The 142,908-nt window shown below is 45.9% G+C and overlaps 2 protein-coding genes and 3 long non-coding RNA genes across 9 annotated transcripts; 2 read left to right on the top strand and 3 right to left on the bottom strand.

Annotated features, from left to right (window-relative positions):
- Window positions 1-14,953: 14,953 nt before the first annotated feature.
- On the top strand, window positions 14,954-45,953 carry SLC39A14 (solute carrier family 39 member 14). 2 transcript variants are annotated; one of them, XM_082200501.1, is made up of 9 exons: window positions 14,954-15,084; window positions 27,195-27,471; window positions 28,862-29,048; window positions 33,793-33,962; window positions 35,648-35,770; window positions 38,292-38,474; window positions 39,100-39,307; window positions 40,678-40,862; window positions 43,469-45,953. In XM_082200501.1, the coding sequence occupies exons 2-9, from the start codon at window positions 27,205-27,207 to the stop codon at window positions 43,613-43,615; spliced, it is 1,470 nt and encodes a 489-aa protein (XP_082056627.1). In that variant the 5' UTR covers window positions 14,954-15,084; window positions 27,195-27,204; the 3' UTR covers window positions 43,616-45,953. The 2 variants fall into 2 exon arrangements, with proteins under 2 accessions (XP_082056627.1, XP_082056628.1); XM_082200502.1 differs by lacking the exon at window positions 33,793-33,962 and adding an exon at window positions 31,190-31,359.
- On the bottom strand, window positions 18,878-28,855 carry LOC309519661. Its single transcript, XR_014213944.1, has 3 exons — window positions 28,671-28,855; window positions 26,010-26,075; window positions 18,878-20,590 (listed from the first exon to the last, which is right to left on the bottom strand). It is a non-coding gene; the product is annotated as an uncharacterized lncRNA (long non-coding RNA).
- A 2,268-nt stretch (window positions 45,954-48,221) lies between the features above and the next one.
- LOC309519763 lies at window positions 48,222-49,641 on the bottom strand. The gene is made up of 2 exons (XR_014214008.1): window positions 49,396-49,641; window positions 48,222-49,017 (listed from the first exon to the last, which is right to left on the bottom strand). It is a non-coding gene; the product is annotated as an uncharacterized lncRNA (long non-coding RNA).
- Window positions 49,642-54,943: 5,302 nt separating this feature from the next.
- Window positions 54,944-55,801, bottom strand: LOC309519642. Its single transcript, XR_014213923.1, has 2 exons — window positions 55,549-55,801; window positions 54,944-55,172 (listed from the first exon to the last, which is right to left on the bottom strand). It is a non-coding gene; the product is annotated as an uncharacterized lncRNA (long non-coding RNA).
- Window positions 55,802-56,141: 340 nt separating this feature from the next.
- Window positions 56,142-142,696, top strand: PPP3CC (protein phosphatase 3 catalytic subunit gamma). 4 transcript variants are annotated; one of them, XM_082200478.1, is made up of 15 exons: window positions 56,146-56,305; window positions 109,147-109,344; window positions 109,644-109,768; window positions 118,710-118,821; window positions 121,379-121,524; window positions 124,064-124,203; window positions 125,524-125,601; window positions 125,697-125,791; window positions 128,724-128,849; window positions 130,423-130,500; window positions 131,882-131,908; window positions 132,869-132,950; window positions 134,253-134,350; window positions 139,951-139,980; window positions 141,983-142,696. In XM_082200478.1, exons 1-15 carry the CDS (start codon window positions 56,251-56,253, stop codon window positions 142,156-142,158), a joined length of 1,566 nt encoding a protein of 521 aa, XP_082056604.1. In that variant the 5' UTR covers window positions 56,146-56,250; the 3' UTR covers window positions 142,159-142,696. The 4 variants fall into 4 exon arrangements, with proteins under 4 accessions (XP_082056606.1, XP_082056604.1, XP_082056605.1 ...); XM_082200480.1 differs by lacking the exon at window positions 139,951-139,980 and having other exon boundaries at window positions 56,142-56,305; XM_082200479.1 differs by lacking the exon at window positions 131,882-131,908.
- Window positions 142,697-142,908: the final 212 nt, after the last annotated feature.

Here is a 142,908-nt window from a genome sequence, read left to right as displayed (position 1 = left end):
TGGCTGGGAGGCTTGGCCACATGTCATCAACTGCTGCAACATCAGCAAGGACACAAAGTACCTTTGCAGCGCATTGCCAGGTACACCCACAACCCTGGATATAATGGGCCTGGATAGAGAAAACCAGAGAAACAACTGAGGAATTTACTAAGTCAGACCATTTGCTCAATACTGTCTGTTCTGGCAAACAAAAGAAGCCTCCTTCTGTCAAGAGTTTGGGTGTAACCTTTAACACCTCCCTTTCCATGGAGGTGCAGGTTGCAGCCACAGCAAAGGTGGCATTTTTCCAACTCTGCCATATTAAGCAGTTGGCCCCTTACCATTCTCGCCCTGATCTGGCCACAGTGATCCATGCGACAGACATCTCCAGGCTTGATTATTGTAACTCGCTCTACACGGGGCTGCCCTTGAAGCTGACCCTGAAACTCCAGTGGGTGCAGAATGCTGCGGCGAGGCTCCTTACGGGGTCCTTGCCACAGGATCACATTCATCTGGTGCTTTACCAACTGCGCTGGCTCCCGGTGGAGTACAGGATCAGGTTCAAGGTGCTGGTTTTGACCTTTAAAGCCCTATGCGGCCTAGGACCATGGTACGCCCCACAGAGGACCTTAATAACACCACAAATAACACCACTTTGGAGGTACCGAGCCTCAAGCAGAATAGATTTGTTTCAACTAGAACCAGGGCCTTTTCGGTACTGGCCCCGACTTGGTGGAACGCTCCGTCACAAGAGACTAGGGCCCTGTGGGACTTGATATCTTTCCGCAGGGCCTGCAAGACAGAGCTGTTCTGCCTGGCCTTTGGTTTGGACTCAGTCTGACCCTTATATCTTCCCTCCCCTTACAGTTTTGATTTATGGGCGACTTTTAAAATGAGGCTGCTTTTTAAATTGCATATTAACCTGTATTTTAAACTGGGTTGTTTTTGTTTGTTTGTCCCCCCCCCCATTATGTTTCCATTGTAATCTTACTGGTGGTAGCCACCCTGAGCCCGGCTTTGGCCGGGAAGGGCAGGGTATAATTTTATTTTTATTTTATTTTTATTATTATTATTATTACAGTGCTACCTTGGGTTACATACGCTTCAGGTTACAGACTCCGTTAACCGAGAAATAGTACCTCGGGTTAAGAACTTTGCTTCAGGATGAAAACAGAAATCGTGCTCTGGCAGCGCGGCGGCAGCGGGAGGCCCCATTAGCTAAAGTGGTGCTTCAGGTCAAGAACAGTTTCAGGTTAAGAACGGACCTCTGGAACGAATTAAGTACGTAACCAGAGGTACCACATTATTATTATTATTATTATTATTATTATTATTATTATTATTATCCTCCTCCTCCTCCTCCTGCTAGTTCAGACCTATGGCCTCTCTAGCCCAGGCATCCTTGTTCTCACAGCAGCCCACCAGATGCCTGTGGGAAACCTGCAAGCAGGACCCAAGCCCAAGAGCTGTGGAGGGACAGCAGAGCCTCCATTCCTACTTCATCACGAGGAGGTAGAGAATCTCGAGACAAGACCTTGACTTCACCATTCCGCCCCGAGCCTCTCATGCACGGATCTCTTCAAACCTGCACATACAACAGACTGACAAGATCAGCCAGCACTTATAAAAGTGAATGAATTCTAGCATTACCAATGTTCAACACTCATTATGGCTAATGGCATATTCTCTGCCAATTTACCTTTTCCCTTATTACTGAAGAACAAAGTCAACACAGCACATTATGTGCTGGGTAGGGAAATTTATATACTGTATATGCTCAAGTATAAGCCAACCAAAATATAAGCTGAGGCAACTAATTTTACCACAAAAAACTGGGAAAATTTATTGACTCAAGTATAAGCCAGTTCACCACACCACGAACCTCTTGGTGGGCCGGAGTGCATGTGCGTGCGTGCATGCGCACACGGCAGAAGAACTTCTCTCCCCCTCAGCCCCTCCCGTCCCCCTGTCTACCTAGGGTGCTGCTGAGAGGCAGAGGCTGGTGGCCGCCGCAGCAGCGAAGGAAGAACAAGCAGCCCAAAAGGCCTGCTCATTCCTCCTCCACCACCATCGATAGCGGCAAAGGCGGAGGAGGAGGAGAAAGGAGCAGCCCAAAAGATCATTTTAGATTAACTTTGTTAAATAGTCTCTCAATTAAAAAAAAAGTTTTGCCTGTAACAATTTGTTAAAAATGATAAAGCTAAAAAAACAACAAACCAGCAGTGAATAACCAAAGAGAATGGTTAGACCTCATTTGATTTCTGAGCCAAGAACGCAAAATCTCAGGACTTCCGGGTTAGCGCGATCAGCAAATGGCGGATTCCCTCCAAGCTCCGGAGGCAATCGGCTCGGTGGAAGAGGGGTCCTGCTGCAGTGGCGACGCGGGGACCCTCAGAAACCACAGGCGCGGATGCCTGTGGACTTGGTGACTCGGCGGGCACCATTTGCGCCCCCTCCGACTTGCAAAGAAGCCTTTTTAAAGGCTTCGGAGCGGGTGGCGGATAGCGGCGTGGTGCTGTGAGTAGACCGCTTCTTCCACGGAGTGAAGCCGCAAGCCATGGCTGGAGAGCGCTGACTTCTTTCCTTGATCATTTGGACTACAAAAAATAACAACCCGTAATACGGAAATTGGAATTAAAAATCTTTTTCAATTGAATTTGGTACGACCGGGGGAGGTGCCAAAAGGAAGTCCGCCTCCCCTCCTTGCAGACAACTTAAAGCAAGAATTAGATAACTAAGGTCGAGAGACTATCTTTCTCTTCGAGATAAAAAATTTTAATTTCACAACTTGGATATATAATTTATTACTGGAGGATTAGAACTGAACGTTAGAGTTGAAGTGTAAACCCCCCCCCCCGGAACCGGGAGCGATCCGCGAGAGAGCGTGCAGAAGATATTTACAGAGTTTGACAGCTGTCAAATTGTGATGGCCTGGGATTCCGATTCGGAGGATGAAACAGAGGAATCCCAGCCTGCACAGGAGTCCCCGCCTCCAGGGCCGGCTGAACTGGGGCAGGGCCTAGATGCTGAGGAGCCTGCACCTGTGGCAGTGCATCAGGAGCTGGCCCCAGGTGAAGCCCTTCTGGCCCCAGAGGGGCTTGATGACTCAGTGGCCACAAGTGAGCCTCCTCCAGGGCCCAGTAACCCTTCGGCCTCTCCTGATCTGCAGAGGCTTAGGGCAGAGAGGCGAAGGGAACTGGTTGCCCCCAGGAGGAGTGCTCGCCTTAAGGCCAGAGGAGGCGGGGCTCCTGGGGGTCGGGACCGCCCCTGACCTTAGAAGAGGATAAAAGCCCAGTCAGGCCGGCCCCAGGTTGCGGGAGCAACGTCGTTGTTGGCTACGGACCTTCCTGTGTTCTTGATCCCTGCTCGGCCTCCTGTTCCTGACTATCCGGTACACCTGTCCCCTGCTCGGCTTCCTGTTCCTGGCTATCCTGTACTCCTGTTCCCTGCTCGGCCTCCTGTTCCCGACCATCCGGCGTTCCTGTTACCTGCTCAGCCTTCTGTTCCAGCGTTCCTGTTCCCCGCCCGGCTCTCTGCATCGGACCTCGCCCCTCTTCGTGTGGACTCTGCTACACTCACGGTACCTTACCCCCGGGACCAGCACAGTTTGCTCCCGCCTCACCCGCACTCCCCCTTCGTAGGGGTGCGTTCGGGAAGAGCCAGAGGCCATGGCTGACCAGGCGGCTGCACTGGTGACTTTGGCCCAGGAGAACCAGGCCTTGACTCACACCGTGCAGCAGCTCAGTGACGCGGTTGTGGCACTTCAGCAACGCTTGGAAGCCCTACCGGCTCCTGGGGCCGACGCCCCGGCACCTGGCAAGTACCCAGTGGCTTTGCCTGAGAAATTTGATGGAGCCCCGGCCAGCTTTCCCATGTTCCTGGCCCAGGCCAAGCTGTATATTCAGGGGCGAGCCCGGAACTTTCCTGACGACCGCACCAAGGTGCACTTTTTGATTAGTTTGTTAAAGGACCAGGCGGCCAAGTGGGCGTTGCCGCTACTCAGGCAAGACTCCCCCCTGCTGGCCGACTATACGGGGTTTTGCAATCGTTTGGAGGCCGCGTTCGGCAACCCCCAGAAAGGGAGTCAAGCCAACCGGGCGATTCGGCGTTTGAAACAGGGCAAGTCCACGGTGGCCGCATATACCACGGAGTTTCGGCTGTTGGCACAGGACTTGACCTGGAATGATTCGGCACTGCGGGACCAGTATCTCGAAGGGCTTTCGGATGAGGTACTGGATCAGTTGGCCACAATGGAACGCCCCACCACGCTAGACACTCTCATTCAACGGAGTCTACAAATAGACGACCGGTTGGAGGATCGTCGTCAGGCCCGGGGTCGCCGACACTTCCAGTTCATGGCACCAGCTTTTTCCGGCAGCCCCACGGTCACAACTGATTTAACGGAGGAGCCTATGCAGCTCGGGGCAGTGCGGCCATGCCTTTCCCCCGCAGAGAAGGCGCGGCGTCGGGAGGGAAATCTCTGTCTTTACTGTGGCGGAAGTGGACACTTCGCTCGGTCTTGCCCTGAGAAACGCCAGCCGCAGGGAAACCGCCAACCCCAGTAGCTGATGGCCCTAGCTACCGGGGGTCCCAAACCGCGCAGAATGGGCCTGCACCAATGGACTTGCAACATCTTATGGTTTCGGTACGTTTATACCCTCCAGGTGGGCCCTGGATCCACACCCATGCTTTGGTAGATTCAGGGGCAACCCGCTCCTATATGGACGCTGCTTTTGCCGCCCATCATCAGGTGCCACTTCGCAACAAGCCAGTACCGGTCCAGGTGGAAGCGATTGACGGACGACTTCTGTGTTCAGGTGCCGTTACTCAGGAGACCCAGCCCCTGGTCCTGTGTTTCCAGCAGCACCGGGAGTTGCGAACTTTGGACATTGCCTCTATGCCCCGCTTCCCCCTGGTGCTCGGGGTGGACTGGCTGGAAGCCCACAACGTTCAGATTGACTGGGTCAAACGGACCGTGCACTTCCCAGACCCATGTTCCCATGCTCAATCCGGGACGCTGGCGGCCGCGCCCTCAGAGGAGGCAGCACCCACGCTCCCAGCCGTGTATCAGGACTACCAGGACGTGTTCGAGGAACGGGGGGCAGACCAGCTGCCGCCGCATCGGCCTTTTGACTGCGGCATAGACCTCCAACCCGGAGCGCCTTTACCAGTGAGTCGCTTATATTCTCTAACAGAGCCAGAGCGCGAGGCTTTGCAGGACTTCTTGCGCAAGAACCTGGAGCGTGGGTTCATTAGGCCTTCCACCTCGCCTACCGCGGCACCAGTGCTTTTCGTTAAGAAGAAATGTGGGGAACTCCGCCCTTGCCATGATTACCGAGCCCTGAACAAAATTACCTTGCCCCTTATCTCGGAGCTGCTGGAGCGGGTGCAAGGGGCACAGGTGTTCACCAAGCTGGACCTCCGGGGGGCCTACAACTTGATTCGGATCCGAGCCGGGGATGAGTGGAAGACAGCGTTTGGGACCCGGTACGGGCAGTTCGAATATTTGGTTATGCCGTTCGGTTTGTGCAACGCGCCTGCTGTGTTCCAACGCTACATCAACCACGTGTTTCAGGACTTGTTAGACAAGTACGTGGTGGTGTATTTGGATGACATACTGATTTACTCCCGTGACCCGGCTCGCCATGAGGGACATGTCCGGACCGTGCTGCAACGCTTGCGGGAGCACCGTTTGTACGCAAAGCTCAGCAAGTGCGAGTTCCATCAGCGGACTGTGGACTTCCTTGGTCACCGGCTCTCTCCGGATGGGGTGCAAATGGACCCGGGGAAGGTGACAGCGGTTCAAGAATGGGCGGCACCCCGGAACCGCAAGGACCTACAACGTTTCCTGGGGTTCGCCAATTACTACCGGACCTTCATCGCTGATTATGCTCATCGCACCACCCCGTTGACCCGGCTACTGCGCCCAAAGACGCCGTTTTCCTGGGGCAAGGAGGCAGAGGAGGCGTTTCAGGGGTTGAAGGCCTGTTTCCAGAGGGCACCAATCTTACAACATCCTGACCCCTCTCGACCCTTTGTGGTGGAGACCGACGCCTCCAGTACGGCTCTCGGTGCCGTCTTGTCTCAACAGATTGGTCCTGAAGCGCCACTGTTACCCTGTGCCTTCTATTCCCGCCAGCTCCTACCAGCGGAGCGTAACTATACTGTGTGGGAGCGGGAACTACTGGCCATCAAGGTAGCCTTTGAGGTCTGGCGCCATCATCTTGAGGGGGCACGATATCCGGTGGAGGTGAGAACCGACCACCGGAACCTGGAGTACCTCCAGACCACCCGCAAGCTGAACCAAAGACAGATCCGGTGGGCGTTGTTCTTTTCCCGGTTCCAGTTTCGGATCCGCTACATCCCTAGCTCTCAGAATCAGAAGGCGGATGCCCTGTCCCGGAAACCTGAAGACAACGCAGACACGGTACAGCAAGCAGAACCCACCACGATCCTACCTCCGGCTGCATTCCTGGCCACCCAGGAGGCGCAGCCACTGCAGGTTCGGGTGCGGGAACAGCAGCGGGTCGACGCTTGGGCCCAGGATCGTCTCCGGGAGCTGGCTGAAGGGTCCAGCCCACAGTATCCGGGGCTGGTCCTGCATCAGGGCCTTCTGCTGCACCACGGTCGGCTGTACGTCCCGCCAGGGCCACTACGGCTGGAGGTTCTCCGGATGGCCCATGATGCCCCAGCAGCGGGGCACTTTGGACGGTATCGGACCACCCATCTGGTCAGTCGTGAATTTTGGTGGCCCCGCCTGAAGGCTGACGTGGCTCGCTACGTTGCTGGTTGTGATGTCTGTCGTCGCGCCAAGGGTCCTACCGGGCGACCCCCCAGCCTACTTCAGCCATTGCCAGTTCCACCGCGCCCTTGGCACACGGTTTCGTTGGACTTTGTAGTGGACTTACCCTCGTCTCGTGGCTGTACCTGCCTTCTGGTTTTCTCCGACCATTTCACCAAGATGGTACACTGCGCTCCCTGTCCATCTGTACCCACAGCCAAGGAAACTGCTCAGCTGTACCTTCAGCATGTCTTCCGCCTGCATGGACTACCTGAGCGCGTGGTGTCCGACCGGGGAGTTCAGTTCACATCCCGGTTCTGGCGAGCATTACACCAGACCCTCGGGACAGAGGTCTGCCTCTCGTCAGCCTACCACCCACAGACCGATGGCCAGACGGAACGGGCGAACGCGGTGCTGGAGCAGTACCTCCGGTGTTACTGCAGCTACCAGCAGGATGACTGGGTCGACCACCTGGTATTGGCGGAGTTCGCCTATAACAACGCGGTGAATGCGTCCACCCAGCAGACCCCGTTCCAGGCCAGTTATGGTTATCATCCACGGCTGTTTCCAGAGGTGCTGCCGGCATCCGCGGTCCCGGCAGTGACGGAGTGGCTTCAAGAGCTCCAGTCCCAGCAACAGCTTTGGGTGGAGCAACTGCACCAGGCCAAGGAAGCGTACAAAGCCCAGGCCGACCGCCACCGCCAGGTGGGGCCGGAACTTCGCGTCGGTGACCTGGTTTGGCTCTCCACTCGCCATCTCCACCCCTCTCGACCTTCGCGGAAGTTGGACGCCCGCTTCACCGGCCCGTTCCCTATCGTAGACCAAGTCTCTCCTGTGGCATTCCGTCTCCGGTTACCCGCAACCCTGAAGGTTCACCCGGTCTTCCACAGGTCCCTTTTGAGTCCGGTGGCCCCACCCGACGAGTTCCACCCGAACCGTCCCCGACCGCAGCCAGTGTTGGTTCGGGGAGAGCCTGAGTACGAGGTGGAACGCATCCTGGACTCCCGATACCGCAGGGGAAAGCTGCAGTATCTCATTGACTGGAAGGGGTACGGACCGGAGGACCGTTCCTGGGAACCAGCGGCCAACGTCCACGCACCTGCCTGCCTCCGAGAGTTCCATGCGACGTACCCCGGCAAGCCGGGTCCGGACCCTCGGTTGAGGGGGGGGCCTGGGAGGGGGGATGGTGTGATGGCCTGGGATTCCGATTCGGAGGATGAAACAGAGGAATCCCAGCCTGCACAGGAGTCCCCGCCTCCAGGGCCGGCTGAACTGGGGCAGGGCCTAGATGCTGAGGAGCCTGCACCTGTGGCAGTGCATCAGGAGCTGGCCCCAGGTGAAGCCCTTCTGGCCCCAGAGGGGCTTGATGACTCAGTGGCCACAGGTGAGCCTCCTCCAGGGCCCAGTAACCCTTCGGCCTCTCCTGATCTGCAGAGGCTTAGGGCAGAGAGGCGAAGGGAACTGGTTGCCCCCAGGAGGAGTGCTCGCCTTAAGGCCAGAGGAGGCGGGGCTCCTGGGGGTCGGGACCGCCCCTGACCTTAGAAGAGGATAAAAGCCCAGTCAGGCCGGCCCCAGGTTGCGGGAGCAACGTCGTTGTTGGCTACGGACCTTCCTGTGTTCTTGATCCCTGCTTGGCCTCCTGTTCCTGACTATCCGGTACACCTGTCCCCTGCTCGGCTTCCTGTTCCTGGCTATCCTGTACTCCTGTTCCCTGCTCGGCCTCCTGTTCCCGACCATCCGGCGTTCCTGTTACCTGCTCAGCCTTCTGTTCCAGCGTTCCTGTTCCCCGCCCGGCTCTCTGCATCGGACCTCGCCCCTCTTCGTGTGGACTCTGCTACACTCACGGTACCTTACCCCCGGGACCAGCACACAAATGAGCTGTCAAAGTCAGGAAATTCTATTTGTTGCTACTTGTGCCGGCTATTTTTGTTACATTGGACTGTGAGTTTTTGAAATTAGAGAGGAAATAAGAACAGAATAACCTGATTGTTGGAGAAAGAACACTTAGTAACCAGAATCCCTCTAGAGGGGGTTCCGAGATATTACAATGGCCACAGATGGAAAATTACAGGCAGAATTGGATAGGGTGTTTGATTTCCTGGGAAAGCTGCAAGAGCAGAGTGATGTTATGGCTACAAATCTTACAAACTTGAATCTTAAAATAAACAAATCTGCGGAAGCGGTTAAGGACTTGACTCAAGAAAAATCTGCAGCTGGAAAGGAAGATACATGTGCCGTTTTGGAAGAATGCGAAGGAGGAGCTGAGACGCTGCAAGTGAAAAAGGACAGCCAGAGGTCTGTTAAGTTGGAATATAAGGAAAGCAAGGTTTGGATGACGAAAATTTGGTTTGAAATGGAGAATGAAGATTGGGGATTTTTCCCTACGGGGAGTCCGGAAGACCTATGGATTACAAATTTGATCAAGGCGAAAATTGGAATGTTCAGGACATTTGGGACGCTTGGACTTAGAAAGACTAAGAAGCAGGACCTGGACTCTTTCTTCGAATATGGTGGTCTGGTTGGAAAAAATATAGACCCTATTGGGTCAAAGATGCTCCGAGATCTGATGTTCAACATAAAGGAATGCCAACAAAACCAGCTGAAAGGGACTGAGAGAGATTTAAGAGCCTCAGACGTGATAGATCCAGGCTGAGAGCCGACAGACAGAAGGACAATTTCTGGGGATCGAAACTGGGGGAGGGGGGGGGAAAGCTTTGGAATCCAAAGGGGTATAATTATGTTTTATTTGATAGGTTGTCTTGTAATTATTTTAATAATTGGGAACCTCGTGAAAGGGAACTTGGGTTGACCTTAGAAAAAGGGGTTAATGTCGAGTATTAAAATGAGGCTTAGAAGTTTAAAATTGGCTAATTAAGACAAATTAAGTAAAATATTAATAAGGGATAATTTGGGTATAAAGAACTTGCTGAGCTAAATTTTGGAATTGGGATGCAAGAAGGGGAGGTGGGGGAAGTCCGGGAAAGTGGTTAAGAAAATAAGGTTTCAAAACTATATGTGTTATTTGAATCATAGAATCATAGAATCATAGAGTTGGAAGAGACCACAAGGGCCATCGAGTCCAACCCCCTGCCAAGCAGGAAACACCATCATTTGTGTGTAGTGTTGATGTGTATGTCTATGTTTTTGTGTTTGTCTAAAAAAAATTGAGAAAATCCTAATAAAAATTTTATTAAAAAAAAAAAAAGAATGCAAAATCTCAACTCTTTTAGGGCTGGTCAACTTTTCTGGGGGCTACTAGGTCTTCTAGAGCATAATTTCCAAGGTACATGCCAAGAGAAAATTTCAATTTTAAATGAACTGAATAATTCTGTGATCCTAAAGTATATCACTCACAGGGGATACCTGTTTTGTCTCTGTAGAATTTAGTACAGTGCTACCTCAACTGTTCTTAACCTGAAGCACCACTTTAGCTAATGGGGCCTCCTGCTGCCGCCGCGCGATTTCTATTCTCATCCTGAAGCAAAGTTCTTAACCCGAGGTACTATTTCTCGGTTAGCGGAGTCTGTAACCTGAAGCGTATGTAACCCGAGGTACCACTGTATTCTGGACTTGTCTTTCAGTCAGCAACTGTGACTCACACAGAAACCAAGTGCCCACGTTCTACCAAGTAGGGGTGTGTGTGTGTGTGTGTGTGTGAGAGAGAGAGAGAGAGAGAGAGAGAGAGAGAGAGAGAGAGACACATTACACTCTGAAAACCAAACTTTTCCCTCTTTCAGAGGAATTCTATTTCAGTGGTGAGAAGTGTGTATCACAGGGAACAGAAGTTTAGGAAACATTTGTCTAAATGAGGGGTAGGGAATGACATGGCTCCCCAATTCTCTTTTCTGATGAGCAGCTTTTGCATCTCATTTGGAAACCAAGGACCCAGAGTCAGGAAGAACAATGGGGAGGCACATAATGGCAGATGCTTGAAGTCCAGTGTGAAGTTTCCAGTCTGTGTTGATTTGGGGAGCCATGTCATCAGCTGGTGTTGGTCCACTGTGCTTCATTCAGTCCAGGGTCAACGCAGCCATCTACCAGGAGATTTTGGAGCACAGACAAGCTTTATGGGGATGCTGACTTCATTTTCCAGCAGGACTTTGGCACCTAGAATCATAGAATCATAGAGTTGGAAGAGACCACAAGGGCCATCGAGTCCAACCCCCTGCCAAGCAGGAAACACCATCAGAGCACTCCTGACATATGGTTGTCAAGCCTCTGCTTAAAGACCTCCAAAGTAGGAGACTCCACCACACTCCTTGGCAGCAAATTCCACTGTCGAACAGCTCTTCCTAATGTTTAGGTGGAATCTTCTTTCTTGTAGTTTGGATCCATTGCTCTGTGTCCGCTTCTCTGGAGCAGCAGAAAACAACCTTTCTCCCTCCTCTATGTGACATCCTTTTATATATTTGAACATGGCTATCATATCACCCCTTAACCTCCTCTTCTCCAGGCTAAACATGCCCAGCTCCCTTAGCCGTTCCTCATAAGGCATCGTTTCCAGGCCTTTGACCATTTTGGTTGCCCTCCTCTGGACACGTTCCAGTTTGTCAGTGTCCTTCTTGAACTGTGGTGCCCAGAACTGGACACAGTACTCCAGGTGAGGTCTGACCAGAGCAGAATACAGTGGCACTATTACTTCCCTTGATCTAGATGCTATACTCCTATTGATGCAGTCCAGAATTGCATTGCCTTTTTTAGCTGCCGCGTCACACTGTTGGCTCATGTCAAGTTTGTGGTCAACCAAGACTCCTAGATCCTTTTCACATGTACTGCTCTCAAGCCAGGTGTCACCCATCTTGTATTTGTGCCTCTCATTTTTTTTGCCCAAGTGCAATACTTTACATTTCTCCCTGTTAAAATTCATCTTGTTTGTTTTTGCCCAGGAGAAGTAACAATTTTGACAGTTTCAAAATGTCTATTTGCAGAGTGTTATCCATCAACTATTTACATTGTTAATAAAGAGTGCTGTACTCAATGTAACCAGACTGTTTCAGTCTAGGCAGTCTGTTCCCAGGGATTAAGAGGTGGTCTTGAATCTCTCCTTTCTCTCTTATATTAAAAGTAAGCACCAAAAGCACTGTCCCTTCTCCCTTCCCTCCCTCTCAGTTCAGGGAAGGGGTTCCTTTAGCTTGACGTCTAATCAGTCTTTCTTCCTAGCGCTCCTCACCCGATAGCTGGCTTGGAAGTTCTTTGCTTTGATCTTTTTACAAACCAGAAGGTGGACTTCCTCTTTGCACCTCCCCGCTTCGGTTCCAATTTAAATTGATTTCCTTTAAATTCCCAATCTTAATGCTTGACCTACTCACGGGTTGTTGTTTTGACAGACGAATTGTCAGAGGAAAAAAGGTCAGCGCTCTCTGGCAACAGCTGCGCGGCTTCACTCCATGGAAGTAGCGATCGACTCTCAGCGCCACGACCCCCCCCGTTCCGCTCCAGAGCCCCTTGCGGGGTTCCTTTGCTATTTGGGGGAGTCGCTTCTGGCGCCCGCCAAGTCCCACGGCCACAGGCTTCGCCCGCCTGCGGTTTTTGAACGGGTCCCCGCTGCGCTGTAGCGGTAAGACCCCAGGTTCCGCGGAGCTTCTCCCTCCAGATCAGAAGACCGCAATTGCCATTGGCGCCGCCTCCGGAAGTGTTCAACCACAGCATATTTATATGAAATGTGGATGAATAGGCTTAGGATTTTATATAAGTTAAGTGATGAATCAATATGTATAATTTAAAAAGGTAAAGATTGAAAGATGTTAAAGCTACAGATAAATTTTATAAGAACTGTGATCTGGAAAACCGTTAAATGGATATGCATGGAAATTCAACCAAGGGGAAGCGAGGAAGTCACTTAACAATGTTAATGAGTATAATTTCTAATAAGATTATGATTTGTGTTTGTTTGTCTTGTTTGTTTATAATTTTGTGAAAATAAAAAAAATGGGGGGGGGAATATGACATGTGGATAAGGAAGCTGGTTCTCTGACGTGTCCTGAGAAGTACTGCCTAGTGTCCCCAGGTAATCTGGCTGGTGTATAGATCGGCGGGGTGGGGGGCGGACGGACTGACACGGACCTCTGGCTTGCAGTCCTCAGAACTCTCAAGGCTGCACCACTCACTGGTCCTCCTCCATACCCGCTTTGAGTGTTTTCGTTTGGCTATAATGTGTCCTTGAACACTAATACAGTGGTACCTCGGGTTACATACGCTTCAAATCCCTTGCCCCTCTGCCCCACTTGCCGTCACATGCTGCAGAAAGAGGGGCTAGAACTGGGGAGATCGCTTCAGGCTAATGGTGGAGAATCACCTTACTGAAGTCTCCACTATGCCAAAACCACATCCACTCCCTGGAAGTAGCTCAGCAGGGAGGGCTTAAACAAGAACTGTTTGTGTTCTTTCTTTCTTTCTTTCTTTCTTTCTTTCTTTCTTTCTTTCTTTCTTTCTGAGTATTCTGAATGAATGTCTTGCCTGCCACCTGAAGAGGTGCAATCCATTTTACCATCTCTCAGCATTATACCACGCCCACCCCCGCCGCTGCAGACAAGGCCTCGCTCAGGCAGTGCACCTCTTGGCCTGAAACGTGGGACTGGTTGGGTAGCTCAGGTGGCAAAGGAGGATACTCTTAATCTCAGGGTCATGGGTTGGAGCCCCAGGTTGGGTAAGGAGATGCATTTTCCAGATAAACTAAGTCTTTCACAGGCTTAAACACAGAAGTACAGGCACATTAGGAAGAACTTCCTGACAGTAAGAGCTGTTCGACAGTGGAATTTGCTGCCAAGGAGTGTGGTGGAGTCTCCTACTTTGGAGGTCTTTAAGCAGAGGCTTGACAACCATATGTCAGGAGTGCTCTGAAGGTGTTTCCTGCTTGGCAGGGGGTTGGACTCGATGGCCCTTGTGGTCTCTTCCAACTCTATGATTCTATGATTCTATGATTCACAGCTCCTGTTAAACTTCCTTTACTCAAAATCAGTTGTTACACTTCAGTTTCTGTTACTCCTTTCAGTGGTGAAGCTGCAGTCTCCGGCATGGGGGGGGGGGCGTGGAGGGCAGGTGGGAGCGTGGCTGGCATGCGCCCCGGGGCGTGGCGTGCTGCTTGCAGGGGGTGGCACTTGGTGCAGTGGGGTGCGCCACGCCCCCAGGATGCATGCCACGCCCCCACGGGGTGTGTGGCTGCGATGGTACCCCCTCCCCGTTGGTGCTGGGGGGGTGAGCTCCCCCCGCCTCTCCGCCCCTGACTTCTTTCTAGGTCCTCACTCTTAGGTCAGGCAGATGCTTCAAGTCAATGCTTTTAACAAAGTTGAAATTCCACTCCTGAGGTGCCCCAGTTGGTATAAGACCCAGGGGATGCCCGCGCCCAAAGGGGTCTTCTGTGCCTAGCTCTCCCCTCCTGGCTAGACTGAGAGCCAGGGGTCCTATATTCCCACAACTTCTCCCTCTTCCTCTTTTCCCTTTTGTTAGTCACTTTGTGTTGGACATTATTATTATGGGATAGCTTGGTCAGTAGAGGGTCGTGGGTTTGAGTCCCACACTGGCCAAAAGATTCCTGCCTTGCAGGGGGCTGGACTAGATGACCCTCCTGGTCCCTTCCACCTCTACAATTCGGTTATTCTATATTTATTTATTTACAGTCCACCTTTCCCCAGACCTGGACTCAAGGTGTATTATAACATAAATAAAATACAAAAACCAAAAACCATGTAAAATGGTTTAAAAAGCAATTAGTAGGATTTCAGCAACATAAAATCAGATCTACTAAAATGCACAGCACTGTGAAAAGCCCTTTTTTCCTTTTCTTTTCTTAAAAGGCGTGACGACAAGCCCGGCGCTTGCGGGAGGCCAGGGCTGCTGCGGCCCCGGGATCGCGGCCGGGGGGAGATGGGGGGGGCGCGGGGCGAGGCAGGCCTTGGCATCGGGGGGGCGGGGGTTTCCTGGGAGGCCCCCCCCCGCATCCTGCCGAGGGACCAAAGTCCAGCGCCTTTGTTGGGTGAAGCAAAGGGCCGCAAAAGATGACTATTCTTATTCTGATAAAAGCGCCCCCCCCGCGGCCCCGCCCCCCCCGAGGCGCCACGCGGGACCGGCTCTTCGAGGGGCGGGGCCCATGCAAATCAGAGCCCGAGTTCCCGAGCCGACCAATAGGAGCGGGCGGAGGCGGGGCGGCGGAGGCGGGGCGCCCTCCTCCCCCGAAAGGCGCATGCGCGGCGGCGGCCCGTCAGTCTCTCCTGCCGCCCGTCAGGCGCCGCTTCTTCTCCGCGCGGCCTTCGCTGAGGGAGCCGAGCGGCCGGCGGGACACGCGTCGAGGGCTGGCCGTGCTGCGGGGACGTGACACGCGTCGTGAGGTAGAGCGGGGCGGGCGGGCCAGGGCCGAGGGGAGACCGGGCGGGGCCCTTCGCCTGGGCGCTTCAGACATGCCCGCATCCATACACGTGTCATGCTGCCCCCGGCCCCCCCCCAGTCCCTTGGCCGAAAGGTTTCCCGTGAGTGCCAGGTCAGCCCCCTCCCCCTCTCAAGATCTTCCTGCCCGGGTCCCCTCCCGACCCCCTTCTCTCTCTGTCTCGCCCGGCCCAACTCCCTGGTGTTGCCCCCAAGACTCCCCCCCCATTCATCCTCAGATGCACCGAGGAGACCCCCCCGCCCCTCTGCTCCACACAGGTGTCCCCTGTGGGAGAAGCATCCTTCCATCCCAGCTCCTCGACCCGCGTCCAGGGAGCATCTCCTTTCCCACGGCCCCTCCACGAAGGCCGGAATGGAGGATCCCGTTTCCCTCCAGCAGCCCCCGCACCCCAAAGGGCAGCCACGCGGTGTGACATATTCAGACAGGAGCCACCATCCAGGCAGCTAAGAACATATTCTCCAACCCTGAGGCTGCTTATTTTAATGTACTGCCTGCTCAGTGGTCACTGAATACACTGCCATAAATGCTTCCTGTAGGAGATCCCTGCCCACCCCCTCCAGTGCACACTGAGATCCCCTGCTCTTCATTCCAGGATCTCATCTTCTCCGCTTCCTCTCAGGACTCTTCATGCCCCTAGTGCCCAAACTTCTTTCAAAGAGGGCCAGATTTGATGAAGTGAACATGTGTTCACTTCAAAGTTGTTGAGCTTTTTTTACAATTTTACCCCAAAGTTGTTGAGCTTTTGGAAATGGACTTTGGACATGCCTGCCCTAGTGCCTAACCATGTGTCTGTCTGACTTTCCCATCCATTGTTATCTCCAAAGATTCCACAAGTCTTGTATACTTAAAAGCTGCTTCATTTTTGTACCATAACCTAGGCCATGGGTAGGCAAACTAAGCCCCGGGGGCCGGATCTGGCCCAATTGCCTTCTAAATCTGGCCCACAGATGGTCCGGGAATCAGTGTGTTTTTACATGACTAGAATGTGTGCTTTTATTTAAAATGCATCTCTGGGTTATTTGTGGGGCATAGGAACTCATTCATTTCCCCCCCAAAATATAGTCCGGCCCCCTGCTGAAAAAGTTTGCTGACCCCTGGCCTAGGCAATCCTTTCCTAACATACCCAGATCCCCCTTATAGTAGATCCTCACTTGTTCTCTCCTTACCATGTTGGGAGTCACATATGAATGTGTGCAGCCTGCATATTTTTGAGATGCTGTTGAATACTTATTCTTCCAATACAAACTTGTAAATAGCTGTTGGGTTGTTCTTCTCAGAGTTTAATGGTGTGCTATAAGGGTTCAATGGAAGCAGGAATAAATTTCCCAGCAGTTTAAGGTGTTCCCAGATGCTAGATGTGAATGCACTGCTACTCCCTATCTTGCTGCCTGCTTGAGCCTTCAGTTGCTGGACAAGATTGAATAGTGCATAACTCGCATGAAAGATGTGGAAAATGTTGTCACGTCATGGAGGTTTGCCTCTGAGACAGAGTTCTGATTTGTGGGAGGGAATCTGTATACTCTATGAGCCGCAGTGTATTCATCAATCGCTCTCTTGTAAGGGTAGCCAACCGTTGTGGTTCCATAGGCACAGTTGCAATTTGGGTAAACTGCTGTGTGCACCATGCACACACATGTGCACTCATCACAATCACATACATGCATATTCATTATCCCCCTGCCAACAATTGCACTTGAAAAAAGCCTTCTGTGGGCTAAAGTGGAAGGGCTCTTTCAAATATTATTTTTGAGGAGGAGGGGGCAGAAATGAGATGCTGCAAAACACAAGGGAAGGCCTCTGAGGGCACTGTGTTGGTAATGCATGTGTTAGCGGCTAACTGCACATTACACAATAAAAGCAGCTTTGGAAAAATGGGTTTTAGAGGAGAGAAGCATGGCAGAAGCATTCCTCATCCAATGTTTCTCTGCTGCAAGCTGCTCCACTGCAGCTGTTCATGACTCCAAAAGCATTTTTGCTAGGGCAAAAGTACTTTTCAGCTTTGAAGGGGAGGGGAAAGTCACTTGTAGAAGCAGATACAAATAGTACAGGGAAAGGAGTCCTCTGCAGAAGCTAGTTTTGATTCACCTTACCTTTCCCATATTTTATTTATTAAAATGTTTAAAGCACAGTGTCAAGTGTTTCTACATTTCAAAACATAGAGCAACAATGTCCTGAATCAAAATAATAAATCAAAATCAAATAATAAAAGGTAAATAAAGTTAAATGGACAGTTAAGTCCAGTCATCGGCAACTATGGGGTGCAGTGCTCATCTCGCTTCAGGCCAAGGGAGCCAGTGTTTGCCCACAGACAGCTTTCCAGGTCATGTAGCCAGCATGACTAAACCACTTCTGGCACAACAGGTCACCATGATGAGTGCCAGAGCGCACAGAAATGCCGTTTACCTTTCTGCTGCAGTGGGACCTATTTATCTACTTGCACTAGTGTACTTTTGAACTGCTACGTTGGCAGGAACTGGGACAAAGCAACAGGAGCTCACCTCGTCGTACAGATTCAAACCACCAACTTTCTGATTGGCAAGCCCAAGTGGCTCAGTGGTTTAGACCATAGTGCCACCCGCTCCCTATCAAAATAATACTGTAAGTCAGTGCAGTGGTACCTCGGGTTACAAACGCTTCATGTTACATACGCTTCAGGTTACACACCCCGCTAACCCAGAAATAGTGCTTCAGGTTAAGAACTTTGCTTCAGGATAAGGACAGAAATCGGGCTCCGGCGGCAGCAGGAGGCCCCATTAGCTAAAGTGATGCTTCAGGTTAAGAACAGTTTCAGGTTAAGAACGGACCTCTGGAACGAATTAAGTACTTAACCCGAGGCATCCTGATCAAATTTGCAGATGACACCAAACTGGGAGGGGTGGCTAACACCCCAGAGGACAGGATCACACTTCAAAACGACCTTGACAGATTAGAGAACTGGGCAAAAACAAACAAGATGAATTTTAACAGGGAGAAATGTAAAGTATTGCACTTGGGCAAAAAAAATGAGAGGCACAAATACAAGATGGGTGACACCTGGCTTGAGAGCAGTACATGTGAAAAGGATCTAGGAGTCTTGGTTGACCACAAACTTGACATGAGCCAACAGTGTGACGCGGCAGCTAAAAAAGCCAATGCAATTCTGGGCTGCATCAATAGGAGTATAGCATCTAGATCAAGGGAAGTAATAGTGCCACTGTATTCTGCTCTGGTCAGACCACACCTGGAGTACTGTGTCCAGTTCTGGGCACCACAATTCAAGAGGGACACTGACAAACTGGAACGTGTCCAGAGGAGGGCAACCAAAATGGTCAAAGGCCTGGAAACGATGCCTTATGAGGAACGGCTAAGGGAGCTGGGCATGTTTAGCCTGGAGAAGAGGAGGTTAAGGGGTGATATGATAGCCATGTTCAAATATATAAAAGGATGTCACATAGAGGAGGGAGAAAGGTTGTTTTCTGCTGCTCCAGAGAAGCGGACACGGAGCAATGGATCCAAACTACAAGAAAGAAGATTCCACCTAAACATTAGGAAGAACTTCCTGACAGTAAGAGCTGTTTGACAGTGGAATTTGCTGCCAAGGAGTGTGGTGGAGTCTCCTTCTTTAGAGGTCTTTAAGCAGAGGCTTGACAACCATATGTCAGGAGTGCTCTGATGGTGTTTCCTGCTTGGCAGGGGGTTGGACTCGATGGCCCTTGTGGTCTCTTCCAACTCTATGATTCTATGATTCTATGATCACTGTAAATGCACATTCAACATAGATGCTGTTTAGATTGTTTGGAAGTCTGGTTCATATACGTGCAACAGACAAAGAAAATTGTGTGACAATTTCAAAATGAAACAAAACACCCATATACTTTTTAACTTTCTATGTGATTTTATTATTGCCAAAAAATGAAACTCTCTGTCTTTTCCCTAATTAAGGAGAAGTATAAGTAGTGCTAGTTTTCTGTAACTAGAACACAGAAGTTTAGCAGCACCTTTTATAGGCAGTCATAATATGCTAAATGTATACTATGGAATTTTTCATCCATATCATGCCAAATATTTTGCTAAACATCTGTATTCTACTGGTTGTTAGATCCATCTGTCTCAGGAGACAACGGAAGAGTGCATCTTCAAGGGTAAAGTCAAACCATTTTGGAGAGTGAAGTGTCTGTCTCTTCTGTGGCTTTAGGTTAATGGAAGGATGTATACAAAATTGTGATATTGCCTCAGCTGAATTCTCCATTCTGTCATCTGATGGTCTCTGTGGTGTCTCACTTAAGTGTCTGGATGATGCAATGCAGAGTAGTTTATTGGGTGGGACAGGGTTCAGTAGAGGAAGCCTTGTGACTTGATGGGGGCTGATGCTGAGTTGCTGATGGCAGCTTCTTGGCAAAGCAAGTGGTGTGAAGGGGGTGATGCTTATTAGCAGCTTAGTCTTAACTTCGTGAATGCATCATGAATAACTCATTTCAGTGTATGGACAGGAAATTCTTCTGTGTGTTGTGAAGAATCTGGAGAGACTCATCTAGCTAAATTGTTAAAGTCTGTTGCTTTCTTACTTAATTGCTAGTGGCAAAGTAAAACGAAAATGCTTAATGAAACATTGCCTCCTTTTATGCTTATCAGAGGTTGTGTCAGGAGTTCTTATATAAATACTCCTTTCTTATGATCCTTATAAGGTGGTTGTAAGGAGTGCGCTGAGCATTTTTAAATAGGAAAGTGGGATAGAAATAGTTTAAATAAATAAGATAATGTATGCAGTTTTTTAAACACTTGAAGTGCTGTACAAATGTCAAATATTATTTTCACACCTTTGGTGTCTCTTGTAGCAACCGTGACATGATAGTGGTAGAAAGTTTTTAGCCTTCCTAATGCAGGGATCATTTCACATTGAACTGCTTTACTGTAGCTTTCCTGGGTCTTAAACGGCTGTAATCTGGGGAGAGGGGCAGAGCTGATCTTCTAATATTACATTGTTATAGCGACACTTTACCTTGAAGTGCACAGAATGCTATTGACCCTTTATCCAAGGTCAGCACTTCTCATTTCAGTTTTATCTCTTCCTTCTCATGGAATTTTAAGCTCTGGTTGTTAAAAACACCTTTATAAACTCTGAATTTGTGCAGGTGCCTATGCACAACTGTGACAGACGGCAACACCTTGTTCCAGTGCCAACCCAGGAAGGTACCCCACTGGCAACAGGCGCACTGTTGTGCTACACTCCTCTTGCCACCAGCTGCTTATTTGTCCCCCAGGGCAAAGAGTATAGGATTTCCACTGCTTCATGGTGATCTACTTGGGAATAGGGCTGAATTCCAAGTCTTCTGCCTGGCAACTTTGGCCTGTCACCTCTCCCGACCACCCAGGTGCTTTAACCCAGCAGCTTAGCTCAAGCAATCCACCCTTGAGTGTGTTCAGCAAGCAGCCCAGTCCAGAAATCCCGTACAGCAGTGTAGTTAAACAGACTATTAAAAGAAAGGGAAAGGTGGAGAAACAGTAAGCCACATTCAGATGGGAAATAAAACACCAAACTAGAATATGGATGTAGCTAATCCAATACTAGGCAAGCTTATACAACAACATTGACACTTTCGGTAGCCTTTGGAGTTGGTTGAAGGGGGGGGGGGCAAAGTCTACAGGCATGATGCCATGTTCTATGCTCTTTGATTGGGTTTATCACAATTGACAGCTAGAGGGTACTTCACCACTGGGGGGGGGGGAGCACTCTAGTCTAGGTGGTGAGAACTGGGATGGAGATGGCTGCCAGACAGCAATGCAGAGATGGGGAGTGCTGGTTAGGATACCTCACAGAAAGCATCATGATATGGAGTCTGCTATTTTTTATTATTATTATTTTTTATTTATATCCCGCCCTCCCCAGCCGAAGCTGGGCTCAGGGCGGCTAACAACAATCAAAATAGCTCAACATTCTAAAACATTCATTATAAAATTAATTAAATCAAATTAAAATCAAATTAATGGCAACCATCAAGCAAAATTTTGTGCAGATTGCCAGAGGAGGGGGTCAGGCTGCGCCCTGACAAAAGGCCTGGTGGAACAGCTCTGTCTTGCAGGCCCTGCGGAAGGATGTCAGGTCCTGCAGGGCCCTAGTCTCTTGTGACAGAGCGTTCCACCAGATTGGAGCCGCGGCCGAGAAGGCCCTGGCTCTAGTTGAGGCCAGCCTAACCTCTCTGAGGCCTGGGATCTTTAGGGTGCTTTTATTTGCAGACCGTAAATTTCTCTGTGGGACATACCAGGAGAGGCGGTCCCGTAGGTACGAGGGTCCTAGGCTGTATAGGGCTTTAAAGGTTAAAACCAGCACCTTAAACCTGATCCTGTACTCCACCGGGAGCCAGTGCAGCTGGTACAGCACCGGATGGATATGATCTCGCAGCGAAGACCCCGTAAGGAGTCTTGCCGCGGCATTCTGCACCCGCTGGAGTTTCTGGGTCAGTCTCAAGGGCAGCCCCACGTAGAGCGAGTTACAATAATCCAGTCTGGAGGTGACCGTTGCGTGGATCACAGTGATAGGTCAGGGCGAGAGAGATAAGGAGCCAACTGCTTAGCTTGGCGGAGATGAAAAAATGCCGCCTTTGTTATAGCTGTAATCTGCGCCTCCATAGAGAGGGAGGTATCGAAGATTACACCCAAACTCTTCACGGATGATGCTGGCACTAATTGCACCCCCGCAAGAGACGGGAGTTGCCCCCTCAATCCCATATCGCTCCGTCCCAGCCAGAGGACCTCTGTCTTCGAAGGATTTAACTTCAACCGGCTCCCACATAACCATCCAGCCACAGCTTCCAGACATCTGATCAGTGTATCTGGGGCCGAGTCAGGATGGCCATCCATCAACAGATAGAGTTGGGTGTCATCAGCATACTGATGGCAGCCCAGCCCAAAACTCCGGACAAGCTGGGCGAGGGGGCGCATAAAGATGTTGGAAAGCATCGGGGAGAGAATCGCACCCTGAGGCACTCCACCCACCAAGGAGTGGCGCGATGACAATTCCCCCCCAAGCGCCACCCTCTGTCCCCAACCAGAGAGAAACGAGTGCAGCCACTGAAGGACTGTGCCCTGGATCCCCACGTCGGCAAGGCGGCGGTCCAGGAGTTCGTGATTGACCATGTCAAAGGCTGCTGACAGGTCTAGAAGAATCAGCAGCCCCGACCCGCCTCGATCCAGCTGCCTGCGGAGATCATCGTTCTAACCAACTCTAGGAATCATCATTCTAACCAACTCTAGGAATTTTTAAAAAAATGACCACCTGGGCAATTTTGAGGGTCTTTGGCACATTTCAGGTATGCTACCTGTAGTATGTCAGGAAAAGGAGGTGAAGGACTGTATTCTTCTTTTTACTGTTAGTGTAAACCCCCATCCCACAAAACATTTAAAAGGCCATATTTTTATTATTGTATGGTGAACCTTGATATGAGGTTATGACATCATGGGTAGGTTTTATGAAGCTGTGAAGTAGATTTGGCTCCCCTTGAAAAAAATTGATATAGTGTCTGTGACTGAAAAGGTGCACAGGTATAGGCTTGCAAATTTCCATTGAAGGAAAGGGCTCTGGTGTTTTGCGTGTTTTATACTGTTTTTATACGCATCTGTGGCTACATTTTGTTCACTTCTTTGACATTTTAAAATATAGATTCATAGAATCATAGAGTTGGAAGAGATCACAAGGGCGATCGAGTCCAACCCCCTGCCAAGCAGGAAACACCTTCAGAGCACTCCTGACATATGGTTGTCAAGCCTCTGCTTAAAGACCTCCAAAGAAGGAGACTCCACCACACTCCTTGGCAGCAAATTCCACTGTCGAACAGCTCTTACTGTCAGGAAGTTCTTCCTAATGTTTAGGTGGAATCTTCTTTCTTGTAGTTTGGATATGGCTTATATATTTTCTAAATGTGAATGTTTATTCATAAAATCTGTTTAAAAGTGAGTTATAAAGTTTGATGGATCACAAGAGTACGTCATCCTTCTGTGTACATAATTGTCTGGAGCAATTTGACCCTAATTTAATCTTGTGGCAATCTAGGTTAGGCTGCCACGTGGCCATCTATTTGCACTCCTCTGATGCTGTAGCCCCCATGCAAAAGTTATTGCTATAACAGTGATAAAAATGGTTTGGATAGTGTGCCTTGTGACTGTACTTGACAATGTCATTTCCTAGGTTTTGGACCTGAGCCAAAGCTATGGGGCAGGATTTCGCCCAGTTGTTATGCAAGAGACCTCCTGTATTCCTTCCTTGTTAATATGCACATGCATGCGTGTATCCAGTTGGTGCTGCGTTTTCTTGTGGACTTTGGAACTTGTATCAGGCGTTTTCCTGGTCTCTGGACTGCCTGATCTGATAGGGCTTAATCTGCACTTGACCAATTAAAGTGTCCCCTTAAAGGTCTTTAGCACAGTGTCTGCCATAAGGGCAGCAAATAACTGGTTGTTTCTCTACTTGTAAGAGGATAGTTGTTTTCCACATCCTCTGTCTATGGGCTGTGTGTATCAATACACACTTCTACCAATTCAGTGTGCTGTACATTCTGAAAGTTGCATATTGTTGAAAGGTTGACAGGAAGAAGAGAGAACGTATTTTGTGTGCCACTTGTGTGCCCCTCTTGGATTGGCCTTTTTCATTTAAATATAGTTCTAGTGGGATAATGACTTGTGTGCCACTGAGAGCACAGCTTGCGATTTTTCACTTATGCAGCACTATAGACATACAAGGCTCTTCACCATATAATGCAAGGTAAAAAGATATGGTCCTGCCCTAGAGGGCTTACAATGTAAATGACCAAATATCACACCACCCCAGATCAGCAAGACATTTACATTTTCACTAGCAGCTGGTAAATGTACTTCATGTCTCTTTCAAATTCCTTCAAAGGATGAGTCTTAAGGATTTGAAATGGGGTGTTGATTGGCAAGGATGTGGTGTTACTTTTTTAAAAAAAGACACTGAAGTGCATTCCTTGCTAAGAAGACATTTTGGTTCTATTCAAGTTAATGTTAAAGATAGCTGAGCTAATGGGAATCTTGAGTTGGTGACTAGGGTGAGAATCTGCCTGTCATTTCCTCAGAACCAGCAAGTATCCTAATGAGATAATTGTACAGCTGGAAGGAATTGGAAGGTCATTTAATCGAACCCTCCCACTGGAGGTTAGGTCTATCATGCCAATTTTTCCTGCCCATAATAATTTGAACAATTGCATGCTATACAGCAGAGAAACAAGAGTAACTGTATATCATACAATACCAGAGTTTATATGAGCGCAGCTGGAAAAAGATGGAAGTTCTTGAAAAATCCCTGTTCTGTTGAAATAACTAACTTGTTTATTATAGCACTGGTCTTCACTTAGATGCAGTGTTGGTGAGTGCCCTGACTATCCACTAATTGTCTCTCTACGCACCTATCAATTAATCCTCTCATCCAGTTGTCTCTTTCTCTGTCTTCCTAGAGTAGTGATTCTCAAGTCCAGCCAACTCCCCATTTGCGCATGATTGGCATGCATGTGCTGTTTTTGGCACCACAAGGGGGTGGGTGGGGTGGGTTTATGCTTGTCCTGCTGATGCATGCAGGGCCTCAGAACAATGCCTCCCCCTCAGTGGGGAGTTGCCTGCACACGCCTCTCCAGCACCCCTACCACCTCTGCAGTGTTATCCTTCAAAGGCTGCTATCTCCACTCCAAAATTTTAAACTGTAGACCTGCTCACAGCCAAATCCCATTCCATTGAGAGAAGGAGAAAATATCAGTCCAAACGAATATAGTAGCAGAGGAAGATACCTTTTACCAGATCTGCCCAGTTATTGATCTAGCCCAGTTTTGCTTATTTTGATTGGCAGCAGAGATCCTTCCCATAACCTGATATGCCTGTTTTTTTAACTGGGGGTGCCTGGGATTGAATCGGGGGCTTCCTGCAAGGCAGGTGCTGTGCTGCTGATCCATGTCCCCCCCCCATAAATCTGAGCTGGCTTCCCATCGACAGCGTGGCAGGAAGTGTGGGTGATTCTGTTTCTGGTCTAATATTGGAATTGAAAGAAAATCTAGTTTAGCTTTTGAAAGTATGGAGACAGACCACTCGTTCACACTGGCTGAGAATTTTTCTTATCCTTCCATTGTTATAATCATCAGCTACTGAGCCAAGTTTAAGGTTTTGTTGCTGATATTTAAAGCCCTAAACAACTTGGGACCAGAATACCGTATTTTTTCGCTCTATAGGACGCACCGGACCATAGGAGGGGGAGAACAGGGAAAAAAATTTTTCCCTTGTTCTCCCCCTCTAAAACAAGGTGGGTTCAAGGTGCATTCACCCAAAGCCTCCGGAGCACAGCGGGAGTTCCTGCTGCGCTCTGGAGGCTTCAGGCGGCTTCCTTGGAAGCCTGGAGAGCGAGAGGCGTCACTGACCCCTCTCGCTCTCCAGACTTCAGTGAAGACAACCCGAAGCCTCTGGAGCACGGCAGGAGTTCCCTCTGGGCTCTGGAGGCTTCAGGTTCCTTTTGACCTGCTCTTTGGGGCTGGCGGTGGGGGGAAGCCATTCGAAGTCAGTTTGGGAGAGACAAAATGGTTTCAGGACTTTTTCCTGCATTGTTTTCAGACATGTGGGGTGTGTGTGTGTGTATATATATATGACCTTAAAGTTATTATAACAGTTTCTTAATATGTTTCCACTGAACATTTGGAAAAGCAGGTCTCCCCATTCATACTTCATGCGCTCACTGCAAAACCTGCCAGTGTATCTGTGGTGCAAACAGTCTGAGGAAGAGCCAAGAATAGAATGTGGCTTTAACCCAAGCCTCTCGCTTGGTATTGTAGCCTCCTTTGGAATTTGGTCCTCCTCTTGGAGCTACAGAAAAGAGGAGCATATCATATTGTTATTGGTTACCGTATATTATGTTGTATGGAGCTAACAGTGTATTCCGAAATGCTTCACTAGGTTCAGCCACCTTGCCTAGAAAAAAGAAAATGGCCAGAGGCAATTTAGGAATACAGGAATCTGTAATCTGGAACTGACCCATCATTCCACCTAAGGTCTTGTTTGTACGAAGAACTTAACTCCTCCCAACCCCCCCCCCCCAGCTGACTTCATTTCTTAAGGAATTCCTGACACTTTTGTGAAACAAAGATCTTGGAGTTGAACTAAGCTCTTAAGACTATGAGAATGTCTATCCCCTTTTAATAAGAAAGCAGTGAATGTTGTGCCACAGCACAGGGAGTGGGAGCCCCTGCTCAGTTTTTCAGGATTGTGTTGGGAGAGGTGACTCGTAACCCCTTCCTTGCCTGTCTTGCTGTGCTGCGGGGGAAGATGAGGTCTCCCTGGTGGCGAGATCAGTCCTGGTGGGCCTTGCCACTTTAGGGATAGCTTTGACCACCATCTGTCTGGCTGTGGTACAATGCTGCTCTGGGTCAGACTCCAGGAGACTAAAGTCTGCTGCAGCTCAGCAGATATGTTCAATATGGCCCTGAGCCTAGTGAATGGGTGTGGAAATATTATTCTTCTCTAGTTCAGAGGCAGTGTGTTTTGCAAAGCGCACAAAATTCCAACAGACACACATGTCTCATGAATTTAGCATTTGAATCATCTCATCAGATGGTGTCCTGTTAAGAAGTTTTGTATCCAGTTTTGTGTTGCTTCCTCTAAGTGAAATTCTGTGACACTATTTCTCTTTTTGCTCATTTCTAATGCCTTGACCATTCAGAGGATATACGAAGCTGCACTTTGCTGAATTAGAACATGGTCCATCTAGCTCATTGGTCTTCATCTGGCGTTCTGGGATGCACTGCAAGGGGTCTAAGATGGGTTGAAACAAATATGTGGTAAAAATTAAGATATGAGTCTCCAAATGAAGGTTTGGGTTAAGATTGGTCCGCAGTCTGCATGATCCTGGCACTCTATAATCAAGGGGACTTGATAGTTGTTGCAAGTAGGATTTGCTGGAACTGGGTTGCTTGCAATTAGGATATCTGATTATTAATTTGGTAGCAGGAGATAAGAGATTAGTGTGGCTGGAATTGGCTTGTGGCACTGACTGATACGTACTGATCCAAGTGCACGTGTCTCTCTTTTCAGAATTTTTGCCATGTTTTGGAATGTGGGTCCTTGGAAATGTGTCTTGCCCCTACAGCTTTGCCTGCTGGGTTTTGCATGCTCTGTGTGGGCCAGCTCAGGAGCCTTGCCACAGACTTCTATTACAGCAGATTCCTTCCTGCAAGACCTCTTCCTCCGGTATGGCAAACATGACAAGCTCACTTTGCAGCAGCTCAAGTCCCTGTTGAATCGCCTTGATGTGGGAGTTGGAAGGAACAACATTAGTCGCACAGAGCAGCAGCGTAGAAACATCTCCTGGGTAATGTATTGTATTTATATAAGCTATTTCTGTCCTGCTTTTGAAGGTAGTGAGTGGGTCCACAAATCACCCTACCAATGCTAAAAACCTGGCTGTTATAAATGCATTCCACTGAAAAATATTAAAATGATAAAACCTAAAGGGTCTATAGTGGGGCACCTTTAATTAAGTCCATTCAATTGATCTTGAAAGCTTTCTGAAATAAAACTGTCTTGAACTGACACCTAAAAGTTAACAGAGAAGAGGCAAAAAAGATGAACCTCTCTGGGGAGCAAGTTCTTTAATGTTGGTGCTGCCCCTGAGAAGGCCCAGTTCAGCATCACTACCCTCCTTGCTTCTTTTTAGTGGAGGAGGGGCAGGGTCTCCCTGTTATAGGTAGGTTTATATAGGGAAAGATGGTCTATGACATGCCCAGGTCTGGACCATTTAGAGTGTTAATGGTCAAAATCAGCACCCAATTATGCATTAGTAGCAGTAGTACCCATATTACTTTATTATTCGTTGCAGTTGCTATCTTAGAAATATTTAATATTATTATTATTATTATTATTATTATTATTATTATTATTATTATTAATTTGTGCTTTTATCTTGTATTTTTATCTCATGGACTTCCCTGAGATCATTGGATGAAGGGTGTGTGGGTGTGTATACCATATTTTTCCGTGTACAAGATTATGTCTCTCCCTCCCCCCCCCATTTTTCAGTCAAAAATTGGGGGTCATCTTATACACAGATTTATATCTTAAGTCTTGGGTCAGCTGGCGGCTCCTGGCATCTCCTGAGTGGAGTGCGCTGTATTCAGGGCGCTGGCTGGAGAGGAGAGGAGGGAGCTTGGCCGCAGTGCCACCAGCTCTGCTGAGGCGAGGCAAAGCCAGATGGAGGCTGGAGAGGTGAGACGAGGCGAGGCTGTGCCGAGATGCGGGGTATCGCCCCTCCAAAAAAGCAATTTCCCCCAAAAGCAGAACAACTTGAACAAACTGATTTCTTAATTTTGGGCTCCCAAAAGTAGGGGTCATCTTATACATGGGGTCGTGTTATACATGGAAAAATACTCTGTGTGTATTGCAGTTTTAGTAGTATTAAGACATAGTCACCCTACCCTCCAGCTGAAAAGCCTCCTGGAATGGTTATATAAGATCTATACAAATGTGTCCCTGCCCTCAAGCATCATAAAACTGCTATGTTTTTATACTCACCAGCTTGAATAAAAACAGTTCAGGGAGAGCAGGAGCCAAAGGGAGCTAGAATGGTGACAGGAGGCAGTGCATAATTTGTGGTCTTCAGCAGGTGTGGGTCAGTAAAGCTCACTGGGAAGCCTTCAGGGTGTGAATGCTAACAAAAGGCACAACTCTGGGATTTTCACCACGCCTTGCTCTCTGTCCTATAGTGCTTCAGTTCCTCAGAGCTCTTTTCAACCCACAATCTGAGTGAAGACTCCAGCCTTGGCAAGAGTGAATTCCGAGAGTTCTGCCCAACCATCCTGCAGCAGCTGGAGTCAAGGGCATGCACGTCTGAGAACCTGGAAAATGAGGAAGATGAGAGGACAGAGGAGGGGAAGCCCAGTTCCTCAGAAGGTGTGTGTGCAGTTATAAGCCAGCCAGCTAGGCTAGCAAAAGTTTAACAGCTAGTCTTTTAAAGCAAAAGCTTCCTGAGAAATGCCTTCAAATCCTGGCCATCCTTGTTCTCCTGCAAGTTGCTGTAGAAATGGAATGCCAACCAGAACTGTAAGCAATTGTTCTTAATGGGGTTTCCTTTTCCAGGTACAGGTTGACATAATGCCCCATACACCCTACCCTTGTTGTGTCCTTGCCTAGGAAAAGTCAGTTGATCTAAAATCCACCCCCCTGGTATGATTTCATTGTGCTCCAGATTGAGCTGTCAGTGCTGTCAAGGCAGCTCCATGCATATGCTGGCTGCGGCATACTTACAGGTGAAAGTGGGCCTTTGGAAGTACAGGTATTGCTCTCAATGAAAGACAAAATTAGAATTGTTTAGGCTGTGGAGAAGAAAGCATGAGGTTTTATTCAGTGTTGGTCGTGCTCAGAGCAGACCTATTGAAGTTAACGGGTATGACTAACTTAGATCTATTAATTTTAGTGGATATTCTAAGTAGAACTTAGCTTGATACCACCCATGGTGTTTACACCTTTACACACAATGGAACAGCCTATAGGCTGACTCTCAATTTTACTCCTGTCATTCACAAATTTGTGAATTCACAGATCTTCCTGTTTGTGGACAGGAAATGTGGGTCCACAATTAATGAACCATATATAACACACTTTCCCCAAGTTAAGGAACTATGCCAACCACCAGGTCCTATACTTGCTTACCTGAGAATAAGTCCCTTTAAACTCAGTGGAGTTACTTCTGAGTAGACACATACAGGATTGCACTGTATGACAAAATAGAGAACTTGGAAATACTATCTATTGAGAGGAAAAAGCTCAGTATATAAATAAGAGGTCGTCCCTGCTGGTGGGTATTTGCAGAAGAGCCAATGATTACAACCGCTTTTGTAGATCTTAAGATGGGTATGAGTCATCATTGAGATGTTACAGGAATATTAAACAAAAAGGCAACAGGATAAGAAACAGTGTACTTTAAATATGTATGTGTGTGTTTGTTTGAAAAAAGGATTTGCTTAGTGCATACATTTTCACTGTTAAGTTTCCACTTTTATTTCACAGACCTTTTGAATTTGGGAGGAGGGGTTCCTTCTACACTTCCTCTGCCTGCTGTGGCTCCTCAACCCAGCACTGGCAATGTGTCTCACAGGCAAATATGCAGAAATCCACACATTCAGTTGTTTACATACAAACTGCTGCTGCATATAAGGATCTGTGGATTGGGGAAGTAATTCTACACTATGGTTAGAAGAGGAAAAGAGTTGGATGCCTCAGACCCTCTCAAAGCCGTCCATGAAGAACATTATAAGAAAGCTTCACCTGCCTCAAGATCATCTCCCTTGCTGGAATCTGGCGCACAAACCTTCCAGATATGGCCTGTCACAGATTTTGAGTAACCTCATAGATGTATACACACAAAAGGAGGTCAAAAATGACCCTAAAGAGTCTATTGTTGACATTCCAGAAATAAGGAAGTGAGATTAATGTAATATGATTATTCTTTTCAGCTTTCTTCGTGTTGTTCACAGACGTTGCCTGAAGCCAGAAAATTTGGGTCTGCAGTTAATGAGCAACATAGATTGTACACGTTTTATCTAAGGAGCTTTAAAAATGGTTAATCTAAATCTCTTTTTGCCAGTCAGTGAGTGATGGCAAGTTTCAACTGGCAACATCCTGGGTAATCTAAGCAAATTCCTCACTGATGTAACCTGAATGGCAGCATACTCTGTTCAGTTTTTGTCTTATGAACCTTGTTTTGTATCAAATTGTAATATTTTTAAGCTACCTGAAATCCTAAATCACAATTCCTGCTGCCTCTACATCATGTTTTCAGTTTCTTAATAGATCCTGATATTGAGTTGGTATTGAGTATAGCTCTCAGTACCAAGTTTGAGAAGAACTCAGAGGCTGCGCTTCTGTCTTCTGGCTATCCTGGTGCTGTACATCTTAAACTCCTAGAGAATTGCAATAAAACCTTATTTCCAGTGAGATCAACTTCAGCCTTCCCAGCTTTGGCTGTCTATAGAGGCCTCTTCCTGTTTTCAATTATTTGGGTAAACTGGCCCTCCTTTCTATTTGTTTCACAGTCTGGGGCTTTGGATTTCTCAGTGTTTCACTGATTAACCTGGCCTCCCTACTTGGCGTCTTCATCGTGCCCTGCACCAAGAAGGTCTTTTTCGCCCGAATCCTAACGTATTTCATCGCGCTCTCCATCGGGACATTGTTCTCTAACGCACTGTTCCAGCTGATCCCAGAGGTGCAGTAAGACACAGACACATGGATTGAGTCACAATCTACTTTTCCTGTCACTAAGTTCTCTGCTGATAGGCTGCTCACAGTTTAGAGCAGGCATCCCCAACCTGCGGCTCTCCAGATGTTTTGGCCTACAACTCCCATGATCCCTAGCTAACAGGACTAGTGGTCAGGGATGATGGGAATTGTAGTCCAAAACAGCTGGAGGGCTGAAGGTTGGGGATGCCTGGTTTAGAGAGGGGGAAGCTTGCCCTGCCCAGGGATTCCTTTTGAGGATGACCTTTTCTCCTCTGAGCATCAGGAAGCTTCCTAAGATCAGCTGAGAGAAAAAGAGCAAATTCTCCTGCATGGTCCCTGTGTAGGCACATACATGAATTCTGTGCTTGCTCAGAGCACATCTTGGGAATTTTCTTGAGCCATAATCCATGTCTCCTCATTTCAAGGGCAGAAGCTTAGCACCACTCTTCTAGTCCTTGTTTCTTGCCATTCACAGTCATCCAAAGCAGCAGTGCACCTTGTGGGTGTTGGCAGCGCTGGGAGGATTTTGCCTCTTGACTTCCATTCCACAATTGATGGAAAGCGGTTGATTGTGCTTTTAGTGAGGTTTCTTCAGTTGTGCAAAAGTGTGAAAAGGAATGTTGGGTTTTTTGGTCATATCTACTGACTAGCACAATATTTCTTTGGGAACGTTGTGAGGGCAACTTCACTGAAACAATGGGAAATAGTACCCTTTACCTAAACCTAGCCAGCTAAAGTAGATGTTGCCTAGAGTGACCTAGAGGAAGAGGTATACATTAATATGGATCTATGTGTGGGCTGTTTCTGTAGGCTGAGTCCTTCCAGTAGTCAAGTTCAGTCACTGGCCTGATGAATGAGAGTAGGTAGGGGGGAAAGTGTGGCTGTCAGCTTCAGAGACTGTTTTGCAAAGGAACACCAATATTCTGGAGAAAGATCTTTTATGTTTTTTCTTGGCTTCTCTTTCAGTAATTGATCTGATTTTACCAACAACAAAAGAAGAGGTTTCTTGAGCAGTGTTGGACTTTGCCAGATTTAATCTTGACATAATTTTGTTTGAATTGCATGTTCTGGGGCTGCTTAAATACAAACAAGAACACTCTACTTCCTGATTTTGGAGTTTGTAACCCTTGTCTCCTTCACTTGCTCAGTTTCTGTCTTCCATTTTGACTTTGCATATTGTGGCGAACATTTGGGGCACAGTTTTTGCAGTTCCGCAAACTTCTAAAATTGTGGGCTGAAATAAGACATTGGTTTGTCCATGGTATGAAAGAGCCACCCTTTGAACCCAGGACCACCTTTGCTGTCTGTCCTGGCCACCTCACCAACTGGCTTCTTCCATTGAAAAAGGCTAAGGTCACAAATCTTAGCAATACTATCCAGAATTTTTGAAGCTCCTATGTTGTATAGCTAATTTACTGCCTGTCCAAGGCATGACGTACTGTATTCCCTCTTGAATTTATGGTATTTTCAGCTCCAAAACTGTGCATCTGATGAGGGGGAAGGAATTTGTTGCTTGAAAACAAAACTATATTTGTGATCAAACTGTAACAGAAATTACTGTATATGCTTCACCTCCATGGTTAGTTGCCTGCCCTGGAAGAACAACTGGTATGCAATTGCATCACTCACTTAGTTGGATTTTGGGGACTTTCTGTAGTTGGGCAGCAGAGACTCTGTAATTCTACAGGTGCCCATCTGCTAGGTAGGTATGGCCACATGCGTATCATATGTACAGGCAAGTAACTGTTCACTCTGGCCAGGCAACAGACCATGGTGGTGGGGGGTGCAGGATGCTGAGAGTAAAACAGGTCTTCTTCATGACACTGGAACTCTGGCATTGTCCCTGTGCTAGAAAAAAGAGGGGAAACGGGACTGGACAGCCCCACCAACAGTCTGGAGAGCTAGGGACGTTAAATGCTCTCGTCAGCTATGGTATGGACGTCTTACAGTTGTGATCTGAAGCATCACTTAGGGACAGCTTGAATGGAATTACAAACTTATGTACAAACTAATGTGCATTTATAGATGCCATTTGTAGCAGGACTGTCTACAGAATACATGAGATATGGAGAGATCCCACTCTATAGAAAGCGAAAGTCTCCACCTTGCTTGTGAAGGGACTGGTCTCCTTCATATCTCATATGGGTGCAATTGTCCCATGATGAAACTACCACCTATTGGAGGTGCACAATTGTCTTTGCTGGAGTTCCAGAGCCAGAGTACACCAGGTACTCCCAGCATACTTAAAGCCATAGCCAATTAAACATCAATCACTAATGAAAGTCTCCTCTCTCCCTCCCACCCTCTCTCCTCTCTCTGTGATTTAAATTCATTTCTGCATATTCCTGTGTCCTGACTTCCATGGCATTCATCCCACCTGTGATTTCACGGGGGGGGGGGGCTGGCATTCACACCGCAGTCTGGGGTTATGGTTTCCTCTGTGTGACTGTCATCTCCCTCTGCTCCCTGGTTGGAGCCAGTGTGGTGCCTTTCATGAAGAAGACCTTTTACAAGCGACTGCTCCTCTACTTCATAGCTCTGGCGATTGGTACTCTCTACTCCAATGCCCTCTTCCAGCTCATTCCTGAGGTATGACCAGGGCCTCTTGGCCTTCCTTGTGTGGCTGTTTTTGTGTCATCTGTGGTGAGAGGAATTCTAGTAGAAAAGTGATATTGTGCTGGTGGTATTAGTCTCGGATGAGTTGTGAACTGTTTGGCACTTGAAAAACTTAGTGGGGCATTTCCTTGGGTTTTCACTCTTTAGAGTAGTGGTAGCCAGCGTGCTGCTCTCCAGAGAATGTTGAAATCTAACTCCCATTATCCCTGACTGTTGGCTCTGCTGGCCTGGGCTGACGGACATTGCAGTGCAGCAGCGCCTGGAGGGAAACTGAGCTGCTACACCTGCTTCAGTATTACAATGTCAGAAGAAGTTAAAAACGGCTTGGAAGCTAGCTCACACCTGACTGTAACAGTCTGAAAGCAAGGGCCAGTTAAGATAATGACAGTCCCATGCTGAGAGGTCTTTGTCAGTCTCATGCCTTTAAAGACAAGGCTCCTGTGCTAGCACATAAGGCTGCACAGATGACACCTGCTGTCAGGAGCATGTGGAGATTGCAGCTGTCCTCAGTGCTGCTTCCTGGGTGGTGCCATCCGATGCAGGGGGAGGCAGGCTAGAAACGAAGCTGTGGGGGAAGCCATGGGGTTTGGAGCCTCACAGTCCTTCCATAGCCAATATAAAGAGCTGGGTGCTGGTCCCTGGCTTGCAAGCTGGGAGGCAGAGAATTGAAGGGTGAGCAGAGCAAGCAAGGTAAAAACAGAATAAAGGGAGGGGGAAATAGGAGAAGAGCAGGTTGCATTGTCCTAAGGAAACTGAGGCTGAAGGAAAAGACAACATGAAGAATGGAAAACGGAAAAGGACTGCTAATCCTAATCTTAAACCAAAATAAGGGATGGGTGATTGTCGAAGAAGGTAGTTGTGTGTGAGGGTCTAGTTATGGTTTAGGAGCTAGACAGGAAAGTGAGAAGCCATTGGTGGTTGCACGGTGCCTTTGTGGTGCTCGTTTCCTCCTCATAAAATACTTGACCAACTTCAACATTCAACGGCATGTTCTTGGGAAGTTTTCCTTTGTAATGAAAGTGTTTGAGACAAAGGAGCATATCTTACCTAGAAAGGGGAGGGAAAGTGGCCTTCACACAATAAGAAAAAACTATAAGAAGGTCTGAGTCCTAGGAGGCAAGTCAATGAATCAATGGGTCATAGTGGAATCCCTCTTGTTCTTACACCAGGTGAGATACAAATGAGCTCTGGTCAGATGATCTTCTGCTTTAGGAAGTGGTAAAACTTATGCCTGAGTTGCACCACTTTGCGGATGTGGATTTACATGGCTGAATACTACTACATTTTTTAATGCACCACATATAGAAAACTAGCCAATCAAACAGCAAGTTTCTGGCCTTGCTGACTTCTGTCAAACATGGTTTCTATACGAAAGGAACATGTGCCTGTGGAGAAGCATTCAGCAGTGTGAACCCACATCTCACTTGGCACAGCTGCGACACAGGTTTATTGCTGCCATAATGTGAATTCAGGGAGCGGCCAGCTGCCATCAAGATATACTTCTGTAGGTCAAGTGATAAATTCCTGTGCTCTGCAGCTTTTTACTTCCTCTTAGGCCTTCTCTTAGATTGAAACAGGTGGGAGGCAATGTAAACTGCATAAATGTGCTGTTATTTAAGTATACTTTTCACTTACCTTTTCTTGCCCCTACTCCACAGGCCTTTGGATTCAATCCTCGGGAAGATGATTATGTCTCCAAATCTGCTGTTGTCTTTGGGGGCTTTTACTTGTTCTTTTTCACAGAGAAAATATTGAAGATGCTTCTCAAGCAGAAAGACACGGTGAGGGAGGAACCAAAACACTTGCTGATGAGAGCTACTTCTGGTGCAAATTTCCCATTACTTTTCTTTTAAACAAATATTTGAATATTGTTTGGCATCAGATATAACAATGTCATAATTTTGAGGGACAGAAAGCTAAAGAAAATAAGACAGTAGTTTTCCCTTTAAATATATTAGAAGCAGAATTCTTTCCAGAGAATCAGCAGTTTAAGATGGTAGTTTGCAAACTTTTATATGCAGTGAAACTCTTTTCCACATTGACCTGCCTGTTGAAGAGCCCTGATGGATCCAGTACCAACCCTGCACCTCCAACTACTTGGCGATGCATTTTTGAGAGTACCCTGGTTTTGTGTGGGGCAGCCTGTTGGCTGTCACTATGTGTGTGCCAGAATATATCCAGTACTCTCTCACGGCTACATATTTCAGGACACTGTTTGCAGCCAGCTGTTTTTCAGGGAAGCTTATTTGCCAATGCTGATTCCTCCAGAGCATTTGCAGATAATGTGAACCCACACCCAAACTAGTAGGATGCCATGCTTCTCTCTGCTTCTGACCAATAGCAGGCAGCAGGGTGAGGCAGCGGCACTCACCTAACTTACAGTTGCCTGCATCATGGCTGGATGCCAAGAGAGGCAAGACGACAGCAAGGTCAGCACAATACACATGCGCTAGCAGAGCCTATCGAGCGCTCCTGCCACCATGTGAGCTCGCCAGCACCTCACTTCTCTCTGTCCCAGTATGCAGCGGCAACCAGGTCAGGTGAGAGTCTCTGCCTCATCCTGCCATCGTCCACTGATTCTCATCTCTAGCTCTCAAGGGATCTAGATTGGAGAATAAATGTTACTGCTTCTTAGTCTCAGAAGCCCAGAGTCCATCCTGCAATCTGTCTTGCATCTATTGAGGCTATTCCAACTACATCTGTTCTTCCTTTCCATCTTTAGAGTGCTAAAAAAACCCTTCAGACTTTGTGGCGCCATCATAATGCCTAGCCTTTTCTCCTCCCCTTGCCCCCAGTACTTTGTTTAACATCAAGCCTGATACAGAGTTCCAAGGGACTTGCAAGCTTGCCCAATTTTAAATGTTAAATAGTAAGTCACCAGGACAAACGGAGCTCTGAAAGAATGCATATATAGCACCCCTCTGCCATCCTCGCTAATGGCAGTAATAGCAATCTTTACAAAAGCCTCCAAAGGTATTCCAGAGAGGCTTCCTTTTAGTACCATTCAAGTCTGTCAAAACGATAGTGTAAAATAAAACACTATAAACAGTTTAGAGACAATCCAATTCCTAACCACTTCCCTTCCTGTTCACTTCCTTCTCTTTTTTTCTTTTTCTTTTTTTGTTTTTTTCCAGCCCTGCCGAAGCCCTGTTCGAAGCCCTGTTCACTTCCTTCTCATGCACGCAGCCTTGTTCAGTGGTCTTCCAGGCCTTTTGGTTCAGTCCTTGGACTTTCAAACATTTGGTGCCCATAATAGTAGATTCAAAACAACTGTAGAACATTTGAGTTAGGGTAGTTTGCTCAGCTGCTTTAATGTTAACTGATAATGTATGGAACAGTCAACAAGGATATTGCAATGAGAAAGCATATCTCATAAAAAGTGTCATGTCATGGAAGGTTCCTATATAGATGCAAATTAAAGTTGATACAACTGATTCCAGTTGAAAAAAGGCTTTTTATAGCCTACATAGCTAACATACTAAATGGAAAGCTCTTTTATGAATCAGTAGGCACAGAGAGTTGCTTTTCATGATAGAGAAGTCAGCAGTGAACTACCCTAAAAATACTATATTGTGGTGTCTGTGAACTGTGAGATCATAAAACTTGCAGATAAGTGTTGTGGAATTCAGAAAGTTACTAAAGAATTATAAAGAAGTGTGGTGTGTGGTGCCTTACTGGTGAAAAGCCAGTAAAATTTAATGTGAGGAACTGAAGCAGCTGACAGTGGGGAGTATACCCTAAGCTGTGTTGGAGCAGTGGGGGGTGAAAGGTTACTGGCTGATCTGGCTGGCTTGCCCCAGCCATTCTGGGTGACTTCCAACACAACAACATCAAACATTAATAGTAACAATCTGATCCAATATAAAAGTCACAATAACTTTAATAACGTACATCAAACAAAGCAACATTCAACATGCATCAGAATCTTATAGTAAACAGTAAAATTAAACACCAGCAAATAATAATTAAACAGTTCACACTTATCAACTCCAATAAAGAATTAGCAATCTATAATCAATAAAAATAACAGCAATTCACATTGCATAAAATACCACAAAACATACAAGACCATCTAAAAGGATCAGATTGAGAAACAAAAACACACAACTTATAAAACTATTTTTTAAAAATATCCCTGAACTCCTCTCTTCCCAGCTGCTGCTGCTGCTGCTGCTGTCCTCAAAGTCACAGCCTGGGAAGGGCTGGGTGGGGGGTTCAAGGCAGGTGGAAACGCCATTGCCTGATGAGGAACAGAAAGTCTCTCTCCCTCCCCTTCAGTTCTTCCATCTTTGTATCCCCCAGAGTCATCATGGGCACAGCCACTACAGCACTGAGACCCTTCCTTCCAAGAAAGACCAAGAGGAGGGGGTCACTGAAAAACTGCAGAATGGTGACTTGGATCACATAATCCCTAACAAGAATAGTGACCTGGAATGCAAGAATCCATCTGTTGATGAGAAGATTGTTGGCTCCTTGTCTGTTCAGGTACCTACCTATACTACTAATGTATTGCTTCCAGCCCTGCTGGAGATAAGTTGTCTTAGTTTGCAAGAATTAGACTAAATGGGAAGACTGATCCAAGGTAAAGCACCTTGTATGTATCTTAGTCTGCTTTCGTTGGGAAAGGGTAGAGGGAGTCTGCCTTTGGCCCATGCAGACATAACATCTGCTTTCATAACCAGTGTGCAGTGTGCTGTGACAGCTCCCAACGTCTGATGACTTATTTCTGCAGAAGCAGATGGATATTGGCACAATCATAGGTGGGTGGTTTGCACTGATGTACTGGCACAACATGGAAAATATCAGCAAACCTGATACCACAAAATTGTCAGGCAAACAGCTTGCTTGGGTAGAGTGGGGAGGTGAGATGAGGCAACGTTGGAAGTCTGTTTTCATTTTATGTTTTGTTGGTTAGGACATTGCTACTTTAAATTCCTTGCTCTGCTCCACATTTCCCAAAGCATCAGTGTGCTTTTGTATCTCCAGTTGTAGGCCCTAGGTGGCAGTGTGTACACATTGTATGATGCAGGCTCCATGCAAGTGTGCTCTTGTACTGCAGGAGTTGATGAGAGAACTCTTAATTTCAAGCACTGATCTGCTGCCTTTTCAGGACCTCCAGGCTTCTCAAAGCACTTGCTATTGGCTGAAGGGCGTGCGCTACTCTGACATTGGTACCTTGGCTTGGATGATCACCCTGAGTGATGGCCTCCACAATTTCATTGACGGCTTGGCCATTGGTGCCTCCTTCACTGTGTCCGTCTTTCAGGGGATCAGCACTTCTGTGGCCATTCTCTGTGAAGAATTTCCTCATGAGCTAGGTATGTGCTCCTCAAACTCTGAGATAGGACTGAAGCAAATGCCAGGAGTGTGGTGTCTGGAAATTCTCTTGATGTCTACAGGACAAAACCATGCATACAGCCTTTTCTAAACAGAGGTGCAAGTGGGAGCACTTTCCCCATGCTTCAGAGGGATGGCTGGGCCCAGCCCTGTGGGACTCCCTTAGACAGGGCCCCTCCCCGCTGAACTTCAGGCTCTTGACAATGACTTTCCTGCTTCAGGTGGCATTTTAAGGTAGCTTTCTGATTCTGGGATAACTTTCAATTGTTCTTATTCTTTGTATTTTTTAAATGCACCTTATTCTGAGTATTAAACAGGATATAAATACCTGAAGTAAATTAATAAGGAGGTTGCAGAGTAGGGCTATTGAGGGTTGTGACCCAGGAATCACTTAATTTAGTGTTGGGTGGGGGAAGTCCCTTGAACAGTGAGTTAGTAGCTTAATATCTGTAGCCGATGGGTCAGAGGGGGCAGGGGAACAACAGATACAGAAGTGTGGGCCAGATTCAGTTAACAAGTCACACTAGCGGAAGCCCACACTTGTCTCAGAATAAGGTTAGTTGAAACAAGTCACTACCCTCAGACACAAATGGCTTTGTGGGCAGATTATTTGGGTGGAGGGCGCAGTGAAATTCTGTGTGCTGTCAAAGGATGCTGGAGCTCCTATTAACCATGTGCCAGAATACTATGGGGAAGCAGGCTTAACTCACCACAACACTGCAGGAACCTTGTTATTTTCTCCAAGTGTAGAGAAAATGAATGTGGCCTTCAGGCATCTCCTTTCTCTGGTGGGCCACAAGGAATTCATGGTAGTGTTTGAACAGCCTTCACCCACCTGGCACCTGCCACTCCCATCAGCATGGGCCACGTTTGTGAAGGCTTTGCTAGAAACTAGTTTTATGTACTTGTGTCCCACTGCGAACCGATCCCTTGAAAGGAGGATTAAACCAGACCAGTCAGGTGCTTGGAGGATTGTTAGAGTGGTCAGCAATGCTTCTGTTGGCCATGCAAGCACTGAGTGGGACTTGGGAGACTACAGCTCTCTTTGCAAGCCTTCCAGGTAGTTACCCCCCAAGGTTATCTGGTGATCTAGTTGAAGGAGGTGGTTGAAGTGCTTTAGTGAATTTGAGGTGTCTGAACTGTATATCGTATATAGAGTCATTAGGGTTTAATTAATGCTTAACCAACACTTTTGTGCATCACCATAAACCTGAGAAAGTATATCAAACAAATATTTTTGATTTGCAAAATGCTATTGTTGATTGAACAGGAATCTGATTAAACTTTGATCCCACTGACCTGATGCAATCTCTCCTTTTTCACTTCCTTCCCATTGCCCTTGGTCGTGCAGGTGACTTTGTCATTCTGCTGAATTCTGGAATGTCCATCCAGCAAGCGCTGTTCTTCAACTTCATCTCTGCTTGCTGCTGCTATGTGGGACTAGCCTTTGGGATATTGGCGGGCAGCCACTTCTCTGCCAACTGGATCTTTGCTTTAGCTGGTGGAATGTTTCTCTACATTGCATTGGCTGATATGGTAAGTCCTCAGTTTGGTACTTTCCTGTTCAAAGGAATCTTGATTCATCCCTGATCAAATACTGTGTGGTCTTCCACCGCAGTTGGACCAAATGTGCCTGCAGTTTCAAAAAAGTTGGTGAGTCCTTCTCTAACCATTGTACAACATTGTTATATCCCATAATTAAAGAAATAGAGGCATTGCACATAGCATCTGGTAGATGCTTCCTCTGCAGACTTTGTAGTCCTAGCAGGTGCCCAATACTGAAGGGAGGCCCTGGCTAGCTGACACAGGTAGGGGCTGTTAACAGAGGGGGCATGATCCCTTGGCTGAGTTAGAATACTGTGGGTCAAACCTCAGCTGCCTTTGTGGTGGGGGGGCAGGGAGGGAGTTGTAATCAAATCTGGCCCTATCTGACCCATGTGAAGGGCTGCCCTGCCTTCAGGGGGCCTCAGCTGGGTGGGCAAAATAGAAGGGGAAGTTGGGAGGGGGCTAAAGCGGCACAATCCCACCATGGGAAAATGGCTGGCAAAGCGGTGTCCCAGTTCCCATACCTACTCTTTCCTTTTTTATTATTATTTTATTTTATTTTATTTTACTTCTTTATTTCGTGAGAGGGCATTTATGTGATTTTCGCTTATTCCCGGATCGTAACACCCGCCTAAGTCGGGAGTCACCTGTATCTATTTCACATTCCCATGTTGTGTGCTTCCCTTCAGATGGCAGGCAGACAAGCATAGGAGCTCTAGCTGTGTTAGGAATTAAATGGCATGTGGGTGTCCACATTTTCTGTAATACATCTCTCTGACTAATTTTGAAACTACCAGAGTGCAGAGTTGTATCTTGTTGGTGGTGAGCCTCAATCCAGCTAAATTTGTGGCTAGGTTGAATTCAAACCAGATTAGACGATCAGCAAAGTCAGTCCTCAGGGAATGTGCAGGCGACCTTGGAACGGACAGCTCAGGGAAGAACCCTGACCAAACCTAAGAGGAGGCGTGTAGTGGTGATAGGGGATTCCCTACTGAGGGGAACAGAAGCAGTGATCTGAGGGTGTGACAAGATGTCTCGGGAAGTGTGCTGTCTCCCCGGGGCTAAGATCCAAGATGTAACTGAACGACTGCAAGGAATCATAAAACCCACTGACAAATACCCCTTGACACTTGACCCCTTGACCAATGACACTGCAAGCAATAGCCTCCAGAAGATCAAAAGAGACTACGAGCTCTGGGCAGGAAATTGAAGCAATTAAATGCACAAATTGTCATCTCATCTGTCCTCCCAGTTGAACGACATGGCCCAGGGAGGGAGGAAAAAATAGTGGAAGTGAACAGCTGACTTCGCAAATGGTGTAAACAGGAACGGTTTGGATTCTTAGATCATGGACTGCAGTTTCTTGAAGATGGACTTCTGGCAAGCGATGGGCTGCACCTCACAACGGTTGGGAGGAATGTTTTTGCCAAAAATCTCTGAAACCTCATCAGGAGGGCTTTAAACTGACTAATGTGGGGGAGGGAGACAGTGCTGCTGAAGGTAGGAGTCTATCAATTGATGAAGATGATCAGCCAAATGTCATAGACCAAATGGAGCAAACAGCACGCAGACCTAGTGGTGGGAGGAAAAAATCCTTAAATAAGAGACACGGGGGAATGATTAATGGACTTCAATGTCTGTACACTAATGCGCAAAGCATGGGAAATAAACAAGATGAGCTTGAGCTCTTGGTACAGCAAACTAAATATGACATAATAGGCATCACTGAAACCTGGTGGGATAAGTCCCACGAATGGAATGGGGGGATACAATCTATTTCAGAGAAACAGACCAGACAAGAAAGGAGGAGGAGTGGCGTTATATGTCAGGGATGTGTATACCTGTGAAGAGATCCAAGATTTAGAACCTCAAAGCCAAAGTGAGAGCATTTGGGTCAAAATTAAGGGAGAGAAGAATAACAGTGACCTCATTGTGGGAGTTTACTATAGATCCCCAAGCCAAACGGAGGACATAGATGATGCCTTCCTGGAACAGATGGCCAAGCATGCAAAAGGAAGGGAGATAGTAGTAATGGGGGACTTCAATTACCTGGATATTTGTTGGATGTCAAACTTTTATATATTTGAACATGGCTATCATAAAAGAATGTCACATAGAGGAGGGAGAAAGGTTGTTTTCTGCTGCTCCAGAGAAGCGGACACGGAGCAATGGATCCAAACTACAAGAAAGAAGATTCCACCTAAACATTAGGAAGAACTTCCTGACAGTAAGAGCTGTTCGACAGTGGAATTTGCTGCCAAGGAGTGTGGTGGAGTCTTCTTCTTTGGAGGTCTTTAAGCAGAGGCTTGACAACCATATGTCAGGAGTGCTCTGATGGTGTTTCCTGCTTGGCAGGGGGTTGGACTCGATGGCCCTTGGGGTCTAGTCCAACTCTATGATTCTAGTCATGGGTAATTTAGGTTCCAATCCTCAGTCACAATAAAAGTTGGATAGATTGGAGCTCTCTGTCTTGAAAAGACTTGGTCCTGCATAAAATTAAGTTTTTATATCTGGTAGGAAATACTGTATAGCCTCTTGGAAGATATGGCTTTGTGTTTGCTACAGAACTAAATGTAATTTCTTTCTTCTCCCAATAGTTCCCAGAGATGAATGAAGTCAGCCGAGAGGATGAAAGGAGTGGTGGTGCTCTGATTGCCTTTGCCATCCAGAACGCAGGACTGCTGACAGGATTCACCATCATGGTGCTGCTTACCATGTACTCGGGTCAAATCCAGCTTGGATAGAGACATGCATATTACTACTGGAAGGTGTATGGACTGTGTAAAGCACAGAATCTTCTCCAAAAATTACAAAACAGGCACTTTGATTAAGCCTGCTTCATGGATTCCTTCCTGGTTGACTTGCAGTGACTGATGAAACTCCCCACTGTTGGGTTAAGTGACCTAAGGACCACTTTATTGTGCCGCAACAGCATTCCCTCCTTCATCTTCTGAAGAACTCTGGAGGTGGAGGAAAGCTTCTAGCTTCTTTTTACCTCCTTAGGGGACTCAACCAGAGGGGTTCAAATACCCCATCATTCTTGGGCTGACAACAGACTGCTGTGTACACAGGTCTGTGGCAGTATGGTTTTGATAGCAGAGAGCTCTTCCCACCTCCACATGCCCAAATTGCTTGAAGTTAGTAGATTAGAGTTTTAAATGGAGTATTGATGCTTAGTCAATTGGTTAGTTGGTTAGGTTTAAAAGATGGCTCAATTTTAAAAAGGGTAATATGGCTCCAGACTTCAGATAAAATAAATAATACAAGAACTTACAAAAATAATGGGTGACAGGTATCCTCTTAGAGAAGGCATTTGAGAGAGAGGGAGGGAGAGAATGTGCTTGCCATGGAGCGTGCATGTACGATCTAAACATGTAAGAATATTTTTATTCTAAAATACTATGCTTCATACAAATTATGCAATATGAGTAAGGTTCGTATGACTGACCTTAGATTTCTTTAATCAGGTAGCAGCGTTAGTTGTAAACTGTTAGGGACATATGAATGACTGTCCCCCTGGTTTAGGAGTCCTTCTTAACTCCCTCCGCTATGTTTTTAAGAGTGCCCCTTTTCCTTGGACACTGTGGGGCAAGATCAACCTTCCTCTTAATCTATTCTGTCTTCCTTTTGTTAGCCCACTGAGTTGCTTCTCTTGAAGGTGAGCTTCTGCAGGGCAAATGTGGCCGGGGTGAGTGCATTTATGCCCAGCAATGACTGAGACATAAAGCAGTTGATTTGCATCCTCTGGTTGATGTGAAGGCCTTGGAGCAGTCTATGAAAGTGAACCCCAGATTTAGAGAGGGGGTCTTAGGGAGGTTTCCTCCATGATTAGACTTTCCCAGAGTCACTAGGTGAACCAAAGTATGATTATCATATTGATAATATCAAGTGCTTCAGCTTAAGTGTAGTAAATTTTCCACCTCACAAATTCTCTTTGAGAATTTGTGAGTGTCTCATCACCAAAAGGAAAGCCTCGTTCTTTAGCAGAGAACAGCCATTCCTTGGTATGACTCCTAGAGTTTTTAATCTTTTGGGGCAATGCCTCTGTATCACCCTGTCTTGATGCGTAACGGAATGAATGTTGTCCTCTCTCTTTTCCTCTGAAAGGGGTTTGAGATGCAGAAAACAGTTGGATCACTTTCAATATGTTCCCCTATTATGGAAAGGCTATATTGGGGCTGGATTCCACACCCACCAGGCCCAATATATTGTGGTGCTTGGGGTGGCAAATCCAAATTCCTCTTCCTTGGCAGCCACAGGAATGTCCTTCTGCACAAATGATTGGAAGCTTCTCAAGAGCCCTTAATATGATGCTCAAATTTGCTTACATGCTTTCTCTCATTGTAAGGCTACCTCTTCCTTCTTACCCATGAATCAAGAAACTGAAACACCTTTATACTATTCTGAGGTCTAACGAACTCCTCCTCTTTCCAAGTAAAATGCAAATTGATTAGAAGATAGTAAGCATTACCAATAGTCATGCAAGATTGGGACATGATCCATGGGTAGAATAGAGCTTTTGCATTTCCAGTAAGGGGTGGGTTTACTATGCCAACAGGCTTGGCAGTTCTAACCGGCAGGCAGAATAATTTGCGCTCTCATTGGGCAGAGGGGGGAAGTGACTGCTGAGGATGTCTCTCTCCCCACCCCCGGCCTTTTGAACGCTCCGCTGTGATAAGGGCTCAAACTCACCATGTTTTGAAGGCTGCTTCTTAGGGCTTAATAGCTCTTGGTTTGTTGTTTGTGCCAATGAGCTTGGAGAAGAGGGGTAGATTCCCTCTTTCTGTTATAGGGCTCTTAAGGCCCACATGGGTGGGGCAGGGGAAAAATGGGACTGATGTTAGAAACACCATAAGCAAGCTCGCCCCCCCCTGAAAACATTATAATACTATGGATTTTGATGTTTTTGCAGTACTTTTTTGTGATTCTGCAAATGTAACTATTGGTTAAAATTGCTGTTCAAACTTGGAGCATGCCTAAAAGTTGAGGCCCATGATAGCACAATGTGGAGAGCATTTGCTGGGGCTTTGCTTATTGTCATAGTTAGGGGGGCACCAATTTGAGTTTCCCCATGGAGTTCTATTGCATAATGCTGCATTAGCTTTTAGATACAGATAGCTAGCCGTGTTGGTCTGCCATAGTCAAAATAAAAAAAATTCCTTCCAGTAGCACCTTAAAGACCAACTAAGTTAGTTCTTGGTATGAGCTTTCCTGTGCATGCACACTTCTTCAGATACACTGAAACAGAAGTTGCCAGATCCTTCTATATAGTGAGAAGGTGGGGAGGGGTATTACTCAGAAGGGTGGTGGGAATGGGAGATTGGCAGATAGCTGAGATGAGCCTGTTGACGACTCTTAACGACTGTAATAGGTCTTACAGGAAAAGGCAAGGGGTGAGAGGGTGAGAAATGGCTTAGTCATGTATAATGGGATAAGAATCCAATGTCTTTGTTCAAACCAGGTCTCTCCATGGTTTTAAGTTTGGTAATGAGTTGCAATTCAGCAGCTTCTCTTTCCAGTCTATTTCTGAAATTCCTTTGTAGTAAAACAGCTACTTTGAGATCTTGTATAGAATGTCCTGGGAGATTGAAGTGTTCTCCTACTGGTTTCTCTGTTTTGTGATTCTTGATGTCAGATTTATGTCCGTTTATTCTTTGGCCGTCGGGACTATTCAATTGCTCATCATCTAACATTGTGTATGCCATCAAATGCCAACAGTGTCCTTCAGCTCTCTATATTGGACAAACAGGCCAAACCTTACACCAAAAAATAAGATATACAAGATCTCAAAGTATATAATAATGAGTTACACTTTCCTGCACAAAGAAAGTAATGTTTACTACTCTGCTGTGACTCTTGTGGATATTTTGAAAAAAATAGATGTAGAACAGAACTTTACAATATACCTGCATGATCAAATAGTCATTATGTCTTGAACCATCTTGCGTTGCTAAAAGGCATTAGCAACATTTCATTCAACAATCCATTAGTTCCATTTAATTCAATAATCACCATTTCCCCCTTATTGCTGCCACATTATTATTTCTAAGGCACCTTATATATATTTATGATTGTTATAGGATAAAATCTTTTTGATCATCACTTTTTAGTTTTGACTTGTCTGTGTGAGTCACTGTGAACAGGGAAACGCTCATTCAAACCTCCTGGTGGGGTTTGACTCCTCCCCTCTGTGGTACATTAAAAAAAAAACAGACCAAAATGAAGGTCACCCTTTGTTCCTTAAAAAGTCAGAAATGAATTGCCCAGTACCCACTTTACAGTCCCCTATTTTCTTACTTGACAGCAAATTTATGAGGTCTGAAGTGATCATTTCAACATCTTTCTTCATGGTTTTCATCCAGGAATTAACTGCTTTGAACAAATACAACAGTTTTTGCGGACTAGTAGCAGGAAGGTGATTTTCTAGCCATTAAGATAGTTTTGGCATCCCTAAATGCAATATTATGTATGTTAAGGTTCCTCCCGAGATCAGTCCAGTATTTAATCTGGATAGGATCTCTGTCCAGTATCTTCATCTCAACAATAATAGATTCCCCTTTGCAGCAACTTTCCGCTGTTTAATTCAGTTGTTTCTGTAGCCTCTAGCCTACTTTCTGTGTGGAGCTAATTAAATTCATTTTGTAGCAAAGGGGTGTTGGTCCTACTCTTGACAGCTGGAACAGGATATGAAAGTGATTATGAGATCATGTGCAGCTGGATCCTCCGAAGTTGGTCCTCCTGAGTTCAGTAGGGCCTGCTCTCAGGGAAGCGTGTGTAGAACTGCAGCCTTAACTCCTACGGACCTTAAGGAGGCTGTGGATGCCATTATTGTACATGTTATTTTGAAGAATGGAAAGAGAAGGTACCATGTCTGTAGGTTATGCCAGAATAATTTGACCTTTGAGGGGAAAGGTTTTGAGAGGAGAGAAAGCAAAACTGACCAAACTTCAATTTGTATTTGTTTCTTTAATGTGCTTGGTTTTCTAACATAATTTTCCCATCTCAGTATTTGAATAACTCAGGAGTTGTAAGAAAGTTTGTGGAAACAAAGAACATAACTTATGACACATGACTTGTAAAGTTATTTGTAAATTCCATAAATAAACTATATTCTGTAATGATATTGTGAAGTGTGCTCCCCCCCCCTTAGATACTCAGAGGAGAAGCCTGGAAGAAAGTCACTGGTGCTTTGTTACCTAGACACCTAAAAATGATGATTCTGGTCCCTGTAAATGTAAAATATTTTCCCAGCTTTGTTACTGAACAATGAGAAAAATATTCCTGTAGATACCCACTTGAGAGAATAGATTTAGAAAGTTGCATTTGGTGATGAACAAGTTCCCTGAAGGGTTTCTTTAATTTCACATTTATTTATTTATTTTTGGCACAAACATTCTCAGGAAGGCTAATAATAAAACAAAATCATTTAATAAAATGGCAGAAGACAGCCAGGAATAGCAGAAAATGTCACAGTGGTTTTAAAGGGCAAAATAAGATCTTAAAGGTCTGGGAGAATAAAAAGGTGTCTGAATGGTACTGAAGAAGAGGTGAGCCTCTTTGGGGCGGGTATTCCAAAAGTAGGACATCAAATGGAAAAAGCTGCCTCCCCTGCTGCTACCTGCTTCAGAAGGTAGGAACAGACACAGGGAAGCCTTGGGTGGTGACTGTGGTGGGCATGCAGATTGCTGCTGGGAGGGGACCATAGCTGATGCCATGTATATCCCATGTACCAGGCTCAACACTTCAAAACTCCAGTCAAAATGGTCCGATGACAAAGACCTTTACCTAGAGGGGCTTAAGGAATTCGGTCTTTGTAAATTCTAGTATTAACTGGTTTTCATAGCATCATACAATCTTCGAGTTGGAAGGGACCCCAAGGGTCATCTAGTCCAACCCACGGCAATGCAGAAAAGACTTTGACCTGTGCCTCCTAATGTGCAGGCCAAAACATAGTTATCTTTCAGATTTCTTACTTCTCTAAATCTTGCAATGCAGTTTTCAGCTCAAAGAATGTGTCAAAATGCATCTTTTGAGATAAAATAAGTTCACAAATGCATTTTTGGGGATGGATTTTTTAAAAAAACCATTGCAGATTAATGTGGAAACAGGGCTGAATGGACAGGAGCACATTCAGAACTGCAATTAACTGGAAATAGATTGTTCCACGGGGGACGCGGGTGGCGCTGTGGGCTAAAGCCTCAACGCCTAGGGCTTGCCGATCGAAAGGTCGGCGGTTCGAATCCCCGCGGCGGGGTGCGCTCCTGCTGCTCGGTCCCAGCGCCTGCCCACCTAGCAGTTCGAAAGCACCCCCGGGGGGCAAGTAGATAAATAGGTACCGCTTACCAGCGGGAAGGTAAACGGCGTTCCGTGTGCGGCTCTGGCTCGCCAGAGCAGCGATGTCACGCTGGCCACGTGACCCGGAAGTGTCCCCGGACAGCGCTGGCCCCCGGCCAATAGATGTGAGATGGGCGCACAAACCCCACAGTCTGTCAAGACTGGCCCGTTCGGGCAGGGGTACCTTTACCTTTACCTAGATTGTTCCACGCATCACTACCCTTGCCTCAGGCCCTGCCAATCAGTGTAGACAATAGTAGGCTAGATGGACTACTTTCTAAGACCTAGTGTAAGTCGGCTTTCAATGTTCCTAACCACCAGCGCTTTGAACTGAGCTCAGAAACTGACAGGGAACCAGTGTGCTGAAGCAAGCAGTCTTGCATTACCTGAGTGTACAAAGTGGTAGAGCTTTAATAGTCCATTTCTGCAGCCTTTATTATTACCGTATTTTTCGCTCTATAAAACGCACCTGACCATAACACGCACATCGTTTTTAGAGGAGGAAAACAAGGGAAAAAATATTCTGAATGAAACAGTGGACGTATCATTTTTGTGCTTCATGCTGTGGCCACAGACATGTGATCTGATGGTGAATTTGGGGTGACCCAATGCAAAAATCCTGAGAATCCCTGTGGATCCATGCTTTGTACCACTTTTTTGCACCATTGCAGCCCCAGGCAACAGTGGGTGCGTGATTTTTGGGGGGCAGGCTGTAGCCATGGACATGCTATGTGCTCTGATGGTGAATTTTGGCTGACCCAATGCAAAGATCCTGAGGATCCATGTGGATCCATGCTTTGTAACCACGTTTTTGCACCATTGCAGCCCCAGGCAACAGTGGGTGCGTGATTTTGGGGGGCAGGCTGTAGCCATGGACATGCTGTGTGCTCTGATGGTGAATTTGGGGTGACCCAATGCAAAGATCCTGAGGATCCATGTGGATCCATGCTTTGTAACCACATTTTAAGTGGGGAGGGAAGGAAAAACACAGAAGGCTAAGAATGCAGGAGAGGGCTATAACGTGAGGAAAGGAAGGCAAAAGTTCCCACCCACCCACCCACCCACACAAGCCAGCCAGCGCGCTCTCTCTCTCTCTCCCTCCCATCTGCATGTTTTCCGGCTGCCTGATATTTATTTTTTTTAATTGCCTTGACAGAAGAAAGCATTTTAACTGCATTAAGAACTATTTAGCAGCGAAACCTAAGCTTTGCCATCCCTTAAGAGGTACACAACACTGTAATCTTCCAGATCGCATGAATTTACAGGCAAAACACTGTTTAAGGATTTCATCCTTTTAAATTGAAGAAAGCATATTTGAATGCTGTGTGTCCCCAAAAACAAAAAGCAGGAAGTCAAATCAGAATTTTAAGCCGAACCTGTAATCTCTCTCCCTTCGCAAACATTGTTCCCTCCGGAGCACAGAGAGGAATTAGAGGGACGCTCTGCTTTCCTCTCTACTTGCCTGGAGGGGAGGGGCTTTCCCTGCTCTTTGTTCCGTTTCAGCAAACACAGCAAGGAAACAGAGCGGGTGGGCAGTAAGACCCTGAGGCAGAATGCAGGAAAGCAACCACTTCCTCTGCTTGCCTGGAGGGGAGGGGCTTTCCCTGCTCTTGGTTCCGTTTCAGCAATCGTGAAGCCCGATTTGATTTTTGTCTGATTTTTCGGCTCCAGGGACCACACATTCGCTCCATAACACGCACAGACATTTCCCCTTCCTTTTCAGGAGAAAAAATCTGCGTGTTATAGAGCGAAAAATACGGTAGTTATTTACTGCCCATAAGGAAATTGGCTTTGGTTGTAGTACTATGGTTTAAACAAAAGATGGCAGCAATGACTGTGTCTTAAAATCCATGTCCTTAGAGCATGAATTATGTGCACACTTGTGTCATGTCAGGAGTGCTCTGATGGTGTTTCCTGCTTGGCAGGGGGTTGGACTCGATGGCCCTTGTGGTCTCTTCCAACTCTAGGATTCTATGTATTTTACATATTTAACAGATATATATATATATATATATATATATATATATATGCTTTCGTAGATTTTATAGTATTTAACAGATGGTAGAGTATTACATTGAATAGCAATTGCTTGTTCTAAGGATGCTTCCACATTTTCAGGTAACTGCTACATCAATATAGTGGAACCAGCAAATACTGTCCAGCATTTCAGATAGTAAGAGGAATGCTCTTTTGTACTAGTATTGCCCCTGCTCTTACAATGGACATGGGGCCTGGTCTAAACATGCTCTTGCTTCCACCTTAGAGAGTTAAAGACTAGAGTGGTATCAGTAGTTCCAGGAACCCAGTTTGTTGTGAGATTTCAGGGCGGGATGTGTGTGTGTGTGAGAGAGAGAGAGAGAGAGAGAGAGCGAGAGAGAGAGATATTTGAATTTGTTTGGGCCCTGGGTTGAAGCCAGGCTGGATGGGTGATATGGAAAAGGGAAATGTGTCAGAAGAAGGAATTTATATCCGCATTTATTACTTATTAATTTGTATTAATAGTTGTGTATAGTTGTAACATTTGTTGTTGCTTTCAGTTTGCTGTGTACCACTTTTATAGATTAAGCAGAACAGAAATTGTCTAAATAAAGAAGACTCCCATCACTCCTGGAGAGAGAGGTCAAATTGGCCTCAGAAAGCACTGCAAATAACAAGGCCAGTGGAAGTGATGGTATTCCAGCTGAACTATTTAAAATGTTAAACGATGATGCTGTTAAGGTGCTACACTCAATATGCCAGCAAGTTTGGAAAACTCAGCAGTGGCCAGAGGATTGGACAAGATCAGCCTACATCCCAATCACAAAGAAGAGCAGTGCCAAAGAATGCTCCAAATACCACATAATTGTGCTCATTTCACACGCTAGCAAGGTTATGCTTAAAATTCTACAAGGCAGACTCAAGCAGTATGTGGACCGAGAACTCCCAGAAGTGCAAGCTGGATTTCGAAGGGGCAGAGGAACCAGAAACCAAATTGCAAACATGCGCTGGATTATGGAGAAAGCTAGAGAGTTCCAGAAAGATATCTGCTTCTCCTTCATTGACTATGCAAAAGCCTTTGACTGTGTTGACCACAGCAAACTATGGCAAGTTCTTAAAGAAATGGGAGTGCCTGATCACCTCATCTGTCTCCTGAGAAATCTCTATGTGGGACAAGAAGCTACAGTTAGAACTGGATACGGAACAACTGATTGGTTCAAAATTGGGAAAGGAGTACGACAAGGCTGTATATTGTCTCCCTGCTTATTTAACTTATATGCAGAATTCATCAGGCAAAAGGCTGGACTGGACGAATTCCCAAGGAATTAAGATTGCTGGAAGAAATATCAACAACCTCAGATATGCAGATGACACAACCTTGATGGCAGAAAGTGAGGAGGAATTAAAGAACCTTTTAATGAGGGTGAAAGAGGAAAGCGCAAAATATGGTCTGAAGCTCAACATCAAAAAAAGTAAGATCATGGCCACTGGTCCCATCATCTCCTGGCAAATAGAAGGGGAAGAAATGGAAGCAGTGAGAGATTTTACTTTCTTGGGCTCCATGATCACTGCAGATGGTGACAGCAGTCACGAAATTAAAAGACGCCTGCTTCTTGGGAGAAAAGCAATGACAAACCTAGACAGCATCTTAAAAAGCAGAGACATCACCTTGCCAACAAAGGTCCGTATAATTAAAGCTATGGTTTTCCCAGTAGTGATGATAGAAGTGAGAGTTGAACCATAAAGAAGGCTGATCACCGAAGAATTGATGCTTTTGAATTATGGCACTGGAGGAGACTCTTGAGAGTCCCATGGACTGCAAGAAGATCAAACCTCTCCATTCTTAAGGAAATCAACCCTGAGTGCTCACTGGAAGGACAGATCCTGAAGCTGAAGCTCCAATACTTTGGCCACCTCATGAGAAGAAAAGACTCCCTGGAAAAGACCCTGATGTTGGGAAAGATAGAGGGCGCAAGGAGAAGGGGAGGACAGAGGACGAGATGGTTGGACAGTGTTCTCGAAGCTACTAGCATGAGTTTGACCAAACTGCAGGAAGCAGTGGAAGACAGGAGTGCCTGGCGTGCTCTGTTCCATGGGGTCACAAAGAGTCGGACACGACTAAATGACTAAACAACAACAATAAATATTTGTATGTATATAAGAGAGGTGCAATCTGCATTTTTGAAATCAGTGCAAGATTGCTTTTTTTTTTTAAGGGAAAGGCGTGATTTATATGGCCTGGGACCCAAATACCTGAAAGAATGCCTTACCCTATGCCAACCTTTCTGGTCTTTAAACCTGATGAGCCGTTTCTAATAGTCCCTGCAAGGGTTTAAGTCAGCACTGTGAGGACCCAGAGGCAGTGGAAGACAGGAGTGCCTGGCGTGCTCTAGTCCATGGGGTCACGAACAGTCAGACATGACTAAACACCACCACCCTAGGCCATGCTACTCTGGTGCTGATTGGAGTTGGAAGCACACAACACCTTGAGATCACCTGGGATGTTTTGGAGGAACATTTCAGAGCCAGGTATTGATTCATCTCAACAATGTCTACATTAACTCGCAGTGGCTTTCCAGGGATTCAGGCAGGAGTCCTTTCCAGCCCTACCTGGGGATGCTAAGGACTAAACATGGCACCTGTTGCATGCAAAGCAAGTGCTCTACGACCTGCAGAGTGCCCTAGGCCATGTTGCCCAAAACTCAAAATGAACCTTGCTAGCTGCAATATATGAAACACACTACATGGGCCCATAGTATCACATACAAGCATGTGCATTAGAAATAAAATGTCTGTCACTCCATACTTTCCATCCCAATATATAATTCCTTGGGAACTAAGTGTGGAGACTGCTATCTTCAGGTTTAAATCTAATTATTTTTAAAGGGCTTATTTCAAAGGCAAACAAAGGAGCGAGAATAAGGCTATGTACACACTATGCATTTTAAAGCACATGTGAAACATATTCTTTTCCTCAAAGAATTATGGGGACTTACTCTTACAATTCACAGCAACATTAACAAACTACAGTACCCAGAATTCTTTGAGGGAATGTTATTTGAATGCGTTTTAAATGTAGTGTGTGTATACAACAAAAAAGAAAGGGGGAAGGGATCAAGCCCAGGACAGCATGACTATTAGATGTTGGGATTTATTTTTATTTATTAATTTATCTGCCATCTCACTTTTCATACAGATATTATGATTCCCAGAGCAGCTCACATTTCTTTATTTAGAGAGAGGCTGCGTCCTAAGGCTGACAAGCTAAAAAGCCAAAAAAACACAACAGATCGGAAATGGAAGGAAAAGGTAGAAGAGGAGTTTGAATAAACTATTCCTATCAGACAAGAACATAATTTCAGAATAAGGCACATAGAAAGCTGAAGGTTTCCCCCCGCAACAACAAAATGAATTTTGTTAAATGAAACTGATACTGGGTTTTTTCCTTCAATGTGGCCCATGCTAGAGGGGAATAGGATAGTCTTGTTAGTCTGCTGTAGGGAAAATGGCAGCAGTCTGTGACAGCTCACAGTGTAATATTGCTGGTGTAAGCTTTTGCTAAGCCAGAGCCCATTTGGGCAGATGCCACCTCTGTGAGGTTACAAGGAATTACCACTGATACATGTCAGCAGGAGCAGATAAGTGGAAAGCCATTTTCCAGATGGGTAGCCCTGTTAAGTCTGTTACAGCACAAACACAAAAGGCATCTTCACGGGGCAGCAGCATTAAGTCTGCGGCAGCAAAAGAAATGAAGTCTCATGGCACTTTAAAGACTTGAATCTATTGCGGCATAAGCTTTGGTGGACTGCAGCCCACTTCACAGCTTAGTAGACTTATTCAGGCACCCATTTGTGGACTAGATCCTGTTTTCTCAGCATTTGATTCTCAATTTGGTGCATTTGTGTTATGTATACGGAAGCACTCTCCACCAGTAGCAGTCAGATTCAATCTGATCTGGATGGTGTACCTCACATCCATGGTTGCATCAGCCTATTCAATGAATAAAGCACAAGAAACCAGTAATTTGTAAACTAAACATGCTTATTTACAGGGGCACCAACTTGAATAAAATTGGGGGGGGAGGAGAGGTAACTCCTGCCCCACATAATCGACCACATGACATGGTGCACACACATCAAGGGGGGCTCCCTCAAATATTTTATGGGGGGCTGGAGACCCCTAGGAGTTGGCTCCCATGCTTTCTTATATGTGCAATTATATATATATGTAATATATAAACTCTCTCCTCGAGCGTCTATCAAACAGGACTGCCAGCAGCCTTGAACCAAAGTAGAACAACCCCCGCAAGTTCCACGCGCAGGTCTCCGTCCTCGGAGCCAAGCCTCGGGGTTTCTCGCAGACACACCTCGGGCGGCAGAGCAGGAGCCGGGCCCCCGGGGGCTCTGGGAAAGGGGCCTGGAGCAGAACGAGGAGCACAGCGCCGCGCGCCCGGGTCCAAAGACAGAGAGCGGCGCCCGGCTTCGGGCCAGGCCCTCCGAGCGCGGCTTGCCTCGCGGCTCCAGCGGCGCGTCTCCTAGCAACCCTGCTTCCCTTCAAAATGGCGGCCGGAGGGAGGGGAAACCCGGGGCCGCAGCTTCATCACGTGACCCAAGGAACCCGCTCCGGCCGCCGCGCAGGCGCGAGCGAGGCCAATCACCACGGGGGCGGCTGGCCCAGGCCGGGTGGCTGGGCGCATGCGTAACGGCGCTGGGTGCGCGCTGGCGGGGGCGGGCGAGAGAGCGAGCCGGGAAGGAGCGAGGGGGTCGCCTGCGCCTGCGCGCTAGGCGCCGAGAGACGGCGGCCTTGACAGCTTGCGCCTTGTGTGCCGTAGAAGGGGCGGGGGAGAGCGAGCGCGCATGCGTGGTAGGGGCAGCTTCGGGGGGCTCGGGTGGAGACAGCCGCCGCCGCGGCACTGAGAGGATTCCCCCGTCCGCGCCTCCCTCCGCCCGCCCGCCCGCCCGCCCGGGCCTGCTCAGCCGCTGCCGTTGCTGCCGCCGCCGCCGGAGTCCCGGCCCCTCCCGCGGGGAGGCACGAAGGTCCCGGGAGCCGCGACGGGGCAGGCGGGACCATGTCCGGGCGCGCCCAGAGCAGCAAACTGTCCACGACGGAGCGCATCGTGAAGGGTGAGGGGCCGGGGGCTCCGGGGGGGGGCGGACTCGCCGCCTCCTCGCTCCGTTTTTGCCGGGGGGCATTTGAGGGAATGGGAATAATAAGCCGGGATTAATGGCAATAATCGTTCGTGAGGAGGAGCTGCAGGATCCCCTGGCGATGGGGGCGGAAGGGCGGCCCTCGGCCTGCGCTGTGGGGCAGCGGGGAAGGGGGCGGGCGGCGGCGGCAGCTGCCAGACCCCCCCCCCCGTAGCGATGGGGCGGAAGGGCAGCCGGTCCCTCGCCCCACAGAGCTGCAGTTTCCCCATTGCTCAGGGTGGGGGATAATGGGGCAGCTTATTGATCCTGGATGGGGCTGATCTGTCGAAGCCACAAAGCACAGAGATGCGGGGGTGGGAGGTCTCAGGCAAGGGAGCTGCAAGGGGGGCCGAGGAATGGGCTGGGTGGAGGGAAAAGACCGCCCGCCCGCCTGCCTCCCTCTGGGGAGTCCACTGCGAGGATGTGAGGAGGAACAAGGAGCCGGAGCTGTGAGATAAATTAGGGGGGCAGGAAGGGCTGATGCAGAACTAGGGAGCTGCATAGAGACCGGACTGAGGGCTGGTGGTGACACCCTTGTGTGACAGTGACATTTCAAAGCCCTGTGCTACTTACAGCAACCTTTTTCTTTTTCATGTCCTTGTGGGGTGTTTGTGCAGCTGTTAAATGGGTACATAGGAGCAAAATGTGAAAACAATCTGTGTGGCAGATAACAGCTGGGATGGGTGTGTGTGCGTGCGCTCAGGCGGGGTCATCAGGTCCCCATTACCAGTTGACTATGGTGCTTACAGGCATACTGCAACCTTTCTTTGCTGTTACTCTTTAAACCTTCCAGCTTTGCTTCAGCATGCTTGTTAATTTAATGGTCAGTGACCACCTAAACCCCCCTCCCCCATTTGTGTGCCTGAAACAGCACATGCTGTTTTAAAATAGCCAGTGATACTGGAAACAGTTAATAAGCAAGAGGGCAAAATGTTAATCGAGAAGCTGTTGGATTAGTGGGAGGCTTTTACAATGTAGATTTAGCTGTCCTAATTAATCTGATGCCAGCTATCATACCCCACGTATTGGGAAAAGATCTTTCATACACTCATTTGTTTAAATGTGCACGCTGCACCCTGCTAGCTGTTCAAGATAAACAACTTCAGCAATGCAGGTACTAGGAGAACTTGGACATCAGAAATTGTTATGACCAGCCAGTTTAGCTTTGATCTCTTCTGTTGCAGGTGTTAACTAGATCTCTGCCTTGTTGTCTTGTAAGTGTTGTGGTTCATTATTCCAAGACTCCTATTGTTATCTGTTTTTCAAGTCCCAGTTTGAATGCTTGTATTGTATACAAGGTGCTCACCTCTGGTAAACAGTATTTTGAAAGATAGTTGATTGTTATTGAGCTGATGGGGTCTTGCAGTAATGCTGTAGTTGGCCAATAGGTGCAGAATTCCAGATAAAGGACCCCCCCATTCCACTTTTATTTCTGATCCCCAGTCTCCCCTCCTTCCTTTCATATGCTTATGAAGATTTTTAAACACTTTTTTACACTTTACTTTTTGTGCTGCTGATGAGTGAGTAGTAGAAATTCAAGACTAATCTTGAGTATGTTTATTTGTTCTTACCATAGAATTTGGAGCTCTCACTTCAACATTCATTGAAAGAATTTAGAGGTGGGGAGAAAGAGAAATACTACCATTGAGCCTTGTTGTATTCACCTTGCTTGTGTAAACAGAGGATGGCTTAAGAGTGGCAAGAACTAACTACCGTACTTTTCTGTCTATTAGGCACCCCCATGTATAAGACGCCCCTATTTGGGGGGACTCAAATTTAAGAAAATGGGGGGAGATGGCACAGAGTTGTTGAACTTTTTTGTAGAGGATTGCCCAGAGTTGTTGAGCTTTTTTTTGGGGGGGGGGATTGCCGAAAATCGCTCACCCACACGCGTCGCTAAATCCGCCTCCTGTCTGTCCCTGACGCAGCAACCAATAACACGCACAATAGCCACTGACAGCCATGGCAGCAACCAATCAAACGTCCACCCTATGCACCATCCATGTACAAGACAACCCCCGCTTTTTAGCATGATTTTTAAAGAATAAAACATAGTCTTATGGAAAAGTACGGTAATTGCTTTGATGTGACTCTGAGAGCTGTTTTGTGTAAGACCATAGGAGAATACAATACCTGATAGACTGGTCCTATGCATTCATGCTTGGAAATAAGTGTCATTGAATGCAATAGAGGTTACTTCAAAGTTAGCATGCACAGGATTGAGCTCTAAGGATGTGAACTTGGAGCTTGGAAGCCTCTTGTGTGGTGTTGGAGAGACAGAATTTTGGACTTGGACCAGAGATATATGTGTTCAAATCCCCACCCACTTACCCACTTGGTGGTCTGGGGTAGTTGACAACTCTTGGCCTAACTGCTTGTAAAAGGAAAATGGAGAGGGAAATAGACTGCAGTATAATTAACTTTAGTCAATAAGTTTATGACCAGTTGTGGCCTGATATATGTCTAATGCAGGGGTCAGCAAACGTTTTCAGCAGGAGACTGGACTATATTTTTGGGGGGAGGGGAATGAACGGCTGAGGCTAAGGAGAGATGGTGGCTCCGGAGAAGCGGCACCAGGTGTGTGTGACTGGGCTTTGGCGCTGGGTAAACCCTGAGCCACCACCAACACAGGTGCCTTCTTGCAAAAAGGGAGGCAGACTCCCAAGTCCCCCAGAGACCCCTTTGACCATATCCACCCCTGACCTTTACACACTCAGAAAAAGGAAGAAAAAAAACTAGGACTTCTTTAAAGCTGCTGCAACATGGAGTGCACAGCACCTTCTGCAAAAAGTAGATGAGGGTGAGAGAGCGGCCAGGTGAAGCTTGAGGCACACATGGGAAGGTGCTTTTAAAAAAGCCCCAGTAGAGAGATCCCCACCCCCTCCTGCTTGCACACAAGTAGGAATGGGATTGGGGCTGCTCTGATAGGCAGCGCGAAGCCTCCCTTCCCAGCTGAGGGATCCCAACCCGAGAAGCCGTACGCACATCTCTGCCTCCTGAGACGGCAACAGCTAGAGCGGCGGCGCCTGCGATGTTTCCTGCGACGGAAAGGGACTTGGGGTCTCTGGCGCCCACCTGCGCGCAGCCCCTCCCAGGAAAGGCCCTCCCCACCCCGAGTAATTCCTGACTCTGCAGCAAGGCTACATACCACATGGAGCCGCCCGAGCCAAAACGATCTCACCCCCGCTGCTCACTCCTCTGTAGCACCTGGGCAATTGCCGGGCGCCAGATTTAGAATCCTGCTGGGCCTGATCCAGCTCGGGGACCATAGTTTGCCACTCCGATCTAGTATATTAAGTAGTTCCAGAATTCAATGAGAAAAAAGTCACTATACAAGTGTACAGTGCGGAATGAGTGAAGCAGCATTTGAGATATAGAAGCATCTTAATGTTGTTTCTGTCTTCATCATGAGTTCCAATGTGATGAGTGTTTTGGTTCACACTCCTTCCTTCCAGTGTTGGCAGCAGACCCTATTTGAAGTAATTTTGGATGCCCGGGGCTCTATTTCTTTTAAGGCAAAATGATTGCAAGGTAATTTACTGTATCTGCTAAACTTACATTTGAGTTCTGGGGAGAAAGCCAGACTTTGATCACTTTCTGGACTGAAAATGTCCGTCTTATAAAATATACAAGACTGTATTTGCTCCATATATTAATTTTTGCAAGTGACTTTGCAAACATTAGATCTTCTTTAAGCTATGCTATTTCTATCCTTTCTGAAAACCAACACTGCCCCCATCAATTTACTTGGGCCCCTTTTCACATTTCTCATTCCAAGCACTGACCTTAGAAAATTCCATGCTGAGGATCAGTATCTTGTTTTGCCATTGTCTTTATTTTAAAAAATATGAAGGAATATCTCTGAGGAGGTTTTTGGGATCTGACTCTTACAGAACTGATTCTACAACCTTGATGTAATTCTTGCAAACTTGACACTAAAAACATCTGACTTGCTGAACACTGAATAGAAGAAAGCATCTCAATAAGAAACTTAATGCTGATTTCTCCCTTCCCGCCATTAGTCCTGTGGACACCTAAATCTATTTATACATCCAAACCAATTGTGAAATTTGGTGGAACCTTAGCACAGTTGCAGAAACTCACAAATGCAAAGGACTAGCAACATATGTAAGCCAAGTTAAAATAAGTTTAGTAATGCCAGATGATAAAGCCACTGTCTTCATTCATCCATTCATTTCAAACATGGGGCTTAAAAACTGAATAGACCATGAGTATGGAGTTTCCTCCCCAGTTGGTAACTGCCCTCCTCCAGGTGAGAAAAGAACATCTCCTTATGGATTGTCTTATGACAATCTCAGTGTATGATAGCCATGGTTTTAGGTTAGTGTGTGCTGAATTCCAGCCACATTGGTGCACAGCAAAACTGTCTGAAAGGGCAGGGTTTAATCCGTTTGACTTTTCATGTGTTTTTACAGGCATTGTCTTTGACCCAACTGTCTGCAAATCAGAGATGATTGCATGAGGAGACATTTACATACAAGGTGGACAAGAGCACAAGATAGAGCAATAAGCATTACATCCAACCTGGGAATTGTGGTTTGTTGCACTGAAACCACAGTTGAAAACCCCAGAACAACCCCTGGCTTCGCATAATGGTTTGTTTAGAAGGAAAGAAACCATGATCTTCATTTCAGATGTACTGTAATACTAAGTTAGGAAATGTGGTCTGTTAGGGGAGGAGCAAAGCAGGAGCCATCTTGGCACTAACTATGGTTTACAGTGACATGCAAACATAGTCACTGGTTCGCCAGAAGCGGCTTAGTCATGCTGGCCACATGACCTGGAAGCTGTACTCTGGCTTCCTCGGCCAGTAAAGCGAGATGAGCACCACAACCCCAGAGTCGTCCACGACTGGACCTAATGGTCAGGGGTCCCTTTACCGTAAAAGGGCACTTTTGTGTATAACTCCTTCACTTATAAAACATGAGATATATTCTTCAAATTAGATTACTCATGGTATTGGTTTTCATATGCAATTGTGCAAAAGCGGATGAGAGAAGATTGAAATTCCATCCATGCTGCAACATCTCAAAGCAGTTTTACTTGTAAGTTTTGTAAACTTGTAAAAGTATTGGGTTTTGCTTGGTCATAGCTTAATTATCGAAATATGAAAGGCTTGATTTTTTATCAGTTATAGTAGGCTTCCAGTAATTCATTGTAAAACACTGGAATTTGGCTGCTATAGGCAAATGCTGTATCATAAATTGATGTTATAAGACATCTACTGTAACAATTACGTTTGAAACCAAAATTATTCCAAGTGCCACTGCTTAGCTAGTGAGTTTTAGTTTTTAAACTTTTCTGACGGCCTTTTCTGTAATGCAGCAGACCTTTAGTGAGCACCTAAAATATAGTTCCATATTACAATGGAGCTTAAAAATGGCTTTTTTGGAGCATACTTGATTGAGCAATAACACCAAGTTTCCATTTGCTGTCATTTCAAATAACCAGTGAGGGGCTCTTGATTGAGTTGGGAGTCCCAGATATTAGAACCAATCAAAGAATCATAGTCAGAAGAGATATTGGAGATCATCTAGTCACCCAGCTGCTCAGCACAGAGCTGGAATCTTTTTATTGTTTGATTGATTTGAAGTATATATACACAGGTCTTCAGTCCAAAAAGAGCCTTAACAATGATCAATAAATAGACCTATGGTCTTGAGTTTATAATCTAGGCACAACACAAAGGGATTTACAGAGGTAGCAGGTACAGTGGTACCTTGGGTTACAGATGCTTCAGCTTACAGACGTTTCAGGTTACAGACTCCACTAACCCAGAAATAGTACTTCGGGTTAAGAACTTTGCTTCAAGATGAGAACAGAAATCGTGCTCCGGGGGCGTGGCGGCAGCGGGAGGCCCCATTAGCTAAAGTGGTACCTCAGATTAAGTTTCAGGTTAAGAACAGACCTCCAGAACGAATCAAGTTCTTAACCCGAGGTACCACTGTATAAATCAGATTTAGACTCTACTTCTTAGTTTTGCTCCATAATTTAGAATGCTATAGTGCTAGACCACCCTTTCTAGGAACATTGCGGCAAAACTGAAACATTTTGTGATACCGGTTAAAGTGGTGTCATACTGAGGGTCATTGAAAATCAAAAGGGATGCCCAAAGGCCCATTTCCTGCCTTTTCCCCTGACAGGGACTCAAGGTGGCTTACAGAAAAAAATAGGAATAGCTATGACAGAGGGAAGGGGAACAATCATTAACAAACAGTTAAACATTAATAAAATTAAAATCATCTATCTATCAGATCTATCTATATCTATCTATCAGATCTATCTATATCTATCATCTATCAATCATCTATCTATCTATCTATCATCAGATCTATTAAAACATATACATACGGTAATTACCAGCCCTTTCATTAAAAGCAGTCAGTTCCGAAAAGCCTGTTGGAACAAGAAAGTCTTCACCTGCTAGTGGAAGGACAACAAGGAGGGAGCCTATCAAACTTCTCTATGGAGGGAACTCCAAAGTCCAGGAGCAGCCACCGAGAAGGCCCTCTCCTGCATCCCTACCAAGTGTGCCTGTGAGAGTGGTGGGGCTGAGAGAAGGGCCTCCCTGGAAGATCTCAGAGCCCAGGCAGGATCATATGAGGAAATAAGCTCTTTCAAATAGCCTGGGCCTATGCTGTATTCTTCTTTTTCTTTGGTGATCACTTGTAGCCGAGTAAGATTGTCTTCTATGAACACGGTCTTAACGGTGTGTCTGCAAGTGGCTGTGGAGGCCAATTCTGGATCCACATGTCATTCCACAGTGGGGACATAGGTGCCTTCATCTTAGCTCCTTTCTTCCTTTTGTCCTGAATTTGTGCTTCTTCAAAGTCCATGATGCCTTTGGTAGAGGCTGTTCTCCAATTGGAGCACTCACAGGCCAGTGTTTCCCACCCAATTATCTGTGCTTATACTTCAATTTTAAAGATTTATTTTTATTTAAAGACACTTGGGAGTGTCTTTAAACCTCTTTTGCTGTCCACCAGCATTTCACTTTCCATTCTTAAGTTCAGAACAGAATGCAGCTGTACCCAGGAGCTTCCTTCAGCCACTCAGAAGCTGCGCTTTGGTTTTCGAACGTTTTGGAAGTTGAACTGACTTCTGGAATGGATTCTGTTTGCCTTCCAAGGTATGACTGTAGTTGTTTGGAAGGCCATACTCAGGCATCCGAACAACATGAGCAGTCCAACAAAGTTGATGTTGAAGAATCATTGCTTCAACACTGGTGTTCTTTGCTTTTTCCAGTACACTGACATTAGTTTGCCTGTCTTCCCAAGTGATATATAATTTTTTCCAGAGACCCCGTGGATGGAATTTTTTGAGGAGTTGGAGATGGCATTTATAAGTGGTCAATGTCATAACCAGCACTTTAAATTGTTCCTGGAAGCAGACCAGTAGCCAGGGGAGCTGTTGTACTGAGTGACTGGGATGCTGCCTACAGCCAGCCCTGGCTAACAATCTGGCTGCAGTTTTTTGAACCACTTTAAGTTTCTGAGCACCTTTCTAAGGCAGCCCCAGGTAGAGCGTGTTTCAGTAATTCTAACGGGATATAACTAAGGCATATGTCACTGTGGCCAAACTGTTTCTATAGCACTGTTTTTACATCACATTGTTAACCATTCACCTCGGTGCAGATCTTAGACCCTAGATTTATAGCTAGAAATGAGGACAGAATTGCGATTATATATGTGTCAGAGCTGCTACCAGGTCCCAGCTCACATAGGACCACGCCACACAGCGTCCACTTTAAAAGAGTCTTTATTGAGTTACAGGTTTCATTTCCGAACTGCAGCGTGCAGCTCTACACCTTCTGCCCTAGGTCGGCGAAGACCCATCTGAGTCCCCGCCTCTTGCACACCAGCTTAATACCCTAGCCTTGCTCCACCTCCTTCGCCTCTCCCTACGTCTCTGGGTCCTTCTGCCCCCCTGGGACTCCTCCCTTCTACTCTCCTCTGACGCTGACCCCCCTGATCCTTCCGCTTCCTTTCGGCGGGCTTTGGGACCTGGCTCACTCTCCGGGCTGCTTACTGCTCCAGCTTCCGCTGCATTTGAACTTGGCGCGCGCGCCCAACTCTCTACTTTCCTCTTGACCGTTGCCTCGCTCTCTGAGGAGGGCGTGACCACCCCTGACTCGTGCCCTCCCTCCTGCTGACGGCCTCCGGAACCCGATGCCTGGCTGCCTTCCTCCCTGCTGCTCTCAGTCTTGAGCGTGGGTCCCGACTTCCAGCTGCTGCTCTCTGAATCTCCTCTGTTCCCTTCCTCCTGGGGTGTCCCCCCGGATCCCCCCCTTGCTCTGCTCACTGGGGCTCCCTTTTGGGAGTCCTCTGACTCACTGCTTAGGCTTGGAGATCTCGGGTCGTCATCATCACTCATTCTCCCTTCGGCTTCCTCCCCCTCGCTCTCTGTTTCCACCCTTCTCTGCGTCTCTGCTTCTGAACCCCTGACATCCATCCCCCCCTCGAAGCCCCCCCTTCCCCCCTCCCCGCTGTCAGGTGTGGGTGCTGGGTGCTCCATCATCATGGGAGGGAATGCTGGATACAGGTCGCTCCCCGTGGGTGGCCGCCAACTGAAGACCTCCGAGTCTTCCCCCTCGCGGTCGTCGACGTTGACTTGTTGCTCTTCCATCTCTGTACCGCCGTGCTCGAACCCGAGGTCCTCCCCGAACACGTCCATGTCAGTCTCTGCGTCGGTCGCTCGACCTGGCATCTCCAGCCACTTCCTGCGCCATTGCTCCTCTGGTCGATCGTCCCACCAATACGAGTTGCCTGATGCTGAACCCGCCGGTGAACCTTCTGGGGAACGGGTGCTCCGTGCGGGTTCCCCTTCTGAGTCGAATCCATGGAACGTGCTGGAAGAAAGTGTGGGTGTGAACAACCAGTCGTCGAAGAAGCTCGCTGGCATGGGTTTGTGTGGGAAGAGGGCATGAAACTCGTCCTTGAGCAGGGGTTCCTCCAAAGCGTAGTCAGGCACCCAGCTATTGGCGCTGGCCCGGGTGCCCTCTCTGGCTAAGAGGTATTCGACTCCCTCTTCCCCCCATCTGGAGTCCAAAATCTCCGTGACCTCGTTGATGTGGTCCTGGTGCTTCACCCCCCGCGTCTCCGTCCGTTCCCGGAGCGGACTTGGCGCCGTCCCTGGCTCCTGGAACCTGTGAGGTGCCTTGTAGGGAGTGAGCACCGACCTGTGGAACACCGGATGCATTCTGGAACCCTCCGGCAGCGCCAGTCGGAAGGCTACCGGGTTGATCTGCGCTTCGACTTGGTACGGACCGATCTGCTTGTGCCCCAACTTCTTCTTGGCAAGTGACCTGGTCGGCACTGCGTGGGCTGCCAACCAGACCCAGTCTCCCACTTGGATCACTTCGCCAACCCGCCTGTGCTTGTCAGCTTGCACCTTGTAGGCGTGCTTAGCTAGCTCCAGCTGCCGTCTGAGTTGATCGTGGACCGCCTGCAGCTCTGACGCGAACGCGTCCGCCGTCTGTGGTTCTCCTTCCCCCACTCTCTCCAGTCCCGGGAAGGTTCTGGGATGCCTCCCATTGTTGGCAAAGAACGGCGTCACTCCTGTGGACACGTGCTTCGTGTTGTTGTAAGCGAACTCGGCTAGCGGCAGGTAATCCACCCACGTCGCAGGCTGTTGATTGGCATAGCATCTCAGGTACTGCTGCATGATGGCATTGACCCTCTCTGCTTGCCCGTTGGTCTGCGGGTGTCTTGCTGATGCCAGATTGACCTTGACATTTAGAAAACCCATCAGCTTCTGCCAGAAAGACGAGATGAACTGGCGTCCGCGGTCGGACAGGATAGACCGTGGCAGGCCATGCACTTTGAACACGTGATCTATGAACAGTTTGGCGGTTTGTTCCGCCGTGGCCACCTTCGCACACGGAATGAAATGTGCCATCTTGGTGAACAAGTCTACCACCACCAGCACAGCTGTCTTGCCTCTCGAGCTGGGTAAATCCGTCACAAAGTCCAGGGCCACCCTCTCCCACGGTTCAAACGGCGTTTGCAGCGGTTCTAACAGTCCCGCCGGTGGTCTGTGTACCGGCTTGGCCCTCTGGCAGGTGTCGCACCTCGCGACGTAGTCCGCGACCTCCCCTCTCAGCCTGGGCCACCAGAAGTCTCTCGCGACTAATTCCATCGTTTTCTCTGTGCCAAAGTGACCGGCCGTGGGTGCGTCGTGCAACTGTTGCAGTACCTTGGCGCGAAGGTCGTCTCCTGGTACATAGACCGCCCCTTTGCGTAGGAGCAAGCCGTCCCGCACCTGGAACTCGTCCGTGGTAGCCTTGCCTCTGAGCAGTTCCGCCATCTTGTCTTGCGCGAATGAGTCGTCCCGCAATGCACGTCGCACCGCATCCAGGTCTACTGTAGCTGAGGCACACGCCCACGCCGTCGGTGCGAAGATGTGCATGGCCGCCGCTGGCGTCACCTCTTCTAGGTATTGCGGTTTTCGGGACAGTGCATCCGCCATGATGTTGGTGTCGCCTGGGACGTACTCTATTCGGAAATTGAAGTCAGCAAAGAACTCCGCCCAACGTATCTGCCTCTGGTTCAGGAACTGAGCCGTGCGCCAGTGCTCCAGATTCTTGTGGTCCGTGCAGACCTGCACCGTGTGCTTGGCGCCGATTAGGAAGTGCCTCCACGCCTTGAAAGCTGCATGAATGGCCAGCAACTCCCTGTCCCAGATGGTGTAGTTCTGCTCCGACTTGCTGAGCTTTCTGGAGTAGAACGCTCCCGGCCGCCACACCCCCTGCGGGTCTCGCTGCAGCAGGACAGCTCCCACGGCTCTGTCTGACGCGTCTGTCTCTACCCTCAACGGTTTACTGGGGTCGATATGCAGCAGTTGCTTCTCCGATGCGAAGAGATGCTTGAGCGCTTGAAAGGACTGTTCCGCCTGCTCCGTCCAGATGAATTTCTTTTTTTTGGAGCTGAGCGTGTCCGTAATTGCTGCCGTCTGCATCGCGAACCCCTTGATAAACTTGCGATAGAAGTTGGCGAAGCCGACAAACCGCTGGACCTCCTTCCGGTTGCGCGGGCTCTTCCAATCCAATACCGCACGAACCTTGGTGCTGTCCATGGCTATCCCCTTGTCCGACAACTTGTATCCCAGGAAATCCACCTCCGTCGTGTCGAACTGGCACTTCTCCAGCTTGGCGTACAGTCTATGTTGTTGCAACCTGCTGAGCACCTCCCTCACGTCTCGGTCGTGAGCTTGCTGCGAGTCAGAGAAAATCAGGATGTCATCCAGGAAGCAGACGCATGTCTTGTAGAGGAGTCCCTCCAACACGTGATGCATAAAAGCTTGAAAACAGTGAGAGCCATTTTGTAATCCAAAGGGCATAACTCTGTATTCGTAGGTGCCCAGCGGTGTGAACATGGCCGTCTTCCACTCATCGCCCTCCCGCATGCGGATGAGATTGTACGCCCCTCGCAGGTCCAACTTGGTGAACACGCGTCCCTTGCGCACCGTCGCGAGGAGGTCGTCAATCCTGGGCATGGGGTAATCAGACGGTTTGGTCATCTGGTTCAAAAGGCGGTAGTCCACAACGAGTCTTTTTTGGGGCGTGTCTTTCTTTTTCACGAAGAAAACGGGACTGCCCCCCACTGCCTTGGACTCTCTGATGAAGCCACGCTCCAGATTATGCTCGATGAACTGTTTGAGTTCCTGCATTTCATCTTCAGACATGGAGTATAGCCGCCCCTTCGGCAGCGTCGCCCCCGGTAGGAGGTCAATCTTGCAGTCATATGGCCGGTGAGGGGGTAGCTTGTCCGCCTCCTTCTCGCAGAAGACCTCCAAAAAGCTCGCGTATTTGTGGGGGACCGCTTGCAACGTTCCCAACTGCAGTTGTGATTCCTCCTCCTCTCCCTCCCGACGGGGCAGGATGCAGTGTTCTGCGCAATAAGAGGAGCCGAAGATCAGTTGTCTCTGGTACCAAGCCAGTGTCGGACTGTGCCTGTCCAGCCAACTCATGCCCAACACAATGGGCGTGTCCGACAGTTGGGTGACATTAAAACTGATGACTTCCCTGTGGTTGCCAAGGCGCATCACCATCGGTGGCGTCTGCTTCACCACCTGCCCCCCTAGCAACTCTCTGCCATCCACTGTGACGACTTGCAGGGGCAGAGTGGCAGGCAATAGCTGTATAGCGTGCTGCTCCACAAAGCTCTGCGCTATAAAGTCTGCGTTGCTTCCAGAATCCACAGAAAGCGGCACTTCGATAGTGACGCCGTCGGGTAGCTGGAGAGACGCTGTGAGCTGCACTACTGGTTTGGGTGGGAGGGGATCCGTGGGTTGCAATATCGCTGGGGACTGCTTCACAGATGCGTCTGGCTGGGCCCCAGTGCCTCCGTCTCCAGCCAGACATCGTCGTTTCCCTGCTGTGGTTCTCCTTGCTGCGTTGCTGCAGTCACCATTGCTGAGGCTGCAGTGTGCTTGTGGAGCCTCCGGGGACACTCCTTCGCCAAATGGCCTGGATCCTCGCAGATGTAACACTTCCTGTTCCCTCTAGGAGGCTTCGCTTTCACTGCTGCCGGTGCTAGGGCTCTGGCTGCTGACTGAGCCCTTGCACCTCCAACCTCCATCGGTTCCCCTCCCCCTCCTGGCGGAGGTGTGGATTGCGCACGCGCTGCTTCCCTCGGAACGAAAGAGAAACTTCTCGCTGCTTCGCGCCCTCCACGTCCTTCATCTCTGCACCATGGACGTTCTTCCAGCCTCACCCCCACAGTCAGCGCCCTTTGGACCACCTCCTGCGTGCTTCGGGGCCTCTCCCCCCTTGCAATTTCATCCTTAACCGCAGAACTTAGACCCTCCCAGAAGAGGTCTCTGACAGGGGGCGAATCCCGATCCCATTCTAAAGCACTGACCAGCGCAAAAAATCGGGCGTGATACTGCCGGACGCTCGCCCTCCCTTGTTTTAGTCCATGAATCTCCCGTCTGGCAAGATCCACATCAATAGTAGACAAAAAACACGCATCCATCGCTTTGATAAAGGCATCTGCATTCTGAAGCGCCGGATCTTTATCCCTCCACAAATTGCGCAGCCAGGCTTTGGCATCCCCATGCAAATGGGACAATATGAACCCCACCTTCTCTTCCTCATCTCTAAAGTCTTTTGCCAGCAGTTGCAGTGCGCACATTACGTCTGCTCTAAAATTAGGGTACTGTTGCAAAGTCCCATCGAAGTGAGCCACCAGCCCTCCTGCTCTCCGTGCCAATCCCACGCCCTCCGGTCTGGGTCCCGGTTGCCCTTGCTTAACAAGCATTTCAAACCTGGCGTGTAGGTCTCTGTAGGCGGCTGTAGTCTCCTCCTCCCGTTTCTTGGAAGCCAATACCTCTGAGGACAACTGGGTCACTGCCTCTTGCAGCGCGGAGATCCTCTGTTCTTCCGTCATCTTGCTAACCTTTGTGAGCTTGCTTACAGACACCCCTCTTCCTCCCCTAGCGGCTTCTGCTCCCGCTGCGAGGTTTCAGGTTTCTGAAGCTTTGAAGAGATGGGTCTTACTGTCAGAGCTGCTACCAGGTCCCAGCTCACATAGGACCACGCCACACAGCGTCCACTTTAAAAGAGTCTTTATTGAGTTACAGGTTTCATTTCCGAACTGCAGCGTGCAGCTCTACACCTTCTGCCCTAGGTCGGCGAAGACCCATCTGAGTCCCCGCCTCTTGCACACCAGCTTAATACCCTAGCCTTGCTCCACCTCCTTCGCCTCTCCCTACGTCTCTGGGTCCTTCTGCCCCCCTGGGACTCCTCCCTTCTACTCTCCTCTGACGCTGACCCCCCTGATCCTTCCGCTTCCTTTCGGCGGGCTTTGGGACCTGGCTCACTCTCCGGGCTGCTTACTGCTCCAGCTTCCGCTGCATTTGAACTTGGCGCGCGCGCCCAACTCTCTACTTTCCTCTTGACCGTTGCCTCGCTCTCTGAGGAGGGCGTGACCACCCCTGACTCGTGCCCTCCCTCCTGCTGACGGCCTCCGGAACCCGATGCCTGGCTGCCTTCCTCCCTGCTGCTCTCAGTCTTGAGCGTGGGTCCCGACTTCCAGCTGCTGCTCTCTGAATCTCCTCTGTTCCCTTCCTCCTGGGGTGTCCCCCCGGATCCCCCCCTTGCTCTGCTCACTGGGGCTCCCTTTTGGGAGTCCTCTGACTCACTGCTTAGGCTTGGAGATCTCGGGTCGTCATCATCACTCATTCTCCCTTCGGCTTCCTCCCCCTCGCTCTCTGTTTCCACCCTTCTCTGCGTCTCTGCTTCTGAACCCCTGACAATATGACTAAATTAATAAGCAGTACTTTTAGGGCTTGAAGTTGGAAAATTACATATAAATGTTGCAAAATACAGAACAACTTTGTGTATTTGGTCCCATCAGGCAATGGCTCAATTGCAATGGCAAGGATATAACCAACATGCTACCCTGCTGTCGAAAGAATTGCATTGGCTACCAGTTAGTTCAAGGTATTGGTTTTGGTGTATAAAGCCCTACACATCTTGGCACCAGATACCTGAAATGTTGTTTCATTCACCCCGAAGATACTCAGTTGATCACTGCATTTTAAAATAAAGGCCTCTTGCGGGTGCCATCTTACAAGGAGGTCTGTTCTGCACAAGGTTAGAATCAGCCCATTAGTGTGGCATCTACCCTTTGGAATTCCTTCGCCTTGAATATTAGTCATGTTCCATCTGTGTTGTCTTTTCAGTGCCTACTAAAGACCTTCCTCTTTCAACAAGCCTTTTAAGCTGTGATCTTTGCCCAGTCTGCATCTGTACTGAATTATTCTTAAGATTTTTTGTGTGTGTTTGTTTTTTATTGCTTATAACAAAATCCTTTGGGAGGAATGGCGGGAAATAAACAATCTGTCACTCTCAGCCCAAACTAGAATGCTTATGAAAATAAAATGATAATGGAAAGAACCACAAGTTATTGAAAGAGGAGCAAGATAAATATATTTGTGACAATGAACAGAATAAAAAAGTTTTGGCGATGATTGATCATATGTAATGAGATGGATTGGGATATAAATAAAAAATGGCTTCAGGATACACTATTTTGTCTAGTTAAAGACATTTGCTGTGTATGATTATCTAGTATTGAAGAGGTCAGTGGTGATAAAACTTAACCAAATATCCATGGATATATTGCTACTCAATTGCATGAAAACCTTGTTTATTTCTGGGGTTTTTCTGTTTCCATTAAATAATGTTGAGGGTACTGAAAATCCAAAAAGCTGCTTTAGTTCTGATTTCTTTTTTATGTTTTACAAATTCCTTGGGATACAAGCTCCTGTGCCATATGACATAATGCTTTTAGAACTTTTTTGAAACCAAGAAGTTCTATAAGCAAAATGTCGTATGGCGACTCAGGTGGAGGGCGGAGATGGAGGAGACAACTCACTTTAAAAAACCCCCACTAGACTTCCTTAACTGTGAAGGACTATTTCTGTGATGCTTTGAATTCTGGATAATAAAACTTTCCTTTTGTTTGCTATCTTAAAAGATGACAATAGAAACCATCATTCCCCCCTCTATTTTCCCAGCTGGCAAAAACAAAGGCATCACTGGATTATCTTTAAACCGCAGCAGTTTGCAGCTCTATCTCTAGCACTGGGTATATATTTAGTCATTATTTGAATGTAGTTTTACTTTTAAATTTCAAAAATATACCACACAGTACAATTTTATTTGCTACCTCACTTACTACTTAAAGTAGTAGTTGTGGTTTGATAAGAAAGTTTTGCTTACACTTCAGTTTTTAACAAAATGTCTGTGTTGGCCCCCCCTTATTATTATTATTTTGATATTTGATCTATTTATGTGTAGTACATTAAAACTCCTCATCACCACCACCTCTGACTACTTGACATGCTTCCCAGTGTGCTTCAGATTATTATCCTGGGTCCAGAAAAAAGATTTTTTTACTTGCACTGTGAAGTCAAAGTAAGAAAGAATTTCTGCATGATGCCTTGAATTTAGCATTTCCTGGAAAATGTATCCGGTAGAAATTGGAAGCTTCTAACATAGCCTTCCCAAACCTGATGCCCTCCAAGTGTGTTGGAATACCATCCCTAATCATTGGATGTGTTGGCTAGGGTGGTGGGAGTTGGAATACAAAACACCAGGAGATGCCAGGCTTGGGAAGGCTGTTCTAAACTGATGCTTGGTGAGCTGAAAAGAAAATGCCCAAAGGGCAAGCAGCTCTAATCTTTCATTAGCTGGAGGAAAAGGGAAGTCCAAGGAACCCACTTCAGCTGCTGAGAAGAAAAGGAGCAGGAAATGCCCCCAGGGGAAACTGAAAGCAGCAGTTTTTTTGTTTGCAGATAACATTGATTTTGATGTCTATAAAAATTCCACAAACATGGTGTAATAAAGGCAGAGTATAAACTTAAAAATATTCCAGTAATAAAGGGTCATCAGGCGGCAAGGCTGGTACCCTGTCAGAATGGTATAGAACAGGCTGATGTTGGAACAAAAACAGTCTGATATTATACTGTGCTATCAAAAGAAGAAAAAAGGTTGGATAGATTTATTAATTAAATTAGGTTTTATCCTACTCTTCCACTGAAGGACCCGAAGGCAGCAACAAAAGAACAATAAAAGCAATACAAAATTTAAGAACAAACCAAAAATATTCACAACTATTATGTCAAAGTTGTTGGAAACAGTATATTCAGCCCTAAATACTGAATAAACTGGAATCTTTGTAGAACAGTTGTTTCAAAGACTTGGAATGTTAGGGTGAGCCCAGAATGCCCCTTCTCTATTCAGGAGTGAAATAAATAAATTTCCTGGGTGATATTGCCATGTAGGAAGAAGTCTATTTATAGAGCATTATTGTTAACAACAACAGTAAGTAATAAATAATAAAGAAAATGCAGGGGAAATTAAATGTAATGCTTGCTTCATTTTTTTTAAGGCTAAAGCACTGTGTAAATGTGAAAGGTATGGGCAAGGACAATCCAGGGGGGAAACTTTGAGGAACTGGAAGGTTAGCTGAAAAGGATTTAGAAAATCTACAGCTTTGGTAAAAACATGAATCAGGATTTGGATTAATGTTCACAAATTAATGTATGAAAGAGAAGTTTAATCTTACTAGAGTTTTAATGTTAAACAAGGGATATAAAAAGAAAGTCCTGAAATTGGCATATATTCCTGGATATGTAACTTGATGTGATTTTGTAACTAAACATATCATAAATCCAAAACAGGCAGTAGAAGACACTGATACTCAGTTTTCTAACAAATTTAACTGGTATAAAAAGACAGTTTCATGTTTGTTGAAAACTGGAAAGCATCAGCACTGAATAGGAAACAAGATTATTGTTGCAGTGGTGAAGCTAACAGATTAGATAGAAAAATAAGAAGGAACAGAAAAGCAGACAGATTTGTGTGAGCTTCGTGTATCAAAATAATTGAGTGCCATTTAATGATGGCCTTAAACATTTGTAATAACTTTTTATCATATCTATATGCAGTATATTAATTAGTGTACCACAAGTGTAGTACAGTGGTACCCCGCAAGACGGAAAACCCGCTAGACGAAAGGGTTTTCCGTTTTGGAGGCGCTTCGCAAAACGAATTTCCCTATGGGCTTGCTTCGCAAGACGAAAGCCCATAGGGAAATCTCCGGGGACCTCTTTTAAATGCTAGCGGTGGGGAGCAAAGCCTTTCCCCCCCCTCCGGCCTTCAGAAGAGGTCCAGGAAGGCTGGCGGGGGCCGAAAGGCTTTGCTCCCCAGCGCCAGCATTTTAAAAGCAGTCCGGGATAGCAGGGAAGCGCTTCCTGCTATCCCGGACGGCTTTTGAAGGCAGGAGAGTCTCCGCCAGCAGCGGCAGCGCTGCCGCTGCTGGCGGAAAGGTCCGCGAAGCCTGGGCGCGCTGCGCGCAGGCTTCTGCATGCCGGCAAGTCTCCGCCAGCAGCGGCAGCGCTGCCGCTGCTGGCGAAAAGGTCCGGGAAGCCTGGGCCAGACAGCTTTTGAAGGCAGGCGGGGGGAGCAAAGACTTTCGCCCCCGCCAGCCTTCAGAAGAGGTCCAGGACCTCTTCTGAAGGCTGGCGGGGGGCAAAAGTCTTTGTCCCCCCTGCCTGCCTTCCCAGGGGCTTTTAAATCGCCCCGACAGCGGAGAAGTCCTCCGCTGTCCGGGGCGATTTTAAAATGCCGCCCGCCAGCATTTTAAGATCGCCCCGGACAGCGGAGAAGTCCTCCGCTGTCCCAGGGTTTTTTTAAAATGCTGGGGGTGGGAAGAAAAGCCCTTGTCCCCCCCCCAGCCTTCAGAGGAGGTCCGGGGACAGACTGTCCCCGGACCTGGTCTGAAGTTGGTTTCCCTAGGAACGCATTAATTGATTTTCAATGCATTCCTATGGGAAACCGTGCATCGCAAGACGAAAAACTCGCAAGAAGAAAAAACTTGCGGAACGAATTAATTTCGTCTTGCGAGGCACCACTGTATAGAACTGGTGACTGGCTTGATTTTTAGTTTTTAGGAATGTTGGAGTAACGAGCCAAGCTCTGTAAATATTAAATTTATCTATCCTGGATTAATATTAATATTTGTATATTTACTGTTCTGTTTGTGAAACAGAGAACCAAGTTGTATGGTCAGTTTCAGTGGTAGCCCAGGAGGACTCCCCTGAGTGAGTGCTTGAGGGCCCTGCTCCTTCCTGCCACTTACCATCTGGCCTGGGGCGGGGCCTGGGGCCTCATAAGGACTGTGTGCTGCTTGCTGCCTGCTGCCCAGGAGGACTCCCCTGAGTGAGTGCCTGAGGGCCCTGCTCCTCCCTGCCACTTACCACCTGGCCCAGGGCGGGGCCTGACAGGCCTCACTAGGACAGTTGTTACTGCCTGAGAGGCACAGAGTGTTTTTAAAATGTTTTTAAAAATTTTCTTTGGATTTTTTGTATGTGGGGGGTGGGGGTGGGATGGATGTTTGGTTGGGCTTGGGGAATTATTATTTTTTTTATTTTGATGTTTTTGTAATTTTTACATTTTTTTGTTTGTATTGTTTTATTGGTTTTGTTTGTTTGTTTAAGGTGTTATTTTGTTTTTAGGGGGAGGGGTCAGGGCTGCCGGGGAGTGGGCCCCAGCCCACAAAATGGCTGGGGCATGTTCCACAGGGGGGGATGCACTGGGACAACCGATCTCAGTGATCACGGGCAGGAGGAGGAGTTACGCTAAGACCAGACCATGTCATTACAGAGGAGGCAGGTTTAGTCGTTGTCTGAGGACTATCCCTGCCTCCGGGTCTGGTCCTGACCGGATGGATACTAGAATCAGCACGGGATACCCACATGACCTGAAGGTGCTGCTGTGCAATGCCAGGTCAATGATTCATAAGACCACTGCCATCCATGACTTGATCATGGATGGAGGATTTGACCTGGCATGTGTAACAGAGACTTGGTTGGATGAAGCAGATGGGCCTGTCCTTGCCGCTGCTTGTCCACCAGGTTTCTCTTACACACAGCAACCCAGGTCACGTGGGCGGGGAGGGGGGGGTTGCAGTGATTTTTAGGAAGTCATTAGTTTGCACCAGGCGTCCTATTGGGAAGACCCAGTTTTCTGAGTGCATGTTCTGGAAGTTGGGCAATAGGGGCAGTACAGGATTCCTTTTGGTGTACCGACCTCCCTGCTGCACCAAGGATTCCCTGCCCGAGCTGCTTCAGGTCGTGGCGGATGTTCTCCTGGAGACACCTAGCCTGGTCGTCCTAGGGGATTTTAACATCCATGCCGACACGACCTTACAAGGGGCCGCTCGGGACTTCGTGGAAAGCATGGCCTCCATGGGGCTGTCCCTGAATAAGTCTGGCCCAACTCATAGCCACGGACATGCCTTGGACCTGGTGTTTACCTCTATGGATGTTGGTGATCTGACACCAAGTAAAAGCGAAACAAAAGAAGTGCCATGGTCAGATCACTTCCTGGTGCAACTGGACTTCTCTGCGACCCATCCCCTCTGCAGGGAGGTGGGACCAATTCGGATGGTCCGCCCCCGCCACTTAATGGATCCAAATGGTTTCCAGAGAGTGGTAGGGGATGCTTTATCCCATGTTGATGGCCTTTCAGCTGATTCCCTGGTGGCCCGCTGGAATGTGGAGTTAACCAGGGCTATTGACTGTTTGGCTCCGAAGCGCCCTCTCCGATTGCATGGAGCCCGGACAGCCCCGTGGTTTTCCACGGATCTGAGGGCAATGAAACAATCGTTGAGACGGCTAGAGCGCCGGTGGCGGATAACTCATTCCGAATCTGACCAGACACAGGTTAGAGCTCAACGTCGAGCCTACCAAGTGGCGATAGCGACGGCGAAGAAGACTTTCTTCACCGCCTCTATTGCATCTGCAGAAAACAGCAGCAGGAGACTTTTTCAGGTGGTTCACAATTTAGCGGAACCACCTGCAACATCGGGGCCCAGTACGGGCCACATGTTCTCCTGCAATGATTTTGCAAAGTTTTTTGCAGATAAAATCGCCCAGATTCGGGAAGAAGTAGACTCCACCGTGGGAGCAGGGCCGGGGCGGGAGAGTGCTAGAGCTCTGTCTAGTCAAGTTGAGTGGGATCAATTTCAATCTGTTACCTCCGAGGATGTGGACAGGCTGCTTGGGCGAGTGAAACCAACCACCTGTCTCCTTGATCCTTGCCCATCCTGGCTTATAAAAGCTAGCCGGGAAGGACTGGGCGATGGGCTTCGTGGGGTGGTGAATGCTTCCCTCCGTGAGGGAGCCTTCCCAGACCCGCTGAAAGAGGCGGTTATTAAACCGCTTCTTAAAAAACCATCTTTAGATGCGGCCACGATGGCCAACTATCGCCCAGTCTCAAATCTTCCATTCCTGGGCAAGGTGATTGAGCGAGCGGTTGCCGAACAACTCCAGGCACGCCTGGAAGAAGCGGACCATTTGGATCCCTTCCAGTCGGGATTCAGGCCTCATCATGGGACTGAAACTGCCTTGGTCGCACTGGTTGATGATCTCCGGCGGGCTAGGGACAAAGGTGAGAGCTGTTTCCTAGTTCTGCTGGATCTCTCAGCGGCGTTTGATACCATCGACCATAGCATCCTTCTGGACCGTCTTGAGGGGCTGGGAGCTGGGGGCACTGTTATACAGTGGTTCCGCTCCTTCCTCCTGGGCCGTGTTCAGAAAGTGGTGGTGGGGGATGAGTGTTCAGACGCCTGGGCTCTCACTTGTGGGGTGCCTCAGGGTTCTGTCCTCTCCCCCATGCTTTTCAACATCTACATGCGGCCGCTGGGAGAGATCATCAGGAGGTTTGGGCTGGGTGTTCATCAGTATGCGGATGACACCCAGCTCTACCTCTCTTTTAAATCAGAACCAGTGAAGGCGGTGAAGGTCCTGTGTGAGTGTCTGGAGGCGGTTGGAGGATGGATGGCGGCTAACAGATTGAGGTTGAATCCTGACAAGACAGAAGTACTGTTTTTGGGGGACAGGAGGCGGGCAGGTGTGGAGGATTCCCTGGTCCTGAATGGGGTAACTGTGCCCCTGAAGGACCAGGTGCGCAGCCTGGGAGTCATTTTGGACTCACAGCTGTCCATGGAGGCACAGGTCAAATCTGTGTCCAGGGCAGCTGTTTACCAGCTCCATCTGGTACGTAGGCTGAGACCCTATCTGCCTGCGGACTGTCTCGCCAGAGTGGTGCATGCTCTGGTTATCTCCCGCTTGGACTACTGCAATGCACTCTACGTGGGGCTACCTTTGAAGGTGACTCGGAAACTACAACTAATCCAGAATGCGGCAGCTAGACTGGTGACTGGGAGCGGCCGCCGAGACCATATAACACCGGTCTTGAAAGACCTGCATTGGCTCCCAGTACGTTTCCGAGCACAATTCAAAGTGTTGGTGCTGACCTTTAAAGCCCTAAACGGCCTCGGTCCAGTATACCTGAAGGAGCGTCTCCACCCCCATCAGTCTGCCCGGACGCTGAGGTCCAGCGCCGAGGGCCTTCTGGCGGTTCCCTCATTGCGAGAAGCAAAGCTACAGGGAACCAGGCAGAGGGCCTTCTCGGTAGTGGCGCCCGCCCTGTGGAACGCCCTTCCAGCAGATGTCAAAGCGATAAACAACTACCTGACATTCAGGAGACATCTTAAGGCAGCCCTGTTCAGGGAAGTTTTTAACGTGTGATATTTTACTGTATTTTTGGTTTTTATGGAAGCCGCCCAGAGTGGCTGGGGAGGCCCAGCCAGATGGGCGGGGTATAAATAATAAATTATTATTATATTATTATTATGAAATGAGATATGGTTTGCTTGAATTGGTGCTACTTGAACAAGAAGGCTGGTGTATTGGCGGGACTCTGATAGCTGTGTGAACACAAATGTGATTTTTTTCAACTACAGTTGTATCTTGGAAGTCAAACGGGATCCATTTCAGAAGTCCGTTCGACTTCCAAAATGTTCAAAAACCAAAGCATGGCTTCTGATTGGCTGCAGGAAGTTTCTGCAGCCAATTGGAAGCCCCATTGGACGTTCGGCTTCCAAAAATAGCAAACTGTAACAGTCACTTGCGGGTTAGCAACATTTGGGAGCCAAAACGTTCAGGACCTAAGCTGTTTGACTTCCAAGGTACAACTGTACCTTTGAGAGCCAGTGTGGTGTAGTGGTTAAGAGCGGTAGTCTCGTAATCTGGGGAACCGGGTTCGTGTCTCCGCTCCTCCACCTGCAGCTGCTGGGTGACCTTGGGCCAGTCACACTTCTCTGAAGTCTCTCAGCCCCACTCACCTCACAGAGTGTTTGTTGTGGGGGAGGAAGGAAAGGAGATTGTGAGCCGCTTTGAGACTCCTGAAGGGGAGTGAAAGGCGGGATATCAAATCCAAACTCCTCCTCCTCTTCTTCTTCTTCTTCTTCTTCTTCTTCTTCTTCTTCTTCTTTACAACATAGAATGCCAGCATGAATAATGATAGATCTGAATGTAAATGTGTACAACTGATTTCTTCAAAGTGGAACTTTTCACATGTTTTGAACTCCCAACTCCCCACCAGTCCCAGTTAGCATAGCTATTGGTCAGGGATGGTGGAGTTGTAATCCAGCTGTCTTTGGAGGACACCATGTAGGCAGAGGCTAGCTAACAGGGCTGATACCAAGGCCTGTGGTGAGAAAGAAAGTGGTGAGACTGATTTACAGAGTGTCTGTTCTTAATACATTAGTTGCCAGTAGGGCATCTGGAAGGCACATGTGTGGCCTTCCCTAAATCCTGAAGGGTCAGCTCCCTGCCCCCCTCCCAGCTGAAGAGAGGCTTGAAAGTAGTACAGCATTCAGTTTTAGCGCAGTGTGTGCATGGGGCCCACAATAGTAAACTGTGTTTTAACAGCCAGCTTGTTTTAGCTAGTGCCATAGCTGTCAACGTTTCCCTTTTTTTAAGGGAAATTCCCTTATTCCAAATAGGATTCCTCGCAAGAAAAGGGAAAAGTTGACAGCTATGGCTAGTGCTTGTGCCCATGCTTGATGAGACCATTGAAGAAGTCAGGCTGTCCGCTGCCAGGTTTTAAGCCAGCTGGAAGTGCTTCCTAAGACCCATGCAGTAGTTTTTTTGTGATAGCTAGCATCTTTCACAAACTGCTCTTGCACAATATAATCAATGGCTGATTATCAAGACATTTTTCATGATGGACAAAAGAAAACTGTTGGTGGTTTGAAGGAGATATGCATTTTAATGCATTTAGGATCCACTATGTCAGAGACCATAAGATTTAGTTGGGGAATCTCCTAGGCTATTTAACTGTATGTAGTAACAACAACAACAACAATTTATTATTTCTACCCCGCCCATCTGGCTGGATTTCCTCAGCCACTCTGGTCTGCTTCCAACAGAATATTAAAATACAATAGTCTATTAAACATTAAAAGCTTCCCTAAACAGGGCTGGCTTCAGATGTCTTCTAAAAGTCTGGTAGTTGTTTATCTCTTTGACATCTGGTGGGAGGGTGTTCCACAGGGCGGGAGCCACTACCGAGAAGGCCCTCTGCCTGGTTTCCTGTAACTTGGCTTCTCACAGTGAGGGAACCGCCAGAAGGCCCTCGGCGCTGGACCTCAGTGTCTGGGCAGAATGAAGGAGGTGGAGACGCTCCTTCAGGAATACTGGACCAAGGCCATTCAGGGCTTTAAAGGTCAGCACCAACACTTTGAATTGTGCTCGGAAACGTACTGGGAGCCAATGGTAGGTCTTTCAAGTCTGGTGTTATGTGGTCTCGGTGGCCACTCCCAGTCACCAGTCTAGCTGCTGCTTTTTGGATTAGTTGTAGTTTCCGGGTCACTTTCAAAAGTAGCCCCATATAGAGCGCATTGCAGTAGTCCAAGTGAGAGATCACTAGAGCATGCACTACTCTGGTGAGGCAGTCAGAGGGTCTCAGGTAGGGTCTCAGCCTGCGTACCAGATGGAGCTGGTAGACAGCTGCCCTGGACACAGAATTGACCTGCGCCCCATGGACAGCTGTGAGTCCAAAATGACTCCCAGGCTGCGCACCTGGTCCTTCAGGGGCACAGTTACCCCATTCAAGACCAGGGAGGTGTTTTTTTACCATTAGTTTTTTTGCATTTGTTTTTTACATTTTACTTTTTTACATTGTTTTTATTACATTTATATTCTGCCTTTCTTTCAAGGAGCCCAAAGCAGCATATGCTTCCTTCTCCCCATATTTACCCTCAGAGCAACCCTGTGATGTAGTTTAGGTTGAGAGGTATTGACTAGTCCAAGGTCTTCCAATTCACTTTATGGCTTAGTGAAGACTTGAACCTATGTCTCCCCCATTCTAGTTTGACACACTAACATTACACCACACTGGCTGTTTTAGTGAGCTAGGACTGTGTGAATGCTCAGGCTCTTCACACATAGAAGGAAATAGGGCTGGGCACCATTAATGTCATTTATTGGCACATGGTTGGATGTCTCTAGTTTGGCCAAGACAGGTATGGAATCCAGGAGTCTTGCTTTCTGCTGTTGCCTGGTCTGCAGAGCAGGATCTTCTGACTGCTCCAGCTCAAGCCTTCAGTTCAGTGGCTGATGGAAGGGACTTTGATTGTGCTCTGACATGATCTTTCACTTCTGAGGAAGACAAGGCATCCCTTAACAGTTGTTTGGCAGCTAAAGGGCAAACTTCTTACATGTTCTGCATGGCCCCGAAGTGTTTGAAGATTCCTTCCTAGTGCTGCCAATAATTTTAAGAAGCTCCTTTCTCGCTCTTCTTACAGTATTGTGAGAAAAATTGGCCAAGAAATTAAAATGCATTCCGCAGAAGCAATAAGGTCACATGATAGACAGTGTATTCTAAAGGGTCACGTATTGGAATAGATATATGCTGCATAGCTAGTGCCAACTGCATATATAGGTGGAGTTGTAAAAATCCAAAGTGACCAAGAGGGATGATGTGTGTGTCCAAACTGGTTTCTGGCTTGAGAAAAGAGGAAATACAGTGGCAGTAAAATACATAAAACATAGAACAAAAACATAGAACATAGAACATAAAAATCGGTATATAATTTTTCCGTAGGTGTGTGACTTCTATATCTTGTGTATCAGCTATAAATTAATTGATGTTTCTTGAAAACAAAATGATGAAATATCTTTTCCACTTTATAGCTAGAAAGGCCTTCATGACTGAAATTGCAGTACAGTTTCTAATGTTTTAGTTCACACAAATGAGCTGCTTGCAGATAAGAAGCAAAAATATTTGTTTGTTTTGTGAATTTATACCCCACCAGTATTGCTCCCAAAATCTCCCAGGATAGCCTACAGAATATTGCATTCATATGAAGTTTGCAGTAGTAAAATACCATATATCAAGGTAAAACCTATACCTTGTATACATGGTTGTAAAAGTCCCAGGCAGCAGCAATTTCCCACTGAAACCTTAATAAAATATTATTATTACTATTATTATTATTATTATTATTATTATTATTATTATTATTATTAATTTCTATACCACCCTATACCCTAAGGTATCTTTGAGGTATATGTCTTAAAAAGAAGATATAACCTTCTTCTAAATGCTCATGGAAACAACTAGACTGACTTTGTAAAGACCAACAACAAACAGGTCTGATAAATCTTTCAAGGCAGGGACTTGTTGAATAAAGGTTCCACCCAGTGCTATTTTTATAGAAAAAGAGGTTCCAGAACTCCCCATGAACACCTCCCTTGTTCTCTTATAATGGCAATGGCGCCCACTTGAGAGGTGCTGGAACTGAGTTCTGATGAGTTCCAGTAGAAAAAAAAAGCCCAGTCGACCTAACACAGAGCAATCTTGCTTAGAAAGCTAGGTGGTGTTGAAGACCTCTTGATGAGGGAGCTTGTCGACTGCTACAAATGATAGAACATTTGAGTGGTGGAACCAGGGCTTTTTTCTGCTGGAACTCACCAGAACTCAGTTCTAGCACCTCTTAGGTGGGCGCCATTGCCATATTGATGGTAAATCTCCATATCCAGAAAGATAACCCAAAAGTAGTTCATGCATTTGATATGGAAGATTTGGGGGAGAAAGCGGTGTGCTACTGGTGTTGGAGGTCTAAGAAGTTTCCATTGTCTGATGGGTCTCATACAAACCATAATGATGAAATGTGAGACAATGTGGGACCTCTGATCATCAAGAGAAAAGATGCATAAATGATGAATGATCTGGACACCGCACAAACAACCATATTGCAGTGTTTTCTGCTCACTTGTAATTGCTGTAAAAATGAGGTCTTAAGTCATTTCACTGAAGCTTTTTAGGTGGTATGCTGCAACTGATGTAATTCATGGTGTTTGCCTTGTTTAAACACTACAATATATGTTAGGAATGAATACTTGTGACCTTGCTCTTTTTGTCTTATAAAATGTACATTCTCATTAAGTGTTAAAAAAAAAAGACCTTTAGAATGTACAGCTGCCCAGAGTGGCTGGGGAAACCCAGCCAGATGGGTGGGGTATAAATAATAAATTATTATATTATTATTACAGTGATACCTCGGGTTACATATGCTTCAGGTTACAGACTCCGCTAACCCAGAAATAGTACCTCGGGTTAAGAACTTTGCTTCAGGATGAGAACAGAAATCATACAGTGGCGGCGTGGCGGCAGCAGGAGGCCCCATTAGCTAAAGTAAGAACGGACCTCCGGAATGAATTAAGTTGTTAACCCGAGGTACCACTGTATTATACAACCCAGTGCCAAATCAATCCCACCACCTGTTTTTATGACAAAAGTCACTGTGCATGGGGCAACTAAGTGGAGGTTTATTGGTTTTTAGCTGGTCCATATTTAGCTGCTTCTGTTGAAAGCAAGAAGGAAGGAAGGCTCCTGGCTTAGGAAATGAACCTGTAGGAAGTAGGGCAGGGTGCTGGCTTAAAATAGTCTTGAAGACTGGCCTGTGTTTATGATGAACTGATCTATTTAGGTAAATCCTGGAGTCATTGTGGGGGTAGAGCTGTATGCTAATCTAAAGATATTAGCTAACAGACCAGTACAGTGAAGGCCTGGGTTTATCCCTTGCTTGCTTCCTGTTGAAGAGTTTCCAGTTCACCCAGGAGTGTTGGCTGCTGCCAGCTATGTTTTCTAGTTATTCAGCAAGGTCTCGAATAATAATGACATTAGGTATTGATTAGCAGCTGAAGCAAAAGGATCAGCCTATGTTAAGGCGGCAGCGGCGGCAGCAGCAGCAGCAGCATTAGTTTATAATGCATTCCCTTTCTGCAGGGCCAGACTGAGAGCCCAGTGTTGAAGACTGTGCAGGCAAAGATTGTTGCAGGGGTACCAAAGGGGAGGGGTGTGCACTGCTTGCTTGCGCTGCAGTGGAGGCCTCTGGCAGGCAAGCCAAAGCTTGGTGGGATAGCAAGATAAAAAGCACAAGTGGGAGGGAATTTAATGTGGGCAGAAGATCGCAAAGGATGTGGCAGAAGTTGAGGGGAGGAAAGATAAAACACTTCTCTGCTGTTCTTAAATTCTTTAACAAGTGGTGGGCGGGAGCGTTCCTTGTGCCATCTAGATTGCTCTTCTGTTTTCCAGTCACTGAAGGGTAGTAATTCCCTGACATGTCTAGTAACTTTTTCGTCTCCTACTAGAATGCTAGACTAGAGGTTGCTGTACTCCTCATGGTTCCATTGGTGAATGTTGGTTATTGTGATGGGATGATGAGCTGCTTGTGCGTAAAATCGTAGTCCCTCAGAGTTTGTTCAAGTCCACAAACCTCTGTCTGTGACGGAGCCCCTCAGACATGGCTCCTCTAGTCACTGGCAGATTCCGACAGTGGCTGCTTTTGGAATCGCTTCCAACATAAAAGCTCCTTAACGGAAACACGTCTTCTGGACTCACGGCGTGACAGTTTCCGGCGAGGAGTGGGTCTCCCTTTGGGAGGTCCAGAAACCTCCCCACTATTCTCGCTGGAAGTCTCCCTGAGCCATCCCTCCTGCTCGCTTTCCCTCAGAGACCCACCTCTCCCCCTGCTGGTTCCTGCTTCAGCTGCTGAGTCTCTCCCAACCTCCGTGAGCCCTTCCACCACCTGTCCCTCCGATGGCAGTTCCCTGACATCCACCTCCCCTCCAGGGCCCCTGTCACCCCCTCCCGTTCCCTCTCCTCTGGGCGGTGAGGAGGTAAAACCCCGAAAAGAATCCTCTTCATCTTCAGACGTCTCGAACATTTCCCTCCATCAGTTGCAGTTCCGGGTCTCTGAATCCTCCTCCTCCTCGGAGTCTGTGAACCCCTCCAACTCCTCTTCCTCGTCTGTGGTTGCAAAGTATTCCCTCCGGAACCTCGCTACAGGCTGAGGTTTACGTGGGAACCTCTGATGAAAAGTTTCTATTAAGACCTCGTCATTGACATCCTCTGCCATGACCCAGGTGTTTTCCGACTCCGGTTCCCCTTCCCACATTACCAAATACTCCACTTGATCTCCCTTCCACCTGGAATCAAGGATCTCCGCCACATGGCTGCTGTGTTCCCTTTCCTCCATTGCTGGTCCCCGGGTGAACCTCCCTTCTCTGTCCCCTTTATACAGTGACAGTAACGACCTGTGGAAAACTGGGTGCAGCTTCATGTGGTTCGGTAACCGGAGTCTGAAAGCCACTGGGTTGACCTGTTGCGTGACTTCAAATGGGCCCAATCTTTTGGGTCTTAACTTCTTACAACCCCCTTTGAATGGTAACCCTTGGGTTGACAGCCACACATGGTCCCCCACCCTAATGGTTTCACCTTCCCTTCTGTTTTTGTCTGCCTGCCTCTTATACTCCTCCTTGGCCCTGTCTAAGTTGAGTTGGAGCTGACGATGGATTGCTTCCATTTCTTCTACGAACTGTTCTGCAGCTGGAACGCTCCAGTTCTCCCCTTCCCCCCCCCTGGGAAAGCTCTGGGATGGCACCCGTAATTAGCCAAAAAGGGGCTCATCCCTGTGGACACGTTCTCCGCCTTGTTGTAGGCAAAATCCGCCAACGCCAGCTTCTCCACCCAATCATTCTCTCTGTCATTGACATAACACCTCAGATATTGCTGGAGGATGCCATTAGCTCTTTCCGCCTGCCCGTTGGTTTCAGGATGCCGGGCAGTCGAAAAATTGACCTCTACGTGCAGTAAGCTCATGAGCTTCCTCCAGAACCTGGAAGTAAATTGTTTGCCTCGGTCTGAAACCACCCTCAAGGGGGCGCCATGCAACCTAAAAACATTTTCTACAAACAATTTCGCTGTTTCTTCTGCCGTGACTGCATGTGAGCAGGCTATAAAGTGGCCCATTTTGGTTAACAGGTCTACCACAACCATGATGGCTGTTTTCCTTCTGGACTTCGGCAGATCAGTCATAAAATCTATTGACACTGCTTCCCATGGTCTTTCAGGTGTGGGTAGCGGTTCTAATAACCCCGCCGGCGCCCGCCTCTCCCCTTTGGCTCGCTGGCATTGGTCACAACCTCTCACATACTCCCGTACATCTTCCCTGACCTTGGGCCACCAAAATTCCCTGGTAACCAACCACATTGTTTTGTGTTGCCCAAAATGCCCTGCTGTGGGGCTATCGTGCAGCTGCTTGAGTACCTTCCCCCTCAACTCTCCTTCAGGTATATACAGTGCCCCCTTGTAATACAATGTCCCGTTTCTCTCCTCAAAACCTCCGGGTTTGTCTCCCTCCCTCCTGAGACCCCTGAGTTTGTCCTGGGCGTATTCATCATTCTCCGTTCCCTCCACCAGTTCTCTTTGCCCCACTAAGGCCGCCCCACACACCCAACGGTCCTCAGGAATGACATGTCTCTCTTTGGGTGCCCCCTCCCCTTCCAAATATTTGGGTTTGCGTGAGAGAGCGTCCGCCCTAATGTTCTCCGGACCTGGCACGTAACAAATCTCAAAGTTAAATTTGGAGAACTCCTGGGCCCATCTCACTTGCCGTTGGTTGAGTATTCGTGCCGTTCTCCAATACTCTAGGTTCTTGTGGTCAGTGCACACTTGCACCTTATGTTGTGCGCCAATTAGCAGGTGCCTCCATCTCCGGAACACTTCATGAATAGCGAGTAGTTCTCGGTCATACACCGTGTAGTTCCTCTCGGATTTGTTCAGCTTTCGCGAAAAAAAGGCACACGGTCTCCACTCTGACTCCTCCTTCCCCGGCTGCAGAAGCACCACCCCGATCGCTCTGTCTGATGCGTCCGTTTCCACTCTCATCGGTTTTTGTAAATCCACATGCAGGAGCTGTTCTTCAGAGGCGAAGGCCCTTTTTAGTTCCTCAAATGCTCGCTCCGCCTCAGTCCAAACGAATTTCTTCTTACTGCTGAGACAGTCCGTAATGGGCGCCGTCAGGTGGGCAAAGTTTCGGATGAACTTACGATAGAAGTTCCCAAACCCTAGGAACCTCTGCACATCCTTCTTTGTTTTGGGTGTTTTCCATTCCAGCACCGCCTGGACCTTGCCGGGATCCATGGCCAATCCCTTGTCTGACAGGCGATACCCCAGGAATTCCACCTCCTTGGTATGAAACTGACACTTCTCCAGTTTCACCCACAGCTGGTTCGCTTGCAGCCTGCTCAACACTTCTCTGACGTCTCTCACATGCTGCTCCTCATTCTCTGAATACACCAACACGTCGTCTAAGAAGGCTACGCAATTCTTGTAAAGCAAAGGCCCCAGGACGTGGTTCATGAACGCTTGAAAACATGCTGAGCCTGCTTGTAGACCGAAGGGCATAACGAGATACTCAAATGCTCCCAATGGGGTGAACATGGTGGTTTTCCATTCATCCCCCTTCCTTATTCGTATCAGGTTGTACGCCCCCCTTAGGTTCAGCTTTGTAAAAATCTTTCCCTTCCGCACCCTTGTCAAAATGTTGTCAATCCTGGGCATAGGGAAGGCCACTGGTTCTGACACGGCGTTCAAGGCCCTGAAGTCACACACCAGCCTCGGCTTGTCCGTGTTTTTTTATCCACAAAAAAGCACTGGGCTGCCTCCCACCGCTCTGGACTCTCGGATGAAACCCCTCTTCAGATTTTTGTCAATGAACTCCCTTAGTTCCAACATCTCCCTGTCTGACATGGCATACAACTTGCCTACTGGGAGCTGTGCCCCAGGGAGTAAATTGATTTGACAGTCAAAGGGTCTATGCGGGGGTAGTTGGTCAGCTTCCCTTTCGCTGAAGACGTCACGGAGATCTGCGTATTGTCGTGGTACCTTCTCTTTCTCCGTTACTTCAGTCCCTGCTAGGGTGGCTCGGGCCCCTGCCGAACCCTTTCCCTCCTTGCAGTGTTCTAAGCAATGTGCTGACCCAAAGGAAACCACTCTCTGATGCCAGCCCACCAGCGGATCATGTAACGCTAGCCAGCTCATCCCCAAAATAATGGGAGCTCCTCCCAAGGTGGCCACATTAAACGCTATCAGTTCGGTGTGTCTTGCCACCTTCATAATCATTGGGACGGTCTGCAAGCTGACTTCTCCTCCCAACAGCTCCCTGCCATCGATCGTGGTCACCTGCAGGGGGTTGCTTAAAGGGATCGTCTGTATCTGGTGTTCAGTTGCAAACTCTTTGCTCATGAAATTGCAGGAGCTGCCTGAGTCCAAAAGCGCCTTTATCTTTAGAGGGTGTCCATTTGGCAGCTCTAGCGACACTTCTATCACTAGGGCGGGTTTAGGAGGTTCCGGCGTGGGCACTTTCACTGCTCTTTGGCCTGGCTGCTGTGCCCCGACGGTGGCAGCCAGGCGTTGGCTTTTACTTGCTCCGGTACTTCTTCCTCTCTTCCCTCAACAGCTCCAGCCATCCCTTGCCATTCCTTCCTCTGGGGGCAGACTCTGGCAAAGTGACCTGGCTGTTGGCAGAGATAGCATTTCCGGGCGCCTTTTCCCTCCTTCTTTCCCCCCTCACTGGGCTTTGAAACTGCGCGCGCACTGTTCCGATTTCCATCGGCTCTGCCGGCGGGAAAGTTGGCTCTGGAATGTCTGGAATGCGGAACTCCTTCCAACGTTCCCCCTTCCCTTCCCGCCTCTCCAAGGCTCTCGCCTCCTGGCGCGCTCCTATGGTCAGCGCAGATTTGGTCAGCTGGTCCATAGAATCCGCCCTGGAGCCCCGGGAAAGTTTGTCTTTCACAGCCGAAGCAAGCCCTTCTTCAAATAGCATTTGAATGGGTTCCGCCGATAAGTCCCACCCCAATCTGTGAACCAACATGGTGAACTCAGTCCAGTACTCACGGACAGATCAGCTCCCCTGTTTGCAAGCCATTAACTGTCTGCGCACCACTCCCTGCTCAATATCGCTGGAAAACATCAGATCCATGGCGCGAAAGAACTTCATCGTGTCCTTTAGGACGTCATTATTCGCTGCCATCAGGGGCCTAACCCAGTCTCTCGCCCCCTTTTCAAGATGCCCAATCACGAAAGCTACTCGCGATTCCTCGTCAGGGAAGTCATCAAACTGCAGATTGAGGGCATATTGCATCTCTATCCGAAAGGCATGGTAGCCCTTGGGCTCCCCCCCAAACTTCTGCACCAATCCTGGTACCTTTCTGGCGAGCTGGGTGGCTTTCCCCTTCTTGTCTGCATCCTGAGCCCTCCTCTCCTCAAGCCTCGCCGTCTGCAGCGCTAGCTGGACCTCCAACACCTGGTACCTTTCTTCCAGGCTTGGACTCGCTCCCGCTCCTGCTTCTCCGGTTCCGGCTGGGTTGCTCATGATGCCTTCTCCTGCACAAGTTGCTTTCAAAGACTGTCGGAATGCTGTGATGGGATGATGAGCTGCTTGTGCGTAAAATCGTAGTCCCTCAGAGTTTGTTCAAGTCCACAAACCTCTGTCTGTGACGGAGCCCCTCAGACATGGCTCCTCTAGTCACTGGCAGATTCCGACAGTGGCTGCTTTCGGAATCGCTTCCAACATAAAAGCTCCTTAACGGAAACACGTCTTCTGGACTCACGGCGTGACAGTTTCCGGCGAGGAGTGGGTCTCCCTATGGAAGGTCCAGAAACCTCCCCACTGTTCTCACTGGAAGTCTCCCTGAGCCATCCCTCTTGCTCGCTTTCCCTCAGAGACCCACCTCTCCCCCTGCTGGTTCCTGCTTCAGCTGCTGAGTCTCTCCCAACCTCCGTGAGCCCTTCCACCACCTGTCCCTCCGATGGCAGTTCCCTGACAGTTATCTTAAGTGCTGTCTCACTTGTTCATGTACCCAGACCTGAGTCTTTTAACTTAGGCCCTTATTTTCCTTTTATATGTTCAAGGTCTTTCTGGAGAGCAAACATCAAATGTACGGTGAAGATCCCTACAATCAGGGGTTCTGCCTCACCCCTTTTCTTTGTCCCAATTACAAATAATTGGTTGTTCAAATATTCACTTAGTCATTATTTCTCATACGTTGTATGCTAGTTCCTTTGGGCAGAGAGCACAAGCATTCCTTTGGGCAGAGACTGAGTATAGACTGAGTATACCTTGCAACTTCAATGACCTTGGAGTGAGCAGGATGTCAATAAAATACTGGGGCATCTTGTTGTTTGCATCCATCTTTCTTGAGAGACAATGGAAGAGTGCGCCTTCAGGGGTGAAGTCAAACCATTGGAAAGTTACAGCACCTGCTGTGGCTGTAGAGATTGATAAGGAAGAAACATGTTTTCTTGTAGGTGGAGCAGATGAAGGCATCCAGTTTTGCTGCTACAGTTGCACCGTGGCTTTTATTCTCTGTATGGAGTGCTGGCAACAGCTAGGATATTGGTCTTCGTCAGGCTGATGGTGCAGCCTGAGCAAAATGGTTGATGAGTCTATGTAGAGCTTCCTTGGATCTTGTCAGTACTGTGTCATCTGCAAGCAACATATCTTGAATAAGCACCCGCTACACTTTTGTTTTGGCATGGAGACATGCCAGGGTGAACCAACCCCCGTTGCTCCTTGAATGCTCCTTAGTACACACCGCCTTCAGTCAAGCTGAAGGCATAGGAGAACAACAGAGAGAATATGCCAAAGAGAGATTGAGTCCCGTTTCACACCACACTTCATAGGGAAGGCATCCGAGGATGAGCTACCATACTGGGCATGTAGAAGAACAACAATTTTTTAAAAAATAATATTTATTAAAAGTTTAAGAATTACAGAAAGAAGTAAAAAAGAAAAAGAAAAAGTAAACAATACAAATCAATACATTACAGTACATATAAAAAACAAAACAAAAGACACAGTACATCAAAACAAAAACAATTAACCTAATATCCCAACTGTTAGACAATGGCAAATTAAATTATGCGAGTATATAGAATTAGCAAAGATGACACAAAAAATCAGGCATCAAAAAAGTGTAAAATTTATTAACGATTGGAACAAATTCATAACATACATAGAAGCACATTTAGGGAATATTAAAATCACAGTAGGTGTAACATAAAGCCTGTGACGTAAAGATGAAGGTTGTAAAATGATACCGCAGAAAGGTACTGTAGTCATATAGCCCAAAACCGAGATGGAGGGAAGTCAAGCATTGTTACGTTATGAATGGATGTTGGTTTGTTTCTCGTTTGTTTTATGTGTTGCTTAGTCTTTTTTATTTATTTTACTGTGTTGTTCGCTTGTATGTTTTTGTTCCCCCACCCTGTATGTTTTTGTCTCAAAAAAGAACGTAATAAAAAAACAAAACAAAACAAAAACAATTAAAAACACATCCAATATTTCCATATCTTTATCTTTCATTAACTTGTTTCATCGACCTCCTCACACCTCCCTTTTTGTGTTCTAGTTATTAATTATTTCAGCAAATCCTTTCCATCTTTCACTGTTTTCTGTCATTTAATTATCTTAATTTATTTTAACCTTATCTTACCATTAAAACCCTAAAACTTATTTATACTTAACTCCTTATAACATTTCTACTAAAGCAGTATAATTTCATTCCAACATTTTTCTAACACTCATTAATTTTGCAATATTTCTCTAAATAATTTTTAAAAAACTTTTTCCCAATCTTCTTCCACCGTCTCTTCTCCCTGGTCTCAGATTCTGTCAGTCCTTTCTATCAATTCCATATGGTCCATCAACCTGGTGATCTTCTGTCCGAGGCTCTTAACTCTTTTCCATGTCCCTTCTGCAGATCTTCTTCATATTTATACATGCACTTTACTTTATCTTCTGCTGATCTTGTTCTTAATTTCCTTCCTTTGGCACTGAGGAGTAGATCTCGGGGAAACTCCAACCTAACAATGTCTTTATTCCTTCTCGACAGGTCAGCCCATTCTCCATAGTCAGAACTAAAGTCCAAAAAATATTTCAGAGCGTGTTTCAGAGACCTTCCAAAGCTAAAGGCCCCCACAACTCCAATCTCCCCCTTACCCAAATCCAGATCCCAAAAGCCAGAACATCCCTGCATAAGGAGATCTATCCAACTTTCCTTCTCCAATCCAAGCGGGGCTCCATCCCACCAAATCTGGCTTTCTCTAGATTCAGTCGTAAAAGGCAACAGCTTATGTTCATCAAATTGCCTCTGTAAGGCCGGGGCTCTCTCCACTTGAATTACTTGAGGTTCAACAACAACTTTCTCCTTCGTCTTCTCCATAGCTTGCCATGTCAAAACAGATTCCTGAATCAATTCCTGAGTAGTTTCTGTATAGGTATTCACTTTTTGTCCCAAATCTGTCATTTTTTTGTCCCAAATTGTCAATTTTAATAATCATCACATCCGTCTTCTCATGAAGCTGTTCCAATAAAGCACTTGTCTTGCAAAATGCAATCACTAAGGCTTCTTCTGTCAACATTCTTGTCCAAGGTCAATCTCTGATTCTCATGGTCTTTAATCTCTGCAGCTGGAAAATTCCCCAGCTCCACTCCTGCAACAGTTTCAAAAGCTCCCTCTAGGGGAAACAATTTCTATTTGTATCCGTCCTTTTAAGCGCAGATCCAGCAACAAAGTTAGTTTCAATTTTCAGTTACTTTTTTGCTCCTTTTTAAGTGCAAAAGGAAACAATGGAAACAATATATTTCTTTTATTTAACTATCTGTCAACATACGTTTTATTCACAGTCAATGAACTTTCCCAAAACGTTGATCTTACTGGCAGCCCCTTCCCAGGTTCAAAACGGTGGTAATTTATCTTTCTTCACTCTCTCTCCTGCAGGCTTAGGCGATCTAAAATTTTCCCCTTCTTCTCCTGCTTCCAAGGGGGGTTTAGTAATTTTAACCGATGGAGATTTAATCCTTTACAAAAGGCTTTCCAGACTTTAGCTTACAACGTCTTTGCTTCAATCTGTTTACAAAAGAGGAAGGCGGACTTGCTGTTTGAAACCTTCCCGTTTCGGTGCCAAATTAAGATGTTTAGAAATCCAATTTTCCGTTCTACTCACGGGTAGTTGTTTAGAGTCCAATTGTCCACAGGAAAAAGTCAGCGCTCTCCGGCAACAGCAATGCGGCTTCACTCCGTGAAAGAAGCAGTCGATTTGAAGCACCGCGCCGCTCACCCCATGTCGCTCCGGATCCCCGAAACCGGGTTTCCCGCGAGTAGGGGAGGCGCAAAAGGTGCCAGCCGAATCCCACGTCCACAGGCTTCTCCTGCCTGTGGTTTTTAGTGGGTCTCCGCCTCGCCGTGGCAGTCCAGACCCTGATTTCCATGGAGCGGATTCCTCCCGATCAGAGGAAGTCCGCCATTGCCGGAGGCGCTAACCCGGAAGCTCATAGAAGAACAACATAAGCTCTCTGCAAGATTGGGCCAAGGGTCCAGCATCCTACTTGCAAGCAATACCAACCAGATGTTTGTACAAAGGCAACAGCCCACCTTTGTTGCTTACCCCTTACCAGATAGCATTCACTGCCACTGGATCCAGAGGGTCCTATTTAGCTATTGTGACTAGTAATTATCAATAGACTTCTCTGCTTTGAATTTGTTCACTTTCTTTTTACAGGAGACAGTCATTTTGCAACGGCATTCTGTTCCCAGCTCCCATGCACGTCTGTGGAGCTTGTGTAAGCACACCCTGCCCTGTTCTACCCTACCCCATTCCACTCCGTCCTCATTCTGCCCCGTTCTTTCCTCTTCTGGGTCCAAAAGAACCACACATTGGCAATCGTGTCAAATATTGGACTTGTTTGCACATAACACTGAACCCAAATTGTGGTTTTGTGTGAATGAGCAAGTGTGCTGGAACACAGTGAGAAAATTGTGGCAGTATCATTCCTCTCTTCTCTGCTGCTGTCCTGCTAGGAGGAGGTCAGTGATGGTTTGGCTTAGCATTGTGTCTGAATCTGGGTTTGTGGTTTGACTTGGTTCCTGTTAACATGGCACCAGCAGGAGCAGGATAGGAGTGAAGCAGCCAATATTTTCTCAGTGATCACCTGCATGCATATTCAAAATATGTAATACCAAAAGTTTACAGTAGATACTGTATTTTTTGCACCATAACACTCACTTTTTCCCTCCTAAAAAGTAAGGACAAATGTCTGTGCGTGTTATGGAGGGAATGCCTACGGGTGGCATGGCTACGGATTTTCCTCCTCTAAAAACTATGTGCGTGTTATGGTCAAGTGCGTGTTATAGAGCGAAAAATACGGTACTTAAATTATATTACTAGATTTGAAAGGATCTCAAGGAGTACCTTGCTTTCAGTGCCAAGAAAATGTGGACAGCTAATTTGAAAACTTCTGAGGTTTTTACAAGCAAGCAGATTTGCCCAGTCTTGCTATTTCACACACTGGCAGCCTCTGTACAAGAGGAAGATAAATTGGGATGTCTGCCATGGATATGCTGCATATTCAGAAATGGTTAGTGGAAGCACTCTATGCCACTTGTTCTTCGCAAACTCTTCCTTCAAGGCTTGTTGACTGGTCCCTGCCTCCTTGTCTCAGATTTGGCACTGATGTCCGAAGTGCATGCTGTTGACTATTGCTTTGTTTAGGTGCTCTCTATTTTCCACATCCCCGTCCCTTTCCAACTCAGCTGCTGTGAGAGCCAGAATTGCATTTTTTAGCTAGTGGGGAAACTCATTTAAGGCAACAAAATGTCCCCACTGTTGTTTTAATACATGTCACATATATATTCACACACACAATCTATTATTGGACTAGCAGTCACCTTGCTAACCCTATGATAACAGGTGGTGAGTTTCTCTGCCTGCTGACATCTAGGAATCCCCCACTCCTATCCTTTGGCTAGCTCCCTTTTATAAATTAGATGCAGCTGTTTGCTGTAAGCATTGGGCACCTTACCTCTCCACCTCTTCCCACACGTGTGCACACACAAACACACACACGCACCAAGACCAAGGTTAGAAAAGTTGGCTGGGGCAAACATCCAATCTGATCAAACTGATGAAAGGAAGATGACGGATCTGACACTGATACTGCTTGGCAGACTGTTGAGTGATTGTTTTAGCGTGAGCAGTATATTTTTAACTGCGAAAAGGTCTTGGCACCTGTGGAGTCTCAAAGATCATTTAAAAGCTACACATCAGGTTTTCCTTGGCTGTTTCTTCAGGGTAGGTGGCAGTTTGAGATCACAGTCAAGGCTTTCTGATAACTTTTTTAGCACGGGCAGAATCTTACCATTTACTAAGAAAGCTTTGTCCAAAAGGTTAGAATGGTATTCTTTAAGCTACTGTGAGTATTAAAAAATATGAGACAAAATAAAGAATAGCACAGTGCAATCTTAGACCCTTTGTGAAAATCAGACAAAAGAAATACAAAAATCTTCTGTATTGATTAATTAAATTTATATTTTGTGTTTTCTTCTAAGGAGCTTAATTTTGTATACACGGTTCTGGTCCAAAGTCACCCAGTGAGTTTCATAGCTGAATGGGGATTTTAACCTAGACCTCTTCAGTCTTCATCATACTGTAAGCACACCAGCACACTGACTCCTTCATGTTTCCCTTTTCCTTTATGACTTCTCCTTGGATTTCTAATGCCAGAACTGCAAGTATCAGCAGGCAGAGGCTTCAAGTGCCTCTATGTCTCCTGCCGCACCCTCCTGTGTTGCTTTTTCCTGACCTTGCTCCTCACCTGTCTTCCACTTCCTAGGCTTTTCTTTCCTTCCAGTCTCCCCAGTCCTTGCTAAGCATTTTCTGCTTTCTTCAAACATATGTACTTGTGTTTCTGCCACAAAATGCTGTTGGCCTTTAGGGCGCCTCAAGGCTCTTTTTTGTGTATGTGTTTTTGCTGCAACATACAAAGGAACTAGCCCTGTGGAATATGTGCTTTTCTGTAGCTGAAGTTTTTCAGATCACCAAAATGGGTTTTCCTGATGGAGAGATTTTTTTTTATTACCAAGTATACATGTCCCTTTAACTGTGTTTCAGGCCCTTTGGAGTCTTCCCTTCATGAGAGAAAGAAGCTTTACATTTTGTGTGTTTTGGGCATGTCCTGACAACCAAGCTTTCATAAATTCAAGAGGTGGACAAGCCAGAGTATGAGGAAGCTATTGGGGAATATTATTTGTTTCCTTTCCCAAAAGTGTGGAGAGAGAAGTAGGTGTTTTTCTGGAACTCTCTAGCTTTCTCCGTAATCCAGCGCATGTTTGCAATTTGGTCTCTGGTTCCTCTGCCCCTTCGAAATCCAGCTTGCACTTCTCGGTCCACATACTGCTTGAGCCTTCCTTGTAGAATTTTATGCATAACCTTGCTAGCGTGTGAAATGAGTGCAATTGTGCGGTAGTTGGAGCATTCTTTGGCACTGCCCTTCGTTGGGATTGGGATGTAGACTGATCTTCTCCAATCCTCTGGCCACTGCTGAGTTTTCCAAACTTGCTGGCATACTGAGTGTATGGTTTTCGTTGCTGCCTCCTGTATAATGTTATGAGCCTTCATCCATAGTTCTTCAGGCACTCTGTCCACCAAATCTAATTCGTTAAACCTGTTCCTCACTTCCACTGTGTATTCATAAGGGATTTGACTTAGATTGTATCTTACCGGCCCAGTGGTTTTCCCTACTTTCTTCAGTTTAAGCTTTAGTTTTGCTATAAGAAGCTGATGATCTGAGTCACAGTCAGCTCCAGATCTTGTTTTTGCTGACTTTATAGAGCTTCTCCATCTTTCGCTGCAGAGAATATAATCAATCTGATTTCGATGATGCCCATCTGGTGCTGTCCATGTGTAGAGTCATCTCTTGTATTGTTGGAAAAGAGTGTGATGACCAGCTTGTTCTCTTGACAGAACTCTATTAGCCTTTGCCCTGCTTCGTTTTGAATTCCAAGGCCAAACTTGCCAGTTGTTCCTTTTATCTCTTGACTCCCTGCTTTAGCATTCCAATCCCCTATAATGAGAAGAACATCCTTCTTTGGTGTCATTTCTAGAAGGTGTTGTAAGTCTTCATAGAATTGGTCAATTTCAGTTTCTTCAGCACCAGTAGTTGGTGCATAAACTTGGATTACTGTGATGTTAAAAGGTCTGCCTTGGGTTCGTATCAAGATCCTTCTGTCCTTTTTGAGATTGAATCCCAGTACAGCTTTCGCCACTCTTTTGTTGACTATGAGGGCCACTCCATTTCTTTTACGGGATTCTTGCCCCCAGTAGTAGATATGATGGTCATCCGAACTGAATTCACCCATTCCCGTCCATTTTAGTTCACTGATGCCCAGGATGTCAATATTTATTCTTGCCATCTCATTTTTGACCACATCCAGCTTACCATGGTTCATGGATCTTACATCCCAGTTTCCTGTCAGGAGTGCTCTGATGGTGTTTCCTGCTTGGCAGGGGGTTGGACTCGATGGCCCTTGTGGTCTCTTCCAACTCTATGATTCTATGATTCTATGATTCCTATGCAGTATCTTTCTTACAGCATTGTACTTTCCTTTCACTTCCAGGCACATCCGCAACTGAGCGACCTTTTGGCTTTGGCCCAGCCGCTTCACCAGCTCTGAATCTACTTGTACTTGTCCTCTGCTCTTCCTCAGTAGCATGTTAGATGCCTTCCGATCTGAGGGGGTTATCTTCCAGCGTCATAACTTTTATATGCCTGTTGTTTTCTTGGCAGGGATACTGGAGTGGCTTGCCGGTTCCTTCTCCAGGTGGATCACATTTAGTCTAAACTCTCGGCTATGACCTGTCCATCTTGGGTGGCCCTGCACGGCATAGCTCATAGCTTCTCTGAGTTATTCAAGCCCCTTTGCCACGACAAGGCAGTGATCCATACATACATAGCTTAAGTTTTTTTCTTCTTCTGTGGTGGCTGTGAGAGTCAGTGGAGATACAACTGAGTACAGTATCATGGGGATACAACACATCTAATCTCAACCAGATGATAGGCAAGTGCTTCCTATATTTCTGCATAATGAGGTGGTAATGGAAATTGTTGGTGGGTGTACTTTCCTTTCACTTCCAGTCTTATAGGACCAGATGGGAATGGGATTGAGTCTGTTAGGCTGCAAACTGTTTTACTTCCTGGTCTAGAGAGCAACTATCAAGTTGTGTCCAAAGCAATCCCAACAGAAAACAGTTTTGAACATCTGAAGTGTGATGTAGCCGAAAGAAGCACTTTGGGGCACAGTAGAAAGCACTTCTAAATTGAAGGTAAAATACAAAGTAGCATTGGTGTCTGGCAGTACTGAAAGGTTCCTAGAGAAGCAGAAAGCCCATTTGGAAACCTGAAGAAATTGAACAAGAGCATTCAGGACTTCAGAAATAAAACTTAAATATGATAACCCACAGTATTTCAGTGCACACTTTCTGGTTAAACTTTAGCTGAGAATCCTTTTAAGTTTTATTCTGTTGATACCTTGCCTTATTCCAAAATAATAAAAAAGGGCTAGCAATAAAATAAGCCTCACAGCATTTTTGGAGAGTAGGGAGGACTATAGACTCATGCTCTTACTCTTGGACTAATCAAAATGCACGGGAAACTGATCTTTGGAGTTCTGTGAAGAGGCTAGTCTTTGCTGTCCAGATAAGGGTAGCCTGCTTTCCACTTCTCAAACTCCACTCCAATTTACTGATCACATTTCTTCTTCTTTTTCTCCCCTCCAATTTGTAATTGGTATTTTGAAGTAGTGTGCCAATTTTTCATTCTAGTCATATTCTTAATTGAATTTTGCAAAAATTGTGAGTATGTATTAACTTTACCACTTAATACTAGATTGGGCTGCTGATGCATTTTACTCACCAAAAATTTGCCTTCTGCTTCATGTGGTTACTGTCAAGTTTACACTGAAATGCAATATATCCGCTGCACATGAGCAATTTATATTTCAGTATATACTTGACATAGCTGTTGTACAGAATTCCTTGGCTTTAGGGGTGTGGGGAGGATCTTAGTGTCACTTAATGTTCTAGGCAGAAGAAAGACTTGGCAAGGGATTAAGACTTTCAAGGAAGGTTGTTGCTGCTGGCAGGGATTATTTATACCCAAATAAAGAGTGATGGGAGGATCTGGCTTGTAGGTGGATCTTAATTGCTGCATTACAGCCTGCTGGAGGGCAAATGCCTTGCTTTTATCAGTTTCAGGTGGTTCAAAAGCCATCAGTTGGAGGGCCTCAAAGTGCAAGATTGGCTTAATACTTTTAAAAAGCATGCTTTCTGAATTAATGGCATGCAGTTCCTGTCATTGTCGAGTTACTTTCCACAGTGCAGCCATGAGGATTAAAAACAGATTTGGAAATAGCTGTTTTCTCAGTCACCTGAGGCAAGTAAGAACCTGCTCTAGGCTATCAGGTAAAGAATCTCCCCCCCCCCACACACACACTTTCAGCCCATCAAGTTTCCCTAAATGGCTGCAGACTCTTATGGACCTGTATAGCTACACTTAAGGTTAACAAAAGCTGTGGCCAGGCAGAGTGTCCCTGCATTCCTTCATGGCACATTTTATATGACAAGTCTCTTCCATAACGTGTATCTGAGATTATAGGTTGTATACTGAGGTGAAGAAATCTAGGGTACATGATAGGGGATTATTGCATTAGTTTTCCTGGTTATAATGCTAGTGCCTCTGTTCCAGTTTCTAACATTCCTTTTAATACTGCATTACCTGTTACATTATGGAACTATGGATTTTTCATCAATATACAGGCAACTCCCCATTTGCGTGTGATTGGCACGCGTATGACTTCTGATGTGTGTGCCATTTTCAGCAGTGCAAAGGAGTGAGGCGGAACGGAATGGGCTTACACGCGTCCTGCCAACGCATGCAGTGCCTCAGAATGCTAGCCCTGCGTAAATGGGGAGTTGCCTGTATTGCCATGTTGCCCTAAATTTCATTCACACTAGTGGGCATAGTGTGACACAACACGTGCTTCTGCTGCCATGTGGGAATCCCTTGCAGTTGATTGTAGTGCCTGGAGACAGTCAGGTTGTGTATCCACAGCAGTGACCAGAGGAGAAATGACCACTAGGAGAGAAGAAATGCCATGGTGCAACAGTAAAAGCAGACTCCTTCATCTGTCCCAGCTGCAACAAAACATGTCTCTCCCTTATCACTCCACAACCACAGCAGGCGCTGTAGCTGTCCAAAGGTTTGACTTCACTCCCAAAGGCACGCTCCTCCATGGTCTCCTAAGATGGACGGATACCAACAACAAGAAGCGTCTTCTGCTTCCCCATGATTCACCCATGAAAACAGTGGGGGGGGGGGGACGACTGTAGGCCAGAATATGCCCCAAATTTCTTACCATGTTTTTCCATCTTAACGGAGTTGCAAACATATTTTTTTCTGGAAGCAGTTAATATGGACATAACTTTCACTAGATTCCACTAGATTTCCATAAGCGGCTTTTACCTCATATGAAGGATCACATAAAACATAAAAGTTACAAGGTAAAGAAACATCAAGAAAAAGGAATAAAGTGCTGCATGTGAAGCTCTAGATTTGCATCTTGACATTATTTATGCATTTAATGCATTTATCAGTCAAACCAACTTACACAACTACAAATACATGTATAGTTCTTGGACTGATGGGCATGTGTTAATAGCGCTATTCTTCAAAGCCCTAGATGAAATGGAAAGCCATTAATGAGTTGGGAAGTGGGTAGAACGCCTTATGACACCATGGACTAACGGTTGCTTTAGAAGGTAAAGTTTATTCTTGGGATAGGGGACTATAAATACAGCAGCAAATTAAACACAGGTTTGAATTTGACCAGCTTAAATGTTCAGGGTCAGACTGGGTTCAAGTCATTCATTCAATCTGGCAGCTCTAAACAGTGGCGTAGCGTGGGGGGTGCCAGGGGGGCCGGCTGCACCGGGCGCAACATCTGGGGGGGGCGCTCGCTGCCTCCGGAGTCGCTGAAGAGCCTCCGGCGCAGGCTGTAGCAGAGCCCCATGTCTCGCGGAACCGGCGAGCTGTGCGGGCGCCCGGGCTGAAGGCGTCCGGCAGGCAGCGGCTCTCAGCCCCGCGCGTCAGGGCCACGGAGGACGCGCCAGGCAGCCCCTCCTCACAGCCCGCCTCCGCCGCTGCTGCTGCAGCTGCTGGGCCATGTTGCATTTTCCTCGCCTCTCTGCCCCCCTCCTCCTCCGGGCAAGCGGCGTGGTTTGGGCGGCAGCGGCAACTCGCCTCAGATCGGCAGGTTAGGGGTTGGGGGGGGGGCGCAAATTACTTACCTTGCCCCAGGTGCTGACTACTCACGCTACGCCGCTGGCTCTAAAGAATTTAGCATGGTTTCAAGTTCTGCTTTAGCCTGTAGGCCTTGTCAAGCTATTGTCTGAGAATCAGTTGAAGAACAGCCTGTTAGAAAGCACTTTGTTGCCTTTTTTTCAATCAACCTGTTACACATAGCTTTTAGGATGTAATCCTATAGTGAACTTCATGGAAATTCTGAGTAGACATGCATAGAATTGCACTGTTCACTTGTTGCTATTTTTCCAATTTTTCTTTATTTACAGAGTTAAAAATATTACAATATTTAATATTCACAAGTAACAGCTCAAATTAGTAGCTTGAAGTAAGCTACGCTTTCAGTATAAAGAGAATGAAATCCAGCTGGTTTATCTAAGCATGTGTCCTCAGAGTTGCAATAGTCAGAAAGGTTCTGCCTGCTTTTGCTTCTTGTCACTCCCACCCCTGGCATTTGGCTTCCAGGTGGTTGTCCAGAGGGGCATGTGGTGCTTGGACCAAAAAAGGTCCTCCATCATGGCCAAATTGAGCTTGGGTTTAAACCTTTAACTTTTACACTGTATCTGAGGCATGACTTGGCAGTTTCCCCTGGCAAAATCCCACTTGATGTTCCTCGCAGATTTAAAATTCCTGTCTTGTAAATCCTCCTGTGTCCATCTGATTGGCGCATACAGAGAGTGTCAGACTACGACCTGGGAGACCTGGGTTCAAATCTTCACTCAGCCATGAAGCTCACTGGGTGACCCTGAACCAGTCACTGCCTCTCTGCCTCACCCACCTCACAAGGTAGTTGCCAGGATTAAATGAAAAGGAGGAGAAAAATGTACGCTACCTTGCGTTCTTGGGAGAAACAGTGGGATATTAATTTTAAAAAGTGCCAGGAGCATGATTCTCTTTTGGTTCATATGCAGCTTGTTTCTTTTGTATGTGACCAACTTGCCCCAAAACATTCCTCGATGCCTGAGAAATTTTTATCTTTCCCATCCTGCGGTCTAATCCATGCATAGAGAGCCCTCTGCTCTGCCTGGATGGATAACAGGTAGCCTTTCTGAAAAAGCCACCTTGGAAGTTCTGGATTTCAACTTCCTACCTAGCAATCTTTTGCCAGACCATACATTTCCCCATGTCATTGGTTCCAGTGCAACAGCTTGCTGTTCCTCACCACTGCCTGCACGCCTATCTAGATGAAACTTTTGCACAGGAACAGAAGTTGTCATGCAGCCTACCTGTTAAGCTACAGAAGATGGAGGGAGGTGGCGTAAGCCTTTTTCCGTCATAGCTTTCAAGGAACAATCCTCACAACTACAGTTGTTTGGCTGTCCGAAGTAGCTAGTCAGATGCCTTCAAAAGAATTACTAGTCGAGTAACAGCCCTCCCTTATTGTTTGTTCCCCAACAACTGCAGTTACAAGTATAATGCTTCCAAACAAAGGACAATGAGTCGGTGACAGTTACAGTCGTACCTCGGAAGTCGAATGAAATCCATTCCAGAAGTCCATTCGACTTCCGAAATGTTCGGAAACCAAGCCCAGGCTTCTGATTGGTTTCTGATTGCGCAGGCTCACTGGAAACAATAGTGGAAGCTGCACCGGACATCTGGCTTCCAAAAAAAGTTCGAAAACCGGAACACTCCCTTCTGGTTTTCAGTTGTTCAGTAGCTAAAATGTTCAATTCCCAAGGTGTTCGGGAGCCAAGGTATGACTGTACTGTATTCAGAGAAGTAAGATGGCTAGAAAGTCTTGTTTTAGTAGATATTAAAAAATGGTGGCGTATGAAAATAAGAGAATATATTGTTTATGTATATTTAACAATATACATTGTTTAGCGTTGACTCAGATCCCTGCCTATAAAATGGGCATAAGAGTAAACGGTCTCATGTGGCCGTATAAATACAGTGGTGCCTCTGGTTACCAACTTAATTTGTTCCAGAGGTCTGTTCTTAACCTAAAACAGTTCTTAACCTGAGTAGCACTTTAGCTAATGGGGCCGCTGCACTGCCACCACACGATTTCTGTTCTCACCATGAAGTAAAGTTCTTAACGCGAGGTACTATTTCTGGGTTAGTGGAGTCTGTAACCTGAAGTGTTTGTAACCTAAGGTACCACTGTACTCTATAAATACTAGCTCGTAATGGAAATATTAACTCTGTCAAACTGTTGTACCAAAACTTGCCATCAAAGTACTTGTTCAATATTGTGGCTTTGTGTGCTACTAAGATTTTACGCTACTGCCAAAACTGCAAGGGACTTTTGTCATCATTTCAGTGCAAATTAAGGTGTGGGGTTTGGGTTACAATGTTTCAGCAAGTTTAAAAAGATTATTTCAACTGTTGATTGGTGGAATGAAAGCTGGAATGTTTGGAAAAGGAAGAAATCTCAGGATTCAGTTCCTTTTTGATTTGTACTAGCTGTTCTGTGTGATGACTTGCAGTGCTACTTTTCTTGCAGAGAACAGCCATCTGTTCAGGCAAGCAGCTGTAGTTTCCTCACTTGTACAGTCTAGGGAACTGTTTTAGAAAAGCACTAGAAAAAACAGTAGATGTATCTGATAAAAAGGATAGAATGAGGGACAAGCAAATGAATTTGGCACATGCCTTCTAACGCACAACATGTAGCAGATTTTGCCTTTGTATAGTGAGTGAGAATGGAGCAATTAGTCAAGTACGGTGAGTTAGTGTGGAGTTTGCATCCATGGTGGGATCCACACAATAAAGGCATTTCTAGCTGTTGCTGTTCTTAGTTTTCTGGCTAAACCTAAGTAGCATCTCCAAAATACAGACTCCCTTTCCCTGGGATTGCTCTACCCTCAAACTACATGTTCTGTAGAATTTCATGAGTCATGCCTCCATATTTTTCCTTTTAAAATTTGTAGTGACCTGAACAAGATTACCATATTTTTGCATGTATAAGACTAGGTTTTTTCCCCTTTAAAATAATGTCAAAAATTAGGGGGCGTCTTATATATGAATACATCTCCCCCCATTTTCTTAAATCTGAGTCCTCAAAAATAGGGGGCGTCTTATACATGGGGGCATCTTATAGACGGAAAAATACGGTACATCTCAACAGAAGGCTAAAGAAGACTGCTTAACTTTTTTACCTGTAAAAGAATATCACACTCTCTAAGCTATTCACATCCTAAGGCTCTGGGTTGATGAGGAAAGAGTGTTCTTGTATTTTCCCCATTTGTTCCCCATTACCTTTGAAAACCAAGGTACCACTGTACTAATATTAACACATCGTCATGTGCCACACATGTAGATAGGCCCTTGGTGTGAAAGCTGGCATGTTTCCATTTTGAGTCTTTCAGGTATGAAATCTTATGTGGCTTTAGATAAACTACAATATCTCAGCTTTCTCTTTACTCCTTCTCCTGTCCTTCAAAAAGGGGTGATAATACTTAGAGGAGGGATGGAGAACCTGTGCCCTTTCAGAGGTCTGCCCCAGCCAGCATGACTCGAGGGTCTGGGATCATATTAGACCTATTTGCATATCTAGCAACCAACTGATTTTTTTAGTTTTATCCCTATAAGTCACTTTGGGTATAATTCATCACTGAAAAGATTTGCTGGTGGTAGTTGTGATGGGAGTTGCAGGCTAACAACATCTGTGGGCCTACAGGTTCCTTATCCTTGTCTTACAGTGTTTTAAGAATTTCTGAAACAATGTGTGAAGTGCTTTGGACTTAGCATTGCTCTATGAATACTAGTAAATACCTGTGAAGTGCCTACCTTCCCACCTGAGTTGTAAAATATTCTCCTTAGTAAAAATGCTACAGGAATTCTTGTCAATAAAATGGCTTATGTAAAATTGGTATCTGAAGAAGTGTGCATGCACACGAAAGCTCATACCAAGAACAAACTTAGTTGGTCCATAAGGTGACTTATGTAAGTTTCATAGAGCTGATCCAAATGTACAGGGAGACGTGTGACCCAGTCCTGCGCAGGCTTTGCCACCTTTAAATTGTAGAGGCGCTACTGTGCCTTGCAGGACTATACTATGAATCAGTACTAACATTTAAATTGGCTCCTGTGTGGTGTCACCAGCATGCTCAGAAATAATAATACTGAAAATGTAAGATAAGCAAGTACCTTCAGGAATAGATATTAGGAGTAACTAAAGTTCTTTAAAGGACGCGGGTGGTGCTATGGTCTAAACCACTGAGCCGTCGGTGGTTCGAATCCCTGCAACGGGGTGAGCTCCCGTTGCTGGGTCCCAGCTTCTGCCAACATAGCAGTTCGAAAGCACGCCAGTGCTTCCAGCGGGAAGGTAAATGGCAGCTTAGTCATGCTGGCCACATGACCCGGAAAAACTGTCTGCGGACAAACGCCAGCTTCCTCGGCCTGTAAAGCGAGATGAGCGCTGCAACCCCAGAGTCGTCTGCGACTGGACTTAACTGTCAGAGGTCCTTTACCTTTTAAAGTTCTTTAAGTCTGAAAGTCACCTTTCAAGATCTTAATGTGTTCAAGAGTTTCAAGAGGCATCCTGTTGTCTCACTTGTTGCTTCTACCTGTCCTTCCACCTTTCAACCATAGACACTAATCTTGCATCCCTGTCCTGTCCTGTGATTGCTTGCACATCCTTGCTTTGAAACACCCTTGCACATGCTGCCTCCATTGATTCTTGCTCCTCCCACAATCCCTGTGTCCCATCATGTTCATTAACTTCTTCTCTTCACTTTCTTAAACTATTACAGTTGAGTTGATGTTTGAAGAGCCACATTGGGTCATCCTGTGGGTGTATGTAAAAATTTATCTTATACCGATTTATGTTGTCACTTAGTTCCCCTGTGTCTTCTGGTAGAAGAAAATATGAGAAGTGCAAATTAAGCTCCAATGTATTAAAGGAGGTTTATGGATTTAGTGGATTCTAGTAAAGGCTAGAATCCTATGAACAATCTTATGTTCATTCATGCAGTGTTTTGATGCGAAACCTGTAGCCTTAGTCAACATTCTACATAGTGTTCCCAGGGCTGGAAAACTCTTAGTGCCAGGAATTTATTATCCCCAGTACATTTCTTTTAGGGTTTGCTTGTTTAAAGCATTTTGTCCCATTATTTTGCCAAAAGGTTACTAGAGCAGCTTAAATTAGTAGTAGGACATAGAATCATAGAATCGTAGAGTTGGAAGGGACCCCTAGGGTCATCTAGTCCAGCCCCCTGCAATGCAGGGATCTCAGCTAAAGCATCCATGGCAGATGGCCATCCAACCTCTGCTTAAAAACCTCCAAGGAAGGAGAGTCCACCACCTCCCGTGGGACCTGTTCCACTGCTGAACAGCTCTTACTGTCAGAAAGTTTTTTCAAATGTTTAGTTAGAATCTCTCTTCTTGTAACTTGAAGCCATTGGTTCAAGTCCTACCCTCCAGAGCAGGAGAAAACAAGATTGCTTCCTCTTCCATGTGACAGCCCTTCAGATATTTGAAGATGGCTATCATATGTTCTCTCAGGCTCCTCTTTTCCAGGCTAAACATACCCAGCTCTTTCAAGCGCTTCTCATAAGGCTTAGTTTCTAGACCCTTTATCATCCTGGTTGCCCTCCTCTACACATGTTCCAGCTTGTTAACATCCTTCTTAAATTGTGGTGCCCAAAATTGGACACAGTATTCCAGGTGTGGTGTGACCAAGGCAGAATAGAGTAGTACTGTTACTTCCTTTGATCTGGACACTAGGCTTCTGTTGATGCAGCCTAGAATAGTGTTAGCTTTTTTTGCAGCTGTAGCACACTGTTGACTTATGTTAAGCTTGTGGTCCACTAAGACTCCTAGATCCTTTTCACATGTACTGCTAGTAAGCCAGGTGTCCCTTATCCTATATTTGTGAATCTGGTTCTTCCCGCCTAAGTGCAGAACCTTACATTTGTCCTATTGAAATTTCTTAGCTTGTGCCCAGTTCTCCAAGGTCATTTTGAATTCTGCTTCTGTCTTCTGCGGCATTAGCTACACCTCCCAGTTTGATGTCATCCTGCAAATTTGATGAGCCAGTCTCTGTTCACAGGCTTGTAATCTAAAAGAAGGAAAAGAGGATGGGGAAAGAAGAAGGAGAGAGACACAAATTCAGGCACCAGCTGGGATGGAAACAATTCAGAAAGCCTGATAGTCTGGCTCTCATTGGGTGACAGTTGAGAGAGGACGAAAGCCAATTGATCTCTCTGCATAGGCAATGGAAATAACCTTGTTTCACTTATCTCCTTCTCTGCAAACAGGTATAAAATTGCAAGCAGGTGTACAGTTAATTCATATCAGGTTTACTACAGAATATATTTGCTGTTACAAATTACAAGAGTCATTATCTCATGCTTATCTCTCTCAAACTGGTGAAAGGAATTACATGCTTTATACAGAGTCAGGTCACTGGTCTTTCGAGCTCAGTATTGTCTACAATGATTGACAGAGGTGCTCTAGCACTTCAGAAAGGATTTTTCTCAGGCCCCCCTGGAGATGCCTAGAATTGAACCTGGAACCTTCTGCAGGCAGCACATGCTTTCCACCACTGAGCTATATAACCCAAAATACAGCTGATTATACATATCAAGCCAATTGTCTATCATATTTTGGGAGAAACCAACCATAACCCTGAATTCTTGCATAAGTCAGCTTGTTTCCTGGCAGCATGGCAAGAACAGTGAAAAAGTGAAGTGACTGTGATTTCAGCAGTGTGCACCTGTGCACTATGTGTTCATATTAAACACTAGTTTATTTTAACTACTGTATAGCTTTAGGGACGCGGGTGGCGCGACTGGAAGGTCAGCAGTTTGAATCCCCGCGATGGGGTGAGCTCCCATTGCTTGGTCCCTGCTCCTGCCCACCTAGCAGTCGCTCCGGTGGGAAGGTAAACGGCATTTCCATGCGCTGCTCTGGCTCAGCAGAAGCGGCTTAGTCATGCTGGCCACATGACCCAGAAGCTGTATGCCGGCTCCCTCGGCCAGTAAAGTGAGATGAGTGCCGCAACCCCAGAGTTGTCCACAACTGGACCTAATGGTCAGGGGTCCCTTTATCTTTACCTGCCTTATAGCTTTAATGTAATGTGTGAATGAGAAATATGAGGATTGCTGAAGGGAGAGGCTAAGTTGCTTCCACGGCTAACTTTGAAACATAGCTGTGACACTATCGTGTCCCAAGGCTGAATTAAGCAGTGGGGAACCAATGAAATTACTTGTCTGTAATCTTCAAGAGAGAAAAATTATATAAAAACTATGCATTAGTGCTGAGTTACCCAGGACTTCAAAGTTTAGGATAATTAATTGGTTGATGTTCAGTTTTGGATAGGAAATAGAAAACCTGTTTGGGGTGCATATGTGTGTCCCACATGGGAAAGATCCATATCTCTGTCACTTTTATATGCTGAATCTTTTATTGGTATTGAATCTCTATTGACTGCATTTTGTCATGTGTTTGTAAAGCCACCATAGCAAATTCTTTTGAAATGCGCGTTGTAAATCCATTCAGTATGTAATTTAAGAAGGATGAGTATTTGATGTGATGAAATGTGATGCTTACACTAGGAATTTGAAATATTTGTTTAGCTATGTCAAAGGCTGCTGTCTCAAAAATATATATTTAAAAACTCTGATGATGGATTACAGGAATTTGTATCTGGTGCTTGGCATTTGAAATTATTTTTTCCTGCCTTGAATATCCTCATGATGAATTTCGTACTTGTATTCAAAATATACTGCATGTTACGTTTCTTCAAACTCCATCTAGATCTGAGCAATTTTCAGTATAGTCCTTAACTGATCATTCTCTCTCTTGTTGCCCAGGTTAGAGAAACCTTTGCTGAAATCCGATTATAAGATTTATTGGTCTTTGGAGAAACTCCCTTCTTAATGTTTGTGTGTTTCTGTCTCTCTCCAGCTGTCCCTTTCCCTCCTACGCAGCGGTTAACCCTGAAAGAAGTTTTTGAGGATGGGAAACCTAGGTTGGAGGTCTTAAGAAACCACTTGGTGAAAGAAGGGCGTCTGGAGGAGGATGCAGCGCTGAAGATAATCAATGATGGAGCCTCCATTCTGAGGCATGAGAAGACCATGATTGAAGTTGAGGCTCCAATCACAGGTCAGAGAATGCTTTATTTTGTGGCTTGTTGTTTTCTGAGGCTCATCTGGAATGACTGGCTGCTAAAGCCAGCAGGTTTCCTGTTGCATGTTCTTTCCACTGAAGTGTGCTCAAGATCAGAAAGCTTTCTATACCTCCAAGGGGAAGAAGTGTTTTTGTAGATTGGAGATTTGAGTACAGGAGCTCAGTATAATCCAACAATATAGACTGAAGCAAAACCATGTTCCCTATTGGTTCTGTGACCTTTCTCTTCTTAGCATGTAATCCTGTCCCTCTTTTTGCTGTCCTTCCTCCCCTAGTGTGTGGTGACATTCATGGGCAGTTCTTTGACCTGATGAAGTTGTTTGAAGTTGGAGGATCACCCAATAACACGCGCTACCTCTTCCTGGGAGACTACGTGGACAGAGGCTACTTCAGTATAGAGGTGACAATTCAACTGAGCCTTTGGGGATTACACTTTAAAGTTTGGGCTGAGCCTATGGAACCTTTTCTTCTTCCGCTTTGGTAGTTTATGCAGTCTGGTACAATTACAGAGAGTTAATATGCAACAAGGCTTATCTTTAAATCAGTACAAATTTATTTTTATGTTGGTCAGGAATCATGATGGCAAAGTGGCTAGATTGCAGTGAAGGACATTATGGGTTCAGGTCTGCCAAGCCTCATTCCAAATGCTACCATGTTCCTCCCCCTTCCCACAAATAAAAATAAATTATGATGCACAAGAGCAACTGACCTGTCAGTTTGCTAAGGACCAATAAAGTAGTCTGTGTTGAAACTTGTTTCTTTCTTTGCATGTTATTTGTATTAAAATATATAGGCCAATTTTCAACCAAAAGGTGTCCCAACTACAGAATACAATAAAAATGATAAGCTGTAGACATCTGAATACCATTATGGACTGCTTCAGTTGTGTAAAAATGTGTGATAGCTAAACAAAATAAAAGTTTACCTCTTCTGTTCTCACCTGGACATCTTTATGAGCTCTAGTTGCCCTAATGCATCTTTAGGTTAATCTGGGCTTAAATACAGTTTATTAATATTTCACTGCCTAAATGTTTTTGTGCTTTTTTGGGGTCCCACAGGCCAAACACCATATATTCCGAATTCATAGTTGACTCCAGTCTGCTAAAACAATCCTACAAAAATGGATAATTAGCTAGGGAGGGGTGAGCAGAGGAGGAAACGATCACTTCACCAACTCACTTATCATTCAGATGGAAATAATACTTCTGCTCTTACTACCAGCTGGCATTCTGAAGGGTTGTACAGGAATGGATCCTTAATTGCATTCAGACTGGCTCCTATTGGGTGGGAAATTGTGATAGCCAGGGAACTATGAGGGTGTCCTATTCAGCAGAGGATCCCAATGTGCCCAGATGCCTTGATCCACGTTTACAGTTTTTTAGTGTCATCTGAAGTCTGCTGTTTATTAGCTTGAATGCTGGGTCAGCTGTTCAGGTGGCTGCTTGCCTTCTTTTAAAGTGGCATGTGTATGTTTGCTTTCATCCTTTGTGTTGTTCTTTTTTAAATTAAAGGGAAACATTTTTTAAAGTTGCAGAACTATGGGGAAGGAGTAGGGGGGTCAGGTTAGTGAACTCCAGTAGTGCTAGCCATATGACAGCATTTACAGCAAGTGTTTGCTGCAAGCTTGCAGAAACATTTTTTCCCTTCCAAAGCTTGGCCCAGAAGAGGGAAATACATGTTTTGTTTTAAATGTATTGAGGATGTTTCCAAACTCCCTCCCACTGCTCTACAATGATATCCCTCTTTTCACCTTAGTAATAGTGAGTAGTAAAATGAGTTAGGGGTATATTTGGGGTATTTGGTGATTGGAAAGAATTGGACTTGACCCTTAATTATTTTGGCTGCTAGCTTTCTGTCAAGTGGAGCCAGTGTGTGGCTATTACCATTGTGTGGGGTATTCCTGTCAGCTAGTATGATTAGTGGATGAGGAATTGTCTCCTACTAGTAAATGTTGCAGATCCCCTAAGTGTTTGTGATCTTTGGGTGAAATGAAGTTGGCAAGTACATGTAGGTCCACCCCCCCCCAAATGTTATAGTCTCTGCTGTGACACTTGACAATTTCCAAAGGGCATACCACATGGCAGGGCTACATAGGCATTGTTTCACAAAGGTAGAGGAATGGGTTTCGGAAGCCATTTCAATTAATGAAAGATGTAAAAGTGAAAGGGCACCAAATGGAACGGAATGGTCAGAGCCAGAAAAACTGAGGAACTGGTGACAGTCTATGAAAGTCGCAGGAGAATGCCAATACATTGAGGACAGAGGAGTAAACTGTTTAACAAGGTAGCATAGTCACCTCCTTTTCTGATAGCATTTTGGCTCTCTTCCATCCATCCAATGCTTTCTTTGTCACTTCTAGGGCTAGCCATGTTTGACTCTCACAGCAGAAATAGCAAAGTGTCTTGTGGGACTTTAATGCACAACTAGGGTGGCAAAAGCTTTGTAGGCCCATGAAATCTGGTCCCTGAGTGTTTGATGGTACAATTAATTTGTTAGGCTGTATTATTATTATTATTATTATTATTATTAATAATAATAATAATAATAACCATCTGGCTGGGTTTCCCCAGCCACTCTATTTAATTTGATAAAATATGTGTTGCTTTTTTTAGAACTCTCCCTAGAGCTGTCTGTGAACAAATCAGTAGGCTTCTGCCATGTGTGTGTGCATATATCACACTGATGTCAGAAAGGAATTACTTTTACTTGCTTTCTAGAACCATAGCTGTATTGGTCTGTTGAACTAAAAAAAATCCTGGTATATTTGAGAGGATTGGGAATTGCAGTCTGAGGTAACTATGGAAAAAATTGAGGCAAGGTGGTCTGTGTATCTGATTTAGTTAATTAGCAACACATTTTCCTCCAACTCCATGAAGAATGCAGCCCTTCACAGAAAAAGATGTCCACTCTGTTGTAACTTTTAGCAATTATTATTATTATTATTATTATTATTATTATTATTATTATTATCATCATCATTTATTTGCCTCAAATTTTGTTTTATGCACAATTTCATTGGCAACACCATTTGTGACTTTTAGAACTTTTATTTTTTTAAAGAATTGAAAGCTGGAATTCTCAAGATTCAAAGGGAACTGTAGGCTTCACAAAGGTCCTCTGAGGAAACCTTCATGTTTCCTCCCTCTGTATTTAGTGAGAGAAGGTGGCTTTAATGAGCTGCTAGGAACTTTGGGGTGGTGGTGGTGAGGGAGATAAAATTGTGCTGAGCTGTTGGGATTTGTGGAGGGGGTGGAGATGATTGTGCTGAGATGATTGTTTGAAGTGCCACTTGGAAATTATATGCAGTATGGTACAAGGAAATATTACAGGGACATGCTGCACAAACTAGTATTTGGAATCCTTGGGAGTTGCTTGAAATCGCCATCCTTTGTACGCTGTCAGCATGCGGCCCTTTCATGCTATTCTTGGCCCTCCTCCTCCCCCCCAGCCCAGAATGGAGAGAGAGCTGTGAAAGGCTTGTTCCTTTTCTACCAAGCAGGTATTCATCTTTCACAAAGCAAGGTGGGCTTTGATTAGTACACGCGGGGGCTGCTCCAAATGGCACTTGATAAAATGGAATTGAGAAGCTTTACTTCACTTCTGTGCATGGAGATATGCCTTTTCCTCCTGCATCCTGCAAAATAACTTCTCTCTGCCTTGAATGAAAGATTTTCTGCTTAGGTGTGTTTAGCACTGGCTTCTAATATTGAGATGGAAGCCAGACAGTAGGCTTGGAAGAGAGAAAATGTATTGGCAAATACAAGGCAACATTACCTAAGTATTTACGGGTTTTGCCAAGGCTTGTAATAACAGGACCTAACTGCCTTAAAGAAAGAAAGAAAAGAAACTAGCTGGGGCAATCTCAGATATGGAAGAACCTCATTTTTGTGGACAGGCATGATCTCTTATCACAGATCTTCAAGAGTTTCTGTTATACTTGGCTCCTGCTGTTGCTTGTTCCACTTTGCAACATGGGTGGTGTGTGAGAGAGAGCTTTCATGGGCCTTGTATATCACAGTTTGAGTTTGTACAACTGGGTTGGGGATATTAGGGAGCATCTGCCTGAGCAATTGATGTTAATGACAAAAAAAAACAAACAGGATGTAATTTTTATAATTGCACCCTGATGCAGGCAGCCAGGAAGCAGGATGCAGAGCTGGGAGGGAGGGAGGGAGGGGCAAGACCAGTGCTGTCAATGTGAAGGAGTTACCTGCACTGCTATGAACATTTATAGTAGAGTATCATGCTCTGATAGTTGGACTTGCACCTGGAGGACTCAGGTTCAACACCCTCTTGGCCATGAACCTCTCTCGGTGGCCTTGGACCAGTGTCTCTGCCTTTGTTTGGCTTAACAATCAACTCTGTTGGCATGTATATTGTTCTGAACATATATGAGTGTATTAAGTGCTTTATGCTTAGTCAGATCATTGGTCCATATAATCTAGTATTGTCTACTTCATAGCCAGTACTAAACATAGACATACAACTTACAAATGAAGCATCTTACCCAGTGGCCAAGGCAGCTGACTGCAGATATTCTGTTGCAGGTAGTTCAATGAAGCTGGGATGTATTTTTCAGCCTGTTTTGGATTGCCCACCCCTACCCTTCCAAAACATCAGATTTGCAGCTTGGACATATTATTAGATCTGGCTCTGTCTTTGAATGCCCAAGTGATATCTGTGGCTTTCCATCAATATGACTCCTCCTGGACAGAAATAGTATAGCCACTTCTACCCCTTGCAGTGATCAGTGTTCAGTGGTGCCATCAGCAGAGGGGAGTGGGCAGAGGCCACCTGGCTGGAGCCAGCCAACCTCTGAGGGAGGCGGAAAGAGAAGGGGAAGCATAGAAAGTGGGGGAATAAAATAGGAGGGAGGGGAGGACAAAGGGGTAGTTGAACCTAGAGCAGAACATCTCACAAGCACCTCACAGGAAGGAAACCAAAACCAAACCTAAATAAATAAATAAATAAATGGGAGGAGGAGGAAGCCAGAGAGGGAGGGAGGCAGGCAGCAAAGTGGAGCAAGGCGAGGGTGTGTGGAAACCTGGATAGGAGTGGTGACAGCAGGTCAAGGCTCTCGCAGTGTCCACTGCGTTCTGGCTCAAAAAAGCACTGTGCACTCATTTCTACTTTTTTGCAGAGCAGGGGGACATGATGCCCCTAAATCGCTGCATCAATGGAATCCTGCGTTTTATTTTGTCTTCTGTGAACCAAGGTTACTACTCTAAAGTGAGATCATTAAAGCTTCAAAATTAAACAGGAAATCTGGTCTGTAAACACTGTTGCCCCTTTCCCATTCAAAACATGGCCAAAGAAGGACCTCTCCACTATTTTGGAGGAAGTGTAAGACACTTTTCCCCTTTCCTGTTTCTGCCTGTGTTTTGTCCTCGAAGTCCCTGGAACCCTAGCTTTCAGAATTCATCTTCTCCATTAATCTGTCTAAAACAGAGCAGCCCCATGATGTGCATAGCCTCCAACAGGGACATCCTATTCAATTATTATTATTATTTCATTATTTATACACCACCCACCTGACTGGGTTGCCCCAACCACTCTGGGTGGCTTCCAACATATATAAAAACACAATAAAACATTAAACATTAAAAATCTTCGCTGCCTTCAGATATCTTCTAAAGGATGTGTAGTTACTTATCTCCTTAGCTCAGGAATCGCATAACTCCATACCCTCCAACATTTCTCCAATGAAAATTGGAATGTCCTAAGGAAAAGCAAGATATCCTGGGATCAAATCAGAAACCAGGATGGCTTCTGTAAATCTGGGACTGTCCCTGGAAAATAGGGACCAATGGAGGGTCTGAATGTGGACTGTAGTCCATACAGAGAGAACTCCATCTCTGATTATAAGAGGAGCAAAGTGGCCATTCCTGCTTCCAGTCCTTTAATGAAGCTGCATGCCCTTTTTTCCCCCCCTTTCTTTCTTTAGAGGGTCTGTTAAACTTGGTAATCAGAACCCACCTATCTTTTGTTTACCATTACCAAAAAGTTGCCTGTCCTCTTTATCTGCATTGGTGTCTGCATTTTAAGAGTTATGACAGAGAAGAAAAATCTGTGGGTCATTCTTTGCAGCTATGTTTGATTCTAAAGAGATGTTGCTCAAGAATTCCAGCAGCTTTTGTCCATTCCTCTACAAAATTGGGTTTTTACACCTTTACTTCCTAGATGTATAATAGAAGTGAACTTTTAAAGGAAGAAGTTTTTTTATTTTGGTTATAAAATTAAGGAAAAAGAGCAAAATGAAGCAGGGCAAAGGCTAATAGAGTTCTGCCAAGAGAACAAGCTGGTCATCACAAACACTCTACACGACTCTACACATGGACATCACCAGATGGGCAGCATCGAAATCAGATTGATTATATTCTCTGCAGCCAAAGATGGAGAAGCTCTATACAGTCAGCAAAAACAAGACCTGGAGCTGACTGTGGCTCAGATCATCAGCTTCTTATAGCAAAATTCAAGCTTAAACTGAAGAAAGTAGGAAAAACCACTGGGCCGGTAAGATAGAATCTAAATCAAATCCCTTATGAATACACAGTGGAAGTGAGGAACAGGTTTAAGGATTCAGATTTGCTGGACAGAGTGCCTGAAGAACTATGGATGGAGGCTTGCAACATTATACAGGAGGCAGCAACGAAAAGCATTCCAATGAAAAGGAAATGCAAAAAAGCAAAGTGGCTGTCCAATGATGCCTTAGAAATAGCGGGGGAGAGAAGGCAAGCAAAATGCGAGGAAGATAGAGAAAGATACAGGAAATTGAATGCAGATTTCCAAAAAATAGCAAGGAGAGACAAGAAGGCCTTCTTAAACGAGCAATGCAAAGAAATAGAAGAAAACAACAGAATGGGAAGAACCAAAGATCTGATCAAGAAAATTGGAGATATGAAAGAAACATTTCGTTCAAAGATTACCATAATAAAGGACAAAAGTGGTAAGGACCTAACAGAAGCAGAAGAAATCAAGAAGAGGTGGCAAGAATACACAGAGGAATTATACCAGAAAGATATGGATGTCTCGTGCACCCCAGGTAGTGTGGTTGCTGACCTTGAGCCAGACATCCTGGAGAGTGAAGTCAAATGGGCCTTAGAAAGCACTGCAAATAACAAGGCCAGTGGAAGTGATGGTGTTCCAGCTGAACTATTTAAAATTTTAAAAGATGATGCTGTTAAGGTGCTACACTCAATATGCCAGCAAGTTTGGAAAACTCAGCAGTGGCCAGAGGACTGGAGAAGATCAGTCTACATCCCAATCCCAAAGAAGGGCAGTGTCAAAGAATGTTCCAACTACCACACAATTTTACTCATTTCACACGCTAGCAAGGTTATGCTTAAAATTCTACAAGGCAGGCTCAAGCAGTATGTGGACCGAGAACTCCCAGAAGTGCAAGCTGGATTTAGAAGAGGCAGAGGAACCAGAGACCAAATTGCAAACATGCGCTGGATTATGGAGAAAGCTAGAGAGTTCCAGAAAGACATCTACTTCTGCTTCATTGACTATGCAAAAACCTTTGATTGTGTCGACCACAGCAAACTATGGGAAGTTCTTAAAGAAATGGGAGTGCCTGATCACCTCATCTGTCTCCTGAGAAATCTCTATGTGGGACAAGAAGCTACAGTTAGAACTGGATATGGAACAACGGATTGGTTCAAAATTCGGAAAGGAGTACGACAAGGCTGTATATTGTCTCCCTGCTTATTTAACTTATATGCAGAATTCATCATGCGAAAGGCTGGGCTGGATGAATCCCAAGCCAGAATTAAGATTGCCGGAAGAAATATCAACAACCTCAGATATGCAGATGACACAACCTTGATGGCAGAAAGTGAAGAGGAATTAAAGAACCTTTTATTGAGGGTGAAAGAGGAAAGCGCAAAATATGGTCTGAAGCTCAACATCAAAAAAACGAAGATCATGGCCACTGGTCCCATCACCTCCTGGCAAATAGAAGGGGAAGAAATGGAGGCAGTGAGAGATTTTACTTTCTTGGGCTCCATGATCACTGCAGATGGTGACAGCAGCCACGAAATTAAGAGGCGCCTGCTTCTTGGGAGGAAAGCAATGACAAACCTAGACAGCATCTTAAAAAGTAGAGACATCACCTTGCCAACAAAGGTCCATATAGTAAAAGCTATGGTTTTTCCAGTAGTGATGTATGGAAGTGAGAGTTGGACCATAAAGAAGGCTGATCGCCGAAGAATTGATGCTTTTGAATTATGGTGCTGGAGGAGACTCTGGAGAGTCCCATGGACTGCAAGAAGATCAAACCTATCCATTCTTAAGGAAATCAGCCCTGAGTGCTCACTGGAAGGACAGATCGTGAAGCTGAGGCTCCAATACTTTGGCCACCCCATGAGAAGAGAAGACTCCCTGGAAAAGACCCTGATGTTGGGGACAACAGAGGACGAGATGGTTGGATAGTGTCTTTGAAGCTACCAGCATGAGTCTGACCAAACTGCGGGAGGCAGTGGAAGACAGAAGTGCCTGGTGTGCTCTGGTCCATGGGGTCACGAAGAGTCGGACATGACTAAACGACTAAACAACAACAACAACAAGAGCATTCTTTGTTTGTTTTAAAAGTATGTGTTGGATGTCCTCCCTGAAGCATGGATGCCACAAGTTAGCAGAGGCAGCAAGAGTTTGTGGCCTACCTGGGGAGGAGGATCGCTGGACTTGGCTTTGGCACAGTTAGATGTACAGTCCTGCTTGCCATTCCTGTGCTGCACTGGTGTGCCAACTTGGTGGCTCAGTGGACAGGCCACCCCAGGATATTGGAGGTGGGGGCAAATCTGCATGGGCTGGAGCTAGAGGCAAAGCTGACTTAGGAGGACACTGTTATAGCTTAGTTGGCAGAACATTAGACTCTCAATCTCAGGGTCAGGGTTTCAAGCCCCACACTGGGCAAAATATTTGTGCATTGCAGGAGGTTGGGCTAGATGACCCTCGTGGTCCTTTCCAACTCTACAATACTGTGATTTTATGATCTCATGTTGGCACACTTGCCAAAAAAGTTGGCCATGCAGTTGGATATTGAAGGTCCTTGTTTCAGTCCCTGGTGTCTCCAGTTAGAAGGATCAGGTAGCCAGTGATATGAAGGACCTATCTCTGAGACACAGGTAAGTCTACCTGGCTAGATGGACAAAATGTCTGACCAGTATAAGGCAGCTTTCTATGTTTCCACTGTGAGCTCTTTGCAGCAGGACCTTGTGGAATCGAGCTTTCTTCCTTTCTGGAAATCCAGCTCCTTGGGCTTATTTCCAGAAAGTTCCAAAGTGCAATTCTCTGCAAATGAATTTTCTAATATGCTGCCTTCAATCACTCTCTTGTAGTGTGTGCTGTATTTATGGAGTTTAAAGATAAACCACCCCAAAACACTTTTCCTGCTCCGAGGGAACCACGAGTGCAGGCACCTCACAGAATACTTCACCTTTAAACAAGAATGTAAGTATGGGATGACTGGGGTAGGCTGTGCATCTGGTTAGGAAAAGCTATGGATGTTGGTGTGAAAGCATCCAGTATGTCCTTGCCCTCCTCTCCTTCAATATGCATGGAAGGGGAGTTTTAAATTCCACAGAGCAGAGAGGCTGTGAGCACTGTTCCTATGGCACTGTCTCCCCAGCAGTCTGACTCCATGCAAGTTGTCCCTCCCACTCCCATCAATTTAGGGATCCAACATGCTGTAATTATAGCCAAGAGCTTTCAGTTCCAAATTGTGCAGCTGGAATCAGAGTTGGATGGAAATTGAGGGCTTTCCCTTTTTAACACAGATTGAGTGAAACCCAATCACCTCATGTAAGAGTGTGTGAAGTTAAATGGGCAGACCTTTGTTAGTTTTTTATAGACTGAATGGTGATGGTGCAGAGGGGAGACTGGTCACTTTGCTTCTCAGTTTCAGAATGTCAGTGCTAAAAGTTAGTTTTTCTCCCTTCATTACAGTTCCTCTTCTCATTAAATATGTTGTGCTGGTTCTCTGACTGTCCGTATCAACTTCAAACTCTGAGACTCTACATTTAAGGCCCTCATCCTCCCACAACAGTATATCCTTTTTCTCTGTCATCCATTACTTGCCTTGTACCTCCTTATCACATTTGCCCTTTCTGCCTTGGAACACAAGTTCCCCTGTTTGAACTTCCCTGCTCCTTTTGGTTCCAGGCTTCCATCAGCTCCTGGAAAAGGAAACAGGAAGGGGCAACTGGCAGACAGATCAACAGCTGTTGTGTAGAACGTCTTGTTCATATTTCTTGTACTTGTTTGTTCTCCCTTCTCTCTCCTAATACCACGCCACATCTGAGGTGCATGTTTGCTTTTAGCTTTTACCCAGTCCATGTACAGTTTGCCTTATTCCAGGAAAAGCTGGAAGCACAGTGGCCATATGTGCAAGAGAGCCTCATGTTTTGGAAGTAATTGTAAAGATAGTCCATATTCTTATTTTAATCCTTCAGAAGCTTAATTTTCAAGAAGTAGTGCATTTTCTAAAAGGATGATGCCATAACCAAAAGATACAAGCCCAGGTATCTGGATTTGTATTGTCAGTCATCATTATGCTTCTAGAGTACCGTATATACAAACTTTAATATATACATTATGCTGATTAGCCAGGTACTTTATGGGAAGAAATCTTTCTTTGTTTTGAAAGCTGCCCTTGGCTTTAGTTGCCTTTCTGGGTCTTATAATCTACAGAAGAGAGTAAACAACACTTTTAACACTATTTATGATACCAATATATATTTCAAACAGTGAAAATCGAGACAAAAAATTTGTTGAGCTTTTTTGGCAAATTCGCAAAAAAAAGAGAGAATCTTTTGAGCTATCTTTAATCTCCAAAAACTGCACTGCCAACGTGGGTTGCCATACGTCTGGATTTTCCCGGACCTTTTTGTGATTTCCACATGGACACTGCTTTCGACTGCAGTATTCCAGATGTGTTCAGGAATTTCCAGACATATGGCAACCCTACCAGTATATTGATTTGTGTTATAAGAGCTGTAAGATGAATAACTGGTGTCTGGACTGACTTTAGTAAGTCACTTGGGAAGCCTCTTTGTCTAAATGTTTTAAATAAATTTGCAGTCTTTAAAAGGGCTGCTTTTCATGACAAATTTTAAAGATACTAATTCACCTAATCAGTTGTATAAAGATAATATAAGATGTATAATACATATCTAACTTAGAGCAGGCCTAGGAAACCCTAACTACTTCCAGAGTCTTGCCATGTATAGTTGCTTTCTGCAGGAAAGCCTTGCTCAGGACAGTGGTTTTGAAATTGTTTCTTGGAAGCTCATCAGATTCTCCTCAGTGGGAGAATCAGTCCAGGTAAGCAAGTTTTCCTGGAAGATGGCTTGTCCCATCTTCTCCTGCAATGTGCAGAAGCAGGACTAGAGAGCATAGGAGCTAACACTTAGGGGTCAAGATCCCTTTGCCCACCCAATAAAATGTTTGAGGGGGCCAGGCACCCCCCCCCAAGTTGATGGGCATTGCCACTCAAATGGTGTGTGTGTGCTGTATCATTGATTGATTGATTGATTGATTGATTGATTATGTGGGGCTTACCTGCCCCCCAAATATTCTATTCAAGTTGGTACCCGTGCTAGAGAGTACATTCTGTTGTTCACTCCCAGTTCAGAGTCCGGAATTTCCAGGACATACAGTTTTCTGTCTAGATATTCACTGTTTGAAATATAGCAACTCTTTGGTGAAGCCTAGCATAGATGGCTACAATTCTATGTGAACTACATGTACACCATAGAACATGTCCAAGAATCTTCTGCAATGGACAAGGAGTCTACAGGAGATGTACTGCAGTTCCTTGGCAGACATGTTGGTGTGGAAAGTCTCTGAAGCAGGAAAGGAGGAAAAGTCCTGGCTTAGAGAGAGGAAGAGGCAAGGCAGTTGTATTTCTTAAGTCCAGATGACTGGCAGTTTTCTGGGAGCCTTTTTATTTTTTATCTTTTATAGTTTGCACAAGTCATTGCCGTTCTCTTGCTTCTGTTTCCTGCAGGTCGAATCAAGTACTCTGAGCGGGTGTATGATGCATGCATGGATACATTTGACTGTCTTCCTCTTGCTGCCCTTTTGAACCAGCAGTTTCTGTGCGTGCATGGAGGGCTGTCTCCTGAAATCACATGTCTAGATGATATTAGGAAAGTAAGTGGTGCCTCTTTCTTTTCCCTCCACAGGTATCGTAGTTCCAGTGAGGGTCTTCTTGTAGGCTTACCTGTCCCCATTCTGACAAGGTTCCACTCCAGGGTCTGTTTCCCCACCACCTTTTCTTTTAAGGCTACCTAAGACTTGTTGAAGGGGCTGCCAGGCATAAAGACATGCACACTTCTCTCTGATCCCAGGCTGAAGTTCTGTAGGGATGACAGTGGTGGAGGAAGGGGGGCGGTGGGGGCGGGCCGCCCTGGGTGTCACCACTGAGGGGGTGACAAAATGCTGGGTGGCACTCACTGCGGGGCCTGCAGAACGCCTGAGCCACACATCTCTCCTGGGAGAGACGTGGTGCTTGGGCGCATGCAGGCTCTGCTCTGCCCAAACGGTCCGCCTGCTGCCTCCCCCCCAGCTGTAGGGCGGCTGAGAGGGAGGAGGCAGGCAGACTCTGGAGGCCCCATGGTGTGCCCCGCTCCGCCACGTGGGCGGCTCACAACAGGTGCCCGAGCGGCTTTTTCCGCCACTGGGTCGAAAGAGGAAAGGTGCCAACAGGGAACTTGTGTGCGTTCGCGGCATTTGCCCTCCTTCCTGGTAAGCTGAGGCTTACTCTCTGGTTATTTTTCCTCCATGCACCCTTTTTCGTTCCCTGGTAAGATATATGCAGTTCTGTTATTTTCTGGTGCCTGCCTTATGTCCCGTCCCCGTCCCCCCTTCTATGTATAAAGCAAAGAAGCGTGTCACATAACGGGGAGATTCCTGAAGGTAGCAGAAGGAGACTTGCAGGGACTCGGGAAAGCAGAGTGCCAAGCCCTGAATTGCTCCACGGGGGCGGAGAAACAGTCAGAGAGGTGGTTTAATTTTCAGGACGAATTAAATAAAATTGCGGTCTTCGTAGAATTATAGAATTGGAAGAGACCCCGAGGGTCATTTAGTCCAACACTCTATTGTAGCCAGAATCTCAACTAAAGCATACACACTAATTCAATGTACTGATTTTGGGGGTGGGGTGGGGGTGGGAAATAATCACAATAAACACGAACAAACTTTAACAGTCACGGCCTTCCCGCCCTCGTTATCATAGAATCATAGAGTTGGAAGAGACCACAAGGGCCATCGAGTCCAACCCCCTGCCAAGCAGGAAACACCATCAGAGCACTCCTGACATATGGTTGTCCTGCTTAAAGACCTCCAAAGAAGGAGACTCCACCACACTCCTTGGCAGCAAATTCCACTGTCGAACAGCTCTTACTGTCAGGAAGTTCTTCCTAATGTTTAGGTGGAATCTTCTTTCTTGTAGTTTGGATCCATTGCTCCGTGTCCGCTTCTCTGGAGCAGCAGAAAACAACCTTTCTCCCTCCTCTATGTGACATCCTTTTATATATTGGAACATGGCTATCATATCACCCCTTAAGCTCCTCTTCTCCAGGCTAAACATGCCCAGCTCCCTTAGCCGTTCCTCATAAGGCATCGTTTCCAGGCCTTTGACCATTTTGGTTGCCCTCCTCTGGACACGTTCCAGTTGGTCAGTGTCCTTCTTGAATTGTGGTGCCCAGAACTGGACACAGTACTCCAGGTGTGGTCTGACCAGAGCAGAATACAGTGGCACTATTACTTCCCTTGATCTAGATGCTATACTCCTATTGATGCAGCCCAGAATTGCATCGGCTTTTTTAGCTGCCGCGTCACACTGTTGGCTCATGTCAAGTTTGTGGTCAACCAAGACTGCCCAAACCCCACTTCTTTGATAGTGTCTATGAGCGTGACTTTCTCAGATGCTTGTGCATTTTAATTTATGCATTATATATGTCGCCTTTTATTAGCATGGTCCAGGCCAGAGGAGATGGGGGGCCAGACCGCCCAGGGTGTCATCGCTGAGGGGGGTGACATTCGGCATGACACATGCCATGACTCCCAAGCCTACCCCGAGCCATCGATGGGGGAGGGGGTTTGACAAAAAAAAAATTGCACTTGGTACCACCTGACCTTGCTAGGCCTCTGAGGGTTGAACTTCTTTGTGTATGCTGGTTTATGAACATCATAAAGATTTGGATTGGATTGGAACTTCTTTGTTCTCCTTCAAAGACAAATTAAGCAGTTGGAAAAAGAAATGTGTGTTGCCTTTAATCCAGGGTTTCTCAAACTTGAGTCTCCAGCTGTTTTTGGACTACAACTCCCATCATCCCTAGCTAGCAGAACCAGTGGCCAGGGATGGTGGGAGTTGTAGTCTGGAAGCAGATGGAGGCCCAAGTTTGAGAAACTTCTAATCCTTACAGAGATTGAATGATTAAAATTTTCTTATATCTTGAGGGGGGAAGTGGATTCCCTATTCGTAAGTCTTCCACACTTAGAAATCAGCGCTCATATACGCAATGTTTGTTTCTTAGATGTGACATCATAAACTATGTTTATCTAGCACAGATGAGGTTTTTTTTCTCATGCACCTTATTTTGGCATGCTCTTAATAATGAGTTCCCTTAATTCTGTATGTTTATTTCAATTATCTTTTTTTGGGCTTTTCTGTGTGTGTGCCTTTCAGTTAGACAGGTTTAAGGAGCCTCCAGCCTTTGGTCCAATGTGTGACCTGCTGTGGTCTGATCCATCAGAGGATTATGGCAATGAGAAGACACTGGAACATTTTACCCACAACACTGTTCGAGGTTGCTCCTATTTCTACAGGTAGGAAACATTTCAAACACAACCCTTGGTTAAGTGAAAAGGTAGTAGTGTGAAGTCACAGTTGCTGTGCTCAAACCACTCTGTTCCAGGGCTTTGAGTGGGACTCTGTCCCACTTGTGATTGTTGCTGTCTTAAAAATACAACATGTATTACTACTGAATTCCCTATGAATTTTCCCTCTCGTAAAACCGAACAGCCATTCGTTTGTGGCTTTCTGAGTTGTTTACAAGGTCAAAGATGTGCCTGAAGGATTTCAGAAATACTAGAACAAGTTTGTGTGGACTTATCAGAACTTTAAAACTTGCCAAGCAAGTTTTATTTAGCAAAGCAATATATCTTGAATCTGAATGTTATTTGCTTCACAAGTCCCTCTGAATGTTTATTTGGATGGCCTCAGGATCACCACAAATTCCCAGTTTCCATAAATGTTAGTTTGATTTCTAGGTGCTTAGCAGCCCTAACAATAGTCAAGTTTTGTTGTAGCCCTAATTTTTTCAATACAAACATCAACCGCAAAAGACACATACAGCAAAAACCATAATAACAAAAATAACACAATTTGACAATTCAGATTTGAATACACTGATATACCTATGACTACCCCTTTTTAATCAATATTTTCCCACCTCTCTCTCCTTCCCCTACTTCCCACCACTATCTGCCTTATCGCTTAAATATTTGTTCCAGATTTCTTCATATTTATCCATTCTTATTTTGCGACGACATGAAATTTGTTCGTATGTCCATATTATCAATCCATGTGCTCAATGGAATCTTTTTGTGGCTCTTCCATTTCATCAAAACAAGTTTTTTTGCTTCTAATATAGCACAGTACATCCATTTTTTTGACCCCTTGAAATCTCCCATGTTTCTGGAATATAATTTAGAATTAAATTCAGTTCCCCTAAATAACAATTTATTTTTATTACTCTTGTTATAAATATCCTCGCCTCGCACCAAAATGATCTTATCGGGCAGTTAATCAGCATATGTACTAAGTTCGCATCTCCAGCATTAAATTTTATTTTTTAAAAAAGTTTTGTTGTAGCCCTCACCCTCCCTCAGGCTGTGTAGAAAGTTGGAGTTGGACTGTGGAGATGTAGGTTCAAATCCCTATTGAGCCACAATGGGGCAAGTCAACCTATCTTCAATTATTTCAACCTAACCTATCTTTGCAAGGTGATTAGAATAATTTGGGGCAAAAGTGGAATATTCCTAACTTGTATATCCTCATCCCTCTTAGGAAAAAGACAGAAAACAAATGTGATGATGACTGCCTTCAGCATGTGTTAATATTGCTTTTTAAAACTTCTTTTTCAGTTACCCTGCAATTTGTGAATTTTTGCAAAATAATAATTTGTTATCTGTGATTCGAGCACATGAAGCCCAGGATGCTGGGTAAGTTCAGAGTCACTATTCTGGTGCTGTGTTCAGCAGCTTTGTTGTCTTTATGTATTTGCAAAAGCCTGCCTATGTTCTGCTCACTTTTCCAGGTACCGAATGTACAGAAAGAGCCAGACTACAGGCTTTCCATCCCTAATCACAATCTTTTCTGCACCAAATTATCTAGATGTCTATAACAACAAGGGTAAGATTTTGACTGTGCCCAGGATGCCAATTATTATGAATTCTTTCCTGATGTCTTGATTTAATAGAATCTCTAGCTCTTGCTTACCTTATCTTTTGCTTCTTAATACTTGGTTTCTTAAAATGGACGTGGTTTGTGCTTGGGCATTCTGCCAGAAATGTTGGGTCCCCACAGATTTGCAGGAACAATTCCATGTAAGCGGGGTACAGAAGATGTGTCATCTGAGAGGGATGGTTGGGATTTGGAGCAGCGGTGTCTGCATTCAAATCATTGCTCATTCAGAGGTTTACTATGTGGCTCAACCTTACTTAGCTATCTTACTATCTTTTTTTCCCCCAAATAATTTTTATTAAGTTTCCATATACTATACCAATCAAATCATATTAATTCTTCCAAATCATACCAATACAAATCATAAAATCCAAATCCAATTACAGTGGTGCCTCACAAGACGAAAATAATCCGTTCCGCGAGTCTCTTCGTCTAGCGGTTTTTTCGTCTTGCAAAACAACCCTATTAGCGGCTTAGCGGATTAGCGCTATTAGCAGTTTAGCGGCTAAACGGCTATTAAAGGCTTAGCGGATTAGCGGCTAAAAGGCTATTAGCAGCTTAGAAAAAGGGGGGGAGCGGGAAAAATCGGACTCGCAAGACGTTTTTGTCTTGCAAAGCAAGCCCATAGGGAAAATCGTCTTGCGAAGCAGCTAAAAAACGGAAAACCCTTTCGTCTAGCGGGTTTTCCGTCTTGCAAGGCATTCGTCTTGCGGGGCACCACTGTATTTTGCCAAATTATAATTTTTTGTGGGGGGTACCCATGCTTCAAGATCGGTAGGAGTCCAATCATCTTATATTTTCTGCTGCTTTGATCACAGTCCCATCCTCTCATCTCCTTGTCGTTACCCTTTTTCTTCTCAGTCACCTCTGAGCTATCTCCACAAGTGAGTTGAAAGAAACAGTCTTGTTTATATTTCTGTGTGAACTTTGTAATGCTCTCCCGTAATTCATCTCACATAGATCCAATAGTCCAAGAGTCCCATTCGAGCAGCCGTCGCCATCTTATTCAGTTCCAATGAAATACAGTCTAAATGTCCACTTGTTAATTTTCTCAGATCCGTTGTATCATAAATCAGTCTTTCCAGGAGGGTGATCGCCCTTTCGAATTTACGATCCAACCCTGACACCAAAACAGTGGCTCATCCTCCCTAAGACTACAAATCTTACAACGAGGTCTGCCTCTCAATGGCGGATCACTTTTGTAACTACGCCACAAAGAAAGCCTCTCTTCTTTCCAGATCTTTTCACGAAGTAAAACCTTTTATATTTTTTTCTTTCCCACACAGTTTATTTTTCATCTCACTTGCAATTAGCTGTTGTGATGGTTCTTCTAAGGGGGAGGGTTGTTAGGTAATCATATTAAAAAAGAAGAAAGTTTTCCCCCCTTTCCGTTCCATTCAACATACTGAAATGTCTGTAGTTCTTTGATGCTGTCTTCTGTTCCTTCCGTCCCATCATTCATCGTCTCAGTGGTAGAATTATTTAGCAGATAATACCCTCCTGACCTCGCTCGAAGCATGTGCGTTTACTTCTCCATTTTTTTTTTCCTTTTAAGCAACGCAACCAGTTTCGCTCTTGAAAGCGGCATCCGGGAGCTCCAAGCCTGCACGAGAGCTATCCGCCCAGTGCCCCCACCCCTGCTTCTCTCGAACTCGGGGGTGATTTATGGGCAACCGTGGGCGAGGCAGCATCTTCCCACCCCCTGGGAAGAAGAGGGAGACTGATTTTACTCCCCATAATCAGCCTCTAATTACCTCGTGCGAGCCGGGTAGATGATATTGTCGGCCATCTTCCAAGGCGCCCCCAGCGGCCCCCCTACTTAGCTATCTTATTATCAATGAGGAAACAAGGGAATAATTCATGTAACCCTCAGCTCTTTGAAAGAAGAGTGGGTGTAAATGTGATAAATACAATCTTGGAAGGACTGAACCAGAATCAGTTAAATGCAATTCCACTGAAGCTTCTATGTTAGAAATAGTGTTTGTTCTAAAGTAGTTACTGACCTAGTTTGGATTTAACACTAACCCATAGTTTAGTGTAAAGTGCACGAGGCTGCTCCCCACTCCTCCAGTTGCTGTGGGGAGGAGATAGGAAGCACCTGCTTCCATTTTCAGCTACAGTAACTGCGGTTTGTCATCCAATAACTTCAGTTAGTTTAACATACTGTGGCCCCCTAGAGTATAACCTCTATCAACCCTCAAGACTGGCTGTGCTGTTCTACAGCATGTGGAAGCCCCAATCTGTCCAAGAAATGCAGACTTGTGGACCGTCGCCTGAATTGTGCTTGTTTCAGCAAACCACAGTAATAATAATAATTATGATTATTTTCCCCAGCCACTCTGGGCACATATCAGAAAAACATAATGAAAACATCGAGATCAGACTAAAGAGCTTGTCCTGCTTCAGATGAAATTACAAGCCAGCACCTCTTGACTACTGAAGGAAGTGCTTCCAATCTATTGACCGCAGCTGTGCTGGAGGGGAAGCGACAGCGTCTGAGTCTGAGGCCTTAAAGCATAGGCTAGTGTTAACTTAATAGTAAAAGAAATTTTATTTATATGATTTCTCCCCATCCTTCTTCAGAAGACTGCATGATAGGTAACAACATTTAATACACATTCCAAAATTTAAAAACAACATATGAAATTCACTCTTAAAACTTTTATCAGAAGAAAAACAACACAGGTAACAGTAAATTTCACCTGATGTCTGATGGATATTTTGACATTCCTTACTGACTCTCTCATAGAGGGTGTCTGATTTTCATAGGGATTTCTTTACACAGCTGTATAATTGCATTTCCTAAATTGTGTAACCCTGGAGGACAAAGATAAAATCAGCACTCTTGTAATTTCTCTTTCTCCCTCTTGTTTTCTTCTAGCTGCTGTGCTGAAATATGAAAACAATGTCATGAACATCAGGCAGTTCAACTGTTCTCCACACCCTTACTGGCTTCCAAACTTCATGGATGTTTTCACATGGTCTTTGCCTTTCGTAGGGGAAAAGGGTAAGAAGGAGATTGCCCAATAAAATTATTGATAAGCAAAGCAATTATCAAAGGAGCAGGAAAACAGATCCTCCTGACGCAATAGGATTGACTAGGCTGGATGTAGCCTTGGGCGGTCTGTTGCTGCCACAAAGGAGAGATATTTGTGGATTTTGCTAGCTTGCTCACTCCTGAAGCAAAGAATTTAGAAAATTCTGCAAAATTTGGCCTTCAGGCACTCAACCTTCTATTTTTTAAAAATATATATATAATAAAAAATAAGCATGTTAGTGGCCATTATTGTGTCATAGGAAAATTTCAAAATATATTGTCTTGGGTTCAAAAATCAGGGTGCTTGTGTGTTTACAGCATTTATGTACTGTTTTCAGCTTTAAAAATCCTTAAATCCCCATTCAGACATGAAGCTGACCAGGTAATCGTAGACCAGTTGTACTCTCTCAGGTTGTTGTGAGGATAGCCTTGGTGAAGAATTGACTTTTTATCCCCCCAAAAGTTTTTTATTTCAGTTTCCACTGAAAGGAGGCTGCATTTTAATATTTTAATGTTTTAATGTTGTATTTTAATCTTGTTTTTTAAGTTGTATTTCAATCAGTTGTTTTATATCGGGTGTTAGCTGCCCTGAGCCCAGTCTTGGCTGGGGAGGGCAGGGTATAAATAAAATTTATTATTATTATTATTAAAACGGAGGGCACATGGTATGTGCTGCATCAAACTCCTTGGAACAAAGATTGAACAAAAATGTAATAAATAGTTTATGGTGAATATTAAAATCAATAACAAAACAACTGCTTGGCTACCTTGGGAGGGAGGGATATAATAAATAAAATATTTGAAAATCAGTTTATAAAATGCAAATAATGGGAGATAAATCTGTGTAGATGTAGTTGTAGATGCATAACCTTTGTTTCAGCTGAGAGGAGTAGAAGGACTAAGTAGCTGTTCTAACATTTGTTAGGTTTTATGTAACTGAAATTTAATTTCAGTTGAGTATTTTATATATGTGTGTTATGTCCTCCCCAGCCTGCATTCTGATACACGTAATGTCATATTGGCATGGCTCACACCTAACACCAAACTGTATTGCTTTGTTTGCTGTGTAAGCAGTCCTGCTTGTACACTGTCTCTGGTTCTACTGTTCTCCAATAATGAATTGGGAATTGGGAGTTCTGGTGGGGAAAATTGTTTGGGGACTTTAGGTTATAGCTTGAAGGAGTTTAAGAAGCACCATAACCAGAGAAAATGGTGTTCAGGGATAAAACAGAACTTTTTAAGCGCAAGGCGTAGTTTGCTTTCGGCATCTGAACCAGCAAACAGTGTATGTTTGCCCTCCAAGACAGCATTGCAAATAACAGTTTGAAGTTGGTTTCCAATCCTCCTTTGGCAGGCATTGAAACAGAGCGTGTTTGAGGAATAGGAAGCATACAAGCACAAGGTTTGTTCACATAATAATCCATGATGTATCATTATATGTGAACAAGCCCATTCACATGCTGTGGCAGATATAGATACACACATAAACACGCGCGCACACAAAATCTCTAATCTCTTGCCCATTTCTCATTATTTCCTGCAGTTACAGAGATGCTGGTTAACATCCTTAACATCTGCTCTGATGATGAGCTCATTTCTGATGGAGATGAAGCGTTGGACGGTAACAAAACCTTTTTACTTTTTCAGGGTGGGTTAGGTTTGGTTGCTTTCAAGCACTTTTGGAAGAAATGACATTCAAAGCTGGATGTGCTGCCTTGTTCTTAGCACCTTTTTGTTGCCATCTTTTTCATTCATAGTTTAAGCTCACTGTCTTTGGCTGTTTTACAGACAATTACTTCTCTAGCGTAATAAGAGCCACTCTGCGCCCTCCCTCCCACCTCCCACTATGGCAGTTTCCTTGATCCAGCAGCAGTAACTTGGTATTTGTTCAGATGGAATGAAGGAGGAAAGGAGAGTTAGGAAGAGGAAGCCTGGCCAGTGTGAGCAGCTGCCTTGTTCAGTTTTCATTTACATCTGCTGCTGCTCCTTACGCCCCAATACAGATGGATGGAGTTGTGAAATTGGCTTCTCCAGATATAATAATCAACTTCCAGTCCACTCAGTTTCACTTCTGAAAGAAATTGCACATTTTTAACTGCATAAGTACATATGTAGATATGCACCCATCTTTTATAAGATTAAAAAAAAAATCCCTCAGTTCCAGAAATATTCTGAGCCTGTGGGTGGTGGAGCAGCTGATCATCATGGGCACTCTTTCGTATGCATCTGTGACAGTTGCAACAAAATGTACACATGTATTTTTACAAAACTACTGGTCATGCTTCTGGGGGCTTTTGGCTTTCCCAAGGTTCAGCCTGAAGTGCTCGAGGAACCCACATAACTAGTTAATGATGTGAGAGGGGGCACAAAGACTGAACGGGCAATGGCATCTCTATGATGCCAACTCTCTGGAAGGCTACCCAACAGTGTGCAGTGTTAAACTAGTGACAACTAAGTATACAGGAAAACTGAAGACTACTTTTCTGATATTATTACAATTATAGGAATTTTTGCTGCTTAATTGTTTAAAAAATACTGGCATTTTGCACTGCTAGATCAATTCTTTTGATCATTGGTCATTGGATTGGCCTTTCCATCCTTTTTGCACAATCTGCAGAATTAGATCCAACCTCCTCCTTTTTGGCCCTTGCTAGTAGCTTATAGAATTGTAGAGTTGTAAAGGACCACGAGAGCCGTCTAGTCCAACCCCCTGCAATGCAGGAATCTTCTGCCCAATGTGGGGCTCATGCCTATGCCCCGGAGATTAAGAGTCTTATGCATCTGAGAGACAGAAGGAAAATTGATTTGTCCATCTGGAGTCTGACAGCCAAGTGAGCATGACACAGGTGCAGAAGAGAACTACCAGCTGACCCAGTGCTAACCTTCATGTCCCATTGCACTTAAAAAAGAAATGTTATTCCCTCCCTCCCATGGAAATTTAAATTTGTTTCTTCTATCTCTGTCTTCATCTCCTTGTTACTTGGTGTCTCCTCTCCCTGAAGATAACTACATTTCAAGCTATCCGAAAGGTACCCAGCTAGAATTTGCTAAAAGCTTAATTCTCACTGCCTGTGCCACCAGATTTCCTTGGAGTGGATTTTGAATAGCTGACTAGTTGAACAGTCTCGCCATTTCCCTCTTCTTCCCCATCAGTTTTAACATGAACGTGGTGCATTTGGTTTTTGTTTCTTTTTTCCAACCCTGTTGTGTTCCACCAGGAACCAGAGCGATGGGGGTCACGTTTCTCTTTGACGTTTGAATGCAGCCACCTTGTGCATGGCTGATCCATTGGTGCATGTCAGTTCTCCAGTTTGGCTTGTCCTGTTCTTAATGCATAGTCGGGCAATTAAAAAAGAAGATCTCAGCTTAGAGGAGATGTATTTATCATTCAGTGTACAGTTGAGCTCCCAGAACCTCCATGCTTTTCAGTCCATGTTTGGTCTGTGTAGTAAAAGGGAGTGTACTTATCCCTAGCACATTGTATTCGTTGAGGACTCAAGCAAAACCACAAGATTCCAGCCATTCCTTTGTCTGCGTCTATGCCAAAGGTGGTGCTTGTGTGACCGCTCTCCCTTCTGCAAGCACAGCCCAGCATCCTGATGTCTTCACCCTCACTTGGGCTTGTAGTTGTGTTCTTGCCTTGCAAAACTGTGTCTCAATGGCTGAGTCATTCATGTTACATCTCATGTGTACTGTGGTCAAACATGTCTGGGCAGGCAAAGAGGTCTGCTGCTCCGATCAACACTTGTCCTACTACTTCTGGTGCTCCTACTTCCCCCTGTTTGGACTTCCTCTTTGTGTGTCATTCTGTCCATCACTTGCTGCCCCTTTCATTCAGTTCATTACCATTCTATGGAATTTAGCTGTAAAGTTGTAATCGGATTTCTCTTTCCTAGAGCCAAGCAGATGCTTCATACTGGCATTGCCTGAGCCTTAGTTGTTTTCCTCCCTCATTCTTTTAAACTCTTTTTGTTTTGTTTTTCCCTAAGGAGGCACCACTGCCCGTAAAGAGATCATCAGGAATAAGATCAGAGCCATTGGGAAGATGGCACGAGTCTTTTCAGTTCTTCGGTAAGTTTGCTCGCTTTGGTGAATCTCAGCTTGAGAGAGAGGGAATATCATTTTGCCAGATTGCCCTGGCTGCACCAGGGCAGAGAATGAAAGGTCGGCAAGTTTTGGACCAGTGCATGTTAAATGTTTAAAAGTCCACTGCTACAGGACTGATTTGTGTGGGACTATCACCTGGAATTTGCACTCTCCCGGCAGGGAGCCAATTCTGTGGGAAAGACCCTACACAGTGGTGGACTTGTAAATGTTACAGCCAAGCTGCTCCCATTGCAGGACTGTTAGAGATGTAAAGTGTCAGTAGGGATTGTTCAGGGATTTTTTTCTTAGTACATTCATATTCCACCTTTCTTCTATCATAATTGGGGAGGGGGTACAAGACCTTTGTGGACTTTGGATTTTTGTTTTGATCAATAGATTCCAACCCCCCCCCCTTAAAAAACCCCAAGATTTAATTCTTAAATGCTGTTTTACACATGATTGGAAGCTGCCTTGTTCAGTGTAAAATTGTTTCTCTCTAGCCCAGTATTGTCTGTCCAGAGTCTCAAGGCAAAGGTCTTTCCCATCATGTGAAATTGATTCTTTTAATTCAGAGGTGGGGAATATTTTTGGCCCAGTGGACCAGACTGTTATCTGTCCCTACCCTCATGGGCCAACTTCAACATATTGGTGGGATTAATCCACCTGTCAGTCACCTGATTCAATTATGAAGATATAAGAACAGGCAAAGGACAGGTGGATGTGCCTGCACACCTGTCAAAGGTCCCTTGCCCAGCATCTTCTGAGTGCCTGACAGCCAGCTCATTGCCGCATGCTTGGGAAAGGCAGTGTGAAGCTGGCGAAGCTGCTTTATGCAGGGGTTGACTGCCTGATGGAGCTTCCCACAGAGATTCAGCTGGGTCTCTTCCTGCTCTACACCTGTTGTCAGGTGTGGGACAGGTGGCTGTGGTTTGAGGAAAAAGGCCTTTGGGGCTAAATTGGGACCCAAGGTGAGCCCAATTTGGTCCACAGGCCAGAGGTTCCTCACTTCTGTTTTTATGGGCGATGCCAGAGATGGAATTGGGGACCTGCATGCAAATCATGCTCTGTTGCTGCCCTGTCTACAGGCCAGCAAATATATGCTCAACAGGGAGGTGTATCCGATCCCAGCTCTAAATGCAGCTTTATGGCTCACGTATTTACAAACGTAACAATTTCACGCACATTAAAATGTTTAGCAGTTCCCTAAAAAGATCTTGAGTGTGCAGCTGAGGAAACCTAAGAGGTGGGGTCAGATATAATTGGTCACTTTGCCTCTTTTTCTTGCAGGGAGGAGAGTGAGAGTGTTCTGATGCTCAAAGGACTGACTCCTACAGGTACTCTGCCCCTGGGAGTCCTCTCAGGGGGGAAACAGACTCTACAGACGGGTATGTATATGTCATAGGTGCCAACTCCCTGGGGCCCTGGGTGCCCAAGCACCCACAAAATTCCCCATGAAGGGCCTCGGCATCCACAGATTTTGGTGCCAGGGCCATGCACGCTGCGTGGCACCCACAGCCCTGGGCACTCATGGTTGCGGGGACAAGCTGGCACTCCTAGTATATGTGCAGGATAAGACCAGGTGTGATGTGTTAAGAGATCATCTAGGTTCTGTGGGGGAGGCACTGACATTTCCCCTTCCCCTTCCCCTTCCCCTTCCTAGTATCTGCAGTTCTGTCACCAGAAAAGATGGGCTTTAGATGTCCCCATAAGCTTACAGGCCTTTAACTCTGGCACTGAATGGGGGGGGGGGAGACAAGCTCAGTTGGTGGAGCATGGGACTCTTAATCTCAGGGTTGTGTGTTTGAGCCCCACGTTGGGCGAAAGATCCCTGCATTGCAGGGGGTTGGACTAGATGACCCTTGTTATCCCTTCCAACTCTACAGTTCTTTTATTCTATTATTCTGTGAATGAAGCTTAGAGGAGAATAATAGGAGAGACTGAGAACACTTGGACTAATTTAATAGAAACCTGGCAATGGGACTTGAGGGAAGGATTTCGTCCAAGGCATTTGTATGATGTTGTCATAGCTGGTGATCTTGCTGGGAATAGAGACTTGAAACTTGCATAGTGTTCTGGAATCTGTTCTTTGAACAACTATTCAGATTTCATCTCTTTAACAGCAGTTGCCCTTTAGACTTCTGCTGCTGTGTAAGAGCATGTACAAATGCCACCAGCCTGCTTTTTTGTTCCCTCCTGTACTAAGCCCATCTGTTCTCAGTGCTAACATTGAAAACTAACAGCTGTGAGTTTGAGATTCTCTTTCTGGGTAGGTTTTTAATATGGACATTTATGCTGGTGTTTCAACTTGTGTGTCCTTCTCAGACTGGTGCCTGGGCTGGGGCACAGGCACCAGTGCTTATGATGTGTGCAGACCACTTTTTCCTTGGCTTTTTATGTCATTTCATTCTTGTCCTTCATGGACTGGAACTAATCTGTGCACAATTGCCAGCTCCATATACACCCATTGCAGTTTTGATGAAGAGAAAACAAAACTTAAGTTTACACTGTTGCACTCATAGCTGTATACCAGATGTTAAAACTATTAAGCTGTTTCTGGTTGTAGATCATTCTTTCCTACCCTCTAGTATAGTGCCACAGCCAGGTTTAGCATCTACTGAAAGAGATAAACTGATGAAATTAGATGGATGAGTGCAATAGGACAAATCCACAAACAACTAACTATTTAAAAAGAAAGAAAGAATCTAGGCAAGGGGTACGAGCAAATACCAGGAAGAGAAAGACATCACAAGACTTGGGTTGAGATTACCGTAATTAGCTCAGCATTTTAGGACTCTAGCACACACACAGTTGATCTTAAACAGGCAACTTATGAGATGTGAATCTGAGATTCTGCTTGCAAGCAACCAGCCAGCCAGCATTGGCCAAATGTGTCTGCAAGGAAGCCCATGTGCACCATCAGGTCAGTGCAGCTTGGATAGTTCTCCCAAATCCCTATATAGGCTTCCTGGTCAGACTTGCTCACAGGTCTGCCCAGTAGGAGATCCAGCTCTTACTGCTCTCTGTTGGCTTTGGGCTACAACTTCCTTGCTCTTGCTTGGCCTTTGCTTCATCCTGCCCTGAAACTGACATACAAGCTTATACCTCCTGAATTGAGGTAAAAGCATTTGTACACAAACACGTGTACAAATAGTGACTCATCATGCTGTGCAGTGTTGGAATTTGTCCCTTCCTTTTGTGAATATCAGTGGCAGATTATACAAACAGCAACCCCAAAACCTACCAGTCTGGATGCATCTTTGGGGAGTTTTCTTCATGCATCATTGTTTGCCTGTACACACTTCCCCATAAGAAAAAGTTTTAGAGAAGGCCATTCTTTTCCAATGACATTTAGTATTGTGACTGTCAATAGCTGATAGAGTTCTGGATTTTTTTCACACCTGCCAAAATCAAAGCAATCAAGAGATCCCAGCAAATCTAAAGAACTCGGCTTTCTTAATGTTGAGATAAAATTGCACACCCAAAATCTGAAGTGTTGGGAAATTGTGAATATTTGCAAATATTTTTTCAGCTCCAGTGTATACTTCCTGTTTTGTCACATGTACACTCTTCCAGAACAGCACGCTTGCTTTTTCCTACATTAAGGTGATATTGTGTTAAATTTTGTTAATCTACTGCAGATAGCACTGAAGGTCAAGCTTTGTGGGCAATCATGACTGGTTGTGAGGTCAGCAAATGAGTTATAGCAACATGTCTCTCTGGAGCAGGGGTCAGCAAACTTTTTCAGCAGGGGGGCCGGTCCACTGTCCCTCAGACCTTATGGGGGGCCGGACTATTTTTTTTTTGGGGGGGGGGATGAACGAATTCCTATGCCCCACAAATAACCCAGAGTTGCATTTTAAATAAAAGGACACATTCTACTCATGTAAAAACACGCTGATTCCCAGACTGTCCGTGGGCTGGATTTAGAAGGCGATTGGCCCAGGCCTTAGTTTGCCCACCCATTCTCTAGAGAGAACCCTGTGATTTAGTGTTTTAATCCTTTTCTGCTGCCAGCCTTCATGTTTGGCATTGAGCCAGGTGATTTTATTTCTCATCAATGTTGGATGACTTCCTGGTGTACTGGAAAGAGGCTTGCTTTGGCACTTGCTAGCCTAGATTTTAAATTTCTCACATGGAAAAATATTGTAGCAGAATCTTCCATGGTCAAAGGAGGTGATGATTTCCCTTCTTTCTTGCAGGGGAAGGCTAGACTTAATTTTCCAGATAGTTGAACATGTTTTTTCTCTCCAATGGAATAGGAAGTTGGCAGATGAAGGCATAGGTGTCAAGAACTCCCTTTCTTGAGCTCTGCAATAAATCAGGCTGAACCATGTGCTTTAGAGACTGACTAGGTGTCTAATAACTTGGCTGACTGTTTTTAACTATTGCTACATTGGATTTTTAAACTTCATAGAAACCTCCAAACATAAGCATCTAAAAGCTTCCACTGAAGCGTCATCACACTGAAATTAAGCATATGAATTTTATGAGCATTGTAACTTTACAGGATCTGTTTTGAGCTTCAGTAAAGAGAACATATTCTCCTGCTCATTTCCTCCTGTTTCTCTGTCGCATTTAATCTTCACACATACTTTGTTTTCTGCATGCAGTTTCTCCTTCCTCATCTCTCAACCATTCCCTGACTTTACATTTCCCTGCCTTTGTCCTCATTGCCTGAAAACTCTCCCTTTGTACATCAGAGCATCAGCTCTACTCAGGCCTGTATCCTAGTCAGTTTCATACCTCCATTCATTCCACCTTTTTTAAAAAATAGCTACTTAGCTAATATAAGCCAAATTATCTCCTTCTAGAATTGTCTCTGAGACCAGTGTTCTATCAGTAACAAAGTCTTTGCACACCTGTTATTTAAGGTTGTGCTCTCCCATGCAAGCCTCTGGTAATCCTGAGGCTGAGAGCTGGCAACTTTACCCAAGGCTGCATAGAGGGATTTGTGGCTGGCTGAGCAGTGGTTTTCACTAAGGTCCAGCACTGTGTTCAGGGAGGCATTCAGTCTCCTTTAATGTGTCATTTGTTGCATGAGATCAGAGATCCTGAACTTTGTCTTGGTCTTTACAAACTTGCATGCTGTAGCTGTCAGGTAATGTTTTAATCCAGCTCCAGCCCAGCACAGAAACCAAGACCTCTTCGTTATGCCCCCCAAAATGAAGAGCCTCAACAGGGATGCTTTATCACCAGCAGTTCCAGCACTGAGGTGCAACTCAGATCAATCCATGTATTTCATATCAGAGAGTTCCAGGATGAACTCTCAACACTTGGAAAAAAACGTTTGATGCCATCAAAGCCTTTGAAGATAGTGCCTGGATATGCCAGATCTTGAAAACATGGGAGCTGTGCTCTAGTCATGTATCAGAAAGGTCCCCACCATTACATAGCACATGTGTGAGCAACAGCCAGCCAGGAAGCATGGCCCTTTTGCCATGGTGTGCTTTCACCAAGGGCCTATTGTCACAGCTGTTGCATCACCCCAAAGCACCATTCTTTTTGAAGCGATACTGTGGCACCACCACAAATCTCTTTCCCAACAAGTTAGGACTTCTGTTTCACATAGATTTGATAAAGGCCGCATTCAACTGAACTGGATTTTAACCAGTGCTCCATTGTGGTTTCATGATATTGATATATGTGTATGCTGTGGTTATCTGTTTTATGTGTATATGGTTATTTTGTTTAAATGGGAATTTAGTACACACTTTTATACGCAATTTGGTCTTGTTAGTGGATGATCTGGGTTATTGGGACTCTCAGTGTGTTTAGAATTCTCTCCATTGGCAATCTGTCATGTACCTTTGGACAGACATAGGCAAACTCGGCCCTCCAACTCCCATCATCCCTAGCTAACAGGACCAGTGGTCAGGGATGATGGGCATTGTAATCCCAAAACATCTGGAGGGCTGAGTTTGCCTATGCCTGCTTTAGAAACTCCCAGACAAAGTGAGAAGGTAACATGAATATATATTTAAAGAAACATGAACTGTCATGGCAAAACACACTTTACAGTAGTCATATTATCTCTGACAGTTTGGAACCACACAGGCCAACATGCAAGAATGGCCCCCTGACATTGCTCAGACATGATCTGTTTTATTTATTTTAAAAGTTAATTTGTTGTATGTTGTGCTAGAATGCTCTGAAAATACAAATCAAAGCTAGAGCATCAAAGCTCAGCAAAATACATGTTGCTAAAGTGCTCCTAAATAAGAATTGTTCTGTATTCTTTCTGAAACAACTGCCACAGATCTCCTTGCAGCTGTCTGAGGGCAGCTGGTTCCAAAGGCAGGGGCCAAAACCAAACCAGCTATTTGAAGGGGCATGCAGGAACACTGTGCAGATTAAAGTTTCTGTTCTATAGAGAGCTGCTTGCCTTATTGGAAACCCCAGTGCAAAGGTAGAGTGGGTGCTTTTTGATGGCAAAAGCAGAGGACCTTTGTTCATAGGAAATGATATGACATAGTTATAAAACCATTTTGGGAGGTGGGATTGATCTGGTGTTAAACAAAGCAGGTTAAGTCTGGGGCTGAAGCATGGAACAAACAAGTATCCCTTCTATTATACTCTTTTCTGAGGAAAATATGTGTTGGTTCCAGCCATGTGCTGTTGATTGCAGCTGTGGCTATTAAATGCAGCTGTGTGCACCAATGGGGATATGTTGCTGCCTGGTCCTATCAGTCATGGAAGAAGCTACCTCCACGACATCCGTTGGACTCCTGGTTTTGAAAAACCAGTCCTGCCATTCTCTGTTCTTTTTCCCCTTGGGGCTTGGGATAATTAGGTTTAAGGAAGAAAACTATAACTCCCCTCTGTCTCTCTGCCCTATTGCCACCATCCTCTTCCACTGGTTGTCTTCACAATCCTCCTTGGTTGGGACTGGGAGGGTTGTAGATCTCTAACAACCATGGTTATGTTAAAGTTCACTCACTCTTTTCTGTCTTCATTTTTGCATGCCACTGTTCCTTCTGTATTACAGCCACAGTAGAAGCGGTAGAGGCACGGGAAGGTATGGCTAGAATCTTGCAAGAAGCGTGATGGTTTGTGTGTCTGCTGACCCCCCTCCCCCCCCACCAAGAGCTTTATTCTCAGCAGCAGTACGAACGCTTTTTACTCTTGCATCACCAGAAGGGGGAGAAGGGGAGAGGGACATGGCCTGGCACACCTCCCACCCCTGGAGTCCATCCACATGGGGAGGAAGCACAGAGGCATCCGTCAAACTCTCTACCCTGCTTCTATAATCTCTCCTACATGGTCTTCATCATAGCGTTAGAACTGGGGAGGCTCAAACAGCCATGGAGATATAATGCTCCATCCTGTGACATTCTTTTTATTTTAGATGAACAAAGCCTACCATTCTATGTTGGCTTCAGGGCTACGGTGTGGCATTGGACCCATCCCTTGAGACCTCTAGCTGTGCTGAGTTCCAGCAAGAGTATTGCAGCTGGCTCAGCCATGGCAGGCAGACTTGGCAGCTGCCTAGAGGGGCTCCAGCCTTGCCAGAAGCAGCATGCAAGTTGTGGTTTTGGTGTTCCTCTCGAAAGGTTTGTATCAGCGGCTGGTGGAAGTTGTAATCTGAAACATCTTGAGAGTAGCCAGTTTGTTGGGCAAGGCTGGCTTATCTGTCCTGCCCCGTCCATCTAGCCCAGTGTTACCTTCTCAAACTGGCAATGGATCCGGTATATCTCACTCCAGCAATCACCCCAGATCCTTTTCCTTGAGATGCCAGTGATGGAGCCCAGGACCTTTGGGCCTGCAAAGCAGGCACTCTCCAGCTGAGCTCTAGGAATGTGGTGCAGAATCCTCTGCACTCTCACAATGGCCACCATGAAGAGGGCAGCAAAGTGCTTCCAACTGGTCCTGAGCAAAGTCATAGAATGTGCATCTTTGTGACTCTTCTTGCAGAGCATGAAGTTGTTCAGGACATATTGCTGTCCAGTAACCACCTTTGGCCTTCCCTGTGGGTAGGCTTGTCAGAGCTGTAATCGTCAAATGGCTCTGTCTATTTACTTTCTCATTTCCCACAGTCATATGGCAAGTACCTCTGTGATCTGCAGACACAATTTTTCCCAATCTTTAAAGAAATTTGTGCTTTGCAGAAAAAATAACCATTCTAAATTCCTCTAGCTCTTTGCTTTTTCAGAAACAGTGTGCAAAAGGAAATGTGCTCTGCTCTGGAACTGATGGAGAGAACAAGACTATTCCACATGTGCGCCTTGTCACACTTGAGGCTTTTCTTGGCATTCCCTTCTTGGTCATGCAAGATTTAAAAATTATATCTACTGCTTTTTTTATCCAAAGATTAGTTTCATTCTCCCATTCTTTGTTGTGTTGTGAGTGTGTGGTGTTGTACTGAAGTATGTGACTTTGATTTAGTCTTCACTATTATTTTTTATTTTATGTTTTTCAGTTTTCAAAACTATGCTGCTGTTTCACTGCACTAATGCCTCGATTATTGAGCACATATCTGACTTGATTCTTTGTTTCTTCCAAGATTAGGCCAGGAATTGTACTGAGAAAAAAGCAATGCTAATGAAAGTCCCTTACAGGGGTAATTTTGCCTAGGAGTTTAGGCTGGAGAGTCAGTTTTAAGAGCATCTGTTCCTACAGTGTATACATGTATATATATTTTTGTCTCATTGTCACGTCTACTCAAACAGATGCAGCAGGCTTTTGAAGCAGTGCAAAAACCAACTGAATGTGTTTTTGAACAGTGACCAGTGGAATGAATGTACACACTGTGAACAGAAATCCTTCTTTCATAATATCTTCAGCTCTGGGAGGAAAATGTTTCCAGCCTTACTTAAAGAGACGTCTTTTCACATCAGGGGCATAATAGTTTGTCCTGTCCGGTGTAAAAATAACCCCATACCACCTCCCCCAAGTCAGACGCATGCTCCATAGTCACAGCTCTGCATAGGAACTGCAGGATGGTATGTGTGCACATTTGAGCAACCAGGCTTGGAAACTTGCTCTGATTCCTTTTTCTCGCTCTTTCTCCTCCACTCTAGCCATCCGTGGATTTTCGCCACAGCACAAGATCCGCAGCTTTGAAGAAGCAAGGGGACTGGACCGTGTCAACGAGCGCATGCCGCCACGCAAGGATTCCAAGCAGCCCGACGGGCCGGTGAACTTAACCTCCACAAACTCTGCGGAAAAGAACGGGATGGGGAAGAAAGCCCAGTAACAGTTCAGGGGCCAGCCACGCTGTCTCACTAAAGGATCCAAAACTCAATGAATTCTATTTATTTATTATGAAGGGGGAGAGCAAGGGGGGGGGGAGAAACCAACTTAGCCTGGAGGCACATCCATAATCCAGTTTGCATCCATTCTGTAAGAGAGGTGACCATTTTGTAAGTTTTTAAAATTTTATGTTCAATATATAAAAAGTCATCTTTTTTTAATTTAGGAATGGGTCTAAATACTAGTACATATATAAAGTGTTGTTTTGTACAGATTGCCTGTCCCTGCCAGGAGGGAAGGAGCCTGTGTGTGTGGCCTGGGTGGGGTGGGGTGGGAGGAAGGGAAGCAGAAACAACCCAGGGCAGCTCTGGGATCTGATTTTATAATGGAACTGTTTCAAGTTATCCTTGTTTTTTAAAAGTGGCAACTTTCATTTGAAAGCAACATTTTTCTCCTCCCAGATTTTGCTGTGTTTCTTCTATTTCACACTGCATCTGATGCTCCAGCAGTTGACTTCCATTAAAGGCATGTTGCATAGGGCAGTTAGTAAACTTTCTCCTTTTTGGAATCCTGTGTCATAAGGCAAAGGTTGACATGCGCAGATCAGCTCCAGGTGAATGATTGGAACTGGAGAAAAGGATCTACCTAATCCTGCCTCTGCCCCTTCAGATGTTGCCATTGATTTCCCTTCAGGAATCCAGTTTCAGGAGAGAAATGAATTCTCTTGGAATAAACCAGTAGGTGGGCTTTGATG

This window comes from Podarcis vaucheri, assembly GCF_965113315.1.
Source record: "Podarcis vaucheri genome assembly, chromosome: 15".
NCBI lineage: Eukaryota > Metazoa > Chordata > Lepidosauria > Squamata > Lacertidae > Podarcis > Podarcis vaucheri.
The sequence above is the reverse complement of the archived record's forward strand: the minus strand, read 5'-3'. Positions and strand labels throughout refer to the sequence as shown.

Coding starts and splice junctions, on each gene's coding strand:
- SLC39A14 (XM_082200501.1), top strand. CDS start 27,205: ATGTTTTGGAATGTGGGTCCTTGGAAATGTGTCTTGCCCCTACAGCTT. Junction 35,771..38,291: donor TTCTCAAGCAGAAAGACACG/GTGAGGGAGGAA, acceptor TGTATCCCCCAG/AGTCATCATGGGCACAGCCA. Junction 39,308..40,677: donor AGAATTTCCTCATGAGCTAG/GTATGTGCTCCT, acceptor TTGGTCGTGCAG/GTGACTTTGTCATTCTGCTG.
- PPP3CC (XM_082200478.1), top strand. CDS start 56,251: ATGTCCGGGCGCGCCCAGAGCAGCAAACTGTCCACGACGGAGCGCATC. Junction 125,792..128,723: donor AGATGTCTATAACAACAAGG/GTAAGATTTTGA, acceptor GTTTTCTTCTAG/CTGCTGTGCTGAAATATGAA. Junction 128,850..130,422: donor GCCTTTCGTAGGGGAAAAGG/GTAAGAAGGAGA, acceptor TATTTCCTGCAG/TTACAGAGATGCTGGTTAAC.